The sequence below is a fragment of the Sminthopsis crassicaudata genome, chromosome 2 (genome assembly GCF_048593235.1).
Source record: "Sminthopsis crassicaudata isolate SCR6 chromosome 2, ASM4859323v1, whole genome shotgun sequence".
In the NCBI taxonomy this organism is placed as follows: Eukaryota; Metazoa; Chordata; class Mammalia; order Dasyuromorphia; family Dasyuridae; genus Sminthopsis; species Sminthopsis crassicaudata.
In genome coordinates, this window is record NC_133618.1 from 371,709,872 (window position 1) to 371,854,050 (window position 144,179).

The window sequence follows — 144,179 nt, forward strand, 5'->3', positions numbered from 1 at the left end:
TATCCTGTCATCCATTTGCTTATGCACTTAATCGTTAGAGTAGTTTAAGATTTCTTAGCTAAAATGTTTCCTAAAAGCTTTCACTGATGTGTGAGTTTGGGTTCTAAATGGCAGAGGGAAGGTTTCTTGACACTGAAGAGAGGGAACAGCCTGAAGGCCTAGTGGAAGAAATATATCAGGACCGGTGTGAGAAATCTTAAAACGTATGAAAAAGAAGGGGGGCTGAATGGGACCAGATGAAGATTTCTCAAAAAGTCTATGAGATGGGGCAGCTAAGTGGCGCAGTGGATAGAGGTCCAGCCCTGAATTCAGAAGGACCAGAGTTCAAATCTGGTCTCAGACACTTAACATTTCCTAGCTGTGTGACCCTGGGCAAGTCACTTAACTCCAATTGCCTCATCAAAAAAGTAAAAAAAAAAAAAAAAAAAAAAAAAAAAAAAAAGTTATGAGATGGAGTGGGTCAGACCTTAGGCTTAGTTTCAGGAAATTCCTATTCTCAGAGGGTTGTAGGGCAGAAAAGGTCAGACCTTAGGACTAAGCTTCAGGAAGTTACATGTCCCAGAGGAAGTAAACAGCATTGCTGACCATTGGTCAATGGTTACTTCCTTTTCAATCCATCCTATGAAATGCTATGTAACCAATTCACTATTTCTGGCTCTCCAGGCCAGGCACCATGCTGGGAGATGGGAGCTGAGAGGCTCTGGGTCTGCTCAGCTGATATTTGGACCTCTCCTTGCAAGGATCGAATAAATGCTTCCTGTTTGTATTTGAAAATGCCTCTGAATAGTCAGTTTGGATATGGGGGTCTACACCTGTCCCACACATTCTCTTGCTCTGTCAGGAAGAAGCCCAAATGGATTCCCAGATTATTCTGTTGTATAGAAAATGTAAAGTTAGCCTATTGTTAATTCATCTATGCTGTCCCCAATCTAGTTAGCATCTTTAAAGAGATAATCTTTGGGACAACTTTGATGGGAATAATTGTATATAAAAAGGAAGCTAGTTTTACTAGACTATCTTGGTATCTTTAGACAGGTCTGGGACTTGGTCTGCCAGGTGCATTCCCTCTGGCTCTTTGCCTAGAAAACCCCCTAGGCTATATTTCCCTTATAAAAGATTTGGTTATGCTGAAGGATTAAGCCCTCTAATGGCATCTTTCTCCTATCTCTGGTTAATCTAATTATATACTCTCCTAACCTATATTACCTTTTATTTTTGTCTGTAACCTCCTTGTCTAAACAAATCTGCCTTTTGCCAAAGAGAATAGTCATTGTGAATTTGTCATCTTTTATTTTGAACCAGGAATTGCATCAGTGTTCCTGGATCAAGTATATGCAGTTTGATTGCCAGAATGGTTGGATCAATTCATAATTCTACTAACAATGTCTATTATTTTAATTTTCTCACATCCCCCTCCAACAATTTGGTGAAGAGTTTGTTTTCAAAATATTTGTAGATTTTTTACCAAAACTGTTATTTTCCTTTAAATTTAATTCTTAAATGACTGTGGAATGGCTTTGCTTGTTGTCATTCTTTAGTCTTTCTTTAAATGTATTTTTCCTCCATTGCTTCTGTTTTATGAAACAATAATCTTGTACTATCCCTCTGTAAGATTTTGTAAATAAGTTTACATTCCAAACTGTCATGACCCTTGGTTTTCATATATCTCTTGACTTGACATGTAGGTTAATGCTTGCTGACTAAAGCAGTACAGATTCCAAGTTAAAGAGGTATTCTCTAAAATGGCAAGATCTTCCAGGTCTTCCTTTTTGTGGGTTACATAGAGGTTACATTAAACCTCAGAATATTACAGAGCCCCTGCAATAAGATCTAGAATCACTCAAAAGAGATGGATCTAAGTATCCAATTAGGAAAAAAAAGGTGAATGAAGGTGTATGGAATTAACTGAGTAAAGACATTCTCATGGGAATATAGCCTTAAAACTATACCTTAATTGTGACTTGAGACTTTATAATAACAAGTAGAGCTATAGTTAAAAAAAAAAAAAAAAAAAGTTGCAGGTATTTGTTCTCTCCTGTTTCCCACCACCTCTTAATTAGCATTTAAGTACCTCATTTTTATTCTCTTATTTCTGTGTCAGATTTCTACAATTAGAATTTAAGTCCGGACTCCCCCAAACAATGGGAGAAAAGGCCAAGCCAGGAAGTGGGAACTTCTGCATTTAGGTTATTTAATCTTGTGTTTTGCAGTTTTTACTTTGCACTCCTTTTACTAAGGAGTCAGATGGGAAATGCTCTCTCTTGAGTAAACCCCTTTTTGCTTTTTCTTACTCTGAGACTCTGACTATTTGTGTGGTAGATACTATCCCATAAAGAAAGTATATTATTGTTCCTACTATAAAATATAGTTGGTTTTATGATCTACAGAATTACATATGTATCCATCTATAGCTGTCTATATAGATAGATGCATATGTAGCTCTGAATATATGTATCATGTTTAAACAATGCAAATAGAAAATATATTGGATGCAAAATTAGATAAGGAATAGATTAAATTGATTTTGGAACACTGTAAACAAGCATTTCCCAGAAACAATGGCCTATTGTTTTTGACACCAATATTTTTCCAGTGACATTGTAAAATATGGGACCCTTTAGTTTCTGAAGAAAGACAAAACTTTTATTTTTAAACCAAGCAATTGAATTATATATTTTATTTTTCTAAACATATTTCCACATTTATCATGTGAAAATGATAAATTACCAAGAAAATTAGAAGAATAAAGTAAGCAAACAATAACAACAAGAAGGATGAAAAAACTATGTTGTGATCCATAGTCAGTCCTCATAATTTTCTCTCTGGATGCATATGACTCTCTCCATCACAAGTCTATTGAAATTGGCCTGAATCATCTCATTGTTGAAAAGAGCCACATCCATCAGAATTGATCAGCACATGATCTTGTTGCTGTGTACAATGGTTTTTTGATTCTACTTACTTCACTTAGCATCCATTCTTGTCTCTCCAAGCCATTCTGAAATCATACTATTTCTTGTGAAACAACAATATTCCATTGCATTCATATACCATAACTTATTTATGCATTCCCCAGCTCCTGGGTATCTGGTTTCCAGTTCCTTGCCACAACAAAAAGGGCTGAGAAGACAGAGTTCTTAAAGAAGACTAAATAATCAATGATTTACTAATGGAAGATGGAAAAGTCTGAGTATCATAATTCAGAAAATTATGAGAGAAAGCTGCTTCAAGTACTGAAAAAGGAATATAAAATGGAGAGAATTCATAAATATCGTCAGAGAGGAATTCCAATTTAAAATAGCATTGGGAGTATGTAAGGGGAAAGTGATCACTTGTAGATCATCTGTTCTAGAGATGAGTGGAGCTACCATCACCCAGTAGGAACTAGGAGTTGAATCACTATCATTCAAGTTATATGAATGGGTTTTCCAGACTTGGCCTCATTCAGAGACTGGATTTGAAAGTTCTTCAAGAACTAGCTGTGCCAGTATCTACTGCCTCAGGTGGAAATACACCGGCAGTGTTCTAACTCAACCCCATCACAGACCTCCACTTACTACCAAGTGCCCCAGCAGGTGGGGCCTGCTGCTAATACAAGATTCCTGCCCCAGCACTTAACCCTTTCTTCTCTATTCCTGGCCCTGGATAAGTGAGCCTATATCTATGTGCCCATCCCCATCTATCCTGGTCATTATTCCTCCCAGGACCGGGTTTTGGGAGCCTTCTTGTTCCAGAATCATGTGATGGCAGCATCTACTCTGCCATTTACGACAATAATCTTCGATTCTTTCTTATCACTAAGTATCCAGAGGCTGAATTGCAAGTTTTTAACTGAACTGTATAGGAAAGGCAATAAGACCTAAGGTCCCCTTCCTTTCCTTCTGCCCCATCTCTTACCACTTAACACTAAGATATTCTGCCTCTCACTACTAGGAAGAAGGCTTCAAACATCAGGCTTCTTGCCACCAGTCTTCTTTTTTGTGAGTGGAGCCTAGAACACCACACTCAACCAGGGTCAAGTGCATGCTTTATGTGCAGGGTAACTAACTTCTAGACCCTTCTCTGAAAAAAAAAAAAAAAGAGTGGGGAGGTGGCTTCCCATATATCTTCTTTACGGTCAAACTTATTCTTCATAACTTTTCTATACTCATTATTGATAGTTTTGCCTTCCTGCCCCATCTCCAACCTTTGGAGGGAAAAGGAGTAATGAAATCATACGTCCCCAGTGATGGGATCTATGTTGTGGGGTTTGGCACCAAATGATGGCAGGCTGCAAAAGTTGGGGTTTGGTCATGTGAAGAAATCCCAAAGGCATTCTCTTTGACAAAAGGTAGATTTATTTAGCCTTTATTTATTTAGGGAAGAGGTTACAAAATAAAGGGATATAATAGAAACTGGGAATGGTAAATGTGATGCAGAGAGGGAAAGCATATGAAAGACAAGTTCCTCAGTGGAACTCACAATTACCCAGTAGAAAGGGAACTCCCCATGAGAGTGGGGTAAGCCCTTAGGTGGCAGGCTAAATCCTAAAAGGGACTGAGCAACCTGAAAGAGCTGTAAGGAGAGTTAGGGGAGATATCACATGACATGGGGGAGGAGAGGTAAGGAGAAAGACACTGCAAGTCAGAGAATAGTGGAGGGCTGACCTAAAGGTGGGTAGCTGCGAAGCCATGGGATGCCCACAAAGTAGATTTTATAAAGAAAATTTAACCTCAGGGACATGACTGGGATTTCTTACAGAAGGTGAGTCTTAGGAGTTCAAAATTTCAGACTGGACCACCTCCGTAAAGAAAGGAACCATGGAGTTACACTGATCTCTATCAGAGCCTTCTGTCATCTTGTCTCAGGGATCAATTCTTTAATTTTCTCTTGGTCCAAAACACCATTCAGGACCTCATCACTGTTCATCTGACCCTGTGCACCTCGCTTTTTTCCTGCTTGATTTCATTTCTTCTAGGAAGAATAGCACTAATATTTCAGGTTTACGAATTCTGCATTGACCAAAAGGGGGATTCCCACAACTCTCTGCACTGCCACTAACCACATCATTTTGGTTCCCTGACCAACCGGGATCCCCGAAAACCTGGATGAGGTAAAGCCTTTTGTTGTTTTATTCTATAGCTGGACACAAATACTTGGGAAGATTTGAGTCATCTGAGCCCCAGACTCAACCAGAATTCTCTCAGGAATGCCTAAATGAAAATATCGGCATTCTCTAACAAAAAGACTCCCTTACTCAGGGAGCATTTTGTCATCTCTCTATCTCTAGAGACGTCTAAAGAAGGACGAGGAGCTATAGAATTGGAGAAACTAAGGCTTGCGGCAAAATGGGACAAAAGACCTGTTTCTAAGAATACTTCCTTATGCAGAAACAAATTCGGCTTGAAAGATCTCAAAACTAGAAAGCTTAAAATAAAACAGCAGTGTAGGATGCTGCTTAAATTTGCTGGAAGGAAATCAAACTCTCTCTTTCTAGCCCCTCTAAGGACAAGGGAGCCTCCCTCTGCATCTCTATGCAGTCCGTATCAGAAGGTTTCTAAATCCATCTAGGACCTTGTGTCCAGCAATATCTCCAACTCGATCTCTCTCACCTGAACTAGATCCTGAGACTTCTCAGCCCCCACTCTTCAACACATGGAGTGGGACCCTTTTTTTTCCCTTCAGGATAATGATTTTAACCTCTGCCCCCTGGCAGAAGTAGCAAATTCTCCAGGGGGAGACACTCAGAGTAGAGGTGCCTCTTTCAATGTCAAATCTCTCCCAGACTGAGGAGAAATGTGGCCATTGCTCTGGGGACCCCACCTAGCCTTTTGAAGGGTCCCAAGGCCAATACCCTCTTTGATCTCTCTGGGGAGATGTTAATGTAATTTGCCCTAGATAGAGGAAGCTGCAGAAGCCAAATTTGGGCCCTCAAATTTATCCCTTAAAAACAGCTGTTAAAAACAACTGTTTGGACATGTATACATATATTGTCTTTAATTTATACTTTAACATATTTAACATGTATTGGTCAACCTGCCATCTGGGGGGGGGGGGAAGAGGGGAAAAATTAGAACAAAAGGTTTGTTAATTGTCAATGCTGTAAAATTACCCATGCATATATCTGGTAAATAAAAATTAAAAAAAAAAAAAAAAAAAAGCTGTTGGTGTTTTTAATGATAGGGATCAAGTTGTAGCCAAGGAGAGAGGCTACAGAATTAAAGTGAGATTTGGAAAAAAGTCCCTACTCTTGGCTGCTATTTCCAGGAACCAGAGGTCTGTGCTTTAAACTCCCAGTCCTTGTCCTGAGTTTGAGCAGAAGCAGCACTTGCCTACAAGGGATGAGCTGTCCCCGCAATGCCCTGACCTCTGGCAGGAGTTTGGGGTTTGGTCAAGTTCCCCCTCAATCCAGTTCCAACACATCATCAACAGTGGAACCTTTCCTATCCCAGGATGTGGCCAGCAAGACCATTGAATTTCTTTCTCCTTTACTCTTCCTCTGGCACCCCTTCCCCCATAGAATGGGCTGTATCAAGACCTCTCCTGCTTCTTCCAGCTTGGTAGCCTGTCATTTAAATGTTCATTTGTTGCCTTATTGGGGTGTGATTTAATAGTGAGATTGGGGACCCAATTTACTCTTCTCAGATCTCCAGAGAAATTTCTTATCCACAGACTTTTAGTTGGGAGTTGAGATATTGAGAAGCTTATCCTGATCTGAAGTCCTGACAGAGCCACGCCCTCGGCAATACCAGACAGGTCCTCTTATTTCTTCCGGGAACTGGAGCTGCTTGGAAGCATGCTTATCCCATACATTTTAATCTGCAATCCCAACAGAGAAGAGTCCCTAAAGGCAACCATGAAAACCCTAAATTTTCTAGCATTGAGGGGCTACAGGGTCTCTTTACCCAGAGCCTAGTCTGGCAAATATTTGGGCATAGCTGGGTTTTGCAGAATCTAGATTCCCACTTTGGGAACTACTGCCAAACCTATGATTCTATTGAAGGCCCTAATAATCTTCCTTTTCAATGGCTTTTAAAACCCTGAAAGCCAAACTGATCTCTTCCTCTGCCCTGGCCCTGACCAACTTAGAGAAGCCTTTCACTTTGTATGTGGATGAAAGGCATGGACAGGTTTTGGGGGTCCTTATTCAAACTCTGGGAGCTGACCCCAGACCCATCACTTTTCAAGAAAACTGGACTCTAAGTTTCCCTAGGATGGCCCTTCTGCCTAGAGCAGTGCATATATATAAATAACCTAAATAGCCTAGTCTCCCCAGCTCCAATCAATTCTCCATTCAGCTGCTAAAGTAATTTTCCTATGTCAGCTCCTCCCTAACCCCCACTCAAATAAACTGATGGCTTTTGTCACTTCCAAGAACACAAAAACTTCTGTTTAAAGTTCAAAACCTTTCAAATCCAGCCCTTTCCCTCCTCCTCACCTTTACAATTTTCTTATACATTTGCTTATCTCTATTAGATTATACATGTTCCTTAAGGGAAGGGCCTGTCTTTTGCCTCCCCAGTGTTTAGCACAGTGCCAGGCACAGAGTAAGTACTTAATGTTTATTGATTGGTTTTCTGCCATCCACTACTTAACTCCTTCAATGTTCTGAGAGAAATTAATATCATACTTCTATATTAATAATTATTTTGTTAAACATCCTTTTTCTGTTAAGGCTCAATTTCTGAAAAAGTCTGAAAAGAGACTAAAATTTCTGAAAGAGACTGAAATCAGTCTCTGAAGGGCACTGCTGACTCATGAGATCACTCTTGCCCTCTAGGCTCATGAACAGGACACACCCAACTGGGAGACACAATTCCTATTTAGAGTACAAACAGAATCCATTCTGGATCATCCTTTGCCCCAGCCCTAGATCCCCCTCCCTTAGAAGGCAACTCAGCTCTGGAGGAAAATGAGCTAGAGATGGCAAAGTTTTCTTCTCCTACCCAAATACCTCAAAGTAGTTGTTTCATGAGCAAGCCAAGTTCTCAGCAGGAGTAACTTAAGACTTTTAGCCCAACATTTAAATGCCTTGGTGATCATTGGGCAAAGATTTAATATTTATAATACCATTTAAACTAAAATCATGTTATTTAAAAAGTGTGATCATTTGCCTAAATTCTGTCCCTGTCACTGCATGATGAAGTCCTGAGTTGTTGGAAGCTGCAATCTCTAAGCTGATTGGCAAAGCCCAGCACTGAGATCAAATGTGCACAGCACTCATGCAGGAACATTTCCTTCTATGATTCTCATTAGTGGACTACTATTTCCTATATTATTTATAATTGGCTTGATTACAGTACTAAACATAATCTAAAAAAAAATCTGGTGAAAAGGGGAATTTGGGCAAGTTAACTAGAAATGATTCCACATGCATATTTCTGTCCTAATAAAACTAATCTCTCACTAAGACAAATGATAAAGGAGAGAACATCATGGAAAACATTGTCATCATGAGAGAGAATCCAAAGGTCCAAGAAATAATGGTGTTTACCAACTTAGACTCAGAAAAGATCAGTATATCTAGGAACCCAAAGGTGGTTAAAGTATAACTAGGAATTGCCCTAAATGCCTATGTATATATGTTTTAAGTCAGGAATCAAACAATCCATAGAATTGACAAAGAAGACATAAGTAAACTAACAAAATTCACTGACATTTAGCCTTGTATAATATTTACCTTTCACTATTGGTTTCGAGTAATGTAAACAATAATTAACACTTAACCATAATATTAAATGTCAAATGTAGTAACATATAAAGGTCAGTAAGTCAGACACATGTCTATGATCATGCTATAGCATAAAATAAAGCCTGAAGGAGCCTGAGAGAAGGGGGACCATCACTTCCATCAGTTGTTCACTCAAACTTCCCCACAACTGTCTTCCTTTGACATCGACCCTATTTCTTCTGCTCAACCCCCTGGACTCCCTGCAGAGGCTGGACCCCTGCACTGAGTAAGTGGATGCAATTGGCAGAGAGAGACTGGACTATTGATGTAATTATTTTCTGGGGCAGGCAGGGAAGGGCACTGATCATCAATTTATCCTCCTTAGTCCCACCCTCTGTAGAGGTCATGGGCAGCCTTACTTTGCTATGTCAGGTCAGAAACTCGAGTTTTGTCAAGTCTCTGAGGTTAAATGTCCCCTATAAATCTATCCGTGGCTCACACCATCTTGGCTGAACCTATTAAATTTATAATCTGTCACAATGTATTGCCGGCTGGTGTTTTTCCTCTCACCCCTCTCCCCCATGCCATGTGGTTTCTTTCTCCATCTTACACTTAACTCTTTTAGGGTGCTAAATCCCTCTATACATTTACCCTGCCAGGTAAGAAATACGCCAACTTCGTGCAATGTTCCCTTTCTCAAATTAACTGTGAGTTCCATTAGGGAACTTGTCTTTTCCATCATGAGTTATTAAAGTCCCCTTTCTCACTATAGAGTGCTTTCCCACTCTATTTCATATTTACCACTTCTGGTATCTATTGTATCTCTTTACTTTGTAACTTCTTTGAAATAAACCTACCTTTTAATAAGGAGAATGGCCATTATGAATTCTTCACATGACCAAACTCTAACATTGGTGCTTACAATCTCATCATTTGGTGCTAAACCCTTTTGAAAGCAGGAATTGCATCATGCAGAAGCAGAGAGAGGTCATGAAGGACCAAGGGTTCTTTTCTATTTGCCTTTGGACTTATGAGTGGCCACAGCCAAAGAATTCATTACCTAAAAGTCACCACCACTAGGTAGTGAGCTTTTCTCTAATAATAGACCAAACATTTCATAGAACCTGCCAAAAATTTTAGTGAGCAGAGCCAAAATTATCTCCATGCAATAAGATATTAGAGGAGGATGATCTGTAAAATAGGATGATAGTATCAAGGTTGCTTAGAGCCACAATGTCAATTATACAAACCAACTCTTGGATGAGAGAGAAGCAAAAAAGATATTTATGATTACTAAGTACAGTTTAAATTTCAACAATTCAAACGTGTCAGTCAAGAAACATTAAGCATCTAATATATGCTAAGCACTAGGAATACAGATATGAAAATGGCAGTACCTATACAATGGGAGAAAGATAATACATAGTATTAAAAAAAAAAAAAAAAAAAAAGTTGAAAAGAGGAAGACACATTAGTATGATGAAGTCCAGACGTGAAGAAGCCCAAAAGAGAACGACTGGCTTTGAGAAGGAAGTTTTAGGAAGAGCTTCAGTCAGAGGGTACTGATGAATTGTATCAATGATGATGTGATCTTGCAGGATGATGAAGATGTCAAGTGTGTAGAACCACACCTGTTCTTATCTCTCTCAGCTAGTGGAGGCCCAGGGGAAAGGTCTTTATTAGAAATTCTGATTAAACATAGATTTGCTGTCAAAAAAGAAAGCTTTCTGGTTAAAAGGAGGCCAGAAGCTTCCTTTTAGGAGTGATTCCCACTCTCCTAAGTCTTTCCCAGATGACCCCAAGGAGTCATTAGCTTTATTTTCATCAACAGATAAATGAGAAAGTGACTGTAATCAAGTTTCTTTGGAGCTGCTGAATGCTAGCATTTGCATAGTTTTCAGCCTCCTACTTCAAGTCCCTCTAATCACAGCCATCCCATTATTAGACTAACTGGGGAACAATTAGAAATAACTTTCTATTCATTATCAGGTTATTAGTGCATCATTTGAGAGCAGCTGTTTCATGTGTTTTGCTTACCTTACTCTCATCTTAGTTACTGCACTGATTTCCCATGAATGATGCTAGGTGATGAAATCTTGAACTCCCCCTGACTCCTCTCAGCAAACATTCAATGGACTCACTATTGTGCCCTCTGGCAAGGACAGCTTGATAATCTGAAAGCAATTTATATATCCTGGAGGTACCAGACAAATCAGTCAAAAAATATTATTGAGGCTTCTATAGTTTGCAGGGATAGGCCATGATACAGAAAAGATAGGTGAGTGAAGATCAGCCACTGATTCAAGGTAGGGAGAAAAAAAAAGAGGAAAAGATAGGCTTTGATTTGGTACAGAAACTATGTAAGCCTATGTAAATCATTTAACCTTTTTGGGTCCAATTTCCTCAGCCTTAAAATAGGATAATGCCTCCAATAATTAAGTCAGAGATCAATTGAAATATAAAAATAAAAGTGTTTTGCAAACTTTTAAGGTATTACCATAGTCTCTTCCTTGAGTTCCATTTTTGTCTCTTCAATTGTCTATTCAATATTTCAAACTGGACTTGGGGTATCTCAAACTCAGGAAACCCAAAGGAGAACACTATGTTTCCCCTAAAACCCAGTCATTTCTTGAACTTCCCTATTGCTGTTGATAACATAATCCTTTTGGTCAAGATTCACAATTATGGCATTATCTCTGACTCTTCCTTCCCCCCACAGACCAAATCTTGACATTTCTACCTCCACATTACTATATTTACCTATATAGTTCAAGTCATCACCTTTTGCCTACATCCTAATTGTTCTCAATACTTAACCTTCACACAACTGTTAAAATAATTTTCCTATAGCTAAGGTCTGACCAATTAAGTCCTCTGGTCAGTAAATTCTAATGATCCCTATTGCTTCTAGGATTAACTTTTAACTCTTCTGCTCAGTTTATAAAACCAATCAGAATCTGATTCTAAACTACTAGTTCTTTTCCTCCCCATAATGTATGGTCCAACCAAAGTGGCCTTAATGATATCTAGCAATTATATAGACCTTAAATGCTTTACAAATATTAACTCATTTTATTCTCACAATCACTTTGGGAGCCAGGAACTATTATCCTCAGTGTACTGATAGGAAATCGTGACTAGTAAAAGTTGTGAGACTTGTTCAAGGTCACAGTCTCCAAGGACAAATTAGGACCCTGGCATTCCTTACTTGCTATTGTAGCACCTTATTATTCTTCCTGCCTCTTTGTCTTCATAGTGATATTTGGAATGCATTTCAATCTCACCTCTTGCCTCTCAGGGAAACATTTCCTTCCTTCAAAATACTGCTTGATGGTCAAAAGATATGAATGGACAATTTTCAGATGAAGAAATTAAAACCATTTCTAAACATATGAGAAGATATTCTCACTATTGATCAGAGAGATGCAAATTAAGACAACTCTGCAATTGACTAAGATGACAGGAAGATAATGAATGTTGGAGGGGATGTGGGAAAACTGAGTCACTAACTCATTGTTGGTGGAGTTGTGAACTGATCCAACCATCCTGGAAAGCACTGTGGAACTATGTTCAAAAAGTTATCAAACTGTGCATACCCTTTGATCCAGCAGTGTCTATACTGGGCTTATATCCCAAAGAAATATTAAAGAAAGGAAAGGGACCCACATGAGCAAAAATGTTTGTGGCAGCCTTCTTTGTAGTGGCAAGAAACTGGAAACTGAATGGATGCCCATCAATTGGAGAATGGCTAAATAAATTATGGTATATGAATGTTATGGAATGTTCTATAAGAAATGATCAGGAGGATGATTTCAGAGAGACTTGGAGAGACTTACATGAACCGAGGCTAAGTGAAATGAGCAGAACCAGGAGATAACTGTACACAGCATCAACAAGATTATACAATGATCAATTCCGATGCAGGCGACTTTCCAACAATGAGATGATTGATACCAATTCCAATGACCTTGTGATAAAGAGAACCATCTACACCCAGAGAGAGGACTCTATCATATCATCCAGAGTGGAAACTGAATGTGGATGACAACATAGCATACTCTTTTTCTTGTTCACTTGCGCTTTGTTTTCTTACTCATTTACTTTCTTTTTTTTGATTCAATGCATCAAGAGAATTGTATAAATGTTTATACCTACTGGATTTAACATATATTTTAACATATTAAACATCTAGGGGAGGGGATGAGGGGAAAGGAGAAAATCTGAAACATAAAGCTATGCAAGGGTCAATGTTGTCAAATTATCCGTGCATATATCAATTCCTCTATAAATGTGACTTGAATTTATGTACGCATGTACAAGTTGTATAGGTTGCATCTCATGGCTAAGCATGGTATCTGACTTTAGTAATCAGTATTTGTTGATTATTGTTATAGCAATTTACAAAATTGCTTGCATTATTCTTACTTAGCAAATGAGAAAACTAAGTGTTTAATATCTTCTTATTCAGAATTCTATCACACTATACTGAAGGAATACTCAGTTTTGCAGGCATTCAGGGAAAGAGGGGCTTAATATGGTTTGCATTAAATTTCCTCTAGGGCCACTCTCCCAACTTACTCTCATATGGTACTTGTAATTTGGAGTAGTCCTCAGAGAGAAACTGGTACTTCAGGTTCTAGGAGTAATCCTATGGTGGCTATTACTACTACTACTATTGTAGCTCTCTCTATATGCTATTCAATAACAATTAACTAGGAGGCTTAATCAGTTTCTAAAAAGACATTTACTAGGATATTATTAGGACAGCTGGCAGAAAGCCCCTTCTTTCCCCAAATACCTTTTATAAACACACAGAATATCTGTTGGATAACATGCGTGACAACCTGAAAGTCCTAAGATCCTCGCAAAAGAACAATTTCTCTCTGTTGTATTTGACTAGAAGCCAAATAAATCAGGAAGCAAGGTTGGAATACAAAAAGTTTAATTACTATCAGTTGATGGACAGTAGCTACCAGAGGGTAATGGTGCCTAAACAAAGGAAGACATACATATATAAGGTTCTCTGATCCCTTTACAACAGCAAAAGGAGCCTCTTAAGTAAAGCTGCTCAATCATTTTCCTTCCTTAAGAGATTGAGTATATCCAGTGATATGGGGGAAAATGTGTTGATTAGGGGTTATGTTAACTATATGAACCTTAAGATTTCAAATGGGATGATGAGATTAATTCTGAGGTTAGTCTTAGAAGAATATCCTGGTGGTGAGGGAAATATCTAAAATAATGGAGGCTTCCTTCAAGAAAGACTCACTAAGGCCCAGTCTGTGGGCTTCTCTGTTTCCTTGACTTTTAAAGTTAAGATGTTTCCCTCAAACTCATATTTCACCTCAAGACATACATAGTAAAAATGGGCTCAAACTTGAGTAAAATGGTAGAAACACACTGGTAGAATACATATGTTGAAATAAATTTCAACTCCTGATTGTGAAACTCCTGGTATTGGAAGTTCTTTCTTCAGACAATCCTTGTATGGACTGGTAAAACTCTTTGCTAGGCAGCCACTCTAGGTTCTCAAAAGTCCCTAAACTTCTTGGGACCATACTTGGTATTTACTTTGCAGCTGCCTTCTTCAGATGATGGTTTCTTTACATCTGTGTCTATTCTTGGCTTCTGCTCCAGGACAGATGAATTATTTTTCAATATTTGCCTTCTCTCTCCTAAACCATTATCATAACCTCTAAATTAGTCTCCCAGTTTCCAGATTTTCTTTTCTTCAGCCTATCCTCCATAAACATCAAATTTAATATTTCTAAAGCACAAATCTGATCATTCTCAAGCATCTTCTGTGGCTCCCTATGGTCTTTAAGAAAAGACACAAAGTTCTCCACTTGGCGTTTAAAATTTCTTAAGAGCACAGCTCGAGCTTATCTCCCCAAACTTTCCCACCACTTTCCTTCATTCATTCTTTATTCTAACCAAACTGGTTGCTATTCCCCAAACTCAGCATTCCATCTCTCACTCTAGTATATTAGCACAGACTGTTCTCCCACGCATGGGATGCAATTTTTCATCTGTGCCTTTTAAAATCCTTAGGTTTTCCTTCAAGAAATTCATGTACTTCCTCCTAACAGAAGCCATTTCTCATCCCCCATAGTGTTTGTTCCCTCCTCAAATTATCCCCATAAGCTCTTACATTTGTTTTTATATCCCTATTACCTAGCACAGTGACTGCCACAAAATTGATATTGGAACTGAACTGAGGAAGGGTTCAGTTTATTTTGGGGGGAGAAGGGAAGCGAGAATTGTGAGAAATAGATGGCCATTTGGTTTCCACAGTTATGAAAATTAAATTGGAGAAATGAAAATGAAAAATGAGAAAATTGAAACTCTACAGGGACATCAAAGAATAATTAGGGATGAATGTTTTAGATTTGGACAGGAACTCCCTGGATTTTGCCCTTCTCTTCCTCTGGTTATCTTCCTTCAAAAGAATGGGGGTAGGGACAGGCTATGTGATAAAAGTAGGGAAGTTTCCCTCTTGGACTGGGAAGAACTGGGAGAGTGAAGATGTGACCAACAGCAAGAGCTCAAAGAATCAAAGAACTGCTCTGATTACATTTTGCTTAAAATTGAGTAAATTACATACCTTCTAAGAGAGAATAATAACCTGGAAAGGATCCTGAAGAAATAGGGCTAACTAAACCACATAAAAAGGCTTGGCCAGGCCTCTGTAAATGTGTTTCCATTCTATAGAATTGGGATATATCCATTCTTGCAAGAATGAATGCATTCAAAAGGCCAATACAGACAGGGAATCTAATATGTACTTAAGAGGAAAAGCAAACTAAGATTTGTGGCTTCATGCTCAACCCTTTTTTTCAACTGTAAACTATATGGAAGTATTCATTTTATTTGGTGTTTAGGTTTAGGATTTAAAAAAAAAATTTTTTTTAAAATAGCAACCTGATAGAGAAGAGGATATCTGGAAATAGGTATGAATACAAAGAAGAGATGAGAAAAATTAAAATGATATAATTGACAGTGATGTAAACACTAAGCGATGCAGGCACCAAAAGTTGAAGTTCAGTCACATAAAGAATTCACAATGGCCATTCTCTCTGGCAAAAGGTAGATTTCTTTAGAGAAGAGGTTTCAGACAAAATGAAGGGATACAATAGACACCAGGCTATTCTGAAAGGGACTCAGCACCCCAGAAGAGTTAGTTATCTGTAAGGAGAAGTGGGGTTGGGAAGCATAGTGAAGTTAGGAGAGATACCACATGGCAAGGAGGAAGGGAAAAGACACAATGAGGCAGAGTGCTGTGGTAAACTGACTCAAAGGAAGGCAGCAGCCACAGGATGATCCATTAAGTAGATTTTATAGGAAAAATTTAATCTGAGACATCACTGGGAATTCTGACAGGGCATGGCAAAGTAAGACAGCTCGAGACCTCTAGGGTAAGTCTCAGGGGTCTGACAAGACTAGGATTTCCAACTGGATGGCCTCCCTAGAGGGTAGGATCATTGGAGCTAAACTGATCTTTCTGTGTCTTCTCCCAGCTTGCCTCAGGATCAGTTCTAGAGTTTCAGTCCAACATACCATTTCAGCACCTCATCAACAGGACTGGGTAGGGATGAGAGAGAAGACCAAAGATTATTTCTTAGCTTTTGAATATGGATTACTGGGTGTTGATGCTATTCACTTGGGCAAAGATGTGGCTAGGTGTACAGAATTCTCACAGATTTTGGTTTAATTTTTTTTTTAAACTCTTGGCTGGTGACCTGATCCCGACTCCTCTTTGCTGCCTTGCCTGTTTTGGTAGGGGAAGGAAAAAGAGAAATAGAAAAGGGGGAAAGAGAAGAGGGATGGGTTTTGAATCTGTTAAGATTCTGGAGATGTCCAGCAGGTAGTTGGAAATATGGCACTTGAGCTCAATTTCCAGGTTATCTAACCCCTTATCCAAAAGGTTATGATGAAAGATTGTAGTCACCTCTGCCTCATTTTTCTTCCTGTCAGCCATATTTCCTGTGGTTGAACTGTCATTGACCACTAAAGTGGTAACTGTTAAAACTTTTAAGTGATATTGAAGAACTAATTAAAGCCATGCACTTTGCACGTGGAAAAGTGAGTTCCAGAGATGTCATACATTGTTCATAGGGAAACTAATATTGGAAACCAAGGTGTCTTGACTCAGTCCAGTTAATATCTTTTATATCATACTATGCTGCTTCATAATTCTCTGTAATCTATTAGCAGATATTATGAGGGAAAACTATATGTAACTTGCAGAAAATAAAATAATCTCAGTTGCCTGAGGAAGATTAGGTTACTTTATACTCCCTCATAGGACTGGCATAAAGTCCAAATTAGAACTTGTAGGAGAGGATAGTTAGGGAGGTGAAGGGGAGGACTGCAAGAAATGTAGTAATAGGGCAATGAGTACAGAAAAGTTTCCAAGAGAGGGGAATATTTATCATGACTTTTAAAAAGGGAGACTTCATCATCTTTGAAAAATTGTGGGGGGAAAAAGTAGGAATTTTTTTTGGAGTCAATGATTTCTTGATTTAGGATATTTTAGAAAGGGAAAGGCTAAAGTTGGCCCTCCCTGATAGAACAAGGCAACACTTCAGGCTCCTCCCTTCTAATCATGTGTTTTCTGAACAACAGTGATTAATGTTTAAATATGTTGAAATGTTTGTTGTTTTTATGAAAGGCCAGGCAATGTGCTAAACATGAGATATAAAATAAAAAACATGACCAAGGAACTCACAGCTTAAGGGTAAAGTTCATTAATCAAAGGAAAAATAATGGTAATTCAATTATCTTCAATATCTTCAAGATAAAAGGAAATCAAGAGTCAGGTCTCACTGTTAGCCATAAAAAACCCCAAAATTACTTAGATTTAACTCAACATTAATCCCCACTTCATCTCCCATTTCATATATATATATATTACTGGTCTTATACCTCAATGAGATCAAAGGTATACAACAAGGTGCCATATGTGAATATTTTGTTGTACTTTTTGTGAAAACAAAATTCAGTAAATAGCCATTAATTGGAAAATAGCTAACCCCATTATGGTACATGAATTAACAGGGGTAAAAAACAATGACTGACCTAAGAAGAGTTAAATCAACTGATATACAGCAAATAAAGCACAGTAAGAATCATATCCTGTCAGGTCCAAGTTGCAAATGTTTTTGTCATAAGGCAGAGTTCAAATGTGGTAGAAAAGGAAAGGATAAGTACATAAGGCATCAATAAAATGTTTAAACTGCTGCTGCTGTCATGATCTTAAAGCATGACAAAGTTCAGAACTTGCCTCCAGAAAGCTAAGTCAGAATTAGATTCATAGCATCAATGCCTAATCAAGAAATGAACTTTGTTCAGAATGATATGTTACATTTTTCTTCTATCTTGTATACTATTCATTTCCATATTCTCTTCTTGACATACATAAAATCTTTAACATGAAAACAATATACATGCTTATTAAGCTTTATCAGTTTTAGAAAAAAAATTTAAATTTAATTAAAATTTTTAAGTTTAAGTTTTTCTTAATGTCATTCAGCTTTTAATTTTAACCTTTTCATCATGTTTGAATTTCTGGATGAAAGTTTCTCAGGACAAATGATTTAGAAACTGAAAGTTATCTTGTTTGGTCACCTTATCTTCATTATACTTTTTCTTGTGAGGTCATGTCAAAACTGTCACATATGCATAAAAACTTGTTCTTGAGATGTTCTTAAGGCAAGGTTGCAAATAGAAGAGTTTTTGTCATGAAGCAAAATCTAATGAAAGTTTTTATGCCTTGTGATTCACAAATGAATTTACCTGGTTACCTAGAGCACAAATGGGAAGGTATCCACTTCTCATTAGCCCAGTGAGCATAACATATACAATGGGGACTCTTGGAGGGTGACCACCAATGCAAGAAATTATTTGGGCTGGCATTATCCTTATAGATACTGCTTCCTCTGATGAAATTATAAAAAAGCCAAAACAAACAAACAAACAAAAAAAACAAAGGCAGATCACTGTAACTCTAATCTTTACCTTCAGTAGAGTAAGGTTCTTTGGGTGGGATAAGACTTTGCCCAAATTTTGAGAATCCTGGGGTTCAGGAATGGCTAGATGACTTCAACTACAACTTCAAACTTTATTCTTTCTTGCTTAAAGTTATTAAACAATTGCACCTGTAGTAAATCTCTGATTGTTCTTTCTTTGCCTAATCCTGGAAAAAAAAAAAAACAGGTACCTAGACTAATGAACATTCTTTAAAATAGCCACAACCTAACTCATATCAGCATGTGGGTCACCCGAGAATCAATTTCAAAATGCTACAATGGATCTTTCTTATCCGTATGAAATATGGGACTAATACAGACAAATCCAAAGCAAATGACTATGTCCAAACCTACATTTCACAGTATTAAACTCAACAAATATTTTGACTGAAAAGTAAAAAAAACAAACAAAAACAAAAAAAAAAAACAAAAAAAAACATTAGTGAGGTCCCTTATGAACAATATTAATACCATTTTAAGAGCTATGGCATTTGTTGGCTCTTCATGAAACCGAATGTAAGAGAAACATAGTTGAGTTTGAAAAGGGCCATGGATAAGGAGATTCTCTTTCTGCTCAAGTAAATGATATGCTAGAGAAACTTCAGAAATAAAATGTGCAGAGATGTAGAACCCAAACATATTTGATTTCTTTATCTCAGGAAGGGATTAAGAATGAAGAAAAGAGGATTCAATAAAAGGTTTGTTAACTATTGAGGTAAAAAGAAAAAAAAAAAAAGGGGGGGGGAGACACTGCTAATTTTCAGTGATGACATTTTTGGTAAATTAGCTTCCTGTCAATACTAACTCCAAATCTAGAAACAGAAAACACCAGTTTAGAACATTTCACTGTGGGAGGGAGAGGTGTTTTTACTCCATGTTTTATTACATCCATGGCTTGAAAAGGTTTTATTTGATATCAGCAAACATTGCAAATCATAGAAAAAACTGAATTATGCAGAATTTCACATGAATTTTCCAATCTCCACTATAATTTCATTTACAATAAAATGATATTCAGAAAAACAAGTTACCTTTTACCTTTCAATGGCTTAGCAAATTTATAATGCTATGAACATTCACCACAATAAATGTGCTGAATAATAATTAAAAAAAAAAATAAACAGGCCCAAGAGACATTAAAATATTACTTACAACAGCATTATTACAACATACTTTCTTTAAAATTCCAACATGTAATTTATCACTTCAAAAGCTATACAGCATTTCCATTATATTTGCAAACTTAACCTTATACATCTTTTAAAATCTTGAAAAACTTTTTAAGCTGTCTAAAAGCACTTAACAAAATTGATAAAATCTACATAATGGAATAATACTATACAATCCAGTATAAATTTTCATCTTCAGAGAATATGACTGTAAACACTCATTATTATACAACATGCATAGACTATACTGACCTTCCTTCTTCTGAACTGTTACTGCAATTGTGCTTCACGATCAACAGAAAAAGCTCCACAAATCCAGGGAGTGGCTGAAAGATTGTAGGCAATTAGGCCCCTGCATGAGATCATCAGCATCAGACTAGCTAAAAACTACCTCAAGTCAATAAACAGGGATTAATTTTGTTTTAAAAGCTTGAATCCTAGGTCATTTGTCAATAGACTTTATAACAAGGGGAAACTGAGAGGCTCTTACTTCTGGTTGGCGCCATATGTAGGGCCTTGGCTCAACTGAGGAGTCCATGGCTGCCCTGGGCTTACCTAGCAGTGGCCCAGTGAGCTGTAATGCACTGTTTGGCTCATATTTGGTGTGCAATTATACCAACAGTATATCAGATATTTAGAAAGACAAATAAAGGGCACAATTTAAATTTAAAGTGACAATGAGTATATTTAAGTGGTATAGGTATGTTTAAGAGAACTTTTTAAAGGACATTTTAAAAACCAGTTTGAACACCATGGTTAAACTTTTAAAATCCAATGACTTTCTGTAGATTAGAGGCTTATGTGACCATTAAGGGATCCTCTGTGTTGAAAACTTTTACAAGTAACTTATCACGAAATCAATATCTTTATTGGTATGAACTTATTGAGACACAACACAGTGGTTGTGATACATATACTACCTATGGCTCCTGTGGACCAGAGCATATACTGTAATTGTCCACAACTGCTCAACTATTAAGCACAACTGAGGCATAGTCATTTCCTTGGTTAAGAGAGCTATATTACAAAATTGATCACTGTGTTTCAGAAACAGTTAACACAATATTCAAGTAACGAGGTGTTTAAATGGTTAAGTGGGGAAAAAAAATTTACCTAGTACTTTACACACCTATGAAAAATTAAATAAAACAAAACGTAATTTGCTTATGCATATGTAATACACTTTATATCTCTGAGGGATTCTAAACTAAAAGTTAAACTATTATTTGCTTTAATGATACTATATTTTGCACAATAACTTATAATTAGGAGAAATAAATTCCCATTTCCACAAAAATTTATAATTATGACATTCACATTGATAGTTTTTAAGAAAACAAAATTTAAGTGAACATTACATCTTCTGCAGTTATCATTGCAGACTTTCACATGTCTGAATGCCACCATTTGATGCATATAATTCTTGATCCATTAAAATGGGTCTTAATATAAATAAGACCAAACTGCTTAGCTTTTAAAGCTAAGTGATTTCTTACATTTAAAACATCATTGCAAAGACAGTGTAATGAAAATCAAAGGTAAAAATACAGTGCTATCTTATATATATGGCTACAATGGCAGCAGTCAAGCAAAGATGGGTCACTTATTTTTTCCTTTTTTTCTATCAAATGAAAATTATATGCTATTTATTATTCTTTAGGGAGTGTGCCAAAACATACCTGCTAGGAAACATAAATGGTAGCTTGATGGGACTGGAGCCTAATTCACTAAAGATAAGACCTGGTGGTATTAACCTGTTTGCCATTCTAAATCAATAGGCAATAGCAGCTGGCTTCCAAAGCACTGCCATAAAGAACTATTTTTTAATCAGAGTATCTGTGATAGGAAAAATGAGGTTTTTAGCGAAGCCAAGGGGACTCTTACAGCAATAGTTGCTGCTGTATTGCCATTAGCATAGAGAAAGCATGTACTGTTGCTTTGGAAAGACATGCAAAATTGTCCCCTAATTCTTCTTCCCTACACCATCCCTTGCCAATTTCCCAAGTCAGCAGCAGGCTGGCTATTTTTTTTTTTTTTTTTTTAAAGATGATTATTCTAGTGTTTGATGATTCCCACTGTCATCATGCAAGAGCAACCAGTTGCTGCTCTCTTATCTTTCCTCTTCTGATTTCCTCAATAGCTTCCACTAAGTAACACAGACCTTGTTTAGGTGCAAAAAGGAAAAGAAAACATTCTCTTCCAACTTCGGTACTTGAATAATCTTTCTTGAGAAGCATTTCTAAGAAATTTACAGTTCCCAAATGACCCTCTTCCTAAGCAGAGGATCAATTAGCTTAAAAAGCAAGGTACACAGAGGGACTTAAAACACATGACCAATTTTAATTGCATATTTTAAGTTCTTAAAAGAATATTGTACCTTAAAGCATCTGGCAAGCATTTTTTGTTTTTGGTATTGAAAACAGAAACTAGAAATCAAAATTGATGATACTAGGCAAAAGTTAATTATATCCAGAAAATAGTTTGAATTTAACATGGATCTCAATCTGTGGCTTGCTAAGTTTGCTCCTCCTTCACCTTTCCATACACAAGGTCTGGTTAAAAGATAATCTCTTCTCCAAAGTTTTGGTTAGAAAATGTTTTAGCAATCCAACCAATTACTACCTTGGAATATCTTTCTTATTAGTCTTATTTGATCAGAAAAGTGACCAACCATTTCACACCCTATTCTCTGACCCATGTATATTTTTGTTATCTCATGTTGGTGCATAGGTACACAAAAGGGGTTGTGATTGAGAGGCAAATTGTACAAAGAAGAAAGGGAAGTGCAGTGAGCTTTCACCAAGTAGTCACCAGTCATTGAATTACTCATAAATAAAGAGAAATTCTAAACCTATGCTCCTGTCAGGATCTATGGCAAGCACACTCATACTTGCCACCCCTCAAATAAATACAAATCATCTTTGGCAAGCAGCAAGCTTTAAGGAAAGAAGATGACATTGAAGCATAATGGTGATATGGATGCCAAATGTAAAAGGCACCAATTCCAAATGGATGAGCACCAGATAAAAGTTGTTTGGATTCAATCTCTAGGGAGTGCTGAGTAGAATGTAGGGAAAGGTGTGCCTGACCAGGATTACAATGCAAAATGATGAGTGTGGTGGCACTTGACTTAACCAAACCTTGAAGCTACAGTATCCAGGTTGGTTTATTCACTATTAGTGAGTTTTCCACCAAGACAGATTATTAGGGATTGGCTTAAAAGAGACACCTGCCATTAAACCATTATGGTCTAATAATTATAAGCCATCATTACAACCTAAGTTGAGGAGACCATGAATGGCATTGGAACGCTGAGCACTAAAAAGTCACGATGCAGTTTACAAACATAGACTGTTTTCAGAGAAAGCATGATGTCTCAGGGGGTGGTCAGTTAACTCAAAAATGAATAGGAGGCTCTTCCTGGAAAGCTAAGAGTGTCACTATTATAATTACAATATGCAAAAAACAAAGATTACAGGCAATACAAAGTTAGACCTTCTGAGCTGACTCTTTTCCCCCATCCACTCCCTGCCGATTACTGTGAGACTACTGAGAGAGTAGCTCCTACTTATGGAGACAGTTCAAAAATAAATCCACAAGTTATGTGGGATGTAGTGATTCTCCCCAGCATTCAGGCAGGTACCGATGAAATGAAAAGCATACTGGGAAGTGGAGGCAATGCAGAGGAATGAGCAAAGAATTAAGGCAGTTGCAGCACAGGACTGGAAGTGTTTGCCTTTTTTGGTAATAGCTGCTTGTCCACATAGGTATGATGCAGATGGCTGTCTGAGGTTCGGTAATACCTGATATCTTGAATAACAGTAGTTAATGCAAATTATTCTAAGCTACTCAAGTCTTTCATGAAGCGGATGCATATCTGACATCAAGAACAGAAGTAGCCTGTAGAGGAAGAGAAAAATCACGTATTAGACAAAATAACTAAGTGGGCATCAATGGAAGAGAAGCAGTACAGCAGAAAGAGTGGTAGATTAAGGTAGGAAATCAAGGTGCCCAGCGCACTATGTGAGCTTTGACACTAGCAATAAGCTAATAAGAGCTAAAACATACAGCACCACTTTAAAATTTACAAAGTACTTTATATATATTTACTTGATTTTATTATAACAACTTTGTGAAATAGGTGCTACATTACTGATAACAAAACTGGGAATAAAAGAGATTTACCAATTTGTTCATGAGTCGTACAATTAATAATATCTGAATAATATGGGAAAGATACTTTAAAGAAACACTGGCTTATAAATTCTGATCTACTTCAAATTACAACTTAAAGTAATGAACTTTTTCTAGTTAAGTTAAATTGATTGTTATTATAGAATCTACATTGCATATTATTACCCAAAAGTGACCAGAAATTGATTAGAAGGTACAGATGTAAGAATATTTTTCTATATCAAAGATATCAAATTACTGATATATCTAATTCACAAGGAACTATAAGCAAAGATTTTTCCAAATCTTAAAATATCACAAAAATGCGAAATACTTTTAGTTTCATTGTAACTGAAGGATAAAAATATTTCTATTTTCAAAATCACAAAGACATTAGAAACTGACTTGAACATTTGTTACCAAAGAAAAGAGCCAGATTTTAATCTATAGACTTACTTCCTCCTCTTCTTCAGGTATTTTAATGGGATTATCTGGGGACTTTATGGGTTTCTGTGTACTGGTTCCATTGGTTTCTTCTTTGCCATGTTCTGCTTCCCATTCCTGTAAGACTTCATCTATGTTGAAGCGGCGTCGGTAATTTACAAAAAAGTTTTTCACTTGTACCACTGATTTGTTTCCAATAACATCTGAGATCGCCTGAAAATCTCGGCCATATTTCCTGATTGCTAAAGAATTAAAAAGTCACTTTAGTGCCAAAGAATAATATTCCCTCTCCTACTCACTCCCAACAGAGAATTATACTAAGAGAAAACCTTTACAAAGAATGTCGAAAATTGTCTCTTCCATTTTATTTACTTTGCATATTATTGTACATGAGCCACTAAAATGTGCCACTTGGATTCTTGAAGACTAGACTATGGCAAGTTCTAAGAATTGGAAATGACTTTGAATATGGATCTGGCCTATTATCACTCAAAAATAAATCGAAATAAGTTCAGATAGGATCATAAGTAGAGAATTGGTAACTAAGTAACAATTTCTTCTACAACAACCAACAGAAGACAAAGATTATGACTTGATTCAATGTAATGAGTGCCCACATTGATGAAAGCACAAATTCCTTTGGTGCTAAAACATCATTAAATGAAAATTTGAAAAGTAATGGGGCTACCAAATACTCTACACTGGTTACAAAAATCATAAAGTGCCAGATTTATAAGTTTTTTTTTAAATTTACAGTAATTTTAATTTACAGTAATTTTTTTTAAAAATTTACAGTATGGAATTATATCAACCAGGAGAATGACTTTCATACTACATAATAATAATAATTTTGGAAAATAGGGATTGTCAAAAACATGGTTATAAAAACCTGAGAAATGAAAAATAGGTAATTAAATGCAGACAATGAACAGATTTCCCCAGAAGTTTAGTAAGTAAAGAGCTAATTGCCTAAGGAGATGTCAGGGTCAGGAGAGAAAGGGAGAAATTCCCAGAAAGACTCATAGGCAGGAATAAGAGTGGGCTTTTGCAAAGAAAAGGGCTACTTTTCTTTCAATGAAAGAACTATAATTTTCTTAATAAAGTAGCAAATTCTAAGCTGAAAGGGGCTTTAAGAAAAGAGGAAATAGGACAGATTACAGAGTCAATATCAAGACAAAATATTAATGGCAAATGGACAAGAAAGAGTATATAGTTGAACCGATCAACTCATAAAATACAGTGCCCAGAATACTAGTAGATTTTAGCAATTAAAAAAACATGCCTGGTATAGAATGAAACTTCAAAGGAAAGGACTGCGATGTTGATGAAAGAGGGTTATGAGGTGGCATCAAAGAAAAGAGACTATTTTAAAGCTTTGCTACTTACTATCCCTGTGAACTTACTGTATTTTGCCTGTGAACTTAAGCAAAATAATGGCTTTGGGCATTAGTTTCCTGATTTGTAAACTGAAGTAGTTGCCTTGATGGTTTAGATCCATTCTAGGGGCAGCTAGGTGGTGCAGAGCTGATGGCACCAGCTCTGAGATCAGGAGGACCTGAGTCCAAATGTGGTCTCAGATATTTAATACTTCCTAGCTGTGTGACCCTGAGCAAGTCACTTGACCCCATTTGCCTCAGAAAAAAAGTTAAAAGAAAAATTTAAAAATAAATACATAAATAAAAAAAAGATCCATTTCAGTTCTATAGCTATGATTATATGATATTATCAGCCCAGCATATTGGAGAGTTGGGCTGGAGGGGAAAAGAGAGGGGGAGAGTGTGTGCTATTGGAAAGACACATGAAAAGCACCTGTCAAAGGCCTGTCAGAGATGGAGTATATTCTGGAGAGAGACATTTCTATGAATTAAGCCAAAGACAGGTAGGTAGATACTTACACAATATACAAGAATCCCAAATTTAGTCTCAATTCAATAGGTTCAGGAAATCAGTCATAATGTAGGATCTATTTTCTTTTTGGATTTCATCACTGGTCCAAAAATCCACAAGGAAACAAAAAGTTCTAATACCCATACAGTCAGACTAATGTTATTAAGTCAACTTTATATACATTGCAAAGCAAAAGGAAGATATATAACTCCCTTCATACCTTGTACAGCAAGAAGCTGTTCTTCTGTGGTCCAACGTGCATTAAACTTCTGAATAACCTAAATTTCATCAGAATAAACTATTATTAGCCCATTTATACTTGAAACTTTATAAGAGAAGAACTGTTTTCATTTTCCTATTCAACACAAAATCCTAAAATATTGAAATTTTACACTTATCCCTCCCTTACCCCCAAAAAATTGATGGCCAGGAATAATAATAGATTAAATACTTTACACATTAAGTATCACAAGGTTATTGAGAAAAGGGGATTGTAATAAGTTTTACCTCTGGAAGTCTATATTGTTCTATTCCACCATCAAGTTTTTCTTTGAGAGCGCTGTTTGTCTGTTTAATATTCTGAATCTGAAAGTAGGGGGAAAAACTTTTTAAATGAATAAAAAACCTATGATAGTTCATATTTGTATCAACACTAGAACATTTGCTTAGTGCTGCCTCATAATATCACAAATTAGAAAATGTATGTAGCATAGATAAACTGAAGCTTGGCATTATTAAATAACTTGATCCAATTCTTCTAATTCTGGTACTCTTCTTTTTATGTATTATTTTTAAAATAAAGGCTAATGAAAATTATATCTGCGCATAGCTATAACATTTTAATCAATTTGCATGCATAAAGATATAGATGAAATCTCTGAAAATTGCAGATGACCTGAAATTTGATTTTATACCTGACAATGAAAAATAGTCAATATTCAAAAAGATCTTAACTGATTAGCAGTTTGACAAATAAAAGTTTCTGAAGGACTCTCATTCAGAAGAAAGATTAGGCTATTTCTACTTGTACTTGAGGAGCATAAAATTCAGAATATTGGTTAGTAGTTGAAAAGAGGTAAATTTAAGCTTGATTTAAGGAAAATATTCCTAAGAACAAACCAAAGAACAAAACTTTCTAAAAGGTGGTGTAGTCATTATTGTGCTATAAGAAATTATAAGCAGGATGATTTCAGAAAAACTTGGGAAGACTTACAAAGTGAAGCGAACCAAATCAAAACTTTGGTCACAGTAATAGCAATATGGACAATGAAGAATTCTACATGATTTAACTATTCTCAACAAAACAAATAAATATTAAATAAATTCTTAAAAGGTAGTGGATTCCTATTCTTTGGTAGCCTTCAAGAAAAGACATTTCTGAGTAGATTCCTTGTCAGATTTGTATCAGATTAAATGGCCATTAGAGAGATTATTTTCATTGCTAAGTATATATGCAAGATATTTTCAATAAAAGAGCCAAATACTGATTGATGGACTGTTGTGCTATGAAGTCCAGCTGTTTCAAATTTAAAATTAAGAAAATTGTGCTATTCATATCTTTTCAATAAAAAATTCTCCTACTAAGCACATAACCAATGCAAGTCAAAGAAAGAACAAAGGTAGTAAATAGAGTGCTGGATATGGAATCAAGAAAACTTGCTGAATTCAAATCTGGTGATAGAGGGAAGGAGGGAAGGAGAAAGGGGGAAAGGAGGGGAGGGAGGGAGGGAAGGAGAGAGAGAGAGAGAAACTTACTAGCTATATGACCCCCAAGCCATCTGTTTACCTCAATTTCCTCCTCTGTAAAATAAACTGGAGAAGAAAATGGCAAACCACTCCAATAATTTTCCAAGAAAACCCCAAATGAAGTCACAAAGATTTGGACACAATTGAAAACAACTGAACAACAAATTATGATATAAGAAAGCAATGCTGAATATCAGGATACAGTAAAAGAAAGGATATAAAGAATTTTAAAAACATGGGAAAAATTGTATGGGAAGGTGAGAAAAATAGCAGAAGCAAGAAAAAAAATTCATGGCTACAACGTAAATGAAAATCACTAAAGAAGTTCAATTCTGCATAATTGAAAGATTAATGGAAGTTCTAGGAACAAGATATTTTTCCATTCTCACAGTGGGTTGAGGGTCTACTAGGACAGAATATTGTATAGATTTCTAGACAAGGTTGTCATAAATAAGAGTTCAATCTAGGTAAAGGGGAAATGACAATGAAACAAAATTTGAAAGGGACACAAAAATGTCAATTTTGTTCCTACAATATTAAATTTAATGTTTTTAGAAAATGATATGAAAATTTTTTTCACATGTAATTGGCCTTTGTTCTTCCAGTCATAATGTTAACACCTTATTACATAGGAATATCTTGTTCCTAAGGAATATCTTGCTACCTCCTGGAAAGGTCTTCATAATAATACTAGCCATACTCCCTGCTGGATAAAGCAAAATGGGTAGAAGAGTATCAGTGACCATCTGGGGAAGTTTGATACAGTATGGCAGTATGTTAGTCACATGACATTTTATATACAATTTTAAAAATATATTGTTATGGCATAACCATATTTCATCTTTTGGAGGTGAAATATACATACTTTAAATTAGCTATCTACTTTACAGCTATACAACAAATATGTATTACTGTGTAAAATGCACTATAGGTCCTACATATATAAAAATTAAAAAAATGAAACAGCCTTTCATGAGGAAATTTAGCATCAAAGAGAAAAATATAAAAAGAGGACAGGAACCATTTGAGGGCCAAGAAATTGGTGATAACAAATAATGAAACATATGCCAACTAAAAAGAAAGGGAAGACAAATAGAGTATTATATACATTGTCAGTTATGATCATTGTACTGGATATATATTACTTAATTAATTTTTTTTATTAGAAGGAAGCATTTCAAGGGGCATGGGGAATGGAACTATTTTGTGAATGTAATAAGAAAAGACATTAATAAAACTTAGTTTTAGAACATCAATCAAAAGTTTAGGAAAAGAAAGGTTGCTGTCTTTTCAAGAAAAAGGGTTGGTCAACAGTGTCAAAAACTTCAGAAGTCAAGGATGATGAAAACTTAAAAAAAAAAAGTAAGTATTGCTATATTTAGCAGTTAGATTATTAACTTTTTATAGAACAGTGTTAGGATTACAAGGTGAGAACTCAGGTCATCTGGGCAATTCTCTAGCTCAGAATTCACACCTTTAAAAGGAGCAAGTTAATTGGCTGTAGGAGTTCTCACAAGCCCCGTTGAGTTCTCACTAGCCCATTCTCTGCTAGGATAAAAGAGTAGGGCAGTAGGGCAAGGAGTGAGTCTAGTCTGGGACAGAGTTGGGAAGGCAGTCAGGATTGGGGAAGGACAAAAGCTGGAGGAGATTCAGAGCCAGGATTCAGGAAGAAGAGGATTTGAGATTCTACCTTCACTCTGGCTGGAGGCTCCAGAAGCTTCCCAAGAAACCTGCTCACAGAGGAAAAGATTTTACAGAAAAGAGATCTCCTCCCAGAGAAGGATTACAACTGAGAGACCACAGGACCTTTACAGCATAGCTTTAAAATGTGAAGTCAGAATGCAAAGATTCAAGAAGTAAATAGGAATTAAATGAGCTTTATTATTGTGAAACATTCTAGTACAAGAGTTCTTAAATTGAGATTCATGAACTTGGTTTTTTAAAAATATGAAAATTCAATCCAATTGATTTCCTTTATAATCCTAAGTATATTATTTTATTCATTTAAAACAGAAGGGAGTCCAAGGGTTTCACCAGATGATTCCTGATATAATAAGGGTAAAAACTTCTTTTTCAAAGATAATTCAATGTTCAAATGGGACTAGAGGGTGAGGCAAATATGGAGAAAAAGAGGCTTTATTTTTCTTTTATGCTCCAAACAGACCAAGAATAGGTCAAAATAGGTCCTCTACTTAATCTCAGTATAAAGAACTGGTCTATTCTGAAATTACAATTTTTCTCTCCTATTTTTGTGAAATCAGCATGATTTCAATGGTAAGATAGTCAGCCTTTCTTTTAAAATATTTAGGTAAAATAGCACCTTGATCTTAGGAAAGGGAAAAGGAAGTCTTCCAAAGAATGATTACTTTTCAGAGCCTTGACAAGGGAAAATCCCTTCTGAAAACTATTAATATTACCTAATCCTCAATTTTCCTGCTTTATAAAGTAGGGATAATATTTTTATAACCAATCTCAAAGGTTTGCTATAAAGATCAAATAATATGGTGCATATAATGCTTTGTAATAATAAAGTATTGTTAAATTTAAGTTACTGTGGTCAGTATCCCAGTACTCACTAGTTGACATAACTGGCATAAAAGGAGGTGGTTGGCAAAACATAAATTGACATAGTTGATTTTAATTATTACATTAGACTAAGATTTTTATCTTGGAGAGAGTACAAGATACTGTCACAGTTTTCCCTTCATTTATTCTCACAAAACCTTGAAGATAGGAATAGTTATAAGCATCATTCCCTAATCCCTATTCTTTAGGTGGTACAGTGGAGGGAGGGAGAGAGGAACAAGGACTAAATCAAATGAAATCCAAACTAGTATTTTTTTAAGCACAGATTCCTGAAAGACTTGAAAGTCCTTCTCTCCTCCCTCCAGGCAATTGGGGTTAAGTAACTTGCCCAGGGTTACACAGCTAGGAAATGTTATGTCTGAGACCACATTTGAACTCAGGTCCTCCTGACTTCAAGGCTGGTGCTCTATCCACTGCACTACCTAGCTGCCCCTTAATTGCAAATTCTAATGAACTTTTCTCAATCTTCATACTTCTTGATCTCCACTTAATCAATGGCCTTCAGTATTCCTGATCATCCTCTTCTAGTTTTTCTGCTATCCACCATATGATTCCTCAGTATCCTGAGTCATCTTTCCCACTTCCCACATTATTTCAGTTGTTGGTCCCATCAGTTCCCATAGTTTCAATGATCTCTATACAGATGATTCTCAGAGATTTACTTGTCCAACTCTAAACTTTATTCCAAACTCCATCCTCACATTTCAATCATTTTCCATAAACATATTAAACTTAACATGTCCAAAACCTTTCTCTCCAAACCTTTACTTCTTCCTAAATTCCTTTTACTGTTGAGGATAACACTATCCTCCCAAGCCACTCACACTCATAACATGGGTGGAATGTTTGTATCTTCAACCCCCAATCAGTGGTCAAGTTCTTCTACCTTCCTAAAATCTCATGTCTCCTGACACTACCACCACCCTAGTACAGGTCCAGATCACCTTTTGCCTGGTCTATTGGAATAGTCTTCTGGGTAGTCTTCTTACCTTAGGAATTTGCCCACTATCTTTTGCAAGAAGCATTTTCCAGTCCTCCTCAACCTGAGTGCTTTCTTTCTGAAATTATTCTCAATTTATACTGTCTATATCTAATTTACACATTACTATTTGCTGTTTCCCCCCAAAAAACTGAGTTCAATAATGATAAATATTGAAGGGGATGTGGGAAAACTAGGACATTAATGTAATGCATTGTTAGCTGAGTTGTGAAATGATCCAAATATTCTGAAGAGCAATTTGGAACTATGCCCAAAGCGGTATAAAATTGTATATACCCTTTGATCCACCAATGTCTTTATTGGAACTGTATCTCAAAAAGATCATAAAAGTGGGAAATTAAGTAGATGCTCATTAGTTAGGGAATGGCTAAATAAGCTATGGTACATAAATCTAATGGAATATTATGGTTCTATAAGAAATAATGAGCAATCTGATTTCACCAGAAAAGCCTGGACTTACATAAACTAATGCTAGATGAAGTGATCAGGACCAAATGAATATTGTACACAATAACAAGATTATGTGATGAGCAACTGTGATGTACAAAGGCTCTTTTCAACAACGAGGTTGATCCAAGACAATTCCAATTGTCTTGTGAAGGACAGCCACATCCTGAGAAAGAACTATGGAATCTGAATGTGGATCAAAACCCAGTATTTTGTCCTTTTTTGTACTGTTGTTTGATCTGATTTTTCTTGTGTAGCATGATGAATATGGAAATATGTTTAAAGGAATTACACATGTTTAACTTATATTGGAGTGCTTGCTGTCTTGGGGAGGGAGGGAGAGGAGGAGAAAAATCTGGAACACAAATTTCTGCAAAGGTGATTACATGTCAAGTGCTTAGCATAGTGTCTGGAACAAAACAGGCACTTAATAAATAAATACTGGTTGATGGATTAGGAGTTTCTATGCCACTGAAATCATGGGTCTGATTAAAAACAAAATCTTAGGTGTCTCTTCAGTACAACAGGGCAGGTACCTGTCGTTTGATTGAAACCAATTCCATGTCCAGTTGTCTTAGCACAGTGGTAGCAGCAGTAGCATTGGCAGAAACTGCCTCCACATCTTCTTGAGAAAGAAACATTCCCTTAGGAGGTTTCCTCTTGGCCCTATTTTTAGCTTGTGTACTATGTTTTTCTTTTTTGATTTGAGGAATTGTCTCGGTTGGTGGTACCTGCAAAACAAATATTTGATAAATGACTCATGCTTAGAGAAATTTTGCTTTTAAAACAAAACTGAAAGAAATCCATTGTTTTACAAAATAACAAACAGCTCTCTTTCATATATAGTGCTAAAGAGGTACTATCAAATACATGCCATATAATAATTATATCTACAGATTTTAACATTAATTAGTTAATAAAAAGTCACCTAATGATTAAATACTTTCAAAGTTGACTCCTTTGTTTCTTTTACATAGAATATTCATTACTTCAGTTTGATTACTGTATCAACTAGGATGTTAAGACTCTTGAATAATTCCAGCAAATATGGGGGAAACCTCAGCATACTTCTAATGAGCTTTGCTACTCTACGTCTTTTTTTTTTTTTTCCTTTAAAGAACTTGGGCCTATTTTGTGGTCAAAGACAAACATAATAGCAACACAAAGTGAGCACTGGTAAATATTTTGATTTCTTTTTGACATAATCTTATATATTTCATAGAATAAGAATATGTCCAAAAAAATTAAAAATTTTATATCAACTTATGTTCATTATAATTTATCTGAAAATTATACTTAATTTCAAATAGAACTGGTATCGTTTTTTCATAATGAAATTTTAACCGACTAAAATGCATTTTCATTAAAAAAAAAAATCAAATCGCTAGACAAGAACAATAGTGGAGATCACTTCTGAAACAAAGATTTTTAGAAACAAAATATTACATGAGTTCTCAATAATAAGATATTAAATTATATGCCAGTAATTCTTTCTCTGTATAACATCATGGTTGTCTATTCAAGGTTGGGTATTTACAGCATTCCCGCTTTACTGAGGTTTGGGTCATAAGAATTCTGAGACATAATTAATCAACTTTCTTTCTTTTTAATCAGGAATTACTTATTAGTTATTATTTTATATCTATCCCTTTCTTATTGATGAAAAATCCTTCAATCAAGAAACATTTTCAAATTCCAATACATAAATATAAATCATATTCCAAACTTCATAGAATTATTTGGTTCCTCGAAGGAAACTAATAATTTAACACTTAGCGTCCAGTAGAACATCTGGCACTACTTATATTTATAAGACATGGGGAAATTTTTTTTTTTTTGAGGGAAAGGGTAACACCTAATTTTCATGTAAAAATAATGCTATTTATCAAGCCAAACCCTTTTCATGTTCCCCTTGTGATGAAAAGCATTTATTCTTCAAGAGTGCTAGTTAAGAATGAGGAGGTGACAAAGAAGAAATTGATCAAAAAAAAAAAAAAAAAAAAAAAAAAATCAAATGAGGAATCTTATCTTTATTGGCACCAGTTAAGTCAAATGGTTTAAATTAAAGATGTGGGTTTAGAACAGATGATATTACTAGAGAAAAATCTTTAATTACCTTTAACTATGCAATATGAAAGAAAAAAAAAATCTCCACATTTATCTTTTCTTCCTTGAACAAAACTGGAAATACTGTTGCTGTATCTAAACAATAACAAGTTTTCTGTGACAGATGTGTTTTTACTAGTAAAAATAGATAATGAATTGTAGTAGCCTTCCAACAAATTAGGGAAAAGATACCTCCTTTTTGCTTTCCTTGTTTTGATCAACCTCAATGTCAATTGGGTTATTTCCATTTGTTTCTTCCAGTTCATCCTCACTGGAAGACAAAAGTAAGTTACTGAAAAATTACTTTGTGATGATTCTACATACACACACATATAAGTTAACTTGGGATTAATTTGGTATACGTTTTAAACTTCTAAGAAAGAAATGACATTTAAACCCCATACTATTTCTGGACTGCATTATTTCATCTATTACAAAAACAAATCTGATTTATTTGATACCTCTCACCAAACCAGAAACTGAATAAACCGAAAATTATTTATATATTAAACATCTTTTATGTATCCATCTCTGTGCTGTGTGCTAGGAATCTAAGTACACAGAATGAAATTATTCCTACTTCACAAGATGCTTACATTCTAACAGAAGAGACAAGTACATAAATTAATATAAAGAGGGGAGTGAATCCCAGGCACATAGGATGATTGGGACAAAGGCTATGAACAAGGATATGGAGCTTTATGTCTTGAGGCTACTTGGGTTAAGTCAAAGGCTGTGAGATGAGGAATAATGCCCAAGGAGGCTAGAAAGATGGGTTGGGGCCATATTGTGTATGGTTTTAAAGGCAAAGTAAGTTGAAATTTGAGGTTTTAGGTAACAGGAAGTCACAAAAATTGACTGGATAGCAATCTCATAAGGTTAGAGCTGCACTACAGGAAAATTAATTCAGCAGTAATATGTAGGTTGGGCTGGACTGGGAAGAGATTGAAAGCAGGAAGAGCAGGAAGATCAATCAGGATGCTACTACAACAATCTGGGCAAGAGACAACAAGGACTTGAACTAAGGTGGCAGTTGTGTAAGTGGAGAGAAGGGGTTAAAAGCTTTAGAAGCTAGCAATGACAAATGACAGATTGGATGTGGGGTAAGGGTGAGTAAGGATTAATATGAATGTTGGGAACCTAGGTGACTGGAAAATGGTGGCACCTTCAACAGAAAATGGGAAGTAACAACTCAATTTACTTTTCAGTTGTGGTTTTTTTTTTTTTTTTTTTTTTTGCTGGGAAGAAAGAATAAGACAAAAATGAAAATCATAATAAGGAGTTAATACCCAAAATAAATAACAGCATATAATTACCCTTCATGAGCTCAAGTTACCAATTCAGTACCCAAATTAAGATACTGGAAGATGTGATTTTTTTGATATTTCAAATGTAGAAAGCTGGAAAGGTAAAACTGGAGTAGAAAAATATCCTGATCATCAAAAAAGGGAAGAAAATAGAAATCTACTAATGGGTCTTAGATTCTTGGCAAATTTTTAGTTTATATTTATAGAAATGGTTAATGGTTAAAGATTATGTGATGATAAACTGTGATGAATTTGACTTTTTTTTTAACAACAAGGTGATCCAAAACAATTGCAATAAACTTGTGATGGAAAGTAACAGCCACATGCAGAGAGAGAACTGTGGAGACTGAATGTGGATCAAAGCATAGTATTTGCACCTTTCTGTTTTACTTGTTGCTTGTTTTTCTTTTTTTCTCCCTCTTTTGATCTGATTTTCCTTGTGCAGCATGACGAATATAGAAATATGTTTAGAAGAATTGCACATATATAAGCCATATCAGATTGCATGCTGTTTTGTTTGTTTGTTTGTTTTTTAGGGGGAGGGAGGGGAAAAAAAATCTGGCACACAAGGTTTTGCCAAGGTGGGTGTTGAAAACTATCTTTGTATGAATTTGGAAAAATAAAATACTATTTTAAAAAATATTTAGAAAAGAAAATAACAGAACAGTGTGGGCTTATTGAAGAACAGGAAGTGCCAGGCTATTTCCTTTTTTGAGAAGGTTATTAAATTGAATGATTAGAAGAATACTGTAGATAACAATTACTTTAGCAAGCCATTTGATAAAGAAAGGTTGGTTCTTAATAAAGAAAGGTTGGACAGAAGATAGTACCACTAGATGGATTTGGAACTGGTTGCATAGCCTGAGCCAAAATAGTTATTACTAGTTCCATATTTATGTGAAAAGAAACCATAATAGAGTTCCCTTGGAAACTGCACTTAGCCTTGTTCTGTTTAATATTGTTTTCCAAGATTTTAATAAAGGGAAGGATGGCACTTTAAATTTAAAGATGACACAAAACAAAGAGACGGATAACATACTAAAAAGACAAGAATTTCAATATATCATACTTTCCTAGATGTAGAGCTAAAAGGGAACTTCTCCCTCTAATTTAATCTTGCAGATGAAGAAATTGAAAGCAAGAAAGGTTAAACGACTTGCCAAGGGAGAGATTTGAATTCCCCCTTTCTTTACAAAAAAACTGGTTTAAAATGAAATTTAGTAGGGATAAATGAAGTCTTACATTCTGGTCAAAAAACCTGATTTGACAAGTAAAAGAGAAGTCATGTTTAGCCAGACAAAAATTAAACAAATCAGCAATTTTATCTGAAAAAAATTTAGTGGATCATAACTTTGATGAATCCAAAATGTGAAATGGTATTCAAAATACAAATGAGTTGTCTTGTAGTGCATCAAAAGAAGCAATAAGGAAGCAACTAATCCACCATCCTCTGTTTGTTCTAGTCATACTACATCTAGAATACTGCATTAAGCTGATAGAAAAGGTGAAGAGCAGCAGGAAAATAAAAGACCCCAAAAGCCCAAGCCACATTGTCATCAAATGAAAGAACTGGGAATATCTGGCTTGAAGAGAACATGGATTAGAAGAGGAAAAGGTCAAGGTGGATAATAACTCTCTTCAAGAACTTTAAAGGCATAAGATAGAAGAGTAATTAGATTGTACTTTTGAACCCAAAGAGAGAACTAGAAGTAACAGGTAGGCTTTGCAAATTTAAAATAACTGACACTACTCAAAGTAGAATAAGCTGCCCTGATCTATTTTTAATATTTTGACAACTGATTCCAAATGGCCATTTAGGGTTATGAATTTGTTGAGACTCCAGATGTAACTTGTGAAACCATGCCATTTCAACCTAAAAATTATATTATTATTTTAAATATTCACTAAATTAAAAGAGAGGGATATATTGGCAAAAATGAAGAAAACATCTACTTATTAATTGCAATGTTTCTGTTTAACTACTATTCTATCAGGAAATAACTGGGGAAACTACAAGCAATTTTCGCATTTTTACATGCTCTCATGAACTCTAGTGACTAACCAAAATTGCCCAAGCTAGTGAAAATAAATAAATAAATGTAATGATGAATTATTACCTTTCCTCCCGTTCTCTTTTCTGTTTCCGAGCATGACGATCCATCACACTGGTTTTGGTTCTTGTCTTCTTCCAAGAATAGTAAAATTTCACTAGACTTGCTATAGACTTATCAGGAAGCTTTAAAAAAAAGAAAGAAAGAAAGAAAAGAAAAGAAAGAAAATGTATTCTTATAAAACTTTATTGTATAAACTACAATTTGAATTTAAATACTGTAAGTTATTATTTAAATTCAAATACAAATAAGTGAAACTTTTTTTTTCTTAGTGCAAGTAAAATTTTAACCTACTCCATAGCCAAAATCACCATAAATTCTGATTATTATTGTCTACAGGGCATAGTTCTACTGAGCTAAGTGGCAAAAGTCATAAGAAATAATAGAATTATCCTGTTTAAGCAATATAGCACACCCAAAGTTTTTTTTTTTTTAATTGTTGATACTTCGTTTTGATCACTGATATCTGAAGATAGCTCTCCCTACTATCAGAATTGAACAGTCCTCACAACAAACAGTTCAGCAGAGGCACATGTAACAGTGACTTCATCTAATAATAATATGCACATCTATTGTAAAACCCTACTATATTCCCTATGTATCTACCATAGCCCTTGATTTATTTTTAAGCCTTATATTTTTAAAAACATCTTCAAAAATTTCTTAAGACAAGATTTCAGTTAAACATTTTTGAATAAATGACTAAAACAGTTATAAATACCCTTTTCTGAATACTATACACAATCAAACCAGCATACCTGTACCAAGACATAATGTACTGGATAACGTCCTTCCATATCTTTTTAATCTACTTACCATTTGTTGGATTCTATGAAATGTTTTCCCATGAAAACTAAAGGCCTGTTCAAAGAGAACTTTATCTTCCACAGTCCACTCATCTGGAAATGGGGTAAAGTTGGGTAGATCAGCCAAGGATTTTTCAATATTGTGCTTATGCCAAAAAAGCATCCCAAGAGCCTAAAATATACATATAATACACATAAAAACTTTTATATGCAATACTATAATCTTAGATCAAACAACCTCAAACATATGTAATGTTATCAATAGAGGTAAAGAGCAAACACAATGCTACTGGAATTTTTTCTATTTAGTTTCTTCACTCTAAAAAGTTTTTTGGTTATGATTGTTAAGAATATTACAGATGAAAATCCTTGAAAAGATAACAGTCCTCAGATTCCCTTCCAACTTTTCAATTCTATAATCCCACTTATGTAGAAGTGATAAGATAGAGATTAAAAAAAAAAAAAAAAAAAGGAAATCAGTCTGACTTAATCAGAAGTATTAGTTGTGACGGGAGGATAGAAGAGGGTAGTATTGATCCAGACCACCCAAGTACAACACAGGGAGTCTATCAAATTGAAAATGGGGAGGGCTAAGCCATCCAAACATAATAGATATTTATGGGCCAGGTAGATGAGAATCTTCATTAAAAATTTCTGATTTTATAACTAGACAAATTTTTTAAATTTTTTTCTTCAACTTGTATTAAAAAAAACCCTTAAAAACCCATCCTTTCCTCTTCCTTGAGCTGCTTCAAATAAAGAAATTGTGATTAGAACCACACCAGAAATGCTATCTTCTCCCCTCTTTCCTAACTCTAAATAAGAATGTGGTACTTCTTCCTACCCACCTGATAAGTGCCCTTGGGATTTACTGAACAATATAATATATTCACTAATGAAAAGAACTTCTTTGATAGGAAGTAATTTCTCCTCATCAATGTCAATTTTTAAGTTAAGAGTAGAATAATTTTTGTAATTTGTAGAAAGATTTACAGATGGAGAAAGAGGTTACATTAGTTATTAGTTCATATTTCTACAGAATTTTTTTTAAAGATTTATAAGCTATTTTTCTCCCTATATTCACCCGGTGAGGTAGGTAATTATTAGCTCATTTTATAGGAAAGGTGATTTCTAAGGTCCCTTCAGAACTTAAGGACAAAAATAGTAAAAGGCAAGAAAGGAACATAGAGGGAGAGAGACTGACTTATTGAGCAAAGGTGTTAAGTACAAAAGAACAATAAGATAATTGCATTATAGTACTATAAGAAAATCCTCTTCAACAGTTTACAGAACAGCACTTAATGATTAAAAAAAAAAATCATTTTAATACCTGCTCCATATTGTATCCATGCTTCTCCTTGGCAATGGCAATGTATTCATCTACTGAAAAACACCAACAAGAACAAAAAAAGTATTATTACTTTGTTCAAGAGCTCTGCAGTGTCCCCTGATGCATTGTTGGTGGAGTTGTGAATGGATTCAGCCATTCTGGAGAACAATTTAGGACTATACTCAAAAAACTGGAAACTACGTGAATGCACCTCAATTGGAGAATGGCTGAATAAATTGTGGTATATGAATGTTATGGAATATTATTGTTCGGTAAGAAATGACCAGCAGGTTAAATACAGAAAGGCCTGGAGAGATTTACAAGAATTGATGCTGAGTGAAACGAACAGAACTAGGGGATAATTATACACTTCAACAATACTGTATGAGGATGTATTCTGATGGAAGTGGATATCTTCAACAATGAGAAGATCCAATTCAGTTCTAATTGAACAAAGATGGATAGAACTAGATACACCCAGAGAAAGAACACTGGGAAATGAATGTGAACTACTTGCATTTTTATTTTTCTTCCCAGGTTATTTTTACCTTTCTAAATCCGAGTTTTCTTGTGCAAAAAAGAACTGTATGGATGTGTACACATATGTTCACAATTGAACACTCATACAAAACTATTTCCTTTTTCTTTAAAAAGTGCCATATACTTGTGCCAAAATGTTTGTGGCAGCTCTTTTTGTTGTAGCTAGAAACTGGAAGATGAATGGATGCCCATCAGTTGGAGAATGGTTGGGTAAATTGTGGTATATGAAGGTTATGGAATATTATTGCTCTGTAAGAAATGACCAGCAGGAGGAATACAGAGAGGCCTGGAGAGACTTAAATCAACTGATGCTGAGTGAAATGAGCAGAACCAGAAGATCACTGTACACTTCAACAACAATACTGTATGAGGATGTATTCTGATGGAAGTGGAAATCTTCAACATAAAGAAAAACCAACTCACTTCCAGTTGATCAATGATGGACAGAGGTAGCTACACCCAGAGAAGAAACACTGGGAAGTGAATGTAAATTGTTAGCACTAATATCTGTCTGCCCAGGTTGCATGTACCTTCGGATTCTAATGTTTATTGTGCAACAAGAAAATGATATTCACACACATGTATTGTACCTAGACTATATTGTAACACATGTAAAATGTATGGGATTGCCTGTCATCGGGGGGAGGGAATAGAGGGAGGGGGGGGATAATTTGGAAAAATGAATACAAGGGATAATATTATAAAATATATATATATAATAAAAAATAAAAAATAAAAAAGTGCCATATACTGTACTTTTTGTACTTAAAACAAATGAAGGACTGTTTGTCCTATCTCTTGTCAATGAGAAAAGGCCAAAGTGATTCTTTAATTCCAACCCGAAGTGGTGTTCGTTGGCCAATGCCCAGGGTCTCTAATTTGGAGCAGTCAAGTTGAGCATTTCTTGGACGTGGAGCTCCCAAGACTGGGCTGTTGGTGATAGGTCTTAAGTGATTATTAGGAAGGTTAAAAGCATCTTCAATAGCACATGCCATTTCATATTTGGTCATTTGTTCATTGCCAGACCAATGATTAACATGTATGAGACTGTCTGCCATCTAGGGGAGGGGGTGGAGGGAGGGAAGGGAAAAGTTGGAACAGAAGTGTAAGTGCAAGGGACAATGTTGAAAAATTACCCATGCATATGTTCTGTCAACAAAAAGAGATATATATATTAAAAATAAAATAAAATAAAATAAAAAAGATCTGTAGTGTCCCTAGGGAAAAACACAAATTTCTTAATTTGGCATTTATTGGGAGAATAAACATTTATTAAGTTCATTTTCTGTGTAAGAACTATGCTAAATGCTTTACAAATATTATATCATTCAATGCCCTTCATCATCTGGCTACTGCTTATCTCATCTGATTTATTTTCATCATTCGTACCTCGACTCAAATGATATTCCCTCAGCATATAAATCTATTGCCTTTCATAGACAGGTTTCCTTCAGAGTTTATTGGATACCACCTCTTTAGAAAAGTCTTTTCAGATTCTTCTCACCTCTTCTTCAAATCTTCTTGTGCTTATTTGCAGTCAGCAAAGTCTTTTACCTTGAGTAAGTTCATTAGGAACTTACAAGGGAACAATTTCCCCTACTGGCTTTATATCCCTAGCACCTAATACAGTTTGTATTCATAGAAAGTACTAAAAGTTTGTGAAGTTGAATACAATTCCCCTGATAATGGAATGTAATAAAAGAATTAGACATCATTCAATAAAATATTTTTGTGAGCATCTATGTTTAAGACCCAAATTTAGGTGATATGTAGAAAATGAGGACAGAATATTGATTGGGACAAATAGCTATTCTGCCCTCTGAACAATAAGAAATGGATTTTAAATGCTTTGGGAAAGATTCAAAATATTCAATAATAGAACTGCACAAATTATATTGAAAGCTTTTCTACTCCTAGAAATAGTAGAGACTATATTCTCTCTAAGTATTTTTTAGCCTTCTACTAAAGTCTTACTCTGATGCTTCAACCATAGCATGCAGACAACCCTTTCTTTTTTTTCTTTTTAAAAGCTTTTTATTTTCAAAACATATGCAGGATAATTTTTCAACACTGACCCTTGCATAGCCTTTTGTTTCAGATTTTCCCCTCCTTCCCCTCAATCCTTTCCCCAAATGGCAAGCAACCCAATATATGTTATGTCAAAATGTATGTTAAATCAAATGTGTAAACATATTTATACAATTCTCTCATTGCACGAAAAAAACCAGATCAAAAAGGAAAGAAAATAAGAAAACAATGCAAGCAAACAACAACAAAAAGAGTGAGAATGTTATGTTGTGATCAACATTCAGTCCTGACATTCCTCTCTCTAGGTGTAGATGGCTTGTGATCTTGTGATGAAGGGAACCACTGAAAGAGAAAAAAATATATATATATCCTCTCTTCCTCCCTCCCCCTCTGTCCTTCTCCCTCTCCCTCAGGACATTGCCACTAAGGAAGTCAGCATGCAAAAGCTTTGGGACCTGCATCAACCAGAAGGTGGTTCCCAACTTCATCTTTTGGAACTGCCATCAATCATTTCATTGTGGGAAAGAGTCACATCCATCAGAATTGATCGTCATATAATATTGATGTTGTTGTGTACAATGATCTCCTGGTCCTGCTCATTTCACTCGGCATCAGTTTATGTAAATCTCTCCAGGCCTTCCTGAAATCATCCTGTTGGTCATTTCTTATAGAATATTCCATAACATTCATATACCACAATTTATCCAGCCATTCTCCAATTGATGGGCATCCACAAGTTTCCAGTTTCTCGCCACTACAAAGAGGACTGCCACAAACATTCTTGCACATACAGGTCCCTTTCCCTCCTTTAAGATCTCTTTGGGATATAGGCCCAATAGAAACACTGCTGGGGCAAAGGTTATGCACAGTTTGATAACTTTTTGAACATAGTTCCAAACTGATCTGCAAAATGCCTGGACTCATTCAGTTAGACCAATAAAATATATTAGTTTTCCCACATCCTCTCCAACATTTATCCTTGTTTTTTCCTGTCATTTTAGCCAATCTGACAGGTGTGTAGTGGTATCTCAGAGTTGTCTTAATTTGCATTTCTCTGATCAACAGTGATTTTTAGAGTACCTTTTCATATGACTAGAAATGGACAACCCCAGATTCTTAAAGGATATGCCATAAAAGCCCAAGTTCTGGCATATTCCACCAAACTGTAAAGGTTTTAAGATTAGTACCAGTGACAGACTGCCTATGTTGCTCAAAGACTACCCTTCCTATAATTCTGAAAGAAAAGTAATCAAAACATTGGCAATTAGGTGATAAATTTTTCAGAAACTCACAAAGATTTTCTAGACTAAGGTAAAAAAAAGGCAGAAATCTACATTTGTTGGAAAGTATACCCACATTTGGATATATTGAAATGACTTCACAGGGATAGTATATCAACAAAAACTTAAGTATTAATGTATACTAATATCATACAGAAAATAGAAGAAAAAGACTTGAAAAAGAAACAAGTATGACTTTTGAAATAAACATTAATTTCTACTTAGAACAGTCAATTCTATATCTTTAATATCTCCAAATGAACTATGGTCACTTAATCTAGAACAGTAAACAGCATTAAGTCATATGTCCAGAATTCATTTAATTATCCTGAAATTAATCATCTAAGTGAACCAATCTGTTGTAATAAAGATTTTTAATGACAAGAGATGAAATATAAATGATCCATGACTACAACTCTTAGTCAAATAGGAAAAATGTAAATTAGAAAACACTCTGCAATCTGGTTATTTAACATATAATGGTGGTGTTCTACAAATTCCTGTTCTTCTATACTAAGAAAAGAGGTCACAGTGGGTAGCAACTATGTCATTTAGCATAATAACCCTCACAGCTGTAAGCAATATTTTATATGTAGCTCTAGTACTTAAGTGTTTGGGGCCTTATTGTGTTTTAATTTATTTGTAAATTGGTTATTCAGAAGTCAGAATGCATTTTCCATAAAATAAGGTTTCGGTATAGCAGCTAAAATAAAGGACTAAAGTAATTTCTATAGGCTTTAGCTATATGGATGAATCTGTAATCTCAAGGTAAGTACTCCTTCCAAATGATGAAAACTTTATATAATCTTTATTCCTTTTCACTTTGTACAGTTCTTGCTCAAGTGGTCATGTATACGTGAAATACTATGTGGAACATGTGGAATACTTTCACAGAGGTATTCTATGTCCTGAAGGTTTCCTCTAGGTCTCTGAGCATTATATACCAACCAATGACGCAAAAATACCATTCACAAAATATCTTCTTTTCCAGTTACCTCTCTCCTCTGATACCATGATGAGTAAAAGCCTTTTTATCACTCTGGTGCATCTCACCTCAGGATTATATTACTAAAATGGTTTGTGAGAGGATCTGACTACCACCCTCCATTCTGCCATTAAAATGATATGATCATGTGAGACCCCCTTCTACTCAAACCACAGTGACTTCCTTTTGCCTCAGGGGACTAAATGCAAAATCCTCTGTTGGGCATTCAGAATCCTTCATAATGTAGTCTCCTCCTACCTTTGCAGTCTTTTTATACCATACTCCCCATACTTTGTTAAAGTATTTCCTTTTGTTCTCTGTTTGTTATAATTTAAATTGTTTAAATTTCTTTAGGAAATGAAAATAGTCTGTTTCAATCCGTTCCTTTACAGGACAGTAAAACAGGACAGATTGGAATTATCTTAATTTAAAAAAAAGCTCTGCTATAGGAACTTTGATGGTTGGATTATTCACTGATAGCCAATCCAGCAAAAAGTCTCACATCAGCAACCAGTTACTTCCCAGCTTTTAAAATATAATAAATTTGATATTCGGTGACATAATTTATAATTTTTTTATTTTTAAACTACTCCCTCATCCAGTTACATGTCAAGAAAAATTTTAGCATTCATATTTATAAGATTTGAGTTCTAAATTTTATTCTCTCCCTTGAAGAAGGTAAGCAGTATAATATAGCTTATATATGTGCTATCATTTACACATATTTCCATATTAGTCACAGTTGTGAAAGAAGAAACATATTAAAAAAAAAAAGAAAGATTAATGTGAAAAAAAAATTCAATTTGCAGACAAGAATCTATCAGTTAGGGGGAGCTAGATGGCGCAGTGTATCCACAGTCACTTAACACTTCCTCGATGTGTGTTCCTGGGCAAGTCACTTAACCCCACTGTCTCAGAAAAAAAAAAAAAAAAAAAAAAATCCTTTAGTTAAAGTTCCCTAGTTATAGACAGCATTTTCCTTTGTGAGTCCTTCACATACTTGTCTTGAATGTGTTGCTGAGAAGAGCTTGGTCAATCATAATTGATTATCATACAATGTTGCTGATATACAATATTTTCCTGATTCTGATTTTACTTTTATCAGTTCATACAATTTTTCCAGGTTTTTCTGACATCTACCTATTCATTATTTCTTATTGTATAATAGTATTCCATTACATTCATATGCCACAGTTTGTTCAGCCATTCTCCAAGTACATCCCATCAATTTCCAATATTTTGACACCAGAAAAAGAACTGCTATAAATATTTTTGCACATGTAGATACTTTTCTCTTTTTATGATCTCTTTAGGATACATATCAAGTAGTATCATTGCTGAATCAAAAGGTATGCATAATCTGTTTACCTGTTGGATATCATTCCAATTGCTCTCCACAATGGTTGAATCAGTTCACAACCCCACCAACAATGCATTAGTGTCTCAATTTTCCCACATTCTTTCCAACATTTATATTACTTTCCTTTTTTTGTCATATTGGCCAATCTGGTAGGTGTAAGGGATCTTAGAGTTGGTTTATATTCTTTGTGTCCTATAGTTTTCCCAGCAATTTTTATCAAATAGTGAGTTCTTATGCCAAAAGATGGAATTTGTGATGTTACTTATAATATATAATTTTCTACTCTTCCAAAAAATTTTTTAACTTCAAGGTTACAAAAATAAAATATGAACATTTCTGAAAACAATGAACAGAAAAAAATGACTTGCATATAAAAGTGACAACTTTAATCACATGGTAAGTGACTAAAGGCAAATTTAAATTCATAAATAACATGTATTAGTCAACCTGCCATCTGGGGGAGGGGGAGGGGGAAGGAGGGGAAAAGTTGGAACAAAAGGTTTTGCAATTGTCAATGCTGAAAAATTACCCATGTATATTTCTTGTAAATAAAAAGCTATGAAAAAAAAAAAAATCAAGCCTCTAAACTGATTCTAGAGTTTACAAAACTCATAAAAAATGGAATGAAGGTAGAGGTTAAACAAGTGCAATGTGTCAGGCTGTAAGAATATAAAAGGCAAAAGACATTCCTGTCTTTAAGAAATTCAGGATTATTGGGGCAGATAACATGCAAACAAATATGAACAACTTAATATACAGAATTGAAAATAAATAACATATGAAAAACACTTGAACTAAGAGATATAAGGGAAAGCTTCCAAAAGAAGGTGGGATTTTAGTTGAGATTTAAAGAAGTTGAGATAAGGAGGGAGAACCTTCCAAGACCAGAAGGGACACATAGTGTTATTTTCCCCATATCAGTATATAAACAGTTCATTCATTAGTTCTTTATGATAGTTTGCTTATGTTTATCTTTTTATTTTTTTTATTTCAAAGTTTCTACCTGACTCTGATCTTTTAATTGGGAGTGTCTACCGTACTCAATTTTCCACTCATTTGAAGAGGTGTTTACTACCCTATGTGAACCTATGGTTCCTTAATACTTAATTTTTTTTTTGACTGCTTGAATTACTTTTCCTCTGATCTAAAATCTCTAGATTTTGGCTATAATGTTTCCAAGAATTTTCATTTAGAAATTTCTTTCAGGTGGTGATTAGTGGGTTCTTTTGATCTCCATTTTGCCTTCTGGGTCTAAGAAATCTGGCCAATTTTCTTTGGTGATATCTTGGAGTAGTTTACAGGTAGTACAGTTTTATTCCTAAATCATCTGTTTTCTAGGTCAGTTGTTTTTACTATGCCAGTCTTTTGACTTCTAATGGGGCTACTCTAATTTTCAAGGAATTTGATGCTTATTTCAAACTGTTAATTCCATTTAAATTCTTTCTTCCACAGCTCTCATTTCTTTTCCATTTTTTCTCAAATGCTCTCATTTCCTTTATAAAGACTTTTTAAAAATTTAAAACTAATGTTATAAGAATTCTAGTTGAAATAGTATCAAAGTTACGTTTTTCTTTGAGGCAGCTAAGAGACACAGTAGATACAAGTGTTGGACGTGGAGTGAGGAAGACAAGTTTAAATTCTGGCCTTCAAGACATGCTAGATAATACACATAATATAATATACATAATTATAGTCCATTGATTCTAGGGTGGTTGTCATATGGATAAAATGAGATTATATTTGAAATGAGCAAACTTCACAACTTTTTGCAAACTTTAAACACTATATAAATAAATGCTCATTAATAATATCATATTGATGTTTTAGATTCATCTTCTTCTGGGTTTATACCTTAAGTAATTTCTGTCACCATTTTTTAGTGGTGGGATTCTTTGTTTATTCTTCCAGCCTTTAATCCCAGGCTTTAATTGGGGACCGAATCTGTATTTCTAGAGGACATTTTTAGGATGATCCTTCTGCTGTTTTCTTGGGAGTTGTGAATATTATATGATTCCAGATTTTCAGGGTTTTAGCACAGGTTGGAATATATTCAAGCTTTCCATGTTCCTAAAATGGTCTGATAAAGGGCAAAGTCTGATTTCTACCTCTCTATTTGAGTTCTGCAAGTTCCCAAAATATTGCTTATTGGGTCTAAACAATACAATTATGGGCTTGTCCCAATTGTAGTTATAGTACACTGTTGCTAAACTACATCACTAAAAACCAACTAGACAACTCTACTTGTCAAAAATGATAGAACTGCAAGCTCCCCAACTTTGGTCAGGGATTTCTGTACAAGTTATTACTCTGCAGGCTTTAGAACAGTTTAGAAGTTGGAACCAAGACCCATTCACTCCTAGGGTTAGCACCACACAGTTACAACTTACCTGTAAACTTGTTCAGTACACAGCCAATTCTCAAAAAAGAATGAATGAAAGGAATATTTAATTCTTTATCATAAGGAATGGCTCCCTGCCCTGAGAAGGAATACAAGTATATTCAGCTGTAATATGAAGAAATGAACCACACATTACCTCTAAGGTAGTTTGCAGCTTAAAATTTGTGGAGGGTTTTTAACTCCTTGATTTGACTGCCCAAGGAGAAACTGAATGTCATTTTTCCCATTTAAATAAATGTTTTGTGTGTCTTATAATTTCATTAGTAGAAAAAAGAGTCACAAATATAATTATATATATATAATATAATTTATTCACAATATGTATAATATAATAAGTCCAACTCTAAAAATTCTTGAAGGAGAAAATCTCTTTCAACTCTTCCTCAGTGAGGAACCCCACCAGAGGAAAAGCAAGACAGTTTCATTCTGTTATCTAGCAAAAGGAATTCCAATCCTATTGAATTGAAGAAACTCATTGAATTCCAACTCAAGCAGAAACCCAGTGAGCCAACTTGGGACTCCACTCACAAGTTCCCTTCAGCTGGTAGCCAAAGCTCCTATTATAAAAGAGCCAAACTAAATCCTCTCTTTGCAGAGGTTCCAAACATGGCAGCTCCATGCTTGGCATGTCAAAGGCCTCTGTCCACTGGAATACTCTTTCCAGCACCATCCTATCTTTACCCTCACCTATTTCCCTAACCAGACTTTATGCTTCCAATCCCCATAATAAATCCTTTTATCAATCTAGGTTTTCCGGTCTGTAAATTTCTTTACAGAGAATCTCTGCACCGCCAGAAGGAGTCCCCAAAACTCCCTACCCTTGTGCCAAATCCCAAGGGGTTGCATGGAAGCCAAATCTCTCCATTTGGTTCCCTGAACCCCAAACATTCCACTAGACCTTATCATTTAACTCCTTGACCACCAAAAACCCTAATTTCATTTTGGTTCTCTAAATCTAAACCTTATCATTTGGTTCCCTACTAAAGGGAACCCCAAAACCTAAACCTCATCAAATGGACAAACAAGGTTCTCACATTTCTGTTATCCAATATCTAAGTGAATTTTTATAGAAGGCCTAAAAATTGTGATTCTTTAAGAGCTTTTGTTCCTATCCTATTTTGTTGCACTATCACTGCAAGAAATAAAAAGTTTTCAAAAATAACCATTTCATGGTGGTGGGTTTTTTTTCCTCCCATGAGTTGCCATAGTCAAAGAATTTTTCATCAAGATGATAGCCTTCTGGTAATGAGCCTATCTATACTTAAGCTGTTTCTTAGAAAATAGTTCTTAGAAAGTTGTTAAATGGACACCCTTAGAAGTTCTACTAAAACGGGGTTAAATGAGTCTTTTGTGATCTGACCTGGCAAACTAACCAACAAAGAAAAATGCATTATAGGCAAACAAATAGGGAACAACTATACCTCCCCCATTCTATCATATTCCTAGTAGTAGCAACCAGAAGGATAGTGAGAAAGTAACACCATTAAATTGGATCTTCTCTATATCTCACTGTCACCACAGCAGCCATCAAACATATGAAGTAAAAAATGGAAAGACAAAAACAAGGTAACTGACATGTTCTTTACCTCCCCCCACAAAGGATCTTGAATACAAGGTGACCGTACATATATTTAGAATATTTCTAAGTTAAAGGACTGTTAGGATTACAAGGTGAGAACTCAGGTTGTCTGGACAATTACAAGGTGAGAACTCAGGTTGACTTGACAGTTCTCTGGCTCAGACCTTTGGTTCGGGCCTTTAAAGGGAGTTTGCACCTTAGGAATTCTAAGAAGAGCAAGTTCATTGGTGGAAGTATTTTCCCACACCCTTGAGTTCTCACATGCCTATTCTCTGGGAGGATAAAAGAAGGGCAGCACTAGGTCCGAGAAAATTGACTCTGGGCTGAAAGGACAAGAGCTGGAGGAGATTCAGAGCTTCCAAGAAACCTGCGCACAGAAGGAAAGATTTTACAAATCTCCTCCCAAAGAAGGATTATAATTGAGCAGATGACCGGACCCTCACAATTCAAGAACTTTACAAAGGACCTATTTTTTTTTTTCTTTATCATAATCTCTTACCCCATCACAGGTAGCTCTTCAATATGTAAAGAACTTTGTTTATAAGAGCTCTATAAAATAGCTACTACAAATAGTGTTATCGCCATTTTAGAGAAAAAGAAGCTATGGTTAGGTTTTGTGTTTTATTCATGGTTAATATAGCTAATAATAAAGACCAGAAAGAGTGAGGTCTTGATTCCAGGTATTCTAACATGAAGTTCAGTGATCTTTAAATTACTCAATAACACCTGCAAAACAGTTTACTGTTCTATGAAAATATATTTTAACTATATTATGTCTAACTCTATTAAACTCTTAATAAAGCAAAATGCTAATAAAGCTAGTAGCAAACTGACCTCAAGAAAAAACACTGCTATCCTCCAAAAAATTAGTAATAAAAGCTCTTCTAACTAGTGGGAACCAACCACATGGGATAACCTGTCTCTATTATTCTACTTAATAATGGCAGTATTATCACATTAAAAACTTTGAAATGGAAGGAATCTTACCTAGTCTAATCCAAATTCCTTTAAATGGAATCCTTAACCTTTTTTTGTGTGCAATGGGAGTGTTTGGCAGTCTAGTAAGCCTGTGGATTACTTCCCCAAATAATGTTTTTTAAATGCATAAAATTGAAAATAAAGATGCAACTTTTCCCTATGCAAGTTGATGGACCCCAAGTAAAGAGCTTTCACTCTATAAAATTACTGGCAAGTTAGAGAAATTTCTGTCTCTGAAAATAACAGGAAATGAGAAATCACTACTCCCTGAAGCAGCCTATTCATTTTTCTACTTTAACAACATCAGGGACAGCTAGATGGCTCAGGAGATAGAGCATAGGCCCTGAAGTCAGGAGGACTTCAGTTCAAATCCAGCCTCAGACACTTATTGTGTCACTTAACCCCAAATGCCTCAAAAACAAGAATACACCCCACCCCCCCCAAAAAAAACCAATAGCATTAACATGGCATTTACTATGTGCCAGACATTGTGAGAAGTACTTTACAAAACTCATTTAGAAGAAACTAAAAATAAAGAAAACTACAATACAAGATCAGTTAATGACTACAATTCAGAATTTCAGCTATCCAATCAATAAGGGCTTTGAATGTCCATTATATAACTTGTGAATTTAGGATATAAAAGAAATAAATAATTGCCAGCAAAAGAACTTTATAAAGATTATTTATTGTTAATGGAAAGGCAAAACGTTTATCAAATTTGAGGATCATAAAAAAATAAAAATGTCAGGAGATCTCAGTTTCTTCAACTGTATAATGAACTGGGCTATATTCTATATGATCTCCTCTCTGCCTTTACACTGGCTGTACTCCTTCCTCACTATTATTCGCAGGAATTCTTGATTTTCTTAAAAGTCTTCAAGCACAACTTCCTGAATGAAGCTTTGTCCAGTACCACTACCTGCTACTCTTCCAAGGTCACCTTTTCCTCTATTTTGTATTATACTACATATACCCAAGTATGTACATGTTATTATTAATCTGCTAAATGCTTGATCTTTGAGGGCAGTGTTAAACTAACTGCTTTTTGTCTATGTGTCCTTCCAGAGCACAGTAGGGGCTTAATAAAAGTTTATGGATTGAAGGTCAAATAGTTAATAAGTTACAAAGTTAAATTAAAACCCAAATCACCTGGATTTTTTATGGCTCTCTTTCTCCTAAGACAAGGATATCTTAAAGTTCTAGAACAAGTCTTCACTAGCATAGAAATTAGAAGAATGACAGACTGGCTTGGATGGGATGAAAAAGATGATATGCTATTTTGAAGGTAGAGACTTCTAAGATTATCTTGTTAGCTAAATTAACTTTTGTATCCGATGAACAAATCAGCACTAAAAAGCTTATGATAATACTCCCATTATTAATAGAATAATAGAGACAGTTGATAATTGAAATGAGAAAAAAGAAATCTAGCCTCCCCCCCACACCCACAAAACCTTAACTCACCCTCTTGCCTATTTACTCCAGGCATTCAAAAACATTGTGATCCTGCATATTCTATGTGGTGCAGCAAGAAGACACAATAGGGTGAGTTAAGGACACAGCTATCCTTTTAATGAAGCCTATTTAATGTATGGGCCATTTTCAGTAGCATTAGATACTGCAAGGAAATCTGGCACAGATATCTTTTCAAAATGAAATCTTGAGCATACCCAAACACAAATAAACAATCAAATAAATAAATGGACAGATAAATTAATAAATGAATGAACAAAAATCTAGACTGTGATTGCAAATGAATACATAGCTGACATTTTTAGTATTAAAATAAGGAATGAGCTAAGCGCAGCATCTCAATGGAAAGGATAATTAGCAAAGCTATTTTAGTAAAACAACACTGCCATCTGGTGACTACAAAGCATTAATACAAGCAATATTTCTAACCAATGAGAAAACCTTAAGAAAAGGGGAAGTTTGAAAGGTAACAGTAATTATAAAAACTGACATATAGCAAAGTAAGATTCGAAAAATATTTTATATATATTATCCTACTTGGGCCTATAATAACATAATAAGCCTATTAAGTAAGACTACAATCAGTATTATGCCTGTTTTATGATATACACGAAGACCAAGTCAGTCATCCAAAGACAACATAAAAAAAAGTATTTTTATTATTGATTTTTATTTATATATTATAATATATTCTTATTTATATAAAATAAAATTATTGTTAATTTTTTTACTAGATTCAGATGAAAGAATTTACAAGGTTCTTTTGTTTTTTGACCTCTTAAAAGTGAGACTTTCCCTTTACATTCTTCAAAAGTCCAAGATTAAAAGAGAGCTCAAAATTTAAAGATAGGCAGTTTGATCCAAGTAAATCTGTCCTTTTATTTCAAGTTATTTGAAACAGTCACAATATCTCTCAACTCCTCTAGAGCGAAGTTTCTTTTCACCTACAATGTAAGGAAGGAGGCAGGAATGACAAACACTTTGTAACTAATGACCCCATTTTCTGCCAATATTCATTCTATAGAGCCACTCTACATTAACATGTTGTGTTTGGATGACTCAGCACATATCATTTTGGAAATGATAGAAAAATGTGAGATCCTGAGGCAGGTCAAGGAAAAAGAGATACATTCGCTACCTGACATCATGAGAAGACAATGATATTTCTGTCATATGATTTGAAATCAGGTCTCTTCTAAGCCTAAATCTATAATCCTGTTTATTAACTTCATGAATAAAAACTGGAATTCAGAACAAAAACTTTCTTTGCAAAGCAGAATTTAAGTTCTATTGTAACACATTATACTTTTTAGATAGTGGAACAGTTTTTAGACTGAACACATATGTGTTGGTATGACAAATCAAAGGGCATTTGATCAAATTATGGTTATTTAGTGATTAAGAGTAGGAATGTAATCCTGTAGATTATTCTGATTTATTTCCTTCTTGAAAAGTTTGTTTTGAGGATTGAATAAGAAAGTATGAAAATAGCTAAAAGAGTTATTAAGAAAATTAAAATGGGGGGAGAGAGGGTTTGGAGAGAACAAGAGAATGGTTTTGATCCTTCCTAAGGGGTGGAACCCAGATTGGGAAGAAAGGCAGGAGCTGACTAAAGCTCTCCCAAATTCCCCTCCAAAAAACTTGTGTAATGTCTCAATTATGAATTCTGAAATGGCAGAACCCAAAAAAGGTCAGAGTGAAGCAATTTTCTAGTCAAAGACTAATTAGAAGGTCAGTAGCTAAGATCTGCTGTACCAGGATGAGGTAGAATTAGCCCACAGTCTAAAAAAGCAGACCTTGGAGTCAACTGAATCAGCAGTAGTATCAGCAGCTACTGGAGCTCTCAATCTGCACTGAGCAGAAATAAGGGACCCTTTGCTGGAATCTGCTGTATTGTCCATAAACAGATCTAGGTATCAGTTTTGGGTGTCCAACCTCAGGGCAAGATGAAATATTAGCACACCAAAACTTGTAGCTGCAGGGATCTTGGAAACAATTCCAGGATGGAAAAGTTTGTGGTTGCTCAAACACTAGAGTACAGGCCAGAAGAGTAGTAAACACATCTTTCTTTATATCATGCAACAATGGAAGAAATAAAACTTGTAATTCTTTAAAACTAAGGTCTGAAGCTTAGGACAGTGCCCCTTCCACCTCTGGAGCAAAACCTTATTTTAACACAGAGTTAAAAGTCAAGAAATAGGATGGGAAAATGTCAATAACAATGACAAAGAACCACTCTGATAACAGTAAAGATCAAAAGATATACTCAAAACAACAAAGCCAAAATGTTACACCTAAAAGCATAAAGAAAAATGTGAACTGCCCTCCCCCCCCAAAAAAAAAAATTCCTGGAAGAGCTCAAGAAGTATGTTAAAGGAAAAAAAAAATCAAAGAGGTAGAGGAAAATTTGAGGGAAAAAAAATGAGACCCCAGAATTATGGGGGGAAAAATAGTCAAAAGAGGCACACAAAAATATCGAAGAAAACAATACTTTAAAAATTGAATAGGCCAAATAGTAAAAGAGGCACAAAAATCTACTTAAAAGATGAACTCCTTAAAAAGCAGAATTGGTCAAATGGAAAAGGAGGTACAAAAGCACACTTAAGAAAATTTCCTAAAAATGAGAGTTGGGAAATTAATGATCTCAAAAGAACTTTAGTATGGAGCCATAGTTAAGATAATACAAGAGTTAGCAGATTCTACATGAAAGGATATGAGAGCTTGTGATGAGGTTTAGATTAGGGGTACCCAAATGAAATTAGGCTTTCTGGTGGTCAGGGAGTTAAATGAGGTCAAAAGGCAGCCCAAGGGTAGGGAGTTCTGGGATTCCCTTCTGGCAAGAGTCCCCTGTAAAGGAATTGACAGACTGGAAAACTTATATTGATAAAAGAAGTTTATTATGGGGATTGGAAGTAAGGTTAAAGTCTAGTTAAGGAAATAGGTGAGATTAAAGAGAAGGGGCACTAGAAATCATATTCCAGTGGGCAGAGAGTTCTAGGGGTGCCAGGAATGGTGCTGGCATGTTTGGACCCTCTGAAAAGAGTAGATTTTAGTTTGGCTTCCTTTTATAATGAGAAATTAAGCTAAAGGGGCCCATAGGTGGTATCCCAAATTGGCTCCTTGCTGGATTTCAGCTAGGGCTAGAATTTGCTTGGTGGGGGGTTGAGAAACCTGAACAGATCATTAGAATGGGGGCTGGGAAAAGCCCGGTTCTCCTATTAGAATTCAAAAGAGGTGCTTTTGACCAGGATTTGTGAATCAAAGGTACAGGCTTCCTGAACTGATAAATGCATCAGCCAGGAGGGGCTAGAAGTAATCTCAAACAGAAAGGAATAAACAATCTGAAAGGACTAGTTTCTTAAAGGGACCACAACCCACTTCATTTGGATTTCAAACTTCAGAGGGCAAAGAAGCTGGAATTAAAATCAAGAATTACCCAACAAAACTGAATAACATGTTCAGAAGAAATAAACGGACGTTCTCACACCAGCTACCTAAATAGGTCCAAATGGTTCATGATTTAGACCTAAGGAGTGATACTATAAGCAAATTAGGAGAGTAAGGGATAATTTGCCTGTCATAGTTTGGGGAAAGGGAAAATTTTTAACCAAAAAAAAAAAAAAAAAAAAAAAAAAAAGAACATTATGAAATGCAAAATAAATAATTTTGATTACATTAAATTAAAAGGTTTTACACAAAGAAAACCAATGCACTGAAGTAGATTATTTTTATAGCAAGTGTTTTATTGACAAAGATCTCATTTCTCAAATATATAGAGAACTAAGTCAAAGAATATAAACAGATAAATTTCAGATAAAGAAATTAAAGCCAAATATTACCATGTGAAAAAATGTTCTAAATCACTATTTATTAGATACAAATTAGAGATACACAAATTAAGACAACTCTGAGGTACCAATTCACACTACTCAAATTGGCTAATTTGAAAAGGGAAAAGGGAAAGAATGTGGGAAAACTGGAACATTAATACATTGCTAGTTGAGTTGTGAAATGATCCAACCATTCTGGAGTGCAATTTAGAACTATGCCCAAGGGGCTATCAAGCTATGCATACTCTGATTCAGCAGTGTCTCTACTAGGTCTAATATCACAAAGAGATTATAAAAGAATGAAAAGTACTCACATTATGCAAAAGGAACTAGAAATTGAGTGGATACCTAACAGTTGAGGAATGGCTGAATAAGTTATGGTATATGAATGTTATGTTAAATGAAATGAGTAGGACCAAGAGAACTTGAACATAACGATAGCAAGATGACCAACCTTGGTAGACTTTTCAACAATAGTCTAATCAACAATAAACTCTTCCAAGACAATTTCAATAGACTTTGAATAGAAAATGCCATCCATATCCACATAAAGAACGATGGAGACTAAATAGAGATTGAAACATCCTATTTCAATCTTTTTTCCCCCTTTTGTTCTGATTTTTCTTTCACAATATGACTAATATGGAAATGTGTTACATTGAAAATTATTGTTACATGTAATTGGGAAAAAATAAAATACTATTAAGTGGGGAGGGGGGAAGTAAGTTTTTAAAAATAGATATTTAATGAAATGAAAGGCTTGAAAGATTCCTGATGAATATCAAATATAAGACTCAAGAGAAGCACAAAAAAAGGTAAACAAGAAAGAGAATGCATAAGGGATTCAATAAGATTAAACTTTTTATATTTCTACATGGAAAGATAATATTTATAACTCCTAAAAACTTTCTCACTATCAAGGCAGTTAGAAGGAGTATACATAGACAAAGTGGGTGTGAGTTGAAGATAATGAAATGCTACCTAAAAAAAATAAGAAGAAACTGGGAGAAGTAGAATGTAGTAAAAATTATCTCACATAAAAAGTGCAAATGAGGAGCAACTAGGTGGCTCAGTGCATAAAGTACCAACCCTTAAGTCAGGAGGACCTGAGTTCAAATCTGGACTCAGACACTTAACATTTCCTAGATGTGTGTCATTTAACCTCAATTGCTTCAGGGGGGAAAAAAAAAAGGAAAAGAAAAGAAGAGAAGTGAAAAGAAAAAAAAAAGAAAAATTTAAAAAGCAAATGAACTTTTATAGTGGAGGGAAAGATGAGGGAGGTATTGGGGAGGGGAAGGAGAAGAACCACTTGAATTTTACTCATACTAGTCTCCAGAAAAAGAACTGGTAGAATCTGAATGCAGATAAAAGCATTTTTAAAAAATTTTTCTTTTGGGGGGAGGGAGGAAAAGGGTCCTTTGTTTTCTTTCACTACCTGGCTAAATTGGAAATATGTTTTGCATGACTGGACATACATAACCCATATCAAATTGCTTTCCTTCTCAATGAGAAGGGAGGTTTGGAAAACATTGTGAATTTAGAACTTAACTTAAGAAAGGGTTAGATAATTAGTTCATTTGTAGGCGGTGATAAGTTTGTGATAGCAATGTGATAGCACATCCAGATGAAAATGATCAGTAAATAAAATGGAAATTCATGGGAAAGCTAGTTGGTATAGTGGATAGAGCACCAGCCCTGAAGTCAGGAAGACCTGAATTCAAATTTGACCTCAGATATTTAACACTTCCTGGTTTCATGATCCTGGGCAAGTCACTTAACTCCAATTGCCTCAGCAAAAAAACAAAAAACAAAAAACAAAAAAAAAAAAATTCATTTGAGCAACTGGAAGGGACTATATAATGAGCTGTTTAAATTTTAGGTGCTTATATTCTTCTCTGGAGAGAAGTAAAGGCAGAATAAGGAATAAAAGTCCTGTCTAAATGAACAAGTATTTCTTAAGTGTTTATTACAAACTATATATACACACACACACAAACACATATTGCTGAGGACACAAGTACAAACTGTTAATAATCTCAACTCATATTTAATTTATATTCTTTGAAGATAAAGAATAAGATTCAACAGGCATGAAGGGTAGGGATAGGAATTTATATCAGTTTTGGCAAATCAAAACTATACCAACTTTTCAACTTATCATATGGACTAATAATTAAACATGACTAGGTTTGCAAGAAGAATTGGGACATATTTCTCTTGTCCCTTCCACAGATATCTCAAGAACTAAAAGCCTAATCGTAACTGCAACAAGGCAGAGTTTCAGACACCTTCCAGGACACAGGAACATAGCATGAGAACAGTTCCAAAATCCACTTCTTATTATAATTAGAATGCAATTCCTCTGTCTTAATTCATTCCCCATTGAGAATATCCCTACCCCCACTCACCAGCCCTATCGCTATGAAACTAAATTAAAATTGGTTAAAAAAAAAAATCCTCTCCAAATCTAGCTATCTACCCCCCTTTCATTCTCAAAGACTTCAACTCTTCCCTGTACAACACACTAACACTGTGTCTTCTAAAATGCCTGCTCTAAAACTAATACATTTCATCTCTTGTTCCTTCCATCTTTTGACATTCAGTGAAATATGATGCCCTTTTAATAACATTTATCCCTGTCCACTTTTTCCATTACTGGCTATTCATTACCAGCTTCCCACTCAAGGTGGGAAGATAGAATATCCCTTGCTCTCTCCATTGCAAATCACAAGCACTAATGCTAAGTAATTTCTTTCTGCAATCAAAATTCTAGCAGGCTACTTTTTTTCACTTCTTTCTGTTCTCTTTATCTACTCAACAGTGTGTAGTATGCCTTACCCATCTTCCCTCCCCACTTTCCAGTTCTGGAACCATGAAGCAAAATAAAATAAACCCTATCATTGTTCTTAAATATCAATCCACTGTAGCAATCCACTTTCCTAACACTGCCCAAAGTTATTCCTTGGTGTCCCACCTAAACTGAATATAAGTTCATTGAGAGTAGGGGCTATTTTTTTTTTTTTTAATTTAAATCTCATGTGCTAAGTATGGGGAGTGCCTAGCTCTCAGTAAAGCACTTAATAGGTAGTGGCAGAGTTAAAGTCTTAGAATCAAGAACACCCAAAATTAAATCCTGACTGTTCTGCATTTCAGTTTCCTCATCTGTAAAATGGAGAGCTTATCTTCTAGAGTTCTGCTGCAGATCAAAGAGGATTACACATAAAGCACTTTACAAATCTTATGGGGCCATTATAAATGCTAGTTATTAATAAATAACTGCTGACTACTACAATCCCTGGCACATTATCAACTTATTCCATATACCCAGTCATTTATATAATGTGTCTTTCTCTAAATCTCTAGCAGCCAACCCTTTTTTCTTTACTAATATAGCCTCTACCCTCCTTCATGCCCTTCCCTTCTCTCCTATTCCAATTCATGTTTCACATAGCTGCTGAAATGATTTTCTTAAAGCAAAATATGACCATGTCGCTCCCTGTATTTGATAAACTCAAATTTTTCCCTCTAGAATAAAATATAAGCCACAATGTCATATAAAAGCTCTTCACAATTTGCTATCTTTCCAGGCTTACTACATTACTCCTTTCTTTTTTACCATGTCCACTCTCACACATACCCATATTTTGTGTACTCAGTAATTTTACAGTGACTATATCATATAACTTTAGTTTCCATCCTAACCTCTGACTTCTGGCTTTCATTCAGATACAGCTCAACAATTTGGAACTATGCTCAAAGGTCTATAAAACTGTGCATACTCTTTGATCTAGCAGTGTTTCGACTTGGTCTGTACCCCAAAGATATTATAATAGAGGGAAAAGGACCCACATGTGCAAAAATTTTTGTAGCACCCCTTTTTGTAATGGTAAGGATCTGGAAATTGAGTGGATTTCCATCAGTTAGGGAATCAGTTATATGAATGTAATGAAATAATACTGTTCTTCAAGAAATGATGAACAGGCTGATTTCAGAAAAACTTGGAAAGACTCATATGAACTGATGCTGAGTGAAGTGAGCAGAACCAAAACAACATTTTATTTAGTAACAACAAGATTATGTGATAATTAATGATCAACTGTGATAGTCTCTCCACTCTTCTCAGCAATTCAATGATCCAAAGCAATTTCAATAGACTTTTGAAGTAAAGTGCCAACTGCACCCAGAGAGAAAACTGTAGAGACTGAATATGAACTAAAAAACATAGTATTTTTACCTTTTTGTTTGTTTTTCTTCTTGTGGATTTTCCCCCTCTTTTGATCTGATTTTTCTTGTACAATGTAACAAATATGGAAATAGATTTTTAAAAATTGCACATACTTAAAACTATATCAGATTGCTTGTTGTCATAGAAAGGGAAGGAGAAAAGGAGAAAAATTTGGAACATAAGATTTTACAAAGGTAAAGTTGAAAACTGCATTTATTTGGAAAAAAAAACTATTGGGGGGAGGGGGGAGAGGGAAAGATTTGGCTTAAGCACTGCCTTATGGAGGAGGATTATGGAGGAGAGTCCCTCTCCATGCTAGCAGCTTCCCATCTAAGGCTACATACTTACTTTCCTTCCACTCTGCATCTTGTACATACTTTTATAGATTTATGTTGTCTGTTGCCTCATCCCCTTTAGAATGTAAGTTATTTGATAGCAATGACTATTTTTGCTTTCTTTTTAAATTTCTACTCTTCAGCAGAGTCTTTGGCACATAATAATAAATAAATGTATGTTGCTAAGAGTATCATGCCACACACCTTCAAGTATGACCTACTTTGGATTATTTTTTTTCAATTAACAAAAATTCTCCCTCATCCCAACTAAGATTAAAAAAAAAAAATCTGTTATGAACACGCATAATCTAGGCAAAACAAATTCCCACACTGGTCATGGCCAAACAAAGAAAAAAATCTTGCTACTAAATTTTGATGACTTAATATCTCTGGCCTTTGTCCTTAGAAAGAACCATGAGGGAGTAATACTACTTGAATCTCTGACTACATAATAAATCATTTCCATAATACTTGACAACTTTCCTATAGTATTTTCTCTGTAGAACTATGAAGTACATATAAAGTTACCCTCATTTTTTCAGATGAGAAAACAGACTTCATAAAGGTGAAATAACATGTATAAGGGACACATCAGTACACAATTTGATCAAGATGTAACATAAGACCAACTTAGTCTACAAAGTAGATGCAAAGTAATTTCTGGATGAAAGAAAAGGGGAATCAAGAAAATATTCGTGTAGGATAAGATAGCACTGATGGGTTCTTTGAGGAATTAATGAGGAGAGAATGCACTCCAGGTACTTAGGGACATTTTGTGTAAAGTTAAAGACAAGAAATAAAATGATAGAGCCAGTTTGTATTTAACAAAGTGGCTGAAAGGAAGAACTTAAGAAAAATTGCCTGAAGCCAGACTATGAAGAACTTTTGAAAAACAAGAGGAGTTTGTATTTTACCCTAGAGGCAAAAGAGAGTCTGTGGAATTTTTTAAGCAGGGACTATGGAGAACAGTCTGTTCCACTGGTGTTACTTCCCCATGTTTTAACCAATGTCAAATAGTTTAATGACTGCTGCTTTACACTATACTTTGAGATTGGGAAATGCTATTCTTCTTTCATCCTCACCTTTTCAGCATTTCCCTTTATATTCTAGATTTCTTATTTATCCAAGTGAATTGTGTTCTACAAAGCATCCCTTTATTAATTTGATTAAATTTAAGTATATTCCCTTTCTCTGGAGGTGAATAGCATATTTCATCTGCAATACTTTTGTATTTGTGATTTACTACTGAGTTGATCAGAGAGTTCCAAAGTCTTTCAAAGTTCTTTATGCTATCATTGTAAAATAAAACAAAATCTATTTCTAGTTCTGTTCACTTTGTTCATTCTCCATTTGAACAATTATAAAGATCCTCCTCTGAAACTGTATATTTCCTTTTTTCTTATGGCACATTACTGTATTACATTCATATAATATGATTTGTTTAGCCATTCATTCCCCAGTAAGAAAAAACTTGCCCTTAATTTTCAATTTTTGACTAACAAAAAAAGAGCTGCTATAAACATTTCTGTACACATACATCCTTTACCGCTCCTATTTTTTTGTGGGCACGAGAGTACTAATGGTATTGGTAGATTAAAGGCAATTTTCTAGGCATAGTTCCAAATTGCTCTCCACAATACCTGGACCAATTAATCTACAAATCTACCACACTTCACCAATAGTATAGTCATCTATTTTCCCAGTCTCTTTTTCCTATTTTACTACATTTGCCAGTCTGACAAGCAGCAACTGGAATCTCACAATTAGCTTCAATCTGTATTTCTTTAATTATTGACTTAGAATAATTTTTCATATGATTATTGTTAGCTTGGATTTCTATTTTTGAATACTGCCTGTTCACATCCTTTGACCATTTATATATTCAGAAATTGCTGTTAAGTATTTTAAATTTGAATCCATTTCTTATATCTTGAATACATAAACTTTATCAGAAGTATGTTGTTATAAAGATTTTTCCTATTTATTTCTTTTCTAAATTTAACTACATTAAATTTGTACAAAAACTTCTTAAATTTTAGATAAGCAAAACTACATTATAACTGCTATAGTTAGTTAAATTATGTACTCAACTATCCACAGTTTCAAGAGAGAATTTCTTCCTTGATGATCTAATTTGCTTGTGACAGGACTTTTTATATCGAAGTCAGACATCAATTTATAGCTTATCTTTGTAATAAGGTGGGAGGTACCAGGCTAACTAAATCTTATTCCTTCCAGGCAGTTTGACAATCTGACATTAATGGATTTTTTCTTCCTTTTCACCTTTTCCCTTTTTTACCAAAATTTTATTCCTCCATATTGTAGTGCTTTCTATAGCTCCATAAAATATTCTTTGGATGACTTGATAAGCACAGAATAAATAAATTTGGGTGATAATATGATTTTTATTGTATTTGTTCAAGAATACCTAGTAACAATTAATGCTTCAAAAAGAAGTATTTTTTAAAAAATTTTATATAGATAGGACAAAGGCAATTGATTTTGATTTCCTCCTCTCAAAAGTTATCTGCATTTAAAACAAAACTTTCAGCAATCTTTAATACAAAGCTTTTACTTTAATGTGCATTTACAATTTTTAAGTGGGCATTCTACAAAGGGTCATTTACAGAACACAGGTTCAAAAGAACTATAATTCATGTGTTGCTAAATCTACTTATTACTAATGAAAATTTACAAAACCACAACCAACTTTGCTAACATCAAAGACCCACTCCTCATCAAAGAATATTGGTGCTAGCAGGATGAATCATCTAGTTCAAACTCTCATATTTGAAAAATATGGCCTCCCTGGAGATCAGGGAGATAACATAGCAAGTCAGTGAAAATCCAGGATTAGAACCCAGACTCAATGACTTCTGCTCAGTAAAACATATGTCACATTTCTTCAAATCCGGTTTTGGATAGCACTGATGTGCGTATTTTTTAATATGTCCTTTCATAGGTTACTATCTAAAAATAATTTTTAATCCAAGTAGTTAATCCCAAAGTTGTTAGGTGAGCTTTATTTGTATATCTCCCAATAATCCAATATTGTATTTAGCTGTTGCATGTTATCCTGTGCAATTTTTATTCAATTTTCTAGGCAAAATTTTCTGGATGCCAATGTTCTCAGGTTGTCGGTCTCCTCAGTCTCCTCTTACAAGATTTCTTTTCCAGTCAGATATCTTCATAAAATCTTTCCTTTTACTTTTGAAATCCAAGTCTTCAAAAGTATATTGAAACTCTCACTGTCCTTTTTATTATCTATAATTTTGATTCTTTTGAGTTCAACTAAAGTTCAGGTCTTCCCATCTATTTAAACCACATCAACAGCATTAAACTCTACTCTAAGTATCACAATTTAGAAAGGACACTGACAGATTAGAACACAGCCATTGGAAGGATCGAAGATGAAAAATTGAACTACATCACCTAATTAACAGTTAAAGCTATCTTCAAAAACCTTTAGAAATTATCAAGAAAGTGAACTAATTTGGACTGCTAAGGAAAACCAAAATGCATGAGTACAGATTATAAAGAGATATTTTTCAAGTCACTGTTAGAAAGTTCTTCTCTATTTTTAATAGAGTAATTTAATGAGTAATCTTGTGAAAGTGACGTTCTTATCACAAAAGTATTCAAGAGAAGGCAAAACCACCAACTAATAAATACTCTAGGAATTGGGTAGGAAATTAGACTAGCTTCACTTCTAAGTTCCCTTTCCAAAATAATTCCATATTTCTACATGGTCATTATATTAGTATTTCCTTTTTTGGTCTACATTGTGATTTCATTGTAGCAGAGAATGTCTGATGAAGCACCTCCTATCAAAGCAGCAACTATTTATTCTTAAGAGTTAATCAAGATGTATCAGAAGGAGGACTTGAATCCAGGTCTTTCTGAATATGAAAAAGCTCACCACCACCTTATTTCTCAAATTTGTAATAATAATAATAGGGTGAGAGCAAAGGGTAAAATACTCTTTAAAAATTAGAACAGTTGAAATGCTGATCAAATTGGATTTAATACAGATTCCATCTTGTTGATGTATCCACTCTTAATGATGCTACCATTGTTTAGAGAATTGAATTTTTTAAGTACAAATAAAACCAATATAGCTAAGAGTAGAAGGAACAAAGAAAATGGGGAGAAAAATATTTATAGACAGCTTCACAGATAAAGGTCTCAGATCTTAAACATATATAGAACTTTCTCAAATTTATAAGAATATAAGCCATTCTTCAATTGATAAATGATCAAAGAATATGAACAGGCAGTTTCTAGATGAAGAAATGATTTCTTCAAAGCTAGTCACATAAAAAAAATGCTTTACACATCATTATTTATTGGAGAAATTAAAATTAAAATAACTTTGAAATATCATGTCACACTTAGCAGGTTGACTAGAAGGGGGAAATGACAAGGGTTGGAGGAGGTTATGGAAAATTTGGGGCGCTAATACATTGTTGGTAAAACCAAAAACTGATCTGATCATAATGGAAAATAATCTGAAATTATGCCCAATATCACAAGAGGATTTGTTTCCTAAAGTGATCAAGGGAAAAGGAAAAGAACCTTTATGTTCTCAAAAATTTACAGCACCTTTCTTTTGTGAAAATAGGGCAGATGCCTATAAATTAGGAAAAAAAAATTAAACAAATTGTGACATATGGTTATAATGGAATACTCTGCTATTATGACACTGATTTTAGAAAAACATGGATGACTTGCGTGAAATAATGAAAAGTTAAATGAGAAGAACCAAGAGAATATTGTATACTCTAACAGCAAGACGGTTCAAAGAATAATTGAATGACTAAACTATTCTAAGTATTATAAATATTTAAATCAGCTATAAAAGACCTATGGAGATGCTATCCACTTCCAGAAAAAAAGTTAATAGAGAAGTATGCAAAATGTCTATTTATGCCAAATGGTAGCTTTCTCTATTACTGAGGTGGTGGGAGGAAAATGGGAGGGAGAAGAGAAGAAAAGGAGTCAATGTGGAACTTTAAAAATGTAATTTAAAAAATTATTTTTTTAGAAAGAGAGGATTATATCTTTGCAAATAATTATTCAAAGGAAAAAGGCTTGTTTTTTACTTGGGAGAAAACAAAAATTTTGAGAATGACAAAATTCATCTTTAAGATTAGTTTGTGTATATATGTGTGGGTGTGTTTGAGGGAGGAAGAAGGGAAAGAAGAAGAGCATCAGGATGAAAAGAGACCAGAAATGCTAAAAAGCTACACTAGCAGTAAAAATTATTAACAGCTGGAGTACCAAAAGAGGAAAAAACAACAAAGTAGCTAAGGGCACAAATACAATTTTAAAACCAGACAAAAATCAAATAAATTATAATTTTTTTTTTTTTTTTTTCCCTGAGGCTGGGGTTAAGTGACTTGCCCAGGGTCACACAGTTAGGAAGTGTTAAGTGTCTGAGACCAGATTTGAACTCAGGTCCTCCTGAATTCAAGGCTGGTGCTCTATCCACTGCGCCACCTAGCTGCCCCTAAATTATAATTTTTTAAAAGAGTTCATTGTAATTAAATAGTCTTGGCCTTTCTGGTTTTGAATTCTTAGCAACAGAAAATTCATTTTCTACAACATGCATTTGCGTTGTAATTCTTCCTATTACATTCCAAGGTTTTTTAAATTTTGGCACCTTAAAAATATCCTTAAAGTTCCAGCTGGATTAGTTACTGTATTGCAGTGCTCCCTCCCTGCCTGAGCCTCTAATCCTACCTCAGCAATATTATTTCTGTGTCAGCTGCTACAGCATTTTTGGGGAAAAAAATGGATGCTTATGAAAGCTCTTGGTACAACATTTTCAAAGGTTTGTGTCTAGAAGTTCACTGAAGACCTTTTTTGTGATGGCTGGCTGCCTAGCAGTATTAAAATTCTACACCCAAATCCATAAATTCATTAGATTTGCATACATATAATTAAAGAAAAAGGTTGAAAAGGTTGAAAAAGGGCAAAAAAAAAAAAAAAAAAAAAAGGTAGAAAATTTAATTGTTTTTAAAACTTACATTTTGCCTCTGATAGATTCTGATTAGGTGACCATACCAGCATGCCAAGATTTTCTCTTTCCTGAGAGCGTCTTGAAACTTTTGCTTGGGGAAAAAAAACAAACCAGAAACAGTAAGTTACACATTTTATTGTTTTAAAAGACACAAAAAACAAAGCCAAATATTTTTTTTTGGTAAACCATAGCATGTTCTGACAAGATTATTCATGCTTACCTAAACTTTATCTTGACATTATATGACAAAGAAAATTCATCCATCAGCATGCAAACCAAATTCCTTTTAAAATGTAGAAATACTTCTCCTGATGTGTTTTTAAAATTGATTTTTTTATTTATCTTTCTTTAAGAAAGTCACAAAAGATAAGGAAACCACCATTTCAAGTCAGAACAACTTACAGCTTTACAATTATAGGAACCTTTGAGAAAAAGGTGCCATAACAAAAATAAATGTCTATGTCTATTATCTAACTATATTCTTCACTAATATATTAAAGAACAAAAAATTTTTGTAGTAACCAGAACTCTTTGAATAATAAAATTATTTTACCACCGCACTCAAATTATTGTACCATTGGCTAAGAATTGAAAGCCCAAGTAAGATGAGTGAAAATAGCAAGCTGAGTTTGCACATACAGGTTGACAAATTGCTGACAAAGACAATGACAGCCCATAGAACCCTGAATACTATACTAACCGTATACTACCTAAGGTATAACACCACTTCCCACTCCCAAAAACTATTTAGAAAATAGATTTTTATAAAGTTGTATTAGCATTTAGATTTTTAAGAATCAATCAAGAAGCAGATACAGTAATAGAACACTAGATTCAGAATTACTATATGGGGAATTCTGCTACAACACAACATTATCTATTCATAAAAATCACTGTGCTATGCAAAATTGAGTAATCAAAATCACAGGGCTTATGGGGAAATGAAATGGGAACATAACATTCAAAACTCACTGCCAGGGGAGCAGCTGTAGGTTACAAACCCTAGTCTCTGCCCTATGAAGAACATTAAAGGAATCAGCCTGAGGGGGCATGGATGGGATCAGCTCCAAATCTGAAAATTGGAGATTGTCTTCCCTGAGATGGACTAACAGACACTCCCCCACCCCCACCCCCACCCCCGCCCATTACCACATAGAGTTCTAAGTCCATTTCCACTGGAGTACTATAACATTGCAACTATGGATGGAGACATCTGGGCTTTTCCTTGAAGAGTGACTAGGGTCAAAGGGCCCAAGTAAAAATCAGTCTGTTCTGGAGAGGCATGTTGGGGGTGGGGGGGTCTCCCTATCTACCTCTCAAAGCCCTCACCTCTCACTCTTCCTAGTGTTTTACTTTCCTAATATCTCTCACCTCATTATAGGTTAAAGAGGATGACTATTTGCACTTGTCCCCAAAGGAGAGCCAGATATTTCCTCTTCCCAAAGGCCCCACACCATTATGGTGTGATGATGAAATCCAAAAAGGCAAGGCAAAATTCACATTATTGTCAACCTAATATATCAATGCTCTTGGAACAAATTCACATTTTCAAAACAAATGTTAAGAGGAGAAATGTCTAAACATAGTATTAATAAGTGCTACTAAATTGCTGTGGTGATTGGGCAATCCTTTTATCTCAGTTGAACCTCAGGTCCTCATTGATAAAACCAACTATTCCTGAAGTTCCTCTCAACTTATTATGTTATGCTTCTATGAAATGTATTTCTTCATTGAGAATTCCAATTCCAATGATGCATTGTCATTATTTTTCAGTTATCTTCATTTAGCAATAGATTTTGAAATTTAGTTTTAGCTTTCTCTTCTTTTGTCCTTATAAATGAATTAACCATCTATTTCAATGGACTAATGAAGGAAGCTCTTCTTAATAATGTAGTAAGATACTTAATTTTGTAAAGCAAAAAAAAAAAAAAAAAAAAAAAAAAAAAAAAAAAGCTCAAATACAAACAGGGAATTTTCAGCATTGCCTAGAATACAACTTTTCAACATAGAAACAAAATATTATAACTGCAGAACTTAACAACCTTAGGCTATCAAATTAAAAAACATGTCAACAGTTATACAACTGATAGCACAAGTGTATCTACATCATATATTCATTATCTTATTTGACTTTCATAATATTTCTGTGATATAGGTAATTCAAGTTATTACCTTATTTTATAAATTATGAAATAAAGGTTCACAATTGGGGCACATTAAGAAACTCATAATAATTAACAGTTGAGATTATATCCCAGATCCTCTGCATCCAAATCCAGTGTACTTTACACTAATTCTTAATATGTTTTCGTATATAGAGTATAAATCAATACTGTATAAAGAAAGATATTCCTCTTCCCACCTCAGTTGTCATAGAAGAAAAAGAATGACATCACAAAGTACTAGTGAGGTATTAAACCAAAATACAGCTTCCCTAGATCCCTGGCTCAGGATGTTCAACACTTCACTGAGTCAAGAAGTGAACAACACAATTGACTAAGAAAATTAAACTAGTTTTGGAAGTTTTAAATTGCTATACTCAGAGGCACCTATGAAGAAGAAAGCCCCTGTGGGGATGTGAAGGGGGAGGATAGAAATTATATTTATAATCGCACAAGACCTGATAGTTATAACTATAAAAGTGATTTGGATACGACATTCCAAAAGGCAAAAGAATTAAGACTTGGAACCAAGGATAATTTATCTTATAAAACTGAGTACAATCCCTGAGAGGGGAAATAATTTAAAAATATTTCTGAATGGGAACTTTGAAAAACAAGCATAAGTATCCAAAGAAACCTAGAAATTTATTTCAGCAATTATTAAAAACTATATGATTTTTCATAATTGGAATGCCTGAAAAGATTATACAAAGCATATACAAGATCAAGCTAGATTCAGTTTTGGAAAGTAGATTTCTTGACTCCTAAAACAAAAAATTAAAATGTGTTCCTAAGCAAAGTTGCTTTTGTGGTAAGATTTCTTAAGAGTTGAATTAGATTGCCAAATTCTCTTGAGGACTAAACCCATTATGAGGTAGTCAGTCCCTTTTCCCTATGTCAGTCCACATAGTACCTTCCTTCTAATGGCACCATTATCCTTATTCTAGCTAACTCTGACCAATCTAGCCTGCCAGACAATGGCTCTCTCCCACCTGATGGAGTATTTTCTTTCTCTTGGTTAATTGTGAGTTCCCCTGGGGGAACTTGTCTTTACCATATGCTCTCCAAATTCTATTTCATATTTGGCATTCCTGATGTCTATTGTATCCTTCATTTTGTCCATAATCCTTTAAATATATATATGCATATATATATATCTCTTTTGTCAAAAAAAAAAAAAAAAAAAAAAAAAAATTTTCCCCCCTAGCAGGCTTCCTAACAGCTACCATCCCTTTTAAAAAAGTGATGACTATTAACAGTATGACTTGGTCTTAAAGGAAGACAAACAAAGGCAAAGATAAATCTGTAGTTCATTAATATATCGTAGTTATGTTAAGTCTTTCTTCCAATTGCAGAAGTTATGGGTGCTGGCAGGTCACTTTCAGGAAAAGATTAACACAAAAGAATCACTTGGCTATTTGGGAGGAAGGGAAATAGGAACAGAGAGAAGCAGGAAAAGCAGTCAAATCTATCTTCTTCAAGCCTCTACAGGTTTCTTCCTTATAGCTTACTCTCCAAGAGTCAGTTCACTTCTAACCTTGTAGAAATTTAATATGATAGAAGCTTCTTTATTTTCCCTCCTCATTTAGGCCAAAACCTCTTTTCCTTCCAAAGAATAAAAATAAAACAAATTTCCATCATATTCAAATCATCTCCCTACATAAGATCATAGGTTTAGAGCTGAAAGAAGGTAGAGGTGATCTAGGCAACAGACCCAGAGCACTTGGAAAAGATCTCTAATCCCTAAAAGGACACTATTAGATGAAGGGAGAAAAGTATTGGTGAAATAAAGAACAACTTTTAAAATATTTTAATTAGCATGGCACATGATTTTTAATAAATGGGGTTTGACAGTGAGTCTGATAAAATAATGAACTATACCAAAACAGGCCAGGACCTAAATAATCATATTATATAATCATATCATCTTATCATTCCCATTTTTTCTCTCTTAACTTTTCCCATCCCCAGTGACTTTACTAGGATTGGAGTTAAAGTGTGAGTATAGCTTTTGCCTCTTTCTTCATCTTATAATATAGGTTTCTGGCATTATATTATATGATAATGCAGTGCTCTCAAAATGTCATCTAGGAACTGACCCCACCAAGATTTGTTCAAAGAAGCCTATGAGGTAAAAATGGCTACACTATTTCCATAATGATACTAATACATCTTAATATCTAATAAACATTTTAATATCCAATACAATAAATTTCCATAATAAGATAAGTTGAGAACTAATTTTAATGTCTTAAAATTTTCCCACAATTACTAAGAAATAATTCATTTTGATTTTAAAATATTGCAAAAAGAGGAAGGGTGAGACTTTATTACATTAAATATTCTCCCCCTCTTGACATTATTGTCTCCTGATTCTTCTCATATTAGTTTGGACTCTCTTTAGTCTTCATTGCTAAATCATCATCCTTGTCCCACCTCTCTACACACAGGTGTAGGGCTGTCTCCTGGGTACTCTTTTTTTTGTACAAACTATCATTGCTCTCATCAGCTCCCATAGATTCAGCTGCAACCTCTATGCAGACAGCCACCAGATCTATAAATTTAGTCTGTCCCACCATCACCAAATGCATTTCCAACTGGATGTTCCAAAAACAAAGCTTATTTTTCAACCATTCAGATTTGTATTTAAAATCCCCTATTTCTATGAAGGAAACTACCATTCATGCTTTCAAATTAAAATTATTTGACATTAATGTTTATAACCCAAATTTTGTTTTTCTCGCTTTTCTAATTGGGGATGAAAGGGTAGAGGAAAGTAGAAGGGAAAGAAGATACATATTCATTTGGTGGGAGCAGGGAGATTTTTTTTAATAACACTGGAAAGCAAAACTTGAAGAATAATTTGCTAAGTGACATGATAGAAAAGAATTTTGTGCCACCTTCAGAACTTCAAAAGACTGATGATAAAATTGATCTTCTACCCATTTGCAGAGATGAAGTGGACTAGAAGTAACAACTAGACCTGAAGTCTCAAAAATGACCAATGTATTGATTTAACTCAATTTACTCTGCTCCTCTCATATAAAGAGGGCTTTTACGAGAATAGGGATAGGAGTTGGGTTAGTCAGTATAAACAAACATTAAAGTGAGGGGACTACAAATACAATTTTGTTGCTACTTTATTTTTTAAGTGTATTTCTTTAAATAAAAATTTCTAAGAAACAAGTTCAATTTTCCTCCCTGTTCCTCCCTGTGTTAACATTTTAAAAAGCAATCTTTAGGTTTTCACACAGAAAGAAAATAATTATAAGAAGATCTATTGCCTCCCAGTTGCCTCTAGTTTCAAATACAGGCTTTCTAGTTTAGCTTTAGAAAATCTTTCACAATCTAGTTCGGAACTACATCTACAAGTTTATTTTATGTTACTTTTTCATCAAAAGTGGTCTGATTACTGTTCTCCAAAAAGCAATATCCCATGTCCCATCTCCACAGGCCTTCACACAAAGTTATTCCTACAATCTTGAAATGCAATCCTTCAACTATGCTTCAGACTTCCTTGCTTATTTTAAATGCTACAGGAAGCCTATCTGGATTCCCTTAGCTGCTAGAGACCTCTGTAGGAAATTACATTGTAGATATTTTGTACTTAATTTTCCATGCACATATTGTTTCCCCAATTAGAATGTAACTTTCTTTAGAGTTTATTTTAGCTTCATAATATTTATTACTATTTCTGGCAAGTATTAGAAGCTTCAAATGCTTGTTGAATGAAAAGTAACTGGAAAATTTCAGTAGAGATCATAGCTACTTCTCAGTGGAAAGGATCAAGAATGAGTAGCTTTAAAAATTAATTTCAGCTTGAGATCCTAATCTTATGCTACCTCATGTTAAAAAGGTTAAAATTCTAAAGATAACTGTAAAAAAAAAAAAAAAAAAAAAAAAAAAAAAAAAGTGATACCAAAAATCATAGATTTTTTTTTTTTCTTTTTGCTGAGGCAATTGGGTTTAAGTGACTTGCCCAGGGTCACAAAGCTGCGACATGTTGAGTGTCTGAGGTCACATTTGAACTCAGGTCCTCCTGACTTCAGGGCTGCTGCTCTATCCCTTGCACCACCTATCTGCCCCCCAAAATCATACATTTCTAAGAGAAAAAAGTATTCTTGCTTTAACATTAGAAAATTCTCTACTGAATCGGGAGATCATAGATTGGATACATTCAACATATATTGGATTGCTTGCCATATAGGGGAGGGAGTGGGGAAAAGGGAAGGAAAAAATAAACTTAGTAGATTAATGAAAAACCAAACCTGACTCTCTCTATAAAATTTTTAAAAATGAAAAAAGTAACTAGGATTAATGAAAAACCAAACCTGACTCTCTCTATGCCCTCTAACCAAAAACAAAAACAAAACAAAACTCTTACACATATTCTTTTGATATACACTGAAAACTCTGAAACAAGACATAGACCAAAAGTATTAAAATCTATCTCTGGATTAAGACAACCCAAATATATATACTCTAACAGTTTTGTACAAAGAAAAATATTTGTTCATACTCACTATTAAATGATGTGTTGGCATCTCTTAGATTTAAGATTTTTTAGCTGGTTCAAAAACCATGAACCTCAAATTCATTTACATTTTATCATCAATGTCTACAACCCCTCCCAAAAGTGAGTTCCAAACTATAATTGTGACTAAAAATGACAGTTTGTCACTCACAATTTTTAAAAGGTATATAAGTATGACAATCTAGGAGATAAGTTTTATAATCATTCAAAGGTTCTAACTTGGTTCACAAAAACAAAAATTCATGATTGTAGGAAAACAGGCTCAAATTTAGTCCATATAGTGTTTCTACCAAGTACATATCCTATTTATGGTCTAAATCTATAAATGTAAAAAATCTGGGAGAACAACTAAAAATAGACTAAAGTTTCCTGATAACATCCCAAAAGGATAAAAATGAAAAAAGTATTGTTTCAGTACCCTCAACATAATTATTCAAGAGGCTTATCAACTAGGTAATAAATTTTAGTTATATAAAGTCTTTCATCTTTAACAGCACTTTATAACATTAACTAATTAATATATAATATCTGTGTCAAATGCATTAAGGTGCTCTTATTCTGAGATGGAAAAAAGCTCCTTTACAATAGTTGAAAATTTTGCTCTAGTTCAAAAAGATTCAATCATAAACAAAGGTCAGAATAAAGGATTTCATGAACATGAAACAATGTGAAATCTAGCCAGAAGAGTAAAAATAGAACAGAAAGCAGTCTTAAAACTAGATGAAATCTCATAATATTTCTATTCCACTTGACTCATTTCTCCTTAGTTTGATAAAGAATAGTTCTTAATATTTCTTTTTTAAATTAAAACTTTTTATTTTCAAAGCATATATATGGATACTTTTTCAATATTGGCCCTTATAAAACCTTGTGTTCCAAAATTTCCCCTCATCCTCTCCCCAGATGGTAAATAATCCAATATATGTTATACATAATTAAAATTTTTGGGACCTCAGTTTCCTTTTCTGTTAAATGTTAAATGAGAAGTTATCAGCTATATGTGTATGATCCATGATCATTAAGGTTAAACTGAGCTCCTTCTAAAAATTTAACCAGACTAGGATTCTTTGTCATCTAAAATCACCAGGTCTATATAATTTGATAGGTTTTGCAAAAGCTTAGACTTCATTGCCACTGCCTTTTAAAACCCAAGATTTTGTGACATCACACAGGGGCATCTATTTTTGTAAAAAGGTCACAAAATACTGTGTATATATAGGACTAAAATGTTTCTATTTACAAAAATCCCTCAAAATTATCAATACGCAAAAAAAGACTAAGTCAATAAGCATGCTGATAAATATTGATATATTAGACTTCAGTGCCTAACACACTTTAGGCAAATAATTCGGGTAAAAATTATTTGCTCATCCAACATAAATGTAACTAACAAAAAGGAAGACAATTTTTTAAAAACTGAAGTTATAGGATTAGACCGAATAATGTATATATTTACAATCCTAATTTTCTTTAATTATTAAAAAAATATATTTTGTCTCAAATGCAAACAGGTATCATCAACCCCATTGGCACTTTCCTCTTTCTACAAGTAGAAAAAGACTTTTCCAAGAATGATAATAAATAAATAATTGTCCCCATTCTGATACTTGTCTATATAGCAGGTGAGTCTTAGCTATATATTAGCTCAGTTGGTTAGAATTTGGTACTGAGGCTGGGGTCACCTGATTCAATTCCCATGTGAATTAGCTCATTTTTGTCCTCTGGCACATTTATAAATACTCATTCAGTGCAGATCCAATACCACCACTAGAAAAACAATTCAAAACTCACAAATAAGTGGTAGAGAGTATCTGGGAACCCAAATATATTTGTATTAAACACACGAGAAAGATAGCATAGTGTAGTGCAGAGAGCAGCTTAAGTCAGAAAAGTCACTTCATTTTTCAATTACATAATAATTGCCAATATGCATTTAAGGAACTTCTTTTTCTCGGAAAGTTCTTGCTAAGAGTTTCCTGTGCCAACGAAATCAAAAAACATTTTAAAAGGAGCAGCTAGGTGCCGCAATGGATAGAGCACCAGCCTTGAATTCAGGAGGCCCTGAGTTCAAATCTGCTCTCAGACACTTAACACTTCCTAGCTGTGTGACCCTGGGTAAGTCACTTAACCCCAGCCTCATAAAAAAAAAAAAGAAAAAAAAAAGCATTAAAAAAAAACAAACATTTTTTTCTAAAAAATAATTTTAGAATAGAATCAATCTTTTCAGAGTGACCTCAAAAGCCATCTAATTCAACTTGAACCTGAACAAATGGTCACAAAATCTTTGCTTGAAAAAACAAAACAAAACAAAACAAAAAAAACCCAATCATTCCATCTACCATCTCCAAACCCTTGTTGGGGCTCAACAAGGGAGACCCCAAAGATGTTGGGAGTTCCAGACCGGCATAATGATGTATCTTAAAAGAATTTGCAGACTCCGACCCATTTCCACATCAAGGGACAAAGTTTATTATAACTGTAACATCAATTTAAGTCAACTAAATACCAAAAAACCAGGAGCAAGAAGATATTATAGAGAAACGAGGTGCTTCATATCAGTGATATGCTAATTTTATGGCTGATTAGAGATGGAATCAAAGAATGCTCTGGTTCTGACTCTGGATGCAAGTGCAGTATGCATAATTCTCTGGGCAGAGTTGGGGGGTGGGGAGAAGAGAAAGGGAATCTTTTAGAAGTGTATTTTTAAGCCTGAAATATCACTAGGTCAAGTAGCAGGCCCAATTTTGTTCTATACCTGTGTGCATCTCATTCTTGCTCATTAGTCTCAAAAACTTTGTTATCACTGACCAACAGGCTGTTATCTGATAGCCATCAATATTTGCAGCATTAGTATCCTGGTCAGATAGAGCAAACTGGGGCAGGATTAGTTGAAGGGAAGAGAAATATATCATTTCTAACTATATCACTCCCAAGGTCTTAGGGTTATTGCCATACCTTCCCCAGGAGCTGCACCACATAACTGGTACCTGCACTTGAACCACTGTCCTCATTTTCCTGGAGGATCTTTGTCAGAACCTTTAACTCTCCTCCAGAAAACATGCAAGGTCTAATAGGTGCCTCATTTGAGGGCTGTATCCATATTCTCTTTTATGTGCTGGTTTCCCCAATTAAAATTTAAGCTCCTTGAGAGCAGGGCATCTGACGTTTTTTAGTTTGTAAGCCCTTGACTTAGCACAGTATCTGACACATAGCTATCCCTCCACTCTATCAATTGGTTCATTCTCTACAACCTTCAAAGGGTTCATATCCCCTCCAATTATTTTAAACACAATAAAACTTTTATTAGACCTTATTTTATCTCCTCCAACAACTGTAGTTTATCTTTTCCCTCCTTTCCACAACCAAACTCCTTGAGAAAAAAATGGATTTACACTCACTGCCTCCAACTTATTCTTTTTTCAACCTTTTGTACTCTTAATTCTCTGCATCACTCAAATGAAACCACTTTCTTGAAAATTACCCATGCATTTATACATTGTTGGTGGAATTGTGAACTGATCCAATCATTCTGGAAAGCAATTTGAAACTATGAAAACTGTGTGCATACCTTTGGTCCAGCAATAGCACTATAAGCTCTGTATCCCAAAGAGATCAATGAAAAAGAAAAATAACTTATGTGCACAAACATATTTATAGCAGCTCTTTTTGTGGTGACAAAGAAGTGGAAATAGAGAAGATCACCTACAAATTGGTGAATGGTTGAACAAGATTTGCTACATTATTGTGATGAATAATTTGTGATATAAGAAATAATAAGCAAGATGCTTTTAGAAAGACTGATGAAAAATGAAGTAAGTAGAACCAGATCATTGTACACAGTTACAGAAATATTTTAAGGATCAACTGTGGACTGACTTAGCTACTACTCTTATCAGAATAATCATCCAAAACAATTCTGAAGCACTTATGATGAAAAAATGCTGTCCTATGGAATATTATTGTTCTCTGGGAAATGATCAACAGGATGTTCTCAGGGAGAAAAAAAAAATCTGGAAAATTATCCATGAACAAAGTGAAATATACTGTATAAAGTAATAGCAATGTTCTGGGATGAACAGCTATAAATTACTTCCCCACCTTCTGGAGCATCAAGTGCCTTCAGACCCATAGTCTGTTTTACCTATGGCCCTCAAAGCATCAATTCCTACAAAAGGGTCTTTTGGATTTAAGGGAAGAAAATCTCTCAGTCCACATATGTCCTTTATTTTCCATGCTGTGGAATTCATAATTACATCTCCTTTTCCTACAAAGTCTTTGGAGAGTCAAAAAGGCAGTTTTATTCTCTTTACACCTTTCCATCTTTCTATGGACAGTTAGGTAGATTCATGCAAATTATAACGAGTTTTCTTTTTTTAAAAATTTTTATTTTAATAGCATGTTATTTTCCCAGTTACATGTAAAGGTAATTTTCAACATTCATTTTTATAAGATTTTGAGTTCCAAACCTAAGAGTTTTAGGTAATCGGCAACTCTATTTGCATCCACAAGGTGTTGCAGCTGCCAAAAAAAAAAGCTAATAGAATCTCCAGGTGCAATAATAGAGATACTATATCCAGAAGGTAGAATATAATGGTCTCACTGTACTTGTGCTGGGTGAGTCACATCTGACACGGTGTAAGAGGGATTTTGACAAGTTGGATCATGTGCCCAGACAGATAAATGATGAACAATCTGCAAATGATGTTACGCATGGAAAAGTTGAAGGCATCAGAAAGGCTTATCTTGGGATATAAAGGAAAATATGGAGACTGGGGGGGTCATCACCTGGCATTTTAAGAGCACTTTATGGCTTTCAAAGTGCCAAGTCTTCACAACAGAAACAGCTGTTGCCATTTTACAAATGAGGAAACTAAATCTCAAAAAGATTAAGCGACATGCTGCAAAGTTTCAGAGACAGGAAGGAAACCCAGATCATCCTGACTATACCATACTCTGGACAACGATGTGAAAGGCTATCATGTGGAAGATCGATTCTGAGTAGCTTTAGATAGATGACCCAGAAAACCCAAGGCTCAGGAATGTGCTGGGGCTACCTCAAACCAGCCAATTGATAAATGCTCTATGTGACCATTTACATCCGAGGAATCAGTAAATGTTATCAACCAGGACTTGCTGTTGTTTTATCATCTTGCCTGACAAAAAGTGATTGAGAAAATGTGAATGTTGATTTCCCCTGAAAATTGAGGCCTGCATACATTTTTTAAAAGAGTAGACTATTAAACATTTCTAATTGCACCACTGAGTAAAGGGTCCATGTAATTATGGAGGCCAGCTGGATTCATATAAGAATGATTATTTTATCTCTTAGAGCTTTATAAAAATGAAATGGGCTCTCTAGGCTAAGATTTCCACATTTCTGAGAATATTCAAGTAGATGACCGACATCAGGGATATCATAGAAGAGATTGAGTGGATTGAGTTGGATAAGTTGCTGGAAGAATTCTTCTGAGTCTTCCAAGTGTCAACTGGCGTATTTTCCACCCTTTTCCTTCAATATTTTTCTTAATATTCTTCATTTAAAAACATTTTTACCTGTCCATTCTGAGCAGTCAATCAGTATTAAATTTACCGTGTACTGGCCACATAGTTAAGATCATTCCACCATAATTATGATCTTGAAATAAATGATCTGTTCAATCAAATTATATATATATATATTAGAGAGAGAGAGAACCTAATTTTTTTCTCCCTTCCTCCACCTCTCCAAGACAGCAAAATATCTGATATGTATAATCATTTTTAGCCATGTTTCTATATGAGACATGTTAGGAAAGAGGCAGCTAGGTGGCACAGTGTACCAGCCCTGAAGTTAGAAGAATCTGCGTTCAAATCTGGCTTCAGACACCTAACACTTCCTAGCTATGTGACAAGGGCAAGTCACTGAACCCCAATTGCCTCAGCAAAAACAAAGCAAAATAAAACAGAAAAACTAGGGGAGGGGAGGTGGGGGAAAACCAGGAGAAGGAAAAAAACTAAAGCAAAACAAAACAAAAATGTGAAAATAATATGCCTCAATCCACGTTTTTTATCTGTATGCAGATGGCATTTTCCATTCCAAGTCTTGGATCACTGTATTGCCAAAAAGAGCTACGTCGATCACAGTTGATCCATCACACAATATTGCTGTTACTGTTACAGTGTTCTGGTTCTGCTCATTTCCTATTATCCTTATAGCTCAAACTACATCAGTTCCTATAAGTCTTTCCAGACTTCTGAAATCAGCCTGCTCATCATTTCTTTACAGAACAATAATATTCCATTACTTTCATGTAGCATAACTTTCTACAATTGCTGGGCATCCAGTAAATTTACAACTTCTTGCCACTACAAAAAAACTGCTACAAATTGGACCTGTGGACAAACTCTTTTATGACTTCTTTAGGCTACAAACCAGTAGTACTGTACAATTTTACAGCCCTTTAGGCATAGTTCCAAAATGCTCTCAAGAATGGTTGGATCAGATTTCTCACCCTCTTCAGTTCCCTCTCTTTTCCTCATCCTTTGCTTTTTTCCTTTCCCCCTTTCTCTCCATTATCCTGCTCTTCCCTCTCCATCTTAGTTTCTCCCCCTCCTCTTTCCCTTTTTGATTCCTATCTTTCTTTTTCTCTTTTCTCTCTCCTCTCTTCCTTTCCCTCCTTCCTGTCCTTTCCCTTTCCTTTCTTCACACTTTTTTTTCTTTTTCCTTTTTCCTCTCATTTCTGTTCCTTGAACCCTCTTTTCTTCTTCCTTTCGTTTCTCCTCCAAAGTTACTTCTTCCTCTCTTCCAGTTGACTCACTCCTCCAAGAATAGGGATCTTGTGTTTTCCTGTCAATTTGATCCTGAAAAAAAAAAACTCTTTCCTCTCTTCCTTCCGGCCTCTTGCCTTCCCCCACAGCCATGTGTGTGGCAAGTTGTATGCTGTCCTGTGGGGATCCTGTCTCCCCATCATTATGTCCTTAGGAGAAGAGCTCTGCCGCCCTCCCTTTCCCTACTTTTTACAAGTCTGAGTTTCCTTTTACTAGGGAGGGTTTTTTTTTTGGTATCAAGAGTCGGAACCCAGAAATTCTGGCATCCCAACGCGATTTCCCTTGTTCATGCTCTGCAGCGTTACTGGAGAGCTGGAGCAGAGTTGGTGCATCTCAGAGTGCCCCTCAGAACTCACTTAGCACACCATCCCTCTCCCAGCCCCCATCCTGGGACAGCAGGTCCAACGGGTCCTTCTCCAAGCAGAGCCTTGGAGGGCCTAGCCGGCACCATTACCTCCAACGAGTGGAGCTCTCCCACCTCCCCTGAGGGGAGCAACGTCTCCGAGGGCAGTGAGGCTTTGGACAAACCCATCGACAATGATGCAGAGGGCGTGTGGAGCCCTGACATTGAGCAGAGCTTCCAAGAAGCCCTCGCCATCTACCCACCATGTGGCAGGCGCAAGATCATCTTATCAGATGAGGGCAAGATGTATGGTCGGAATGAGCTGATTGCTCGGTACATTAAGCTCCGGACAGGGAAAACTCGAACCCGGAAGCAGGTATCCAGCCATATCCAGGTGCTGGCCCGTCGGAAAGCTCGGGAGATCCAAGCCAAGTTAAAGGATCAGGCAGCTAAGGACAAAGCCTTGCAGAACATGGCTACCATGTCATCCGCTCAGATCATCTCTGCTACAGCCTTCCACAATAAAATGGCCCTTACCCGAGGACCAGCCTACCCAGCCGTCTCAGGGTTTTGGCAAGGAACTTTGCCAGGCCAAGCCGGAACCTCCCATGATGTGAAACCTTTCTCTCAACAAACCTATGCTGTTCAGCCTCCGCTCCCTCTGCCAGGGTTTGAATCTCCAGCTGGGTCCACCTTGTCACCACCAACCCCTCCATGGCAAGGCCGAAGTGTGGCCAGCTCCAAGCTCTGGATGTTGGAATTCTCTGCCTTCTTGGAGCAGCAACAAGACCCAGACACGTGTAACAAGCACCTATTTGTACACATTGGCCAGTCCAGTCCCAGCTACAGTGATCCCTACCTCGAAGCGGTGGACATCCACCAGATCTATGACAAATTCCCTGATAAGAAGGGAGGACTCAAGGAGCTCTTTGAACGAGGACCCTCAAATGCTTTCTTCCTTGTCAAGTTCTGGGCTGACCTCAACACCAACATCGAGGATGAAGGCAGATCTTTCTATGGGGTCTCCAGTCAGTATGAGAGTCCTGAGAACATGATCATCACCTGTTCCACCAAAGTCTGCTCCTTTGGCAAACAGGTTGTGGAGAAAGTAGAGACAGAGTATGCCCGCTATGAGAATGGCCACTACTCCTACCGAATTCACCGGTCTCCTCTCTGCGAATATATGATCAACTTCATTCATAAGCTAAAGCACCTGCCAGAGAAATACATGATGAATAGCGTATTGGAGAACTTCACTATTTTGCAGGTGGTAACCAACAGAGATACCCAGGAAACCTTGTTATGTATTGCATATGTGTTTGAAGTGTCTGCAAGTGAGCATGGAGCTCAACATCACATCTACCGGCTGGTGAAAGAATAAGACTTGGGGATGGAGGATGAGAAGAGCCAGGCTGTGTGTTTCCAGGGAAATTAGGGAGATCTGGTCTATGCCTGAAGTTCAGAATCAAGAAGAGAACATTTCCCCCCTTCCCAAGAACAAACATAATTCCCTAACCTCAAATAAACTCAAGATATTACGTATTTTCAAAAAAAAAAAAAAAAAAAAAAAAAAAAAGAATGGTTGGATCAGTTCACAATTCCACCAACAAAGCATTAGTATTTTCCCACATTTATTATTATCTTTTCCTGTCATCTTAGCCAATCTAATGGTGAGGTGATACCTCAGAGTTGGTTAAATGATGATTATCAGTAAATGTTTGATTCATATCCCTATTTTATATACCTGTATACCAAAGTTGCATAATAATCTCTCAGGTGAAAAGTAATCCTAAGTGAAAATTTTGGAATAATAGCACCTATTTCACAGGATTATTATGATAATCAAATAAGATAATATATGTAAAGCAAACTTACAATCTAAAAAAACTATAATTATGTAGCTAAAAATGTTTTTCTTTTACTCCTTAATTTTCCTCCATCAGCCATAGTTTATTTTTCTGAATTTTAATCTCTCCCTCCCCCTTCCCTTATGTGTGTGTGTCTGTGTGTCTGTGTATACGTACATGTTTAAGTATGCACACTTATAAGTACATAATCTGGGAGCATGAAAAGCAGCCAAGCAATAAAGACCATGCAAACTACCAATTGATAATCACTAATAAACAAGCTAAAAATGAGATTAAAAAAAAAAAATGTACTAGCAGTACATGGCTTGAGATGTCCTAAATAAGAAGTGTTTGTTAACACAAACCAAATTTTTATTTAAACTAAGAAAATATTTTCCCCAGAATACCTATGAAATCTTTTAAGTTTTTATACATGAAGAAATTGAGGCACTAAGAAGTTAGGTGACTTGCCTGAGTCACCTACTGGCGAGCCAGTAAGTGTTAAAACTAGGACTTAAAACTGGAGGGGATTGATTCTAAGAGAACTCTTTCCTTTATAGTAGAGTATACACTATACTATTCCCACAGTGAAACAGAAAAATGAAGGCTAAGCTGGTGATACAGACACTATTATTAGTACATATTTTGTATAGCTAAGTATAGCTTAGAACTGTTATTACATCAAATAATAATCCTATTTACTATTACTGATAGAGAAAAATTACAAATTTTTATACATTTTAAGCAAATGTTCACAAATATCTATAAATTCATTTTTTCATGTCAGCTTGCATGTTCTGTTCTCATGAGTAAAAAAAATTTCAAAGACCACCTCATAAATCTATCTTTTCACTACCATTTCATTATAATAGTGGTACTAGCTTTTACTGATGTTCATTTAGAAATACTTTCTCATTAATTTTTTTAAAAGATCCTATCTAGTTTCAAGTGAATTTTTCTATAGTAAATAATAGAGGCTTTGAAAGGAGGGAGGAAAAAATGAACAGCATTAACAGGAGAAGATCCAATATTGTATTTTAATTCTCTTTTAGTTTTCCATCCTAGATTACAGTTTAAGCTTTGAATGAAGACACATTAGCACATTAGCTTTTGGGAAGAAGTCTATCAATAAACATTTATTAAGTACCAGGCACTGTGCTAAGGCCTTACAATATAAAAAGAAGTCAAGGAAAATCTCTGTTCTCAAGGAACTTAACATTACAGGACTATGGATTTAGAGTTGGGAGACATTTCAGAAAACATTAAAGTTTACTGATGAGGAAACTTAGACATCGAAAATTTAAATCCAGAATCATATATCTACTCCATGTCTGAGATGGGATTTGAACCCAAGGCTTCCTAGTCTGAATCCAGCCCTCTCTCCATTATTCCACAGTGCCTCAATTTAGTGGCTTTTAGGTTGTTATGTGATACAGTGGAAAGAGTGCTAAGATAGAAACCAGAAAGATGAATCTTCCTGAATTTAACTTTTAGACATTTACTAGCAGTATAACTCTGGGCTAGTCACTTAACTTTTTTTGCCTCAATTTCCTCATCTGTAAAATGAGCTGGGAAAAAAAAAAAAATTTAGTAAACCACTTCAGGATCTTTGCCAAGAAAACCCCAAATGGAGCCCCAAAGAGGCAAATATGCCTGAAAAAAAAAATTAACTGAAGCAGTTTTGTGGAAGATGGATTAGAAGGGGAGGAACCTTGAGGCAGAGAAATCAATTAATGCAATAGTCCAAATTAAAGGTTGCTCCAGTTTCATATTATCAATAGTAGTAGCAGGGAGATAAAAAGAATTCAGTATATTAAAAATGCAAATCCTGAGCATTCCTCAACTAAGTACAAAAAGAAAGGAGCCTATATGTTGTTGAAAAGTTACTTCATGTATGGATGGATCTTTAAGATATCCTCCAGTTCTACACGCAGAGAAGTAACACTGGGAATTGAATGTAAAATATTAGCACTACTGTCTATCTACCCAGATTACTTATACCTTCGGAATCCAATACTTAACGTGCAACAAGAAAATTGGATTTACACACATATATTATATCTAGGTTATACTGTAACACATGTAAAATGTATGAGATTGCCTGTCATCTAGGGGAGGGACTAGAGGGAGGGAGGGGAAAATCTGGAAAAATGAATACAAGGGATAATGTTATAAAAAAAAATTACTCATGCATATATACTGTCAAAAAGTTTATAATTATAAAATTAATAAATTTTTAAAAAAGATATCCTCCAGTTCTAAACCCAATCCTATCATTTTTAGATATCAGTGATATTCACCTATATTTTTAAGTAGAAAAGGCTGGGGCAGCTAGGTGGTGGATAAAGCACCAGCCTTGAATTCAGGAGGACCTGAGTTCAAATCTGGTCTCAGACATTTAACACTTCCTAGCTGTGTGACCCTGGGCAAGTCACTTAACCCCAGACTCAGGGGGAAAAAAAAGTAGAAAAGGCTAATGTCTCAGAGATCCTAGACTAAAAGATTTCCTTTTGTTTGTTGTTTTGAAGAATACTAAATTCAGAAATGACTAGACAAATTGCTCCCAATCCAATAACTTCCTTCATGTGTTCTTCTACTAAGCCATCTATAACTTCAAAACTTTCCCCTGCATGCTACCCATTCCAAAATTCAATTTTCCAAACATCTCCAACTTAAAAGACATCTCATAAGCACATGGAAAGTGGGTGTGGGTGGGAGGGACATGAGGGAGAATGACATCCACAAGGACAATTAGAAGGGCAAAAGGTGGAATGTTGTATAGGTCACTTAGCCTCTCTGGATCTGTTTCTTCTTTGAGGAAATAAAAACTAAAGCTATCCAAGTGATCTGATCATCTATTTCTACTCAAGTTATCCTGCCAGGCCCTTACAATCAAAGAGAAAATTCAGTAAAGGGCAAAGTTCTCTATTCTCTTATTATTTAAAACGAACAGTTGAAACCAGGATATCAAGCTAAGATAACTTCCATACATCCAGTTTAAAATTTCAATACTCCTTATGGTACAAGAAAAACAGATCTGGGAAATGAGGAGACTCTTAGTGTTGTTGGAGGTTCTTATTTCTTCTATCACCATTTCAGAAGGGGTAATGTTTCCCTATTGATTCTTTCAATAGGACTGCATGACCTGGGTGCAATACAATGAGAGAAAATGTTTAGCAATCAGCTATTTCCCTTACTTTCCCCAGAAACTTACTGAAGAAATTATGAAGTCTGTGATTCTGTGAATTATGATTCTTTTATTGCCAACTTATTTTTAGTTTCTACTACTAATCGGTATTATTACAATAAAGCAAATATCTCCCAACTTTCCTAGTCAAGTGGGCACTACAGTCTTGATGATTAACAGGTGTTAAGTAGGAAGGAAAACAGGGACAAAGAAGTTTGCTCATGAGCAACTATCATCCTCTTAGCATTTTGTTTGAAGTGCCAATGAACTGCAGTATCAGCAGCATGTCAACTCTCAGTAGCAGGTAGCTGTTAAAGCAATGATAAAGAATATGTTGCCTTAACTCAAGAATCTGGTGGGGATAAGAGCGACACACTGGCCACCACTTATATAAGAGATATCAATGGTAAGATCTGATGTAAGAGCTGGACTTGAAGTCAGATGATGTGTTCAAGTTTTATCTCTACCTTTCTTGAGCCTTGGCTTACTCATGTAAAATAACAAAAACATTTGTTGTAAATAAAACATTTTATAAATCTTTGTAAAAAGTTATGCAAGTATGAGTTATCAATGCAGCTAAACTAGATTCTTTAGTACAGAAAATCTTTACTAAACAATATTCTCAGGAAGGATCCTCAAAATTTCATCAGAAAGTTGTGAATAGTCACAATCCAGTTAGATACTATGAGACATGAGATGGCTCTCTAGATTTTCATAAAAAATGCTCTCTCCTAGTTCCTTTCCTATCTATGTGACCGTCCTTTCTCCTTTGCTGCATCTTCATCCAGATCATGTCCTACCCATGAGTGTTTCCTATAATTTTGCTCTGCTATCTTCTGTCTGTATACCTCTCACTTAGCAATCTCATCAAACTCCCATGGGTTCAATTATCATTTCTATGCCAATGATTCCCAGATGTATATATCCATACCTAGTCTCTTGCCTAGAACTCTGGTCTCATACTGACAATGGCTTTTTGCATATCACCATCAGAATGAACCCATATGTACATTTTAAAAATCAGCTATCCAAAACAGAACTTATCTCTCCATTACCACTCAAGGGACAAACCTACCTATTCCTGCATGTGCATGTAAGTTCTAAGTGTTCATCATTTATCATGCCAAATGAAAGGAGGGGAGAATTAGGGGGAAAGGGGGGAAAGAGGATAATAGGGCACAGTAAGGCAGCTAGATGACTCAGCAGATAAGAGTGCTAGATCTAGAATCAAGAAGATTTGAGTTCAAATCTGACCTCAGACACTTATTAACTGTGTGACTCCAGCCAAGTCACCTCATTTTCATTTGCCTTAAGCACTGAAGAAGGAAATGGCAAACCAAAGCAAGTGTTGCCCAAAAAAAAAAAAAAATAAAAAAAAATAAAAAAATAAAAAAGGGTCACAGAGAAGCAGGCACAACTAAAAAAGGATGGAGCACACCATCAGAAGCAATCTGTTTGGATGTAAACTTGCTACTGACATTCTATCAGGACTATGTCTACATGTGTGTATGCAGCATAAATATAAAGTGAATAAATACATAAAGAAGAGAGAGTCCAGGTTGGCTGGATTGCAGGAATTTAATGTCCAATGAGGCTGAAAAGACAGGTTGGAGACAGATATACAGGTCTTTAAAAGCTAACTGGAACCTTAAATATGTATTGTTGCTATTTTTAAAATTCTAAAGCAAGGGGAAGTGTCTAGAGTTGACTGAATGGGCTTAAGGAAGTGACTGGCACTAGAGCAAGAACAAAAGTGGCTCAGACACATGCCTATGCTTTACAGGGCATAACATAAAAGCCAATTTCCTAAAGCTAGGATATTCATGTCCTTGTAAAAGACCCTTCCAGATTTCTGTCCCAAATTTCAGTCATATTGTCCTAGAAACATTAGAAAAAGATATAGCCACATGAAAAGTTTTTCTCTCAAATTTCCAAAGAATTGAGATATGTTTAGCTATACAAAACTTGCTTATGTTGCTTGTACTGTATATACCATTTAGTTTCCTATACTATCAATTGTTCTGCAGGGTTCATTCACAATATGGGATGTGAACATTTGGCAACTATACATATTCAGAGATATAAACTTTATAACAGATATTCTATAACTAATAGGTTCATATATAGAGAGCTGGAAGGGATCTCAAAAACCTTCAATCTAGTCCCCTCTCACATGACAAATGAGGAAACTGAGACCAAATGGAAATCAAGCACCTGGCTCAATGTAACACAGGCAACAAAAGTAACTGATGATATAAGCATAAGCAACTCTCTCTGGAAAGATGATTCCTACTCACCCTACCAGTCAAAGGCCAGGAAGGTTCTATTAAAATCAATCTGTAATAGACTAAAGCACTTTAGAAGTCATCATTTCAGACTTCCTTGTAACTAGTTCACATTCCTCCCTTTCATGTTAACTATTTTACTGTTGAAACAAACCATCAGTCCTTCCCTGTATTCATCCTGCTCTATTCCCTACCTGTCCTATGTGTACACACCCTTTCCAGACTCAAAAATAAACTCTATTCAGATCTCACCTACTGAAATCCTTTTCTGGACCCAGTTTGGGAGTTACTTCACCTATGAAGCCTTCCTAGATTCCTTTGATTAGAATTGAACTCTCTTCCCACCCATCTCATCACCCTTTGAGTCTGCCTATATATATACTTAATCACATTCTAACTTATTCTAACATAAAATATAAGCCTGGAAGGGCCTTCAAAATACCTTAAATGTACTCTCTCCTCACCTCCAGCTTTGTTCAAATACCACTTTATGTATTAATCCTTTCCTGATCTTTCCAACTCCAAATTACCTTGTGTCTATTTTGTTTCTATTTAGCATACACACACACACACACACACACACACACACACACACACACACACGATATATATATATGTTGTTTCCTCCAGCTGGACTTTAAGCTACTTGAGAACAAAGATTGTTTCATTTTTATCTTTTTATTAATGCTAAGTGTTTTACTAAAATTATTCCATTTCCCTATGAGGACAGGAACTACAGTTTTTTCTCATCCCTCAAAACCCCAGCAATTAACTATAGGGTGAGTGCTTAATGTCTGAATACAAATGAACCAGTTCAGTCACTGATTAAAAAAGAGATTCAAATGGTTCTTGGGCTCAAGAACAACTGAGTGGATCAGCTATCTAGACCTGAGCTTGAAAGGATCAGGAGCTAGGTTTCAGGAACACTACTGATAATTTAAATCTACTCAGTGTAGGACTTCAATTAACATGCTCCAATCCCTCCTACTCTAGCATTTCATACAATTTCACAATTGTAATTTGGAATCTACTCCATTTTTTAAAAAATCCATATCCATGCAAAGTTAAGATTTCTCTTCCTCCTCAAAACAAATTTTTTTAAAGAATACAAATACTTTTTTAATAAGACTTTAATACTCGTACTGAGCTAGATCTGCCTAGCAACAAGTTATAAAGTCGTGTCATCCTACTTATGTTCCCATGGCTACTGTCATGAACAGTACTGTGGCAACTGTATAAATCTAGAAAAAGATCCCAAGAGAATCATGTTTGAGATTCAGCTACAAAACAATATCAAAAAGATAGGAATGCTTGTCTGGTACATTTTCCATTAAAGTCCATCTCTCCATTCCTTAAAAAGCACCTAACCATCTTCATTAAAAACTTCCCCACAAATCTCTAAAGAAATAATTGCCTACACAGGTTTCAGCAGAATATTGCATATAATCTGAAAATGCTTTTTGGTTTGCTTTTTTCCAAATCAGTACACAATCTCCTGCACTTTCTGATGGAGAAATCATCAAGCTGGTTTGAAAATTGAAGATCAATTGTCATTTTAAAATAGGGAAGAACTAAGTCTTTTTTGTTGTTTTTGTTCATTAAAATCCAAATCTAATGATTTTTGGCATTGACATTTGTGTATACAATTTGTACTCCAAAACATGACAAATAGTCATTTTAAAATAAAGGTTATACTAACTGTAAAGAAGAAAAATTGGTGAGATTCTTAACCAGAGAAGATAAGCCAAGTTTCTTCTATCATATTTCCTTTCCAAATAAGGCCACTATTCCCATGTTCAAATTTCTTTAATTTAAAAAAAAAGAAAAGAAAAGAAAAATATATCCAAAAATTCTAAATATCATATAGAATATGATCCTTGGTTATTCTTCAAGCAATAAATGTCAACACTCTAGGTTATAGATAATTATAATATACATAGCACATCTGGTTAGCATTGATGTTGAAAATCCTGCCACTAAAAGACTATTGGTCTCATATAACAGATATTTATAATGTGAGATTACTCATTTAAAATGTTTATACTTCTAAGGCATGTATATATGAGTGCAATGAGTAGAATGTTGGGCCTATAGTTAGAAGACCTGAGTTCAAATTCAGTCTCACTTACTCACCAGCTATATGACCCTATGTAAATCACTTAACCTCTTTGTCTCTGGATGCTGTGAGGATAAAATAACTGTAGAGTATTTAGCATGGTACCTGGCATAGTAAGCAATATATAAATGTTAGCTGTCATTATCATTGTTGTTTTTATTCCTTGTAATTTTGCCTTGGCAATCTTGTCAAAAGTTATTTGTGGTACACTGGTTCCACTGAACACTATCATAGAAGTTTAATTGAAGTTTATTTAAGTCACCTAAAGCAATGCTCATCATTCAATGGGATCAGTTCGATAAAAAAAAAAAAAAAAATATTATGGGGTAAAGACAAATCAAAGGAAATAATATGCAAAAAAATTTACTATGAACTGTCAAGAAAACACAACCATTTCAATATGAAGAATAAAAATAATGATTATAAATCCATAAACTTGCTAATTTAAATGTACATTAAATTTAATATAGCAGTAAGAAAACTGCAGTTGGTATCACATTTTTCTTCAATGTTTTTCAATTTTATTAAATATTTAATGGAACCAAATTTCAAGCATTCCTACTGAAAAAGATTTGAACTCAGTGGAAATACAAAGACAGTAAACCTGGAAAGATAAGTACATTTAAGCAAATACAAGGGAGTTGAGGCTGATGAAGGACTTATATTCTAATAGGTAAAAAGAAGCAACTGTCCCTTCTAAACATTCATGTCTCCCTAATGCAACTTTGATGGAGTTGTGAACTAATCCAACCATTCCAAAGAGCAATTTGGAACTATATTCAAAAGGTTATTTATCAAACAGTGCAAAATCTTTGTTCCAGCAAAATCACCATTAGATCTGTATTCCCAAAAGCAAAAGGGCCTGAAATATTTATAGCAATTTTTAATGAAGACAAAGAAATTGGAAGTAGAGAAGATGACCAACAACTGGAGAATGGCTGAACAAGTTCATTGTAATTAAAGTATGATTGTAATGAAATACTACTGTGTAAAAAAAAAAAAAAAAAAAAAAAAATTAATGAGGATGACTTCAAAAAAACCTGGAAAGATTTATATGAACTGATGCAACATGAAGTGAGAAGAACTAGAAGAACATGATAGTAATAACAATATTGTAAGGATAATCAACTGTGAATGACTTAGCTATTCTCAACAATATAATGATAGAATTCATGATGTAAAATGTTATTCACCTCAAGAAAAAGAATTGCAAAATGAAGCATACTGTTTTTCTCTTTATTTCATGGTTTCTTGGGATGGGGAGTGAGAGGGAAGACAGCTGTGCTTTCTTTCACAATATGACTAATTTGGAAATATGTTTTGCACAATTATGCATGTATACCTGTATCAAATTGCTTAACATTTCCAGGTGGAGGGTAAAAGAGGGAGGGAGAGATTCTGAAACTAAAATTTTTTATAAGATGAATATTAAAATTGTCTACATGTAATTGAGGAGAGAAGTGAAATATTCACAAAATAAAAATGAAATTATCCTCATTCCAAATATAAATATATATGTCTTCAAAAGTCATAGAGGAAGATAAGAGATGTGGGTATGGTCTGTTTTGATATTCATAAAAAACTAAAGAAGAGGGGGGGAAAAAGAAATAGACAAAGTAAAATGAGGTCAGGTTGGTGTCGAAATAAACTAAACAGACACAGATTGGAGGAGTTTAATAAAGAAAGTATAGAGAAGGAAACAAAACAAACTTCAACTTTATTGACTAGATCATGGTAGGGAAAAGGACTAAAATAGAGGAGGAGGGAAAGTAAGAATTAGTGATCAAGAAAGAAGAGCAACAAAGAAAGAGAAGTCAGTGGAATGGAAGTAAAACTGTAGATCACTTCATGATACTCCTAACTTGACCACTGCCTTCTTTGTAAAAGAGGGTAAATAGAAAAACAGAATAACAGACAGAAAAGGGGGAAATTTATAATGAATAATCATAATAGTAAAGGCAAATGAAATGATATGAACTCACTCATAAAATAGAATCAGACAGAATGGATTAAAGAGCAAAACCCAGCAATATGCTGCTTACAAGAAACAAACTTGGAACAAAGATTCACAGAGTTAAAATGAGAATGAAACCCTAAATTCTTGTTAAACTCACAAAAGAATAACAATTACTTTTTAGACAAGGCAACAAAAGGAAAAAAAGGCATACTTAACATATAAATAAGAAAACATTACACTTAAAAATCACTTTTTTGTTGTTGTCTCTTCCCAGACCCCTTTGGGGGTTTTCTTGAAAGATTAACCAAAAAATATGGGGAGATTCATATGCATTAATGTAAAGTGATATTAACAATTTGCTGAACAATTTAAAATACAATAACAATATTGTAAATACAAAGAACTTTGAAAGATGTAAGAATTCTGTTTGAATTGATAGTCAAAGACCAACAATTCTTCTTTTTTTTTTTTTAATAGCTTTTTATTGACAAAACTATCATATGCATGGGTAATTTTTCAACATTGACCCTTGCAAAAAAACTTCTATTCCAACTTTTCCCCTCCTTCCCTCCATCCCCTCCCCTAGATGGCAGGTAGTTCCATATATGTTAAATATGTTAAAGTATATGCTAAATACAGTATATGTATACATATTTATACAGTTATCTTGCTGCACAAGAAAAATTAGATTTAGAAAGAAGATAAAAATAATCTGGGAAGAAAAACAAATATGCAAGCAAATTAACAACATAAAGAGTGCAAATGCTATGTTGTGGTACACACACATTTCCCAGTGTTCTTTTGCTGAGTGTAGCAGGTTCTGTTAATCACTGATCAATTGGAACTTATCTGGATTCTCTCATTGGTGAAGAAAGCCACGTCCATCAGAATTGATCGTCACATAGTATTGTTGTTGAGGTGTATAATGATCTCCGGGTTCTGCTCATTTCACTCAGCATCAGTCCATGTAAGTCTCTCCAAGCCTCTGTAATCATCCTGCTGGTCATTTCTTACAGAACAATATTGCATAACATTCATATGCCACAATTTATTCAGCCATTCTCCAATTGATGGGCATCCACTCAATTTCCAGTTTCTAGCCACTACGAAAAGGGCTGCCCCAAACATTTTGGCACATACAGGTAGGTCCCTTTCCCTTCTTTAATATCTCTTTGGGATATAAGCCCAATAGGGTCAAAGGGTATGCACAGTTTGACAACTTTTTGAGTATAGTTCCAAATTGCTCTCCAGAGTGGTTGGATTCATTCACAATTCCACCAACAATACATCAGTGTCCCAAGTTTTCCCACATCCCCTTCAACATTCGAAAAACCAACAATTCTAAAACACTCATGATAAAATACACCACCCATCACTTCAACAGAGTGATAATGAAATTCAAAGTGCAGTTTGAGATTTTTTTTTTTTTTTTGGACATAATCAATTCTGACATTCGTTTTGCTTAACTACACATCTTTGCTAAATGGATTGTTATTTTCTTCTTTATTAATGGAGGGAAAGAAGTGGGAGAGAGATTAAGTTGGATTTTTGCTCATTAAAATTTTTTAAATGATTAAATTAAGAATTTTTAAAAAGCTAAATATGATACCTCTCTGGTAGTTACTGAATGTACCCTATTTCTCTGATGTATATCCTCAACAAAAACTTACTATGGGCTAGAATTTTAAAACTTCATTAATGAAGAAAATCAGAAATTTTGGACATATTTATTAAGAATAATATTTATAATCATAATAATGTTATGATATATAATAATTGTTATAATAATTAACAAAAGACTTTTAAGAAAAGGCAAGTTTTTAGAGATGTGCCAAACATAGGACAGTTTTTGTCAAATATTAAGTTCTTTGTCCAATAACTAGGATGTTTGAATTTATGAATTACTGGATTTCTATGCTCATTTGCTTCTATGAGTTATATACATAACTCAATCAATCAATATTCCATTGATCAACCACTCAATTTCTTATTTAGCACCGCATAATTTTTATAATTATTGCTTTAGGGGGCAGCTAGGTGGCGCAGTGGATAGAGCACCAGCCCTGAATTCAGGAGGACAGGAGTGCAAATCTGGTCTCAGACACTTAAAACTTCCTAGCTGTGTGACCCTGGGCAAGTCACTTAACCCCAGCCTCAGGGGGGAAAAAAATCATTGCTTTGTAGTATAGTTTGAGATCTGGTATTATTAAACACCTTTTACATTTTTTTTTCATGAACTTCTTTGACAGTCTTGACTTGTAAATGTTCTTGAGATTAAATTTGTTTGTTATCTGCTCTTTGTAAAGGCATTGCCTTACCTTCTCCCTTTAACAATGAACAAAAAACATACTCAAGATAAATTTAAGATAATCTTGATGAAGAATACATGTAACAGAACAAAGCATCACAACTATCCTATTTGCAACTCTTGTTATGATAAATATATTGTTACTGTCAGTTACTACTATTCGTGACTTTTATGATAAGCACGTTATTTGTTAGTTCATGTCAAATTGAAAATGTCTAAGTTTGATCTACATATTAACCCTGGAATGTACATAGTGCCACCTGGAGGTAGCTAGTGTTAATGCAACATTAGCTTGAATTTATAAATTCTGGCTCTCAGATTAATAAAACAAAAATTGCTCAACAGATTTCTACGCAGCTTATGAATATTAAATTCATGACCGGACTCTCACTATTCATTGGAGCTGGACTCCAACACAAGAGTAATTAATATTTCTCCAGTTATTTGCATGTCTTTTTTGTGTGAAGAGTTGTTCATATAGGTTCTAGTGGTATATTGGCAAGTAATTTTAACTGTTTTAAATGGAATGTCTATGATGTCCTGCTTGGTTTATTGACAATAAAAAGAAAATTCTAGTAGTGAATGGTGTGGCTTGTTTCATTGTAACAGCTAGCATTTTTAGTACAATATGGGATAATAGTGACAACAGACATTCTTGTTTCACTTACTCCTGATCCAGGAATGTTTCTTTATCCCTCTTACAAACAATGATTGATTGGTCTTAGTTTTAGATAAATGCTACTTATTATTTTAAGAAAATCTTCATTTATTTCTATGCTTTCTAATGTTTTTATATGTCAAAAGTGTTTCCTGTATCTATTCATTGAAACATGATTTTTGTGGGTTTTGTTTTCAGTATGATCAATTATCCTTATAGTTTTCCTAATACTGAATCAATTCTGCACATCCGGTATAAAACTGGGCTAAGTCATATTATATGGCATTTGTGAAAGATTGCTAAAATATCTTTGCAAGATTTAATTTAAACATTTTACATCAATATTCATTAGAATTAGCCTAGACTTTTATTCCCATGTTTTGTCTTTCTAGGGTCTTCAGAGTATACTGCGTCATCTGCAAAAAGTGACAGTTTTGTTTCCTTGTTGCCTTTGCTTATTCCTCTAATTTCTTTTCTATGGCTAGTAGTTTTAATATGATGTTTTAATAATGATAATGGACATCTTTTAAAATTTTGATTTTTTTTTTGTTTCTTTTTTTTTTGTATCTCTTTTCAACCCTTTCTTGTAAACAAATAACTATAATCTACCATAGCAATTTGACATTAGTTATGAGTCAAAATGTTTTATCTCAAGAAGTGTTTATTCTGGACAGCTTGACTCCCCAATAAGGAAGAAAAGGAAAGGACAGAGAAATAGCAAGTAATTAAATTGAGAAGGAAAGCTCTATAGGGCACACCAAAAGAAATCCCACAACTCTCAATGTAAGGTGAAACTTTGTCCTAGAGCCAGTTATTCACCTCTCAAATCAACTTTTCTATTCAGTGGTAACAAAAACATCACCTGTGCTCTTCTATCTTCAAGTTTCTTGACCAAGACTTTGTCATTTTTTGCAACATTTTTAGGTTTCTCTGGCACTATTATTTGTGTCTATGACAATCACCAGAAGTCTGTAATAATTACCCCTTTTCATAACTCTTGGGAGGTTATCTGTTATGTCTTTTATACTTGGCTCAGGAAGATAAAGATTTCATCAAACCCACTTAAACTCTCTGAACCTCAGCTTTTTCATCTGTGAAATTAAGGGGTTGGACTTGGATCTGTGCAGTACCACTACATAAAAAGACAACATGAAGCCTTCTGGGATATTTTTCTCACATAATATTTATATAACATTTCTTATATGGCACATGCCAAGGAATGTGCTAAATGATTTTTACAAAACTGGTCCTCACCAATTGGTCCTGTGAGGTTGATGCTATTATTATCCCAATTTTACAGATGAGGAAACTGAGAAAGAAAGCAGTTATGTGACTTACTCAAGGTTATCTAGTTAGTGTGTCTGAGGCTGAATATACTTGTGCCAATAAGTGACAGATGTAACAGTAACATCAAGACAGCAATTTGTCTAAAGATCATTTATGTAAATTCCATCAAGAAAATTAAATATGACAATAAATGACAAATCTATTTCTATATGTTACTTTAATGTTTGAAAAAAAGATTTTCCAAAGTTTACATATATTATCTCATTGACCTTCACAAAAACCCATGAGGTAAGTGCTACTAGTAATTCCATTTTGTAGACAATAAAACTGAAGCTTAAGGTGTTTAAGTGATTTGCCCATGGTCACACAAGAAGCAACTAGTAGTAATGCTTAGAAAGTTGGGTCTGAATCACTATGATCTAATTCAAATCCAGCCTGACTTCTACTGCTTTGCAGAATTCAGCAGTATAAAAATCTCTCCAGACCAATTATATCTTCTTAATAATGCCAACAGAAGTTCTACTATATCTGGAACGTTTGTGTTAAATTTCTTAGGAATTACTAATCTACAAAGATTAGGATAGGATTATTATTTAGAAGGAAACCACTAACCTATTAAATGTGATTCATGGGAAATGAAAAATAATTAAATAAATGTGTTTTAAATTTTAAAATATAAATACTTGTGTAAAAAATTAACATATACATTTAAATAATTGTACCAAAAATTATAAAATCATAAACACTTCCACTGATTATAAGTTTAACAATTCAAATTGAAAATAGAAAATAGCCCCAAAAAGTTATGTATAACTCAAAATGCTTTTTCAGAAGCAACCTGTAATGTTTCATCTTTTTCTAATCATAAAAACAAAATGGAAAGCCATGAGAATAGGGAAGAGACAATTAGATAGCATTCTAATCAAACTATTTGTAGACTAAACTTGTATCTGAACTAATATCAAACTGCATGTAGACCAGTGAACAAATGTGTGAAAATATAAATATAATCTGCAATTGGATAATCAACCAAGTTTTTAGTAAGTAAAATGACATTTTGGTGCATAGTGGAGAAGAGACTTTGAAAGTAAAGCTGTGCTCACAAATAATCAAAATGATTTATCATTTGAATGAGTACCCCACCAAGGAAAATAAAAGATATCTTCTCCCATGCTTTGAATAGAAATTAATAAAATACTAGAAAGACCCCAACTTGCCCCAGGAAATATCTAACACACACACACAAATGTGTAGACTTTCTATCTACAGCACTGTGATTTTAATCAGTACATTCTCTGCTCAAAAATGAACTTATCTCCATACCCATTTCATTAATTGAAGCATGCATGTATTGAGGCCTACTATAGCATGTAATGTGTACCAGATACAGGGGAAGATGCAATGTTTACTTTGATATTTCAGACTATGCATTATAACTACATACATTGCTACTGAAATGTATTCATCTTGATTGAAGTGACTAGAAGTACTGATGAAAATAAAATTGTGAATTTCTAATATAGGATCTTTATAAAGAGGAAGTATGGGGAAAAAAACACTGTACCTAAAGTTAAAAGAATGATCAAATGTGACTTCTGCCACTAACTTACCTCTATGGCCCTGGGTTAATTCTAATTTTGCTTCAATTGTTTTCAATGAAATTACCTGTACTATCCATTTCACTGAGTTAAAAACAAAGTGCTTTGTTGTAAAATAACATATAAATGGAATCTATTTACAAGTTCAGAATCTGGATACAGAATTGGATAGTAATATAAAGAGTTGAAAAAGACCTAGCCTTTGGGACCATCTAGTCCAAACATTTATAGATGAGGAAACTGCTAACAAGAGAAGTTAATTTATTGAACACAGGTAATAAGTGGCAGAACTGAGCTTGGAACATAGGTCCTCTAACTATAAATCTAATACTCTTTCAATTGCATCATGATAATATTAATGGTAGTTATACAGAAATGTACCATATTACACATACATAAGAATTTTTATCATTTATATTGTTAACACATAACAAATTTGTTCTATCATACCAGCAACCTAAATTTTAAGTTCTCACAAGGTTGTCATAGGAAAACTTTGTATGTAATATTTAAATAATCATTTTGATTTATTAATATTTATATTAAATATTTGAATTAAATAATTACAATTAATATATTTATATTTATAAATATTTGTTTAAATATTATTTTAAAATTTATACACATTATCATTACAAACCACTTTAAAATAACTAGTTTTCAGTGAAAAAGTTCAATCTTCACAATACTATATTTAACACCATTTAACTTAACCATCAATAACAGTATTAAAAATGGCCAAAAAATACAAAAAGTAGAGGTGGTGAGGAAAGTTAAGGATTCTCTCTCTGCACTTTCAATTGATTTCCTATGGGCTTTTTTGATGAACATCCTATTACTCATTGATGTTAACTCCTTAAAAAAAATAGCTATATTAGTGTCAAGAAACTGGAAACTGTTGGAGAATGGCTGAAGAAGTTATGGTATATGACATCAGAGTGGCCTAGAGAGACTTACATGATCTGATGCTAAGTGAAATGAGTACAACCAGGAGATCATTGTACATGGCAAAACCAGGATAATACAATATCAATTTTGATGAACGTGGCTCTTTTCAACAATGAGATGATTGAAGCCAGTTGCAATGATCTTATGATGAAAATCATCTACAACCAAAGAGAAGACTGTAGGAACGAAATGTGGATCACAATATAGCATTTTCACTCTTTTTGGTTTTGTTTGCTTGTATTTTTGTTTTCTCTCATTTTTTTTCCCTTTTTGCTCTGATTTTTCTTGTGCAGCACGATAATTGTATAAATATGTATATATTGTATAACTTGTTTAACATATATTGATTGCTTACCATCTGGGGGAAGGAATTGGGAAGGAGGAGAAAAATATTAGAATACAGGGTTTTGCAGGGGTCAGTGTTGAAAATTTTTCTATGTATATGTTTTGAAAATCAAAAGCTTTACGGATATGAACAGATGATGAATTTTTAGATGATGAAATTGAAACTATTTCCACTCATATGAAAGAGTGTTCCAAATCACTATTGATCAGAGAAATGCAAATTAAGACAACTCTGAGTTACCACTACACACCTGTAAGATTGGCTAAGATGACAGGAAAAAATAATGATGAATGTTGGAGGGGATGCGGGAAACCTCGGACACTGATGCATTGTTGGTGGAGTTGTGAAGGAATCCAACCATTCTGGAGAGCGATCTGGAATTATGCCCAAAAAGTTATCATACTGTGTATACCCTTTGATCCAGCAGTGCTACTACTGGGTTATATCCCAAAGAAATACTAAAGAAGGGAAAGGGACCTATGTGTGCCAAAATGTTTGCAGCAGCCCTTTTTGTAGTGGCTAAAAACTGGAAAATGAACAGATGCCCATCAATTGGAGAATGGTTGGGTAAATTGTGGTATGTGAATGTTATGGAATATTATTGTACTGTAAGAAATGACAGCAGGTTAAATACAGAGAGGCTTGGAGAGAATTACATGAACTGACGCTGAGTGAAATGAGCAGAACCAGGAGATCATTATGCACTTCAACAATACTGTATGAGGATGTATTCTGATGGAAGTGCTATCTTCAACAAAGAGAAGATCTAATTCAGTTCCAACTGATCAAAGATGGACAGAATCAGCTACACCCAGAGAAGGAACACTGGGAAATGAGTGTAAACTATTTGCATTTTTGTCTTTCTTCCTAGGTTATTTTTACCTTCTGAATCCAATTCTTCCTGTGAAACAAGAAATTCGGTTCTGCACACATATATTGTATCTAGGATATACTATAACACATTTAACATGTATGGGACTGCCTGTCATCTAGGGGAGGGAATGGAGGGAAAGAGGGAAAAATTCGGAACAGAAGTGAGTACAAGGGATAATGTTGTAAAAAATTACCCATGCATATGTACTGTCAAAAAAATATATAATTATAAAATTAATTTTTAAAAATTAAAAAAAAAAAAAAAACAAAAGCTTTAAATAAAAATATTTATTCAAATAGATAAGCAAGAATTTATTATTCAACAAAAACTACTGAGAAAACTAGAAAAGACTATGGCAGAAACAACCAAATATGAGCTCCAAAGGGGTATATGACTTAGACATTAAGTATAACATGAACAAATCAGAGAAGCAAGGAAGAATTATCTGTCAGATTTATGGATAGAGTTCATGACCAAATAAGAGGGCCTCAGAAGGTAAAATGGACAATTTTGATTACACTAAAACTTAGAACATTTTTATACAAAAGCAATATAGCTAAAATCAGAAGTAAAGGAGGAAAATAGGGAGAAATTGTTTGCACTAAGTTTTTGAGGAAAAATCTGTTTCATTTCTAAGATATACAAGAAATTCATTCAAAGTTTTCAGAATAAGATCCATTCTCCAAATAATAATCAAAGAATATGTATGAACTACTGTGACAATTTATGTTACTTGACTCTTCAATTTTTGTAACTGGGATTTTGTTTTTCCTACTTTCCCAAACTTTTGCAATTGGGGATGGAATGAGGAAGAAAAGAGAAAGATCATAACTTGAAAAAATTTTAAAAAGGAAGAAAAAATAACTTTAAACAAATATGTCCCCTTTGTAGAATCAATGACACACCCACACAGTAACAGCAAGATTATGGAATGATGGACTATGATAGTGATCCAAGACAATTCCAATAGGGATAGAAAATGTCATCTACATCCAGAAAGAGAACTATGTAGACTGAATGAAGATCAAAGCTACTATTTTCATCTTTTTTATTTGTTTATTTTATATTTCTGATAGCTTTTCCTTCCACAATATGAAAATGTTTAAAATGATTGTACATAGCTAACCTATATCAGATTGCTTGCTACTCCATGAAGGGAGTATTAAGTGATAGAGGGGAAAAAAATGTAACTTTTACAAAATCGGAAGACTTAACAAAAGTGAATGTTGATATCTTTACATATAATTGGATAAATAAAATACTAATGGGGGGAGGGGAGCTTTTCAAAGAAGGATTCTTGATCCTGCCTGAAAAAAGGATTAACTATATCATTATTTTTGGCAACCTAGAGTCGGACAATATCACATTTAACCAGAAGAGGGGGATCATTCACCTCAGGACCTTTTAATCTAAAACCAAGGGTTAGCTGTGAGTATTGCCTATTTCAATTTAACATATAACAGTTAAGCAAGTCACTCTTAGCTTCTTGCTTCAAAAAGATGGACTCCTTTTATTATATTCCTTCTTTCCTGCTAGTGAAAGGACAAATGAAGGTGGCTGCAGAGCAATTTTTGTCAACCTTAGAGTTCCAACTACTAATTTTACACTTACAGCCATATGGACACAAATGATACAGATAAACAATTAGAATTGTATGCTATGTACTGCACTGTTTTCCTCAGTGTCGTTTGGCTGGTTCCAAAATATGCTGGGTGGACAAATAAAAAAAGAAGTAAAGTGTTTCCCTCATAAGATAACAATGTTAGTAAATCAGCATATCCTTGGGTCTTTGGGGCTTTCTAATAACAGTAACATTGATGCTTAAGTCAACTTTAAACTGATAGCACAAACTAGCAAAGTGATTTTCTAAGTTAGGTCAGCCTATAATCAATGTTTCTTCTCTGCAAGATTGACCAAACCTATGACCTGGTTTCATCAGTATCCTACTCTATTTTTAATTTATTTATTTTGCTGAGGCAATTGGAGTTAAGTGACTTGCTCAGGGTCACACAACTAGGATATGTTAAGTGTCTGAGACTACATTTGAACTCAGGTCCTTTTGACTTCAGGACTGGTGCTCTATCCACTGTACCACCTAGTTGTCCTAGTATCTTACTCTAAAGAAAATATTTTTACAAACATCTTTTATATTTTACTTTGCTTTCAATGAATAAAAAATTATTTTTTTCTTGTACATTTCAATCATGGGGGATGGGGAAGGGCATAAAGGTAAGACTCTTGCAACAAATATAGTCAAACAAAACAAATTCCAAAATTCTGATCATACACAAACACTGTTTTACTTTATACTCTGAATCTATCACCTGTCAGGAAGTATGGTAACATATTTCATTATTATTCTAATGGAATCACAGCTGGTGATCAGAGTTCTCAAATCTTTGAAAATTATTTGTTTTTACAAGTCATTATTTAAAATGTTTTTGTTCCCCTCAGTTCATCCTGTATCAGCTCATGAAAGTCTTCCCAGGTTTCAGGGAAACTATCCATGGCATATTAAAAGAAAGTTTAAAATAAAAATTGGTATCTGAGTCACTAATTTACAAAGTCACATATATATACATATACATATGTAGTACATTCTTTTGAATTATCCATATTCAAAACTAAAACAAAAAAAAAGGACTTATATCTATACTAATAATAATTGTTTTTACAATTATCATTACAGGGAAGCAATAGAGCAAAATATCCATAGCTGAGTCTTCTCTCCTACTTGAAGCAAAAAGGTCTTTTTAAAAAGACCTTGAAAAAATATGTGATTGAATACGATAAAATTTGGTTTCATGTCTCAGGTAAATATTCTACATTGTAATATACTCTCAACAAACTGGTAGAAAAAGCAGTTATTATTAACAAAATAGTAGAGCTGTTCAGAGCATCTCCTAAAGTCAAGGAAATATGTCTCAATAACACTTTAACACCTTACAATCTAGTAGCCAACAATGAGAAGATACCAACAGTCCTTTGAGTATCACCAATCTCTTAAATTCTGATGAAGAAGTAGTTAAGGGACACTATAAGTTTCTTGTAAATGAAGTAACATACATTTGTAGACAATAAAACTCCTCTTCAATAAAAAAAAAATCATATTTTGAAACAAATTTAAATCTTATAATTTTTCTCAGCTAATTTTAAGTAACTTTCCCAAGGAATTTCAGTTGTAAAGAAAAAAAATTTTTAAGCTTTCTCTCAAGATATGAAATAATGAAACTTTTATTAGCCAACTCCTAGTAGTTAACCAGAATCCTCAGATAACAATGAGCAACTATACTACATTTTTAGAGAAAAGAACCAAAAGTTTATCCAGAAACAAAACCAACAACCTAACCTTTGCAGGATGGTAAATGATTGCCCTTGAACCTCTATCTAGTACTATAACACCGAATGTAGTGACCTCATGGAAAAAAGCACTAGAATAAAGAAACCTGATTTTAGCATCAATTTTTCCACAAATTCACACTGTGTGAACTTAATCAAATTTCTACTAAGAAGCTTCCGATGTCTCATCTGTAAAACATAGGGAGAGGAGCTGAAATAAGTGCTTACCATGAGTACCAACTTCACTACATAGCATTCTTGCTAAAGAAACTAAGTTTAGGCCATGGTGGGCTAAGCTTATGACATACCCCAGAAGCTAGACAGGTATACAGCAATGCTATTGTCATAGATCAGCAGAAGTAATTTAGTCCCATAGTCAGAAGACTTGAGTTAAAGTCCTAACTTTGTCATGCAGTGCAGAAGTTTAATTAAATCCTCCTTCATATTTCGGTAGATGGTTCTTTATGTTCTAGGATAGAAAATGTAGCCCATTGCTTCCCGCTCCATATGCTATCTCTGAATCCTATAGGGTTCCCCCATCAGGAAAATTATCTGTAAGATAATGCCTTTCAATGTCACAAAATGTAGGTAGGTAATGTGGTGGTGGTTTTTGTTTGTTTGTTTGTTTTAATTATTCATTTAAAAGCTATCTTAAGTAAGTACAAGTAACAAGGGTTTGTGATTTCTGTAGCATAATAGATAGCTGGTCTTGGATACAAGAAGTAAGTTCAAGCTCCAAATCTGAAAAGTCCAATCTATTACTGCTTTCAGCAGCAGGACTATTAATTGCAGATAAATAAATAGGATAAAAGCTTGAAAATAGAGGTCTAGAGATGAGTGAGAATTCACTAAGATTCTGATACCAAACTTTAGTTATATTCCAGAGAAAAACAAAGCAAGAACAGAAAATAAAACTTTTCATTTTTCAATGAATGTTGAAGCAAATTATCTTCCTTAGCTAACCCACTGCTGTTGGGTACCTTGGAAAGAATCCTGGATTTGGCACCAAAGACCCAGGTTAATGCCAGCCCTGTCATTATCTTCCTATGTGATTGTAGGCAAGGCACTTGACCTCTTCTCAGCATCCTAGACATTCTCTTACCAGATAATCAAGAGTAGCTATTTAGCACAATGCCAAGGTATACAGCTATATCCAACACCACTCTGAAACACCTGCGTTAGCTGAGGTCTTAAGAGTAACATTCTTTAATAAGAGCCTTTCTCTTTAATAAGATGCTTTGTCTAAAGTATTATCACCTTAGATCAATTATCCAATATTCATTTCTTTAAAAGTTAAAAGTAGTTAAAAAAGTCAAGTCAAGATCCAGAAATTAACACGCTATATGCAGTCATTCAAAGGTTAGAATATTTCCAACACCGTAGAAAGAAACACAGTAGCAAAATACCTCCCCACAACTCAAACATTTATCAAGTTCTATCATTTAAAAGCTGCAGAGCAAAATACTAGGGAAACAAATACATGTGAAGCCTTCGAGGAGCTTACATTCCACTAGAAAGATACAATATGTACACTAACAAATACAAAGTATTTATAAATTAATATAGTTATTTCCAAAGGAAGAGCATATTAATGGTAGGGGGGAAAGAGAGAGTAGGGGAAGAGGAAAAGGAGGGGAAAAAAGGCCTCAGGTTGGCATCTGAGCTCTGTTCTTTTTTAAGGCAACTGAATTCTGTGAGGAAGAAATGAAGAGAAGCACATTCTAAGTGTGGAGAACCACTCCTACCATAGAAGAAATATTGTGTTTGGTGAAAAGATAGTGGCCAGTCCTGACTAAAATAGACAAATAAATAAATGCATAAAGAGAGTCAAAGTATCTTTCATAATTGCTGTTGTCATTCTGTTGCTTCAATCATCTCCAACTCTTTGTATTTGGAGTTTTCTCATCAAGGATACTATAGTGATTTGCCACATCACTCTTCAGCTCATTTTACAGCTGAGAAAAAGGAGGCAAACAGATTAAATGATTTGTCCAGGGCCATACTGGTAGTTAAGTAGCTGTGGCCAGATTTGAACTGAGTTACTCCTGAAACCAGATCCAATACTCTTTATCTTCTGAGTCATCTAGCTACCCAATATATAACTGTTATTCAAGACGTAAGTATTAACTTAAGAGTGGAACCAAAAGAACATTGTACACAGCAACAAGATTATATGATGATCAATTCTGATGGGTGTGGCTTTTTCTTTTTTCCTTTTCTTCTTTTTTTTTATTATTATAGCTTTTTATTTACAAGATATATGCATGAGTAATTTTACAACACTGACAATTACCAAACCTTTTGTTCCAATTTTTCCCCTCCTTCCCCTCACCCTCACCCCCCTCCCCCAGATGGCAGGTTGACCAATACATGTTACATATGTTAAAGTATAAATTAAGTACAATATATGTATACATGTCCAAACAGTTGTTTTTCTGCTCAAAAAAAATCAGACTTTGAAATAGCATACCATTAGCCTGTGAAGGAAATCAAAAATGCAGGCGGACAAAAATAGGGGTATTGGGAATTCTATGTAGTGGTTCATAGTCATCTCCCAGAGTTCTTTCCCTGGGCATAACTGGTTCAGTTCATTACTGCTCTATTGGAATTGATTTGGTTCATCTCATTGTTGAAGATGGCCACATCCATCAGAATTTATCATCATATAGTATTGTTGTTGAAGTATATAATGATCTCCTGGTTATGCTCATTTCACTCAGCATCAGTTCATGTAAGTCTCTCCAGGCCTTTCTGAAATCGTCCTGCTGGTCATTTCTTACAGAACAATAATATTCCATAATATTCATATACCACAATTTATTCAGCCATTCTCCAATTGACGGGCATCCACTCAGTTTCCAGTTTCTGGCCACTATAAAGAGGGCTGCCTAGTATGGTTCTTTTCAACAGTGAGATGACTTAGGCCAATTCCAATGGACTTGGGGTGGGGAAGAGCCATCTACACCCAGAAAGAGAACTATGGAGAATTAACGTGGATCACAATATAGTATTTTCGCCTTTTTTGTTGTTTAATGCTTTTTGGTTTTTAAGACCCTTTTTTTCCTGATTTTTCTTGTTCAGCATGATAATTGTTTGAATAAGTATAAAAGAATTGCACATGTTTCACATATATTGGATTACTTACTGACTAGAGGAGAGAGTGAGGGGAGAGAAAAATTAGGAACACAAGACTTTGCAAGAGTGGTGTTGAAAATTATCTTTGCATGTACTTTGAAAATAAACTATTTTTTAAAAAATATCAACTTAATGTCTTCAAAATCAATTCCCCTTAGATCTTATGAAGCTAAGTCATACTGGTCTCTGGAAGGTTACCACAAGGTTATTACAAGGCATTACAAGGCAAGAGAAAGGGAAAAGGTACAAAGAGCAACCTTCTGACTACCATTTCTTGAAACATACTTTAAGTTCTCAGTTGACAGGTTTAAAAATAATATTTTCTTCATAAACTCTTTAACCAAAGTTCATAGTTTCTTAGTGAAGGGCTTTAGCACATACAAAACATTGTAGTATGTCTTATTTATAAGATAACAAATAAATCTGGGAGGAAAGACCTTCAGGGTTTCTGGTTTCTGGCCAAAGTAGAAATGACTGCTGTTTACATTCAATGTGAGTCAATCAGGACCCAATCAATGGCCAAATGGGTCACTTTTAAGATGATTCCTAAGGAGATTCTTTGTCTCAATTACTATCTATCCTTACTTTTTCCCTAAGTGCAAGCTCAATCAAACTGAAGCTTATTGAAGACCTCAGCTTAGAGGCCAAGGTCTATGTCCAGGGCCATCTCCAGTGGTCCTGATATATATTTGGCCACTGGATCCACTTTGGTGCTTTGCCTCCAGGCCAATGTTTATTAGGGCAGTTTGTTTTGTTTTTCAGAACTACTAGTTACCATTTAATAAAATAGGCTTTCTACGGTTTGTTTTTTAACAGAGCCCAAAGAGGTTATATATATGCAGGTAATCTAATGTACTTGACCAAAAATATCATCATCCTTCTAACATAGTTGGTCTTCTGCTTGAGACTCCAAGTGAGAGGAAATCCTATTACCTCCTGAGGCAGTCTTTTCCATTTTTTGAAATGTTTGTTTAAAAAATTGTTTTTAAATTGTGAAAAACTGTGAAAAAGAATAGAAGTGGATTGTAAACTTAAAGAATGCAAATTCAAAACTGACAGTCAATACTGTCAACTCTAAAGGAAAAAAAACTAATGCTATCCTAGCCTGTATTGAAAGGTATAATGTCCAGTATGAAGAAACTAACACATTATATTTCACATTGGTCAGACTAATCCATTTGATTCTGGGAGCCACATTTGGAAAAGATAAATTGGACTATGTACAAAACACAGAAGGGTAAGAGGACTAGAGAACATGCCAAAATTAGAAGTAAAGAATTTTAGGTCTATAGAAGAGATGACTTGATGATGATAGACAGCATGACTGTGACATTAAAATTTCAAAGATCTTTCCTATAGAAAAGGAATTAGACTCATTCTGCTTTTCCCCAGAAAGCAGAACTTGAAATGATGAAGCTGCAGAGATGCAGATCCAGACTCAAATTTAAAAACAAATTTAACCAAAACATTTCAAAAAATGGAAAAGACTGCCCTCAGGAGGTAATAGAATTTCCTCTCACTGGGAGTCTCAAGCAGAAGACCAACTACTTGTTAGAAGGATGATGATATTTTTGGTCAAGTATAGGTTAGATTACCTGCATATATATAACCTCTTTGGGTTCTGTTAAACAAATAAAAAAACAGTCTGTGGAAAGCCTATTTTATTAAATGGTAACTAGTAGTTCTGAAAAACAAAACAAACTGCCCAAATAAACATTGGCCAGGAGGCAAAGCACCAATGTCAACTTTCAGCTCAATTCTTTCCCAGGTCATTACTCTATATTATACTCTCTTCCCAATCTGAACACTTCAATGTATCAATTCAACTCTGCAGTAAAGAGTTATTGGGCAGAGGCCCAATAATCCTTATCCCCTCATTATTATCAATCCTTGCAAGCTCCAATCCTGGATTGCTTCCACTATTCCACTTCTTTATTCCTATGTATCTTTGCTGAATAGAGCTACAAGAAAGTGATGGGGACATATTACAAATATGTTCATCTAATCTCAACTGGGACCTCACTAAAGCAAGAAAAACATTTTATTTCTACCTGATTCACTGTCCACTCTTTGAAACGTTTCTTCTTTCCTTAAGCCTCCTCTTGTACCTCTCCCCCTAGTACCTTCTCATCCTAGAACTTCACGTCAAAAATAACAAGAAAATATGAGACTATTACCAAGAATTTCTTCTTCCCAATTCATTTTCTCTGTCTCCTTCAGTCTCAGATAAAGAGGTGGCCCTTGTTGCCATGGCAAACCCCTTTGATCCCATTCTCTCCCAATCTATATAGCAAATTGTTCCTATTCTTACTATCCTTCCCACTCTTATCTTCAACCTCTATCTACTGGTTACTTTACTGAAGTCTACAAAGATGACTATACCTCCCTCATAATTTAAAAAACAAACAAACAAACAAACAAAAACCACCACAACTCTCACTTGATCCCAATAACCTGGCTATCATATTCTTTTATTTCCTCCTTCTCCATCTCTTCTAAATGCTCTATATTCTCTTAAATTACCTATGATCTCTTAATTGTCAAATTTAATGGCCTTTTACTAATCCTGATTCTTTCTGACTTTTCTGCATTATAAAATACTATTGATCACTTTCGGAACACTTATTTTTTCTGGGTTTTCATGTCATGGTTCTCTCAGCTGTCCAACTGATCTCTAAGTCTCATTTACTAGCCCTTTCTTTATGCCACACACCCATGATCCCTCAAGATCCTATTCTGATCCCTCTTCTCTTTTCATTCTCTCCTTTCAGCTCCCATGGGTTCAATTATCATCTCTATATAGATAATTACCAGTTCTACAGAACTATCACAAATCTCCACAAGTAAAAAAAAGTTAAGCATCTTTAAGTACCTTTTCAACATTTTGAACAGAATGTCTAATAGGCAACCCAAAACTTAACACCCCAAATCAGTACATCCAATACAGAATTTATCATCTTTCCTCTTAATTTCTACTTCCAAACTTCCCAAACACTGCCTAGGAGGGGCTATGTGACATAGTAAATAGAGCCAAGAATTTGGAACCATTAACACTTGAATTCAAATCCAATCTCAGGTACTATGTAAGTGACTCGGGAATGTTATTACTCAGCCATTTTCAGTTGTGTCCAACTCTTTGTGACCCCATCTAGGGCTTTCTTGCCCATGATATTGCAGTGGTTTTCCATTTCCTTCACCAGTTCATTTTACAGATGAGGAAACTGAGGCAAACAGGATTAAATGATTTGCCCAGGGTCACACAGTAAGCCTGAAGCTGGATTTGAACTGGGAAGATAAGTCTTTCTGACTCCAGGCCCAGCATGTTACCACCTAGCTGGCCTCTAATATACCTCAGTTTCCTCATCTGTAAAAACTCACAGGTTTGTGGTGAAGATTAAATGAGATAATATTTGGAAAAAAAACAAAACAAAACAATTAGCATAGTAGATGCCTAAAATTAAAATTTAATTATCACAGTTGTGGGTGCCATCATCCTTCACACTATCACTTTGGCCCAAAAATTCAATACACATTCCCTCTTCATTCACTCTACATATCCAAAGTGTTATCAAATCCTACTTCTACCTTCACAATCTCTCACTTATGCAACCACAGCTCTAGTTTAGGATCCCATCACTTCTCGCCTGAAATACTACAAGAGCCTGGACTCCTGGCTTCAAATCTCTTTTCACTTTAATCCAGCTTCCACTTAGCTACTAAGATGATTTTTCATGTATATGTCTGACTATGTCTTTATACCTACACAAATACCAGTAGCTCTCTATTATATCTAGGACTAATTTGAAAAAAAAAAAAAAAAAAAAATCTTGTTTGGTTTTTAGAATTCTCCATAATCTGGCCCAGTCTTCTCACACTACTCCCCTCTACATACTTTACTAGTCTACTACCAACTCTATCTCTCACCCAACTCTATCTCTCATTTCTATCTCTATCTCCCTATCTAGTAAAGATTGTTCCCTAGTCAGTCAAGAAACATTTATTAAGCAGCAACTATGTGTCAGGCACTGCACTTATCACTGGAGATACACAAAAAGGTAAAAAGACAGTCTCTGCTCTAAACTCAATCTAATTTAGAAAATAAAATTGTACAATAAAGTTATACACAAAATATATAAACAGTATACATATATGTGTATTATGTGTATATATATAAATGAACAGGATAACTATAATCAACAAAAGAAAGGCACTGGAGAGTGAGGAAAAGCTTCATAAAGTTAGACTTTAGCTAGGACTTAAGGGAAACCAGGGAAGCAAGAAGATAAGAATAAAAGAAAGCATTTCACTGACTGGTCAGTGAAAATACAGAGGAGCTGGGAGATAGAATGTTTTTTTAGAAAAGTAAAAAGGATAGTGTTACTGGACTGAAAAATAAATGCGGAGAGAGGAAAGTAGGGTATTATGACTATTAAGAGGGCAGGTTATCAAAGGCTTTGAATGCTGAGCATAATATATAATATACTTTGTAATATATTTGTATTTTTATACTGGGGATAATATAGAGTCTCTAGAATTTACTGAGTAAGGCAATGACATACTTAGACTTGCTCTTTAGGAATGCCACTTTGACTACTAAGTGGAGGATGGGAATGCCCTTCTTCCACAATTCTGCTTCTTAATTTCCTTCAATACTGATTTCAAATTGCATCTTACACATAGGCTATTTCCTTCATTTTCCTTTCTGGGTTACCTTCCCTCTACTCTGTCTATATCACTTGTATATATCTAGTTATGTGTTGTCTCCCACATTAGAAAGAAGGGACGGGGTTAGCTCACTGCCTGACACATAGCAAGGACTTAATAAAATGTTTGTGGATGAACATCCCTGAAATACATACCACGGGGGGAAGGAGGAAGGGGAGGAGAGAGAGAGAGAGAGAGAGAGAGAGAGAGAGAGAGAGAGAGAGAGAGAGAGAGAGAGAGAATTTGATAGCTTTATTGGATTACAGAATAGCAAAGATCAAAGACTTTAATACATTACTATTAAATATACTAATAAAATTACAGGAGTTTTCACATTTACATATGAGAAACCACATTAACTCTTTCAAAATAATAGCCATGACTTGGAAACATAGTGATTAATTAATAAGCAGATTGGATGGAACAAATCAAGCACTGGATGATAAAACTCAGATAATTTTCTTTCTGATAGCTAAAATATATTTAAGGAGAATAGTCAAAGATAAAAATTTAAAGAAACTCATACAAGACAGCCTATAAAGCATCATTGGAGTCCATATGATTCAAATTCAGAAGACAACCCCTTTCTTCAAACAACAAGTCTAATCTACTAAATGAAGGTTCATTTTATTATACTACACTTTCAACTTTTATATTTTTTTTATTCTGAATGCTAAAACCTTTCTTTCTAAGGTAAACAGACAGTAATTAAGATGACTTTATAACTGTTTTTTTCAAATAGCACTCCATTAATCTAGCTGAGCACTTAATTAAATTTTAAGAAGTAGTAAATCAACATTGTTATTCACACAATTTCTTGACAGGATGATTTTATGTCCCAAATGATCTATAAGAAAGGGGGAGGGGGAGAAGGCCAAGAGAGGTTAGTCTTATCCCAACTTAATAAGTTATATAGTGCCATTAAAAACCTTAACGGGAAAATATACTGTAGATAATAATGAGAGTCTAAAAATTACTGTTCTAGCCAGTCATCCCTGCATCCTTTACTACCCTACATACCCCCAAATACATTATATTTAAAAAGTAACACTTGTTAAACCCAATTTTCACTTCCTCCTTACTGATATCTAGTAGGGAAGCTACAGAAGAATGTCAAGGCCAAAAAGTTAAGTAGTAAAAGCATTAAGGAGTCTAAATAATCTTAAAAATGAATCAACTTCCCTTAAGAGTAGTTTCCAATTTCTATACATAACTAGTCTAAAAGAAAGGAAATAGTTTAAGAATGAATGTAAGTTCCCAAAATTAATTTCTTTCCTTCCCCTCTATCCCAATTATTTGTTTTTGAATTTTCATAAATATAGAATACTAGACAAGAGAGTCATTAGTTGTGAAATTACAGTAAGGACAAACACAACCTTTAACCAAGCTTTAATTTAGAACCAACACCAACTTTCTGAAAGTCACTATTTTAGACTGGCAAAATATTGTTTGAAATTTATTATTATAACTCAAATTTTTTCATTTTTGTTCAAAAATAAAATAGCATTCAGAAATGTTTACACAAAACATGAGACAAATTATTCTTTTTACCTGAACAAGAACATCTACAATGTTTTATTTTTTCTTTATCAATAAAGGGCTTATAATAAGCCCACAATTGATAAATATTTACTTGAAAAGTGTTTTAGGCAACTAAAATATATTAACTAAAATATACTACATATACTCTTCCATGGGAGAATATACAAGTCCAATCCTCAAACTGCTAATCATGCAATCAAGTATGAAATGATCAAATCAGACCAGATACTGTCAGATACAAGTCAGTCAAATAGCTGAATAGCTAAAAGTAAATTTTTTTAGTTCCCAAAGCATCTGCCACATTTTCTTGAGGCCCATTTAAAACATTTAAGTGAAAGGTTTCAAATAAATGTAACTAAAATGTATCAAATTAATCCAACATAGTTACAACTTGTTAAAACTAGAAGATTTGAGAAGATGATTGAAAAAATAGACAATATTTTGTGGATACTTGGTGACAAGCTTTATTTTAATATGCAAAAGAAATGATGAGCTTGACCTACAAACTGAAGAAAGGGTCAACTGTAACCAAAAAACAATATGCCACCCCTGGTGGCTGACTAAGGAATGGAGAAGTCATGTGTAAGAATGGGGGAGGGAGGAGGAAAGGGAAGGGAAAAGGTAGAGGAGAGAAGAGGAGAGAGGAAGCATAGCTTCCTAGGTCTGATCTGTCATTCAAATAAATGAAAAGTGACTAAAAAATGGGAGAGGCACTCTCAAAATTCAGATAATAAAAATTATTACAAAGTAACATGGAGGGCATTTTTTTAAAGCACAAGTCTTTATGTACTGACATCTACAGATTAAAATGTTTATTTTTAATTTTAAAAGATTGTTAGAAATTATTGAAATTTACAAGGAAAGATAAAATTGCAAGAAAAAAGTGCACGACCAAGGTATAGGTGAGAAGGACAAAGTCATCTCCACTGACTTCAAATATCAAATCACAATAGGTACTAAAACCTTCACTAAAAAGTAAGAATTCTACCTATTTCAATGACTGTTTGTATCCTGTAGAAAAGAAGTTATGCATTATTCAAAGTTGAGCCAAGAATGAATTAACTCCAGGTCTAAAAATCCTCACCAGTAAGGATGTTTGACTAAGGGGTCAAGTGTTATTTTTTTAAATAAAATTTCTTCCTTTTAAAAATTCTATATACCAATATGTAACATTGTCAAGTAAACTGACAAGCTGAGATCCCAATATTAAAATCTAAATAAAAATTCTTTTGTCTGCATGTAAATTTGTTCCTATATCACTTTAAATTATCTTGCATATAACAGCCAAGCAGGCAATGTTTCTAAAATGTTCTGTTCTTGTTTCTGGGGGGATGGATTTGGGGCTGGTTGTTTTTAGATTAATGTATTCTATAAGATGAGACTGTTGATTATTTTATTTTCAAAACTTGTTCTCCACCATTTACCAACACCCCAAAGGGAAAAAAAAAATTTACAAAGAAGTCTCAAAAAAGAAAGAAAAAGCAACCTGCCATGAGATCCTCTCCTGGCTATATAAGCTTTTCTTCTTTTTCCTGCAAAGCGCCCTCTGGAAAACCCAATTCTCTCATAAACTGAAACAATATGTATTTTGTCCTTATTCCATCCATCCTTGACGTTTCAAAATCAGGGATAAAGAGGAAAGCGAGCGCTCAAGAGGCCAGAAAAGAAGAAAGGGGAATCTTGAGCAATAAATGATTGGGTAGGGGTGTCTATTTCATGTGGTCTGTGAAATTTCATTAAGTCCATTTAGCTTGCTAGATGCTACTTCACCACCACTACCATAATCACTGTGAATGTGAAACTAACCACACCTGAGCCAGAATGGAGCCAATACAATTGCTTCCACTACTACATCCCCGCTATAAATACATTCCCAGCACTCCGGAGGATAGATATATCAAATCGTAAGTTACAATGGTATTTCGTGAAGGAGAAATCATCTCTTTTTATAAGTCTGGAGGCACGTTGGCAGAACACGTTCCCCCTCCCCCCCTTGCTGTTCTTCCCTTGGACAGCAGGGCGAACATACACAAAAAGAAAGTTGTTGATTTGATCTCCACTCCCTACCCAAATCCCCTCATACTCCTTAAAATCCACTTGAATCCTACGTTTTCCCGTAAGATTTTTCCGCCCAAGAAATGAAAAGGGTGGGGTACCTGTCCCTCAAATATAACCCACCTGGAAGGCTTGACTGCAACAACCAAGGACATATACATCAGCCAAGTCCCCCAGCACTGTCTCTAACCAGTTTGAGGCTACCTACCCCATCAGTCTCAAGCTTTACATATCATCTTCTTATACCCAAGCAGGGGCAACGGTCAACCTTAGTCAGGAGGGCTACCCCCCACCCCATCCCCAAGGGTGTCAAACTCACCAGGATCAAAATCAGGGACGACTGCCTGGTACTGGGGTCCGACTCTCATGCCACCTCCTCCTGAGAAGAAAGGGGAGAGCGGGAGAGAAGTCAGTGAGGGCTCCGGGCAGAGTTTGGGAGCTGGGCAAGAGGGGACGACGGGGACGCCCGGGCGGAAGGGGGAGGGGGTAGAAGCAGGGTAGCCTCGGCTCGAGTTTGAGGCTATCACCTACCATGCTCTTCATCACTCGAGGAGCCCGAGCTCGCTTCCTCCCAGGAGTTGGTGCTATTTCCATTGGGCGCCGCGGCGGCGGCCGCTGCCAAACTTTTATTATGGCCATTATTGGCGGAGCCGGAGGCAGCCGAGGCGGAGGCTGCAGCGGAGGAGGCAGAGGCGGCCGAGGCCGAGGCGGAGGCTGAGGCGGCGGCAGCGGCTGCTGCGGAGGCGGAGGAGGAAGAGGAGGAGGAGGCAGTAGTAGTGGTGGTGGTGGTGGCGGCGTTGGCGGCGTTGGAGGCGGCGGAGGCCGAGGAGGCAGCGGCATTATTCCTCCCCCTCCTCTTCCCCAGCACCTCCGGGCCCTTCTCCACCATGGCTGGCATCGGAGGGGACGGCGGAGCGCGGGGAGGAGGGAGCAAAGTGGGGCTGAGGAGCGAGGCGGAGGGTAGGCTCGCCGCGAGGGAGCAGGGAGGGGGGCGCGCCCGCCGAGGGGACCGGGAGCCTGGGGCTCCGGGGGACGACAGTTGGAACCGGGGCTACTCGAAGGGAGAAAGGGCTGAGGGAGAGACTTGTGACGGCAGCCGGGAACGCGGAGCTGCTTCAACGCCCCAGCTCGAAGCCAAGCGCAACTTTCGCTCTCATCGCCGCCCGCCCGCACTTCACTGGCTCAACTACTCTGGGAGCAGGGAGTCGGGGGGAGGGGGGAGGAGAGAGGGCAGGGAGGGGAGGAGGAGCAAGGAGGGAGCTCAGCCGAACCCAGCCGGCCGGAGGAAGGCCCCGCCCCACTCCTTGCCTCTCATTGGTCCCTTTGGGATTTTGGAAGAGCCACAGTCACGTTAATTGGCTGGGATACCCCGTCCGTCAAAGGAAAGCTGAGTGCGGAAGGGAGGGGGAAAGAGGGGGAGGCGGGCCCGGCGCTTCCGTTGCTCGGGTTCGGTTGACGCGTATAGTCCGCTGTACGTGGTTGGGGGTTTGCAATCTCTACGCCCCATGATCCCTCTCTCTAGTCTAGGCAATGGAGAAGACTTAGACTATCTACCCCCAACGGCCCTTTCCTATAATACCCGTCAACCAACACCTTCATCTGAAATTCCCCCAAGGATTCCACCGAAGCGCTAAACACCACATTTTTAAAAAATATATTAAAAAAAAAAAAAAATGTTAAAGCCGGACTACTTTTTCTCCTCCCCCTTTCAGCGGAAGGTTACATCACAGTTTGAATGGAGACCATACAAAGAAGAGAAACTAATTGGAAGAAACTAATTGCACCAATCTCCCTCCTTCCACTGCTATACCTTCTCCAAAGATTGAGGAGGTGGAGAACCAGAGGAAACAGTTCTTCTTAGATTGGGTCTATTCCCAGTAGAGTATATAAAGTCCCACCACCACCCCCCTTGGAAGAAAAAAAAAAAAAAAAAAAGAGGAAAGTGGGAGTTAGGGGGGAAAGTCATCTGAATTGCTGGAGTTGCCCAAATTATTGTGTGTGCTGCGGCCAGAGGGAAAGAAGAGGAGGAGCTTCCCGCTGCGGAGGGCCATCTCCCCTCTCCCTGTTCTCCCTACGGGCCGAACCCCGCCTCCAAAGGGAGCAGACAAGGTCCCAGCCACTTTACGAGGTTCGACCTTAGATAACTGAAAGATTTTTATTTCCAGTTTGAACAGCCATAGCTCTATGAGGAATAATATATACATCCCTCTAACACATTCACCCTCTCGGGTCTGGAGTTGCAGAGTTTACAGTCAAATTATCTCTTTGTAACTAGGTGCGGGCTGGCCCAGGTCATGATATTGTAAAAATTCCGCTGGGACTGCACCTTATCACATTATTATGCATCCTTCCAAAGTGTCCGTCAGTCTCTGTCTGCGCTCCCTCTGTCCCTATCTCCCCCGCTAAGCCAGAAAGAGCTAGGGCAGAGTAGGGGATGGAAGAAGAGGGCTGCTGATAAAGAGTGATAGTGCTGCTGGGTTTTGAGGTTGAATCTTCCTCCTTGTCCCCCTTCCCTCAGCACTGGTTCTCAGATATTTAATTTCTCGACTGTAACTGGAAGACATTCCCGAATGCTCCGAGAGAGTTGCACTTAATGAAAATGGCCGGGATGTTAGAAAAAAGGATAAAGAAAAAAAATTTGACACCCAAATCCCTTTGTTATGTGGGTCAACTTCCTCCAAAGACAAAGTCCACTTTTTCAATACTGAAAGCACCTTAATCTTCTAAATTAGTCCACTAGTTTCCACCTTTGAGTCTCCTAGGAAGAACTTGCCTTTTCAATACCAAGTAGAATTAGTTTTTCGTTGCTTTTGCTTTATCTCCTCTGGCTCAATCTGGAGCTGAAGAAATTCATGTGAATGGCTGAACAGTGATGTGAGAAATTCACAAGTTCAAAGACTTAAAGGGACAAAACTCACTGAGGCTAATTTGGAGTCTAAAGATCTATCGGGTGACTATCTAGAAAACATTGTTTAGCCAAAAATCAAATGTTTTCTAAATAAAATATCAATGGATCATTGAGAAGGATCTTCAATAATTAATTTTTTTAATCATTAGAAAAATAACATCTTTTCAAAATCAAAGCTTAACATGTGTAAGATTTACACCAGTTCAGACATATAAATAACTATAGAATGGTGCATTTCATTGTTTTAAAAACTAATCAGAAATTTAAATTCAGTTTTTAATACTACATGAATATTCATTTTGTTGATTTAACCACATTACCTTCTGCTTGAATGATCTTACATTGATATAATGTAATTACATTAATACTGATATACCTATTTTAGGAATATTTGACCTATTAATTTTGTATTGTTAATAGAGTAAGAATTATACAATTGTCTTATTAAAGAATGTAGACTGTTCAGATCAGAGAACTGTTTTCATAAAGCTCACCAAATGTTTACAGCATTAAAATTTTTTCAAACTTGATAAAACATGTCAATTTATTTTTTTTGAGACGCACCTATAGTGATGGAAAATACTGGATTTGGAGTCAGAGGATCTAGATTTCCATTATAGTTCTGGTTTCTGTGGTTTTTCAGCATTCTTATACCTAAAATTAAGAAGTTGGACTAGATACTCTATTATATCCTTTCCAGCTCTAAATTCTGTGATCTTGTGACTTTATAGTTTAAAAAAAACAAAAAACAAAAAATCTTATCTTTCTGTTAATTAATAGATAAAGTGAGTCCATTATGTAGGGATATGCTTATAAGGCATTTTGCAATTTTTCTTTTTCTCAAATTTTACTATAAATTTTAACAGCTATCAAAAAACAATCAAATCTGGGGTGGGGCATTGATATGGTCAACTCACATCAAATGCCAAATTTTATGAGTGTGCCAGAAGATCAGTTTATGCCTAACCTTACCTTCCCTAGAAGGTCTGGAATTGGCCAAGGGCCCCTTGAAACACTGAGAATCATTCATTTGTTTGGAGTCACTATCCTAGGGGATGAGCTTTCAGTAACTAGAAGCTGCTCCTAAGATGAAAATTAAGATTCAAAAAGACATATTCTTATTGGAAAAATCAACCTATTTTCATCTTCATTAAGGATTATGGATTTTGTTGTTGTTAATCTTTCTTTAGGAGAGACTGTAGCAGTATCTACAGTGTCTACCTCAAAGACACATGTGGGAGTTGCATATGTTCATGTGGTAGGAAGAGGTTGGAAATTAGTGGACTAGTTTATTTAGAAAATTGGAGTGTTTTTTCCCCCTTTCTGAGCACCTTAGAAATCAAAGACTTGACCATGGATTTCCCTGGGCCAAATGATGGAAAGAGCCAGGGAAATGTTGGAATATCATAGAAACACAGATGCCTTGAAAAGGCAATTTAGGACCCTGATTAATGCAATGACCAGCCATTTGGCCAAAAAACAGATGATGAAGCTTGCTACTATCTACCACCTGATAAAGGTAATGGACTCAAGATATACAGTTTAGAAATGAACAATGCAGAAATTTGTTTTTCTTGACCATGGTTACAAGAATTTTGCATTTTTTCTCCAATATGAGTATTTGTGAGGGGAAGTAAAGGAGGGAAAGGTAGTAGTATTGCTAACAACAAAAAATCATGATTGGATATGTTTTGTTAAATGACAAGAGGCTGGGTTTGCAAAGCATTTTACATGGGTTAACTAATTTGTTCCTAACAACAATCCTATGAGGTAGATTCCATCATTTTACAAGAAAAAAAAAAAAACAGAAGGGAGAACAAAGAGAAACACAGAGAAGCAGGACAGTTTTGAAGGTTATAAGTCGAATTTATTGTATACTTTTAAAAGACAAGCAATACATAATATATTCTCAGTTTCATGTAGTATCCTCTTCTTATGATCTACTTTGTATATGGAAATGATCCTTATTTTGATGCTTTAATTTAGGGGGAAAAAAACCTTAAAAACTAGAAAAGAGAGTGCATGAATATTTAATTTCCAAACATTTGCTCCTGAGTAAAGAAGGGACCAAAATGAAGGAGAATGTCAGCCTTGGAAATGATTCTTCAAGTAAACCAAAATTTGATAGTTTATGGCTCTAGCCAAGGAATAAGGAATTACGTGAATAGTGTGCCTCTAAGAGAATTGCCCATAAGGCTCAGAAAAATGAAGAAGCAGCCAAGGATCAAAATTATGGCAGAAAGGCTATTACCTTGAGTTATTTAGAGAGAGAGTCCATTAGAAACAAGATTGTCTAGCAGCTCATTTCTAGAGGAAACAAAGCCTTCAGAAGAAGGTTGGTGAGGAGTCTAAAAGATCAGACCCAACAGCAAACTCAAAGAATTTTATTGGTTGCTTTTAGGCTCCTTCAAGTAAGTCTTTGCCTTTTGTGCATTTTCTATAAAGGTGAAATAAACATTTCCTATACCTGCTATCATTGAAACTTTAAGCTATAGGTACTTTTACCCCACCTTCCTTGAGATCTAGACTAAAGTATTTGGTGATTTTCCTAGATTAAGCTCTGGACATGGGCATAACAAGTCAAAGAAGGTCATTTTTTAGGTCACCTTCCAAGATTAAATCCAGTCCCTTGTAAACTCAGATTTTTAGGAGGGGAGTATTTCACATACAAATCAAGACATGAATTATTGTTCCAAATTCTTAGTCTAATTTTAACAAGACAGAACCAAAAGTATTAATTAGTAAAGAAAATGTTTTTGTTTTTGTAACTCATCTTTTGTGTAAAAAACTTAGATTCTTCATTCTAAAAAAGAAAAATTAATATGATTAGGTAACTAGGTGATTCAGTGGATACAGCAGTAAACCTGGAGTCAGAAAGATCCAAATTCAAATCCAACCCCAGACATTTACTGTGTGACCCTGGGCAAATCATTTGCTTTCTGTTTGCATTAATCCATTGGAAAAGGAAATAGTAAAATACTCCAGTATCTTTGCCAAAAAAAAAAAAAAATCATGGGGGCAGCTAGGTGGTGCAGTAGATAGAGTGCTGGCCCTGAAATCAGGAGGACGCGAGTTCAAATCCAGTCTCAGACACTTAATACTTCCTAGCTGTGTGACCCTAAACAAGTCACAACCTCCATTGTCTCAGGGAAAAAAAACGAAAAAAAAAAAAAAATGACAATTTAGCCAATAGGATCACAAAGAATTGGACTTGACTGAACAACTAGTGTGACATATAAGCAATAATAAGACATTTATCATGCTATTTGCATAGGCAAAATTATTTTCATCCAATTTTCCACAAAGCTGTTATTATGATTCATAGAATCATAGTTAGAAAGGCATATAGTGCCTGTACATGAGCAAGCAATCTCTATAACAACTGACTGGTCATCAGTTTTCCACTGGAAGACCTCCAGTAATGAATTAATCAACAAGTATTTTAAGAATTTTGCTAAATACTGGGGATATAAGAAAAGGTAAAAGAAAAAGACATTCACTACCCTCTAGGAGCTCATCTATAGAGGAGACAATAAATTGGAGATAATCTCAGAAGAACAAAGAATAAGGAAGACTGAGAAAAATTTCTTGTTTTAGTGGCGATTTAAATAAAGGATTTAAAGAAAAAAATTATGTACCAAAATTACTCTGTAGCTTTAATTATTTTTGTTGTTGTTGAGTCCTATCTGACCTTCATAACCCCATTTGGAGTTTTTGAGACAAAGATATTGCAATGGTTTGTCATTTTTTTTCTCCAATTCATTTTAAAGATGAGGCAAACAGGGTTACCTGCCAAGGTCACACAGCTAATAAATATCAAAGGCTGATTAGAATTCAGGAAGATGAGTCTTCCTGATTCCAGGACCAGCATTCTATCCACAATGCCACAATCCCTTCATCTGTTCCTCTACAAATCCCACTGACTTCTAGCTCTGCCTCCTGAAACCAAGCAGAGCAAGTCTTGGGATCAAATAAGATATGTTCACTGAATGGTTGGGGAGACTTCCAAGCACTGAAAAACTACAGTAAGGTTTGTCAGAGATTGAAAAGCTGAGTAAAATTTGACTAAGTGATAAAGAATATAGTATAAGAAAAGATTTGGGAGGTAGGATTGTTAAGGCTGTTAAATTGGGGAAAGTCTTGTGGTGTTACTGTTATCCATTGATCTCTAACAGGATCAATGACATTATAAGAATGATATCTTTACTTGCTCTTGCATTGGATTTAAGTGAGACAGAACTGGGCAAAATCATTAACCTCACTCCTCCAGAATCATCAAAATCTAGTAGCTTGCCACAAAAGTAAAGAGGATTGGTGTTGCAAGAAGCAGTGAATGACTTTGACCTTTCAAAATTAAGTTTTTTCTCAGATCATGAGATGCACAAGTTTTCAACACTAAATAACCATTGCTAAATTGATGTTTTCAACTCCATTCCTCCCAAGGACTTCCTGCCACGTCTGGTAGTCTGAGCCTACTCTAGCATTAAAGTCACCCAGAATTATAAGTTTGTCCTCTTTTGGTACATTGATGATAAGGGTCTCTAGGTCTTCATAAAATTTTCCTGTGACCTCATCAGGGTTTGTCATGATGGGAACATAGGCACTGATAATGGTGGCATGGTGTTTTTCTGCAAGTGGCAATTGCATTGTCATGAGCCTGTCATTCACTTTTTTTGGAAGGCATGTGATCTTGTTTACTAGATTAGTTTTGATTGTAAAGCCTAGTCCAGAAAACTTATATCCGACTCCCACTTCTTAATTTACTAGCCTTGTTTCAGTCAGGGTTGCTATTTGGCAGTATACTTTCTAGGGATATTCAGATTGATAATGAGATTGACACATTCATTGCCAGAGCCAGCTCAGTGTTTAGGAGGTTCCAAACAAAAATGTGAAAGAGGAGAGGTATTAGACTGACTACTGAACTAAAGGTTCACAGAGCTGTTGTACTGACCTGATTGCTGTATGCCTGTGAAACCTGGACAGTATACCAGTACCATGCCAGGAAACTGAATTGTCTTAGGAAGAGTCTGAAAATCACCTGACAGGATAAGATATCAGACACTGAAGTCCTTTCTTAAATTAACCATTCCAACTCTGCTGTAGAAAGTACAAATCCATTGGGTTAGCCACATTTTTGAATGCCAAATGTATGCTTGCCAAAAAAATTGTTTTATGAAGAAGAACTCATACAAGGTAAGCTCTCACAAGGTGGTCAGAAAAAGCAGTATAAGGACACTCTCAAGGTATCTCTTAAGGATTTTAGAATCGATTGTATGACACGGGAAACACCAGAACAGGACCTAGCAGCATGGTATACCCTCATCATAGAAAGGTACTGTGCTCTATGAGCAAAGCAGAATTGAATTTAGCCCAAAGGAAATGCAAGATGTGCAAAATTAGAGAAGCTACCCCAAATGTTCATATGGACTATTTGTGTCCAAATTGTGGTAGAGCATTGCAAGCTTATATTGTTCTGATCAGTCGCAGCTAGACACACTGTAACTCGACTCTAATATAGTGATGTCATTTTGGTCTTCTTCAAGAACTAAGAACAGCCAACTATCTTTCCTAGGTCTCAGATTGTCTAAGGCAATATCCATTCTATGAACAAGGGACAGGTTAAAAATTAAGATGGCCTAATTTACCATCACAAAAATATCCATCTGGGAAGGGAAGACCTTTAGGAGTTTTGGTCTAGAAGAGAAAAATGATCGCTATTTGCCCTCATTTTAAGCTATTAAAAACTAAACAATGATCCACAGAGGTTGGTCGATTTAAAACACATGGATTTTTTTTCTTTTTTTTTAAAGCATAATATTCTATTTTTTTTCTTTTTTTAATTATAGCTTTTTATTTTCTATATATATATATATATATGTATGTATGTATAATTTTTGACATTCATCCTTACTAAACCCTATATTCTAATTTTTTCCCCACCCTTCCCCCTTTCCCCAGTCATAAGTAATTCCTCTCTATATATTTCATGGATTTTTTTAAAAGCCTATTTTTTCAGAGCTATATTTCATGAAATTAAAAAAAAAAATGAAAACTGTCCAAAAAGCAAGTTATCTCAGCTTTTAGGGCGGAGGGGAAATGGAGGAAGAGCAGAAAGTAGAAGGAAGAAGAGGGGGAAGAGGGAGAGGAGAGGAAGAAATAGCATTTCCTAACTTCTGCTCAAATTGGCAGGTTGAGTTTCCAGAGAGCAACTATAACTACTCTCAGATAACATGATAAAGACAGTTAATACAAAGCTTTGTCCTAAGAACCTGGTCTATTTATTTTCAAGAAGTCTTGAACACTATGCTAAAGAGTTTGAATTTTAGTGTGGCAGAAACTAGGTATTGGTCAACATCTAACATCCCATACCAAGTTGAGTTCATGATTTAAATATAAAGGATGATATTATAAGCAAATTAAGAAAGAAAGGGATAGTCCATTTCTGAGATCTGTGGAGAAGGGAGCAATGCTATGAAATGTAAAATAGATAATTTTGTTAACAATAAATTTAAAAGGTTTTGCCCAATCAAAACCAATGCAGCAAGATTAGAAGAGAAATAGAAAGCTGGGAAACAATTTTTACAGCCAGTGTTTCTGATAAAAGCCTTATTTCTAAAATATATAGAAAACTGAGTCAAATGTATAAGAATACAAGTCATTCACCAACTGATAAATGGTCAAAGGATATGAACAGACAATTTTCAAATAAAAAAATTAAAACTATTTTTAGTCATATGAAAAAATGTTCTAATGCACCAGTGATTAGAGAAATACAAATTGCGATAACTGACATACCATTTTACACCTCTCAGATTGGCTAAGATGGCAAGGAAAGATAATGAAAAAAGTTGGAGAAGATGAAAGAAAACTGGGACGCTAATTCATAATACTAATACAACATAATTGTTGGTGGAGTTGTGAATTGATCAGACCATTCTGGAGAGCGATTTTGAACTATGTCCAAAGGGCTATAAAACTGTGTGTACCCTTTGATTCAGGAGACCTATTACTGGGTTTGTATGCCAAGGTGATCATAAAAGAGAGAAAAGAACACATATGCAAAAATACTTGTTGCATCTCTTTTTGTAGTGGCAAGGCACTAGAAATTAAGTTAATGTACTGATTAGAGAAATGCAAATTAAGACAACTCTGAGATACCACTATACACCTGTCAGATTGGCTAAGATGACAGGAACAAATAATGATGAATGATGGAGGGGATGTGGGAAAACTGGGACACTGATACATTGTTGGTGGAGTTATGAAAGAATCCAGCCATTCTGGAGAGCAATTTGGAACTATGCCCCAAAAGTTATCAAACTGTGCATACCCTCTGACTCAGCATTGCTGCTATTGGGCTTATATCCAAAAGAGATACTAAAGAAGGGAAAGGGATCTGTATGTGCCAAAATGTTTGTGGCAGCTCTCTTTGTTGTAGCTAGAAACTGGAAGTTGAATGGATGCCCATCAATTGGAGAATGGTTGGGTAAATTATGGTATATGAAGGTTATGGAATACTATTGCTCTGTAAGAAATGACCAGCAGGAGGAATACAGAGAGGCTTGGAGAGACTTACATCAACTGATGCTGAGTGAAATGAATAGAACCAGAAGATCGCTGTATACTTCAATGCTGTATGAAGATATATTCTGATGGAAGTGGATATCTTCAACATAAAGAAGATCCAACTCACTTCCAGTTGATCAATGATGGACAGAAATAACTACACCCAGAGAAGGAACACTGGGAAGTGAATGTAAATTGTTAGCACTACTGTCTATCTACCCAGGTTACTTATACCTTCGGAATCTAATACTTAATGTGCAACAAGAAAATGGTATTTACACACATATATTGTATCTAGGTTTTATTGTAACACATGTAAAATGTATGGGATTGCCTGTCATTGGGGGGAGGGAATAGAGGGAGGGGGGGATAATTTGGAAAAATGAATACAAGGGATAATATTATTTAAAAAATTACTCATGCATATATACTGTGAAAAAAAATTCTAAATAAAAAAAAAAAAAAAAGAAATTGAGTGAATGTCCATCAGTTGGAGAATAGCTGAATAAGGTATGGTATGTGAATATTATGGAATATTACTGTTCTATTAAGAATTGATGAACTCATTGATTTCAGAAAAACCTGCAAAGATCTATTTCCTAAATGAAGTGAGCAGAACTAAGAGAAAATTGTATAAAATCATCACAAGATTATGGGATGGATTTAGTTCCTCTTAACAATATGGTAATTCAAGGCAATCCCAACAGATTTAGGATGGAAGCAGCCATCTGCATCCAGAGAGAAATATGGAGTTTGAATATGGATTGAAACATAGTATTTTCACCTTTGTGGTTTTTTTTTTCTCATGGTTTTTTCCCTTCTGGTAAGATTTTTTTGTGTGTTACATAACAAAGATGGGAATATGTTTACAAGAATTGCACATATTTAATCTATATCAGATTACTTGTAGTCTTGATGAGGGAGAAGGTAAGGAAGGGAGAGAGAAAATTTTGAAACAAAGTTTTACAAAAATGATTCTTGAAATTGTTCTTCATGTCTATTTGGAAAAATGAAACAGTTGAAAAATTTTTTAAATTAAATAAAAGATTTTGAATTTTGATTAGGAAACAAAGGGCAAGTTTTGAACAGAAGAACATGATCATGATCTATATTCAAGGAAGGCTGATCTGCCAACCATGCAGGACTTCCTGCATCTTATGTCAAGCTTTCAAACTACTGCATAGAGTTCAATTCCAATGGGCTAATTTGAATCCTAAACTTCTATTTACCTAACAGATTATTTTACAGAAAATTTATACAAGGCAAGTGCTCACTTAGTGGTCAGAAAGAAGCAATGCAAGGACACTCTCAAAGTCTTCCTGAAGAAGTTTGATGTGGATTGTGAGACACGGGAGACATAGACCATCCATCATGGAGTACCCATAACAAAGAAGGTGCTATGCTCTAGGAGCAAAGCAGAATTTCAGTAATCAAAAAGTAACATGAGGTACACAAATTTTGAGATATCTCCCTTCTAAAAGATCATATAGGCCATTTATGTCTGATTTATGGTAGAACCTTCAAAACTCTAATCAGATACAGCTGGCTACACTGTATATTGAGCCTGACATTATGTTGTTATTTTGGTCCTTTTCAAGTATGAAGAACAAACAACAATAAATCTTAATCTCTACCTAGAGACCCATCCTAGTGTAAGGGTTCTATACTGTTGTCTTAATAATTAAATGAAGTTTAAAATGTTCGAGCAGGATGGTTTATAATACTTTATGAGGCCTGAATATCTTTGATTGGGTCAGTAAAGCACTAGTGTAATTATCTAATCAAAAAAACTGATCATGATCAGCTAAGGGCTTTCCATAATGGGAGAATTTTAGCAATTGGTCCAGCAGCAAACTAGAAAAGCACTGAGAGCCTGCTGGCTTGGAACTTCCTTAAAGAGGATATGAAAATAAAAAAGCATTAATCCAAAGAAACTGTTGTATTCTATCCCCCTCCCTGGTTGACTATGCTATGAACCAATAGTAAATACTGCATCTAAGAGAGCTGAAAGAACACTCTGAGGACAAAAATGTAAAATGAAGTGGTAGTACTATGTGGCCTCTAAGAATCCTTTTAACCTGTGATATTATGGTTAAATGTTTAACTACCAGCTCTCTGAGGGGAGAGGGATGTATTCACAACTTTCTTTTAAGTTTAGTCTGCATTATTAATATTTTATCCATCATTTTCTTAAATCTCAACCAGAGATGTGCAAAATCCAAAGTGCCTTCTGTTTTTGTAAGACTTTTGAACCAAAAATGGCTTTTATATTTTAAAATAAAATTTTATTGTGTTTAAAAATGTAACATAGTTAACTTATATCAGATTGTTTGCCTACTTGGGAAGGGAGGAAGGAGAGGGAGAAAGAAAAATTTAGAACATAAAGTTTTACAAAAATATATGTCAGAAACTATCTTTACATGTATTTGAAAAAATAAAATACTATTTAAAAAATGGAAAACCCTTTCCTAACTTATAGTTAAGTTTAGCCTTTGGACCATAGTTTGCTAACCTTACCCTTTTGGACAATCAATAAAATAACAAATCAAATCCTGATTTGTAGCATTTGCTAATTTCTAAATGTTCTCATGAGCTAGCTCCAGCATACCCTGTAGCAATAGGTCTATGATTTTATGATTCTAGATTCTAGACCAATAATAGGCAGCTTTTAGATTCTGTAAGATCATCTTATAAAGAATTAATTTTATGAATGAGTGATGCAGTGAATAGAGTATATTAGTCTTAAAATCAAGAGGACCCAGGTTCAAATCTGGCCAAATCACTTACCCCTGTTTGTCTCAGTTTTTCATTTGTAAAGTGAATTAGAGAAGGAAATGGCAAACTCCTACAGTATCTTTGCCAACAAAATCCAAAATTGTGTCACAGAAGGCTAGACTTGACTGAAACAACTTGACAATAAAAAAGTACTTCCAATAATGAGAAGCTAAAAGTTTAACTTTGGTGCCCCCATCCAAAATTGAATTTACTTTCCCCAGAGATTTTATATGTCCAAGAAGAAAATGTGTCCCCTAATTTTGGGAAATGATTGATTCTATAATGACTTTATTTGTTGTACCTTCTAAGTAATTGTATAGCTAATTGTATCTGGCTAATAATGAATAGGATAAAAATTAGATAGGGACTCATTAGCAATAGTACTAGAAAACCAAGTGATTCTCCCCTCCCAACTCTAAGGAGAGTAATAGTATGCTCATTAAGATAAAGGTTAATGTCTCTAGATAAGGAGTGCTATATTTGCATTCCTAATGTAAAGTTACTTTGATCATACTAAAAAAATTTTTAGATACATTGGTATAATTTATTTATTGATAATATATTTAATATTTTATATTAATATTTATGAATGACACTACCGTATGATTTTCTTTCTTTTATACCTCCTTGCTTTGTGAATCAGGACAGTGTTGTGCTTATTGAAGGAGTCTGCCAGAGGGCTTTCTTTTTTTGATTTTTGAAAAAGAATTATGTGCCATCTAAATTACTTGTATTTTAAAAAGTCAATAAAATTCTTGTGAAACCTTTTGGTCCTGGAGTCCATTTTTTTCTCTCTAAGTAATTTCATTTATGAGCTTGCTCAATTTTTCTGAATATCCAATTTTGTTCATTTTTTATTTTTCTAATTATTCATCCATTTCTCTTAAATTTTCAGCTTTTGTCACATAATATAATAGTCCTTTCTAATAATGTTCTTTATTACTTCTCAACTTGTTTTTTAAGTTCTTTTAAATTTTTTGTTTTCTTTTTTAAAAAAAAAGTCAAATTAGCTAATGATTTTTAAATTTTTGAATGTATTAAACCCCAACACTTTGGTTATTCCATTTTAAAATGTTTTCATATTATTCAGTTGTAATTTAATTCTCAAAACATCTCTGATGCTTTATTTGGGATTATTATTTTAATGGTTTTGTTTTTTTTAGTTGTACCCTCAATTCATTGTCTTTTATAAGTTGTCAGAAATATATGCTTTCCTGAAAAGACTGCCTTCATAACATTAAATATATTTCATATGTTGTCTCATGTTTATTATTCTTTTTTTATTATTATTTTAGTTTCTGCTATTCAAATTTTGACTTACTAATTATTCAAGATGTCAGCTCTTTTATGTTTTATTGTTGCCTTTTAAAAAACATATTACCCTCTAAACTGTGCCACCACTGAATCTTCTTGTATCAAAGAAAAACATTTATTAAAAACCAATTGACTCAACAATTGCATTTGACACATTCTACCTCATAATCCCCACCTCTCTACTGAGGGGAGAAAGATATGTTTATTTGTCAGTTCTCTAGGTCAAAGATTGTTACAATTTATCAGAGTTCAGCTGTGTTCTAGTGTTATTCTTTATATAATTGTGGCCATTGTATATAATTTTATCATGCTTCTGCTCTCACTGCTTTGTATCAATTTATGAATCGCTGTTTTCCTGAATTCCTCATATTCCTTGCTTATTATGATAGAATATTTCTTACCCTGCCCCAATCTCTCTCTGCTGACCTCCAATCTTGCATCTCCAACTGCCTTTCAGGCATCTCAAACTGTATATCTAGTAGTATCTTAAATTCAATATGTCCAAAATAAAACTTATTATCTTTTTCCCTAAATGATCAAGCCCCCCCCACCTTCCCTGTTACTGCAGAAGACAACACTATCTTCCTTCCCATCTCTCACCCCCCATATCCAAGCTGTTGCCAAGACCTGCTGATTTCACCTTTGCAATATCTCTCAAATTAACAACAATTTTATTGTATTTAAAAATGCAAGTCTTGTTCTCTCTTCTGACATTGCTCTTACTCTAGTGCTGAAATTCATCAGTCCATGCCCGGATTGTTGCAACAACCTGCTGGTGAGTGTATATGCCTCAAGTCTCATATTACTCCAATCCATTCTCCATTTATTTTCCAAAGTGATTTTCCTAAAATATTGGTTCAGTCTTATCACCCCCATCCAAAAGCTCTGCAATGACTCTAGGATCAAATACAAAATACTTTGTTTGGCATTCAAAGCCCTTCCTAACCTATCCCCTCCTACCTTTCCATTGTTCTTACACTTTATCTGGAAACATGTACTCTTCAATCCACCAGCCTCCAGACTGTTCCATTAACAAGACTCTCCAACTCTTGACACCAGGCATTTTCTCTGGCCACTTCCCCCTCACTATCACCATTCCCCATTTCAGGAATACTCTCTATCATCCACTTTGCTATTGACTTCCCTCTCTTCAAGTCCCAACTAAAATCCCACCTTCTACAGGAAAACTTCCCTCATCCTCTTAATTTAGTACTTTCCTTCTTTTAATTATTTCCTACATATAACTTGTTATATATATATTTGTTTGTACATTGTCTCCTCCATTAGATTATAAGCTTCCAATTGAGTAGATGCCCAATCAAAAGAGCATTGTATACAGCAACAACAAGATTATGTGATCAACTGTGATGGACATGACTCTTTTCAATAATGAGGTGATTAAAAGCAATTTCCAATAGATGGAAAGAGCCATCCACATTCAGAGAGAGAACTATGGATACTGAATATAAATTAAAGCATAGTATTTTCACATTATTGTTGTTGTTGTTGTTTGTTGGCTTTTTTTTTCCCCTGTGTTTTTTTTTTTTTCTTTCACATTTTGATCTGATTTTTCTTGCACAGCATAAATATAAAAATATGTTTAGAAGAATTACGTGTTTAACTCATGTTGGTTTGCTTTCTGGATATGGAAAGAGGTAAGAGGGACTTAGAAAGAAAAATTTGAAATGCAAGGTTTTGCAGAGATGAATGTTAAAAACTCTCTTTGCATGTATTTGATAAAATAAAAAGCTGTTAAAATGGGGAAAGGGAAAGATTATAAGCTTCTTAAAGATAAGAATTATCTTTTGCCAATTTTTTGTATTTCCAGGGCTTAGCACAGTACCTGGCATATTTTTGTTGTTGTCATTCAGTCATTTTCACTCATGTCCAATTCTTTGTCACCCCATTTGGGGTTTTCTTGGCAAAAATACTACAGTGGTTTGTCATTTCCTTCTTCAACTCATGAGGAATCTGAGACAAACATGGTTAAGTGACTTGCCCCATGTCACACAATTAGTAAGTGTCTGAGGTCAGATTTGAACCCAAAAAATATATCTTCCTGATTCCAAGTATACACTTGATCTACTGTGTCACCTAGCTGCACACTTGGCACATAATAGGTTCTTAATAAATGTTTACTGATTGATCATTTTCATACATTTTCTTCAGCCATTCTTCAAGACTAAGGGCTCATTTTGCTTACTCTAATACCACTAAAAGTTCAATTTATTAAATTCTGTTTAATTTATCACATTCTGATACAAGCATATTAAAGTCACCTAAAATTACTATCTAGAGCTTTTTCATTTCAGGTAGCTTCCCTTAAAGATCCATTTGGTGCAATATATTTAATATTGACATTGTTTCATTATTTACTGTGCCTTTAATTGTAAGATATTCCATAATCCTCCATATTTTAGAAACTTCTCTCAATTTTATGTACATTGCTGTTATTTTATATGAAATTGTGGTTGAAACTCCTGCTTTCTTTTTTAACTCAACTGTAATATGGAAACACTTTTTACAGGAGTTTAGCTTCAGAATTTTAAAAATAATTTTTAAATTATTTAAAATAATTATAAACATAATATAAAACATTTAAAATAATTTTTAAAATAAAATACCTTCTATCCATGCCACACATAAAGCTTGTCTTACATTATAAATTTGGTCTTAATCATATACCCTTTATGAATTTTATTTATTTTATACTGCTATATATTATCAATCTTTTTAGGTAATTTTCTTATTCAATTTGCTAGAATATAGTATTCATACTTTTTTGTAATATGTGAATGTTTTAGGAGATCAATATTAATTGTTATACTATCTTAAGAATCTCTTATGCTATAGAATGCTGTTTTTTGTATTTTTAAGTTCAACACCTTTCTGCCAAGAGGTGAATGGAATATTTCATCTTCATTATTGAGGTATTATTGTGTTGATAAGAGTTCTAAAATCTTTTCTTTATAATATTATCATTGTATAAATTATTCTCCCTAGGTCTTCTCACTTTTCAGTACATTAGTTCATATCTGGTTTTCTTTGAAACAATACATTTCAGCATTTTAAATGGCACAATAATATTCATATGCCAATTATTCATATGGCAATTTTTTTTAGCCATTCCCCAATATAAGGACACTTTCTTAGTTTTCAATTTTGAGCTATCATGGTAAAGATCTACTCTAAACAATTTTATACATGTATATTATTTATATAATAAATTATTTATATATTATTTATATAATTTATATAATGATTTTTATGGAAAGCTTTTTAGAAAATAATATTGTTGGTAGCTTGTTGGAATATATGGGAAAGCTGTTGGACTACATGGGAGACAGCTGACAGTGGCTGCTGGAGATCCAACCAAGAATGGATCTCCTCATGTGAGAGGATGATACCAGGAGACTGAGAGGCAGTTATTGTTCTCTGACCTCTCTGAATGAGGGTCATTGCTTGTCTGACCTCTCTCCTCTTCCTTCTGCCTCCAATTTATCTCATTCCCAGTCCTCAATACCTGTGATACAAAGGCTACCTTGCAACTCCTTCAGATGTTATGATCCACAGCTACGGAGGCTCTTGGAGAATTGACCTGTCTCTTAACAGTAGCTTAGACTTCCTCTTTTAAAAACTGCCTGTTCAAAAGATAATTATAAATGTTAGAGGGGATGTGGGAAAAACTGGAACACTAATTCATTGTCGGTGGAGTTGTAAATTGATTCAACCATTCTGGAGAACAATTTTGAACTATGTCCAAAGGATTATCAAACTGTGCATACCCTTTAATTCAGTAGTGTCTCTTTTGGGCATATATCCCAAAGAGATCATAAAAAAGGGAAAGAGATCCACATGTGCAAAAATGCTTGTAACAGTCCTTTTTGTAGTGACAAGAAACTAGAAACAAAGTGGATGCACATCAGTTGGAGAACGGTTGAATAAGTTAATATGAATGCTATGGAGTATTATTGTTCTATAAGAAATGACCAGCATGATGATTTCAGAAAGGCCTGAAGAGATTTACATGAACTTATGCTAAGTGAAGTGAGTTGAACCAAGAGAACACTACACAGTAACAACAAAATTATGTGATGATCAGTTCTGATGGATGTGGTTCTTTTCAACAATGAGGTGATTCAGGTCAATTCCAATAGACTTGGGAGGGAAAGAGCCATCTGTATCCAGAAAGAGAACTATGGGGACTAAATGTGGATCATAACATAATATTTTCACCTTTTTGTTGTTGTTGTTTGTATGCTTTTTGTTTTCTTCCTCATTTTTTCCTCTTTTTTGATCTGATTTTTCTTGTGCAGCATGATAATTGTGGAAATAAATATAAAAGAATTAGATATGTTTAACATGTTTTAGATTATTTGCTGGCTAGGGAAGGGAGTAAAGGGAGATAGAAAAAATTTAGAACACAAGGTTTTTCTTTTTTTTTCCCCCTGAGCCTGGGGTTAAGTGACTTGCCCAGGGTCACTCAGCTAGGAAGCATTAAGTGTTTGAGACCAGATTTGAACTCCGGTCCTCCTGAATTCAAGGCTGGTGCTCTATCCACTACGCCACCTAGCTGCCCCAAACATAAGGTTTTTCAAGAGTGAATACTGAAAACTATCTTTGTATATATTTTGAAAATAAAAGGCTATTATTTTTTAAATAGTCTTAAAAGAAAAAACAAAAAAAAACAACTGCCTATCCACATCCTTTGACTATTTATCTATTTGGTTATTTACCTATTTATGATTTATCTATTTGGGGGATGGTTCTTACTCTTATAAGTATGAATTCATGCCTTTTCTATCTTAGATATGAGAGATTTATAAGAGAAATTTGGTGCAAAGATTTTTGCCCAGTTATTTATTTCTTTTCTACTTTTAATTACATTAAATTTTTGTGGGAAGGGGAAAACTTCTTAAATTTTATATCATCAAAATTATCCATTTTATCTTGTGTAATCCTCTATTACTTGTTCAGCTGTGAATTTTCTCCTTACAACTTATCCTCCAGTGACATTGGCCTCCTGTTGCATTTTTTGGCTCTGAGGCATTCTTTCTAGCTGCCCTCATGCCTGCAATGCTCTCCTTCCTCTGCTGCAACTACAGACTTCCCTGGCTTCCTTTAAATCCCAAATAAAATTCCATCTCTACAGTAAATTTTTTCTTAATTTTAATGCTCTTGCTTCCCTAATTCCCTAATATTATAAGTATATAACTTGTTTTGTATATATTCATTTGCATGTTGCCATGCCCATTAGATTATAAGTACTTTGAGGATAGGGACAAATTTGCCTCTTTTTGTATTCCCAGCACTTATTGATTCCTTATTTAAAAAACCAACTCTGAATTCCCAGTATAAATCTGACTTAGTATCAATGCATAATCTTTCCAATATATTGTCATAGTCTTCCTACTAACATTTCATTTGGAAAATTTGTATCAATGTTCATTAAGGATATTGGTCTCTAGTTTTCTTTCTCTGCTTTTTTCTGATTGGTTTAGGGATCAAGACCATATTTATATTGTAGAAAGATATTGCAAGGGTGCTTTCTTATTATTGCAAAGAAGTTGTGATAGTATGGGAATTAATTATTCTTTGAATGTTTGATAGAATTCACTTGGAAATTAATCTGGTCCTGGAATTTTTTTTCTTTGGAAATTTATCTATGACATCAATTTCTTTTTTCTGATATCAGATTAATATACTTTTTCTTTTGTTAGTCTGAGTATTTTATATTTTATAATTATTTATTTCCCTTTCCTCTAAAAATACTTGTAAAAATACTAAATAAAGAAGTGAAATATTTTTAAAAGTTGAGCCGTTCTCTGAAGATATTCAACATTTTCTGGAAATAATGATCCCCAAAAGATGTCACATTTATCATGGGGGGTGGGTTGGGTTGTAATGCTAAAATAGGAAATTAAAGGATAATTGGAATAACAGGCAAGTTTGAGCTTGGAGTATAGAATAAAGCAGGCAGAGACTAATAGAATTTTTTCAAGCTGGTTCTCTTTTCATAGCAAACATTCCTTTTCAACAATCCCCCCAAAAAAATCCTAAACATGTATATCATCAGATAGTTAATATCAAAATCAGATTGATTATAAATATTTTGCAGTCAAACCTAAACAAGCTCCATAGTCAGCTAAAACAAGACCTGGTGCTGACTGTGACTCAGATCATAAGCTTCTTATCCCAAAATTCAAACTTAAATTGAAAAAAGTAGGAGAAAACATCAGACTATATAGGTATAACCTAAATAACATCCCTTTTGAATATGAAGCGAAAATGATGAATAGATTTAAGTAATTAGATATGGTAGATAATGTTCCTGAAGGATTGTGGTTAGAGGTTTATAATATGATATAGGAGGCAGCAACAAAAATTATTCCAAAGAAAAAGAAGAGCAAGAAAGCAAAATGGCTTCATAAGGTTTTATAGATAGCTAAGGAAAGAGAAAGGGAAAGGAGAAAGGGAAAAAGATACACCCAACTAAATGGAAAATTCCAAGGAATAGCAAGGAAAGATAACAAGGTTTTCTTAAATGAGCAATACAAAGAAATAGGAAAAAAAAAAAAAAAACAATAGAATAGAAAAAACAAGAGATTTTTTAAAGAAAATTAGAACTATCAAGGGAAAGTTTCATATAAAAATGGGGGTAATAAAAGACAAAAATGGTAGAGACTTAACAGAAGTAGATTAAAAAGAGGTAGCAAGAATATATAGAAGAACTATACAAGATCTTAACATCACCAATAACCACAGTGGCACCATGGATCTAGAGTCATATATTCTGGAGAATGAAGTCAAGTAAGTCTTAGGAAGCATTACTAACAATAAAGCTAGTGTAGGTAATGGAATACCAGCTGAGCTATTTAAAACCCTAAAAGATGATGCTATTAAAGTGCTGCATTCAATCTGCCTACGACTTTGTAAAACTCAACAAAAATCGGTTATGTCCCAATCCTAAAGAGCAATGCCACAAAATGTTCAAATGACTAAACAATTACACTCAATTCACCTGCCAGCAAGGTTATGCTTAAGATTTTTTTTAAAAAATAACATTTTTCCAATTACATGAAAAACAATTTTTTATATTCATTTTAAAAGTTTTGAGTTCCAGATTCTCTCCCTTCATTCCTTCCCTCTCTCCTCCTCTAGACAATAATTTGATATAGGTTAAAGAATCATAGAAAACATATTAGTCATGTTGTAAAAGAAAACTATATCAACCCACCAATCCTGCACCATCCTCCTTCCCCTCCACCCATGCATACACACACACACACACACACACACACACAGACAGACATACACATACACACACACACACACACACACACATACACACACAAGTGAAAAATAGTATGTTTCAATCTGCATTCAAAAACCATCAGTTTTTTCTCTAGAGGTAGATAGCATTTTTTCATCATAGTCCTTTGGGATTTTCTTGGATCAATGTATTGCTAAGTATAGCTAAGCTATGTATAATTAAGCATATTATAACATTACTGTTACTGTGTACAATGTTCTCTTGGTTTTGCTAACTTTTTAAAAATAGTACTTTATTTTTCCAAATAATGTAAAGATTGTTTTCAACATTCATTTTTGTAAGGTTTTGTGTTCTTAACTTTTCTCCCTCCTTCCCTTACCTCCCCTCTCCCCAAGACAGCAAGAAATCTGGTATAGGTTAAATATGTGCTATCTTTTTTAACATATTTCCATTTTTTTCATGTTGTACAAGAAAAATCACATCAAAAAAGAAAATCAGATCAAGAAACAAACAAAAAGTGAAAATACTATGCTTTAATCCAAATTCAGTCTCCATAATTTTCTTTCTGGATGTGATTAGCATTTTCCATTTCAAGTCTATTAAAACTGTTTTAAATTACTGCATTTCTAAGAGCCAATCCATCAGAGTTGATCATCACATAATCTTATTGTGACTGTGTGTACAATCTCTTGGTTCTGCTCACTTCACTCAGCAACAGTTCATGCAGGTATTTCCAGGATTTTCCAAAATCAGCTTGCATATCATTTCTTTTAGAGCAATAATATTCTATTACTTTCATATACCATAACTTTCCCCAAATGATAAGCATCCCCTCAATTTCCATTTCCTTACCACATCAAAAAGCTATCCATCATTTCTTACTTATAAATTTAAGATTATGAAAGTTAGGCTTCACCAATATCTAAACCAAAAATTTCCACAAGTACAAGATAATTTCCAAAGAGGCAGAGGAACTGGAGGCCAAATTGCCAACATTTGCTAGATTATAGAGAAAGTAAGCTGGTTCCACAATTTCTGCTTCAGACTATGTGGGTTACAACAAAGTACTGAAGTCCTCAAAGAAATGGGAGTACCAGATTATCTTACTTGTCTCCTGAGGAATCTATACAGGCCAAGAAATAACAATTAGAACTAAACATGGAAAAACTAATTGCTTTAAAATTGGAAAAAGGAGAATAACAAGCCTGCATATTGTCACCTTGATTATTTAACTTGTATGCAGAGTATATTGTGAAATGTCAAAGCAAATGAATCAAAAGCTGAAATTAATGTAGCCAAAAGAAATATCAATAGTCTCAGCTATTCAGAAGATACCATTCTGAAGGAAGAAAATAAAGAATTAAGAAATCCATTGCTGAGGGTGAAAGAGAGTATAAAAGCTGACTTGAAAAATTACATTTTTTAAAAACCTATGATATTGTCAACTGGTCCCATCACTTCCTGGCAAATGGAAAAAAAAAAGAAAAAGAAATAAAAACAGTGCCAGATTTTACATTCTTAGACTTAAAATTCATTGTAGACATGACTATGCATATGAAATTAAAAGATGTTTGCTCCTTGGAAGGAAAGCTATGGCAAATCTTCACATGATATTTTTTTAAATTTTTAATTATAGTAAGTTTATTTATTTTTTTAATATTCCTTGCTTTATGAATCATGTTGGGAGAGAAAAATCAGATCAAAACAGAAAAATCTCAGAAGAGATAAAAACACACACAGAAAAAAGAAGTGAATACAGCATGTGTTAATTTATATTCAATCTCCTTAGTTCTTTTTCTGAATGCAGATGGTATTTCCTGTCCAAAGTCTATTGAGATAGCTTTGGATCACTGAATCACTGAAAAAAATCAAGCCTTTCATAGTTAATCATTGCACATTCTTGCTATTATAATATACAATGTATTCCTGGTTCTGCTTGTTTCATTCAGCATCAGTTCATGTAAATCTTTCCAGGCCTTTCTATAATTAGCCTATTCACCAATTTTTTATGGAACAATAATATTCCATTACCTTCATGTGCCACAACTTGTTCAGCCATTCCCCAGTTAGTCTCAGAATATTAAAAAAAGAAAAGATCTCACCTTGATGACAAAGATTCATATAGTCAAAACTATGGTTTTTCCAGTACTAATGTATGGCTATAAGAGTTGAACTATGAAGAAAACTGAGCACTGAAGAATCAATGATTTTGAGTTATAGTGCTGGAAAAGATTTTTGTGAGCTCTTTGGCCAGCAAAAAGATCAAATCAGTCAATACTTAAATTAATTCAAGCTATTGATTGAAAGATTAAATACCAAAGTCTAAATATTTTAGCCACATTACAAAAAAACAAGATTCATTGGGAAAGACCCTCATGTTGGGAAAGATTGAATGCAAAATGAAAAGGGGGCAGTAGAGAATGAGATGGATAGAGAATATCATAAGAGCAATTGAAATTGCTTGGTCTTGATCTTGGACAGATTTCAGGAGATGGTGGACAGTAGAAGGGGCTGATATGTTGTTGTTCATGGGGTCACAAAGAATCAAATATAATTGATGAATGAATATCTTTTCTTCTAAGTTATCAGTTTTGTTGCATTTTATTGTGCAAAAATAGTTTCTGATTATTTTTTTAATTTCCTCTTCAATTATTATGAATTCTCTTTTTTCACTTTTGATATAAAAATTTTGGTTTCCTTCTTTTAAAAATCAACTGCAATAAGTTTATCTTCTTTATTTGTTTTTTAAACAACTTTTAGTTTTACTGACTAATCAGATGATCTTTTCCTTTCAATTTTATTAACCTTTACTTTAATTTTTGTAATTTCCAATTTGTTGTTTAGTTAGGGTTGGTTTTTTTGTTTTGTTTTGTTAAGTCATTGGTTTTTTATTTCATGCCCCATTCACTGATTTGTTTTCTTTCTTTTGCTTATGAAATTGTTTAAAGATAGAAATTTTCCTTGCAAAACTGCTTTAGCTATATAGCATAATTTTGGTATGTTATATTTTTGATGTCTTTTTCTTAGGTAAAATTTTCTATTATTAATATAATTTATTTTTTGAACTACCAGGTCTTATTTTGTTAATATCTATTACTTTTCAATTCTTTCTTTAAGGGTTCTGTATTTATTCCTTTGAGTTCAGTAAAGAACATGTAATATTTTTGCTTTCTAATATTTTTTCTATGTGTGCTTCCATACATGACTAATTTTTATAATGGAACCACATACTAATGAGAATTATATAAATTCCTTTCTAAGAGAACTTGTTTTCAATCTTAAAGATGCCAGACCTTTAAGTATATCTTTTTGTAATTTTAAAACACTCTGGCTGTTTTCTATTTTAGAGATGTAGTTGTACTCTTGAGTTCTGTAGATTCTAATTTATTTTCTGTTACTCTGTAATATTTATTTACTATATTAACTCCTCATTTTCTATTTACACTCTCATTCAATCTTTCTGTAAGTTTTCCTCTGAGGTTTTTCTTGTAAAAGGTGCTTTCTCTTTCCTACTTTTCTTTTTTGTTGTTGCTCTTTAGATTGGTGCTTTTATCACTGTTTTGAAGTAATCAGCAAATAGTGGGATTATTCATGACCATTCCTTCTGCTACCTGACCAGATTTCTATAATTTCTTTCCTTTCCAAATTCCCCAAATCCCAAAACCATATTACAATCCTTCTTTTCATATATTGGATTGATGATTGATGTATGATAAATGGAATAAGTGCTCCCATTCTTCAGTTATTAAAATAGGTAGAATCAAATTTTTTTAATTTTTAATCCCCGAAAATAATTACTTTCCATAGTTTATTAAATCAATAGCTTTGGATGAAATAGGTTTTTAAAAATTGCTGATTATCCCAGTCTTCATCAAAATTTAAAGTTGAAAAAACAATCTGAGCACTACAAAATTAAATAAGCCTCTTCTCCAAGGTCGTCATTCTAAATACCTTTTTTTGTCATCAAGTTTAGATGGCTTCAAAAAGGTGAGTTGGCTAAACATTGTGACACATGCCAACATCATTTAAGTTAAAATGTTTTTAAGTTAAAAAACAGTTACATCTAACATATACTTCACAATCTTATGTAAGAATTGGTGAATGTAAGTAAATAGCAATATATTCCCAATAATGATTTTCACATAAGATGCAGTGTAAAAGCATCATCAAGGATGTGGGATGAATATGATTAGGAAAGGAAATGAGTCAGTCATATAAAGATATCAGGGATAATAGATGCAAAGGCCAGTTGCCAAATTGTTATAAATGACATTTTAAAAGAAACAGAAGAAAAACAAGAAAATATGAAGGGAATACAATCTTTGGCAGGTAAATTAAATACTACTATTTATGGGATCATGAATCATTTGGAGTATAGAATGATGAGAAATAGAGATTAAGAGATGTCATGATATTTACATATACTTCGGTTGATTTCATTGGGCCTGCTCATGACAGGGCATGTTTCCATACTAGATATCTAATAATCTTCAATTCTTCTAGTTACTGATTCACCTAAAGCAATTGGCTAGAGTTCTGCTATGCTTTTTGAAAAAGAACCAGCACACTTACCCTAGAATTAGCAGGGAGACTTTCCAGTAATATTCTCTTTAAAATGGCTATAAAACTTGCCATATTTCAAAGCAACATGATCTCAGCTCCAAATGCTAGGCTTTCTCACGCTTTGACTTTCCATATCTAGAAGGTTTAAGAAGCAGTATCCTTGAATTCCTTTCTCAACCTATGTGAAACCAAATGCTCCTTATGGCTATGTGTTTTTGCCACAGAGCATATTATCAGTGGTAAGGAATGGGGGAAGATGAGAGAAATTCATTTTCCTCTATGTACAAATGAGAAAATAAGTATAAATTCTCAACAGATCATTCCTTCTTTGAAAGCTAATTCTCAAGCTAAGATTCTCAGACTAGGTATAATTTGCTTTTAAGAAGTCACTGGGGACAAGGTTGATGCTAAGCTAACCAATCATGAGAAATTCTCTGACTCCCATCAATTACCTTTTTCAGATAACCAATGTCTTATAATATTACCAAATTATTTAGAAAATTCCTTTATGAAATATATAGAGAATTGACTCAAATTTATAGGATTTCAAGCCAGTCTCCAATTGATAAATGGTCAAAGGATATAAACAATTTTCAGATGAAGAAATTTAAATTATTTCTAATCATATGAGGTGCTCTAAATGGTTATTGATCAGAAAATTAAATTAAGACAACTCTGAGATACCACTGCACACCTCTCAGATTGGCTAAGATAACAGAAAAAGACAAGGATGAATACGAGGGGATGTGGGAAAATTGGGACACTAATACATTGTCAGTGGAATTGTGAACAGATCTAGCCATTCTGAAGGATAATTTGGAACTATGCTCAAAAAGTTATCAAACTGTGCATACCTTTTGACCCAGCAGTGTTTATGATGGACTTATATCCCAAAGTGATTTTAAAGGAGGGAAAGGAGCCTACATGTGCAAAAATGTTTGTGGCAACCGTTTTCCTAGTGGCAATAAAGTGAAAACTGAGTGGATGCCCATCAGTTGAAGAATAGCTGAATAAGTTATGGTATATGAGTGTTATGGAATATTATTGTTCTATAAGAAATGATCAGGACAATGATTTTTAGAAAGGCCTGGAGAGAGACTTATATGAACTGATGCTAAGTGAAATGAGCAGAACCAGGAGATCATTGTACATGGCAACATCAATATTATATGACGATCAATTCTGATGAACATGACTCTTTCCAATAATGAGATGACTGATGCCAGTTCCAATGATCTTGTAATGAAGAGAACCATCTACACCCAGAGAGGAAACTGTAAAAACTGAATGTGGATCACAATATAACATTCTCACTCTTTTTATTGTTGTTCACTTGCATTTTGTTTTCTTACTCATTTACTTTCTTTTTTTGATCTGATTTCTCTTGTGCAGCAAGAGAATTGTATAAATATGTTTATACATATTGGATTTAACATATATATTGACATGTTTAACATATATTGAATTGCTTGACTTCTAAGGGAGGGGGTGGGGGAAGGAGGAGAAAATCTGAAACATAAGGCTATGCAAGAGTCAATGTCAAATTTATCTGTGCATATGTTTTAAAAATAAAAAAGCTTGTTTATGGTGTTATGTTTTTTAAACAATCAGATTGTTTAGGAAAACTCTCCAATTTGATCAGAGACTACTCTAATCTATCTTCTTTGCAACCAAGATTTAGAAATAAATTCTAATGTGTTTCCTTTTTTCTATGAAAACTTAGTATTAAATAGGTTACATTTTATTTCATTTTTTTAATGTTTCCATCAATATGGATATAATGCCTGTAAGATACTTATATTCAAAACAAAGGCTATAAAAAAAGACAATATTAGTGAACGATTCTAAATCACCTAAAGAAAAAAGTTTAACTATCTATATATGTGTATATTTAACACATAATGGAAGAACAACTTGTTTAAAGATTATACTGTTAATACCAAGATAAGGTCAAAATGAGTTCATGATTTAGACATAAAAAGTAATATTATAGGCAGATTAGAAAAACATAGGATAGTTTACCTCTCAGATCTGTAGAGAAAGGAAGGAGTTTGTGTCCAAAAAAGAACTCGAACTCATAATTGAACACCAAATAGATCATTTTGATTATACTGTTAAAAAGTTTTGAAAACTAATGCAGACCAGATCAGAAGGGAAGCAATAAATTGGGAAAACATTTTTACATTTAAAGATTCTGATAAAAGCCTCATTTCTAAAATATATAGAAAATTTACTCAAATTTTTAAGAATTCAAGCCATTCTCCAATTGATAAATGGCCAAAGCATATGAACAATTTTCAGATGAAGAAATTAAAACCATTTCTAGTCACGTGAAAAAATGCTATAAATCACTATTGATCAGAGAAATGCAAATTAAGACAGCTCTAAGATACCACTATACACCTCTCAGATTGACTAAGATAACAGAAAAAGACAAGGATGAATACTGGAGGGGATGTGGGAAAACTGGGATACTAATATATTGTTGGTGGAACTGTGAACAGATCCAGCCATTCTGGAAAGCTATTTGGAACTATATTCAAAAAGTTATCAAAATGTGTAAACCCTTTGATCCAACAGTGTTTCTACTGGGTTTGTATACCTAAGAGATCTTAAAGGAGGGAAAAGAATCCTTATGTGCCAAAATGTTTGTGGCAGTCCTTTTCATAGTGGCTAGAAACTGGAAAATGCCCATCAGTTGTAGAATAGCTGAATAAGTTATGGTATATGAATGCTATTGAATATTATTTTTCTATAAGAAGTGATTAGGATTTTAGAGAGGTCTAGAGAGACTTACATATGAACTGATACTAAGTGAACTGAGAACCAGGAGATGTACATGGCAACATCAATATTATACAACGATCAATTTTTTTATTATAGCTTTTTATTTACAAGATATATGCATAGGTAATTTTTCAG

At 34.7% G+C, this 144,179-nt stretch overlaps 2 protein-coding genes across 2 annotated transcripts; one reads left to right on the forward strand and one right to left on the reverse strand.

Annotated features, from left to right (window-relative positions):
- Window positions 1–23,276: 23,276 nt before the first annotated feature.
- RCOR1 (REST corepressor 1) lies at window positions 23,277–116,152 on the reverse strand. Its single transcript, XM_074291207.1, has 12 exons — window positions 115,390–116,152; window positions 115,178–115,237; window positions 66,834–66,917; window positions 39,791–39,843; window positions 38,471–38,632; window positions 37,661–37,779; window positions 34,429–34,507; window positions 32,667–32,861; window positions 26,859–26,936; window positions 26,572–26,629; window positions 24,477–24,706; window positions 23,277–23,747 (listed from the first exon to the last, which is right to left on the reverse strand). Exons 1-12 carry the CDS (start codon window positions 115,754–115,756, stop codon window positions 23,706–23,708), a joined length of 1,527 nt encoding a protein of 508 aa, XP_074147308.1. The 5' UTR covers window positions 115,757–116,152; the 3' UTR covers window positions 23,277–23,705.
- LOC141556677 (transcriptional enhancer factor TEF-3) lies at window positions 80,011–82,214 on the forward strand. Its single transcript, XM_074291206.1, has one exon. It carries the CDS (start codon window positions 80,977–80,979, stop codon window positions 82,051–82,053), a length of 1,077 nt encoding a protein of 358 aa, XP_074147307.1. The 5' UTR covers window positions 80,011–80,976; the 3' UTR covers window positions 82,054–82,214.
- Window positions 116,153–144,179: the final 28,027 nt, after the last annotated feature.

Bases quoted from the DNA above. Each gene is read 5' to 3' on its own strand.
- LOC141556677 (XM_074291206.1), top strand. From the start codon at position 80,977: ATGTATGGTCGGAATGAGCTGATTGCTCGGTACATTAAGCTCCGGACA.
- RCOR1 (XM_074291207.1), bottom strand. From the start codon at position 115,756: ATGCCAGCCATGGTGGAGAAGGGCCCGGAGGTGCTGGGGAAGAGGAGG. The intron at 32,862-34,428 runs GTATCTTTTCCC...TTTGTTTTGCAG, and splicing joins ACAAGGAAAGCAAAAAGGAG to GTACCACCAACCGAGACAAT. The intron at 26,937-32,666 runs GTACCTGCCCTG...CCCTACTTTCAG, and splicing joins TGGTTTCAATCAAACGACAG to ATTCAGAATATTAAACAGAC.